Below are 142,017 nucleotides of genomic sequence, written 5' to 3'. Positions count from 1 at the left end.
TGAGATGCATATTGCCACAGTCTTGTAAAAGTCTTTAAACAAATGCATCCTGAGCCATGAAGGAAGGCCACCTACTCAACTGATGTCCTCTAAATGAATAGAAATATGACGTGCAGCCTCCAGTGCCGTGGTCCTGTGTTTGCATCTGACCCAGGTGCTTCCATGTGTTACTGTCACATTACAGCTTGTTTGTTAGTTCTACGTGGTCTTTTTTGACTCCACTTAAACAGTTGTTATGCCTGAAGATGTCTTTTATTTTTTGTTAGCAAAAGAAAAATCCTGCATTATTCTACCGAGCTCAGCTGAACAACACAGAAAGCGGGAGAAAGTTACTTGTAAAGTTGATTAAAAAACACACTGTGAGAAATGTTTTGTTTTGGCCAAAGCCTCCTCCTGCTGAAATTGTTTTTTATTTCCGTTGACCTCGCCTGTAATTTCGGACACACATCAGACCCACAGCTGTAGAAGAGTCCCGTCCTCATGCGCAGTTCATCTATCCGCCGCAGCACAGAGCCCAACCCTCTCAAACCTGCTGGAATAATTCAATGATCTGAACCAAATGAGCAAGAATATTTTAGTTATTCTATGTCTGTTGCTTTGACTCTCCTCCCCTGTGTTTCTGTACATTCACATGTTTATTGAAATATTTGTGTAACGTGCGTGTTTATTTACATATTCATATGGGAAAGTGAGATCCCGTCACAGGTGGCACATGATAATGTCAGGTGTGAAATGCCACACTCATACTAGTCCTCTTGGGCTTCGATCACCCAGGATGCACGTTAATGTCAAATGTTGTGTCTTGTTTGTTGTTGGATCCATAAGTTTGGAAAGTCTTTATTGGCCTGGCAAAATGACATAATGTAACTTTAGCCGCATTGTTGTGTTCTCAGTTGTCTCAATCTGCAAATGTCTTGAAGTAATTGCATTGAATGTCTTGTAGAGAATTGATGCTCTATGAAGGCATTAGTGTTGTTGGTAAAAATGAGGGTTTGCAAATTAAAAATCCTGCAAAGAATATTTTTGTATTAACAACAGATTAAATAATGACTCGTATGTGTATTTGAAAAGGGACAAGGCTGCAACAGCTTTTGAGCATGTTTGAGCTTATTGTTTTGGTTTGACACTTTGGGTTTTGTTTTACTCTCGTTGCATTAGACAGACGTAAGAATGCACAATAAATTGGCTGCACACCCCCTGCACAGCATCATACGGCAGACAAATAGAGGAGGCCATAAGATGATGAACATGGTGGACAAAAACACGGCTCCAATGAAATGATAATGTTGTTAGGTTTTGCCAGAAGTGTAAATAAGCAGCTGTTTGCTAACCGGCTAACAAGATGGGATAATGTGTCATTGCTGTGTTTGTGCTTTATTCTGCTGCTTGCCTTACACCATGATGAAAACGTACTGATTTCCGGTGTTCGGTAGTTTTCGCACCAAATATATATGTCACAAAACATACTTAACGATCATTCTAGATGATTAAAAAATTATTAAAAAAAAAGTAAACCCTGAATGAGTAAACACTCTTCTTGCTCGTACAATGTCTCCATGTAAAAATATCCCTCTCTTGGTTTTTCCCAGTTCCCAGCTTTTGTTGTCTAATACGTCTCTTTGGGAATTACAGAGCAAGTTTGGTTTACTCTTTTGTTCAAACTCATTTGACTTTGTGGAATTTTTGTTTAAGACAAAAGCCATTTGTTGTCGGTTGCAGCGTGACATTGTGGAGGGTTTTTGTATGAATATTTGGTTGCCCTTCCAAAATTTGAAATGGTGTGTTGCTCAGCCGCACCGAAAGTGTCATGCCTGCATGTTCTGGGCCATTTTCTTGATAGATTAACCTATCTCCATTTCACCTTCAGGCGAAAAACATATTGTTGAATGGATGAATAGACCTTCTATTTGTTCTGTCAGATATTACATGACATGACATCACATTTCATTTAGCTGACGCTTTGATCCAAAGTAACTTACAATAAGTGCATTTCAACCATGAGGGTACAAAACCCAGAAGAAGAAGAATCAAGAAAATACAATTTCTTCAAGAAAGCCAAACTACAAAGTGCTATCAGTAAGTGTCATTTTAAGCGCTACTAAAGTGCTACCTGTTCAAGGTAAAGTCGGAAGAGGTATGTTTTTAGTTTGCGGCGGAAGACGTACAGAGTTTCTGCTGTCCTGATGTCGTTGGGGAGCTCATTCCACCATTTAGGAGCCAGGACGGCAAACAGTGGTGATTTAGTAGTGTTTAGCTCGCAGTGAGGGAGCGACGCCTTCTGGATGAGCTGCAGAGGTCGGATGGCACCAACAGGTAGATCTGCCAGGAGGGAGTTACAATAGTCTAGATGTGAGATGACCGGAGCCTGGACTGGAGCCTGGACTGGAGCCTGGACTGGAGCCTGCGTGGCCTTCTGGGTGAGAAGGGGACATATTCTCCTGATGTTGTGCAGCATGTATCTACAGGAACATGTCACACCGAGGTTTCTAGCAGTCAGGGTCGGGGCTAATAATGATTTGTCCGAGGTAATAGTCAGATGGTGGGTGGGAGAGTCTTTCCCTGGAAGGAAGAGCAATTCAGTTTTGTCGTTGAGGTTGATGTTCAGGTGGTGTGAGGACATCCACTGAGAGATGTCAGTCAGACAGGCAGAGATTCGTGCGGCTACCTGTGTTTCGGATCGGGAAAAAGAGAGGATTAGTTGGGTGTCATCAGCATAGCTACGGTAGGAAAAGCCATGCGAGTGAACGACAGAGCCGAGGGAGTTGGTGTACAGAGAGAAGAGGAGGGGACCCAGGACGGAGCCTTGAGGGACACCAGTAGTGAGAAGACAAGGTTCAGACACAGATCCTCTCAAGTTACCCGGTAGGTGAGGTCGTTGAGGTAGGATGAGAACAGAGAGAGAGCAGAGCCTGAGACACCGAGGTCCTGAAGGGAGGACAGAAGGATCTGGTGGTTCACTGTGTCAAATGCAGCAGATAGGTCTTGTAGGATCAGGACAGAGAGAGACAGAGAGACACAGACAGAGAGACACAGGCAGAGAGAGAGACAGAGAGAGAGACACACAGAGAGAGAGACAGACACAGAGAGAGAGAGAGAGAGAGAGAGAGGCTGCTTTGGCAGTGTGAAGCTGCTCAGAGACAGCAAGGAGGGCCGTCTCTGTTGAGTGGCCTGCGTTGAAGCCAGACTAGTGAGGGTCGAGAAGGTTATTATGGTGGAGATGGGAGGAGAGTTGATTAAAGAAGAGAGACAGGTCTGTAGTTGTTTACTTCAGCCAGGTTGAGGGGGGGTTTCTTCAGAAGAGGGTTCACTCTCGCCTCTTTAAGAGAGTTGGGGAAACAGCCAGTTGACAGGGAAGTATTGATGAGATGGGTGAGAAAAGGAAGAAGGTCAGGAGCAATAGACTGGAGAATATATGAGATGGGATGGGGTCGAGGGGGCAGGTGGCTGGGCGGGCTGAGGTTACCAAGGGAAGAACTTAATTGGGAGACAGAGGGGGGCGCGAAGGGGATGGAAATGTAGTTACAGAAGCCAGGTTTGAAAATGAGGAGCGTATGTCATCTATCTTTTTAGTAAAGTAGTTGACAAAGTGCCTTGGTAGAAGGGTGGAGGGAGAGGGAGGGGGGTCAAGAAGGTTGGAAAAGATGGAGAAGAGTTTTTTGGGATTGGAAAATGAGGATTGAATTGTGGTTAGGTAGAAAGAGCTTTTGGCTGCAGAAATGGAGGCAGAGAAAGAGGAGAGGAGAGATTGATAAGTGAGCAGGTCGTCAGGGTGGTTAGATTTTCCCCATTTCCTTTCTCCTGCTCTCATAATAGCTCTCAGAGCACCGAGTCAGACAACCATGGAGCTGGGGAGGACTGGAGGACATGTGGTGATGTAAGAGGACAGAGAGAATCAAGAGAGGAAGACAGAGTAGAAAGCAGAGTGTCTGTGGCAGAGTTAGGATGCATGAGGGAGAAAGAGTCCGTTCAAGGGAGGGCAGATAAAGCAGAGGAGGCAGAGAGGAGGGAGAGAGGAGGGAGAGAGGAGGGAGAGAGTAAGAGATAAAGAAGTGGAGTTACAGTGAGTTTAAATGTGGAGCAGTTTCTGGGGAAAATATAGTCCAGGTGGTTACTGGCTTTGTGAGTAGGAGGGGAAGAACTGAGTGAGAGAGCAAAGGAGGACAGTAAAAGCAAAAAGATCAGATGACTTCTCTGTATGGATGTGAAAGTCACCCAGAAGGACAAGTTTGACAGGAGGACGTCTAACTCATCCAAGAAATCTCCCGAAGGACCTGGAGGACGGTAGAGAACAACAATGTTTAATTGTACCGGATGAGTAACTGTCACAGCATGAAATTCAAAAGACAGTGGGGTAGAAAGTGGAAGCGGGTAAAGAGAAAAACGCCATTTGGGGGAGATGAGTAGACCTGTACCACCACCACCACCTCCCCTTCCCCCTTTCCAGTGGGTCTGGGTGTATGGCTGAAGGAGAAGGCAGAGGAGAGAGAGCAGCAGGGGTGGAGGTGTTGTCCGGTGTGATCCAGGTGTCAGTGAGAGCAAGGAAGTCCAGTGATTGCTGGTTATGTGTGGAACGGGCGGGTTAGATAAGAGAGGAAAGCACGCACATATTGGGATAACGGTAGTTGTACTCGGCGTCCCCCGATGACTCCAACGAAAGACTCCTTTGTCTTTTATCCTCCGAGTCTTCCTACGACAGAAGCTGACGCTTCAAACATTTCCTGCTTTTACAACAGGGCTGGCTACAGCTGGTCCCACCACGCCCCCTGCTCGTTAGGCCTCCCGTCACCAGGTGTTACAAATGAGCAGCAATAGAAACCCACCACTGATTTCTAAACCAAGACAACTTTCGCACTGTCTCCAAATTTTGTCCCAAACTGGTCCCTGGAGAGCATCTTTTCACCTCAAAAGGTAGAAAGTCAAATACAATTTAGTCCTTACTAGAATTGGAATAAAAGACCAGTAGTTTACCTCTAAACTTGTTCTCTTTGACGCTCACGCAGTTACTTGAGTGAAAACACGAATCTAATCACATCCAATTCCAGCTACCAAAAACCATACAAGCTTTAGCAGTCTAGACAGCCTAAAACAGCAGATGCAATAATAAAGTTTAGCAGAGAAGGGTATTTAAACATTCTACTTTGCCTTAGTTCAAGTGATCCAGCTGTATGTAGTCGTATAAAAAAATTATCCAAAATACACACAGATACAAACACAATTGTTGCGTGTCTGATCGGGTGCATACGGACGGATCGAACCATGAAAACAAAATCCTCAGAGACACACTGGATATTTAGGGATGTCAGCCGACACATCAGCCAGAGTTATAGATTTCCATTTTGTTTTTGATGTTTTCTGAAGGGACATCTGGAATCTACTAACTGCAACTGAGGCACACAAGGCACCCCAGATAATTCCACACCTTGCTTTCTTTGACTGCCACTTTCAGAACTTTTAGAGGGCAAGTTTTTATTCTCATTTGAGCCGGTACTTTATGTGACTGTGATTTGGTAGATCCCCCTTAAACCTTCATAGCATAAACTCAGTGTTCTCCAGAGGCTTAATTGGTCATTACAACCTGTCTGCCATCTGTTTCTGAAAAAACAGGGAGAAAACATAGACACCAGTGACATTTCATTTGATATTAAATGCCATATTTCATGATATTTCACCAGTTTGCGCTCATTCACTGCAAGTATACTTTTAGCAAATAAATTCAATGTTTAACCTTTTTCTTCACAGCTGTTTAGAATAATTACTAGTAATGTGTTGTTCTGAAGGTTATGAAACAGCTAACTATAACTTTGTGTGCCAGAGTCTTAAGAAACTTCTTTTCCTATTGGCTTTAAAACATTTCTATAAGGCAGCACAAGAAATTAATTTTGAATTTATTTATTTATTTATTTTTTTTTAAACTGTAAATAACAATAACAAATCCCACCAAAGCCAAATCAGTCCCCTTTTCATGCTGCTAATACATAATTACTCTTTATGAATAGGCTGCAGATTACATCTGTTATCATCATCATCATAAATACCTCCTACTGTTGATATTAGTTCTGTTTCACGCTTTGTCATTAAAGCACCATAGTCTTCATAAAATAGGTTCCAGATGAGTCAATAAAGACAAATCTCAAAATATCTAGGATCGACTATATATTCTTTAACACACACCGCTTGGGGGATAAGATGATGTTCTTGGTGTGAGCGTCAGTGGTACACTTGGCTGCCAGCAGGCACTGGTGGGGGTGTGAGCATGCTAGTCAGGCAGTAATCCAGCCCCGAGCTAGTCATGTGCTGCAGTCATGGGTCTGGACTGAGAGAGGCAGAGGCCAGGCACATGACTCCAGTCACAGCTGGTATGTGAGGTTTCGGGAGGAAAGAGCAACAATTGGGTGTTTCTATGCGATCTGTGAATGAGGTTTTTTTTCCCCTCTTTTTTTTTTTTTTGGCCTTTCCAATCACACACTCAATTCTTATCTATTGTCAATATTTGGTCAGGTAGTGGCTAACCGTTTGGATTTTCATCTGCAGAAACCACACGTGTTAATTAGTTTCTCACAAAGAACACAAGTCATTACTGATAAGGGATTTTGCACAGCTGCAGGTGGAACCCACTGGACCCACACACACACACACACACACACACACACACACACACACACACACACACACACACACACACAGACTAACAACAATGTTTGGATGGATTGGCATAACATTTGGTCCACACACACACACACACACACACACACACACACACACACACGCTCCACTCAGGATGGATTACACTTACTCTGTTGATGCTTCACCTTTCCTTTCAGTGTCACTGTCAGGCCATCATTTTAATTCGTCCAATTATTTGGATTGTGACCAAATACCTGCAAAACTGCTGACATTCTCTTCATTTCCAGCTGTACTTTGTGTTTAGTGATAATTACTAAATGTTAACACACTAAAACACTCAAGTAAAGGTGGAAGTTACAGTGATAGCACTGTTCAAACGCATCTCCGTATGTAGGCCTGTCAATAATGGATTCAAACTGATTCCGTTTTCTATACAGCCAGCTTCCACAACCACTGCTCCTAATATTAATCACCCTCCTAATATTAATCACCCAGCGGCTTCTCTTACGTGGCGGTTATCACGCCTCGATTGTTTCTGTGGCTTTTGTTTTCTTTCTGTCACCATGTGTCACGACTTGGCCTCAGTCTCCTGTAATAGCAGCTCCTGATAACGGCTTCACGGATTCGTTTCGTAAACCTCAGCACAGACCTTTTTAACAGCAGACGTTTTGCCTTGTCATTTGTTCAAAAAGCACAAGTGTATGAATGATTGCTCGGTCCCAGTAAACCATGAGATTGAACAAACATGCACAAAAACAGGCCCACCGCTAAGTGGAGTGCAGCCATCATTATTATTACTACTTTGCTTTCCTTCTAATAAGTCCAAATGGCAGCAGTGACAAGGGACTCTTGTCAATGAGTACACGTTGGCTCATGTTCACATTCACCTCAAACCACAGCCCCAAAGAGCTGTTAGTGCTGCTTTTTGAAGGGTGTGCCATTTTAACCGCTTAGCCAGATCTCTCAAGTAATTAGCCCTTAATGAAAGATGTCATTACTGTGATGTGAATCAGTTTCAGTTTAACTTGCACTGTTTATCTATATAAAATTCCCCTTGCTTTCTTAAATCTCTTCCCTTTTTGTTTTCAATCTCTCTGATTTGTCCATATTTATGTGGGACTGCAGCTGCAGGAGTTAATACATCAATAAATCCATCCATCACTCAGTCTGTCCACCAACCAAGTACATTTTTTGTTATCTAGTTTTGACTGGAGTATTTTACTGGTCCGCTAACGCAAAGCTTGTGTGTGTATCCTAACGTAAGCATGTCCCGTTTTATAAACCAGAACAATAATGTCGCCTTTAAGATAGGTAGGTAGGTAGGTAGTTACTTTATTAATCCCCAAGGGGGAATTTTTTCGCTACAGCAGCATTTATAGATACAGGAAAGCAATAAAATAACAGCAAAAAATATTAAATATAAAAATGCACAGTATATACAGTATATACAGTACAGTATATATATATATTTTTTTATATTTAAACAAACAAGAAACACAGACAACAGCGTTGTTGTTGTGTGATGGATTTTGCCAGAGGTGAGTTATTGTACAGTCTTATTGCAGTGGGCAGGAATGATCTCCTGTATCTGTCCTTGTGACAGCGGAGCTGGAGGAGTCTATTGGAGAACGTGCTCCGCTGTCCCTGCAGCAGGTGGTGGAGAGGGTGGACAGGATTATCCAATATGGATAATAGTTTGTTCAGCGTCCTCCTCTCCACCACCTTTTCCAGGCTGTCCAGTTTGCAGCCAATGATGGAGCCGGCCTTTTTAACCAGTTTGTTAAGTCTGTTGGTGTCACCGCCTCCAATGCTGCTCCCCCAGCGGACCACAGCGAAGTACAATGCACTGGCCACAACAGATGGTAGAACATCTCCAACATCTCGCTGCACACATTGAAGGATCGAAGTTTCCTCAAGAAAAAGAGTCGACTCATCACCTTCTTGTAGACAGCGCTGATGTTGGTCTTCCAGTTCAGTATGTTGTCGATGGAGACACCCAGGTACTTTTAAGTTAAATTAAGAATAATAGCATCACATAAAAACAAAAACACAATTTCTGCCTTTAGGTATTCTGTGTTGCATAGTAACAGGCAACCGATTTCTAAAGAACTGGCGATTCACTGCGAGTTTGCTGCCAATTTGTCCATATCACAGTGCACATATGACACTTACATAAAAAGTCAGCTGTGTTGTTTTGTTCCCATCTTCAAATACTCAATAAAGGAGAAGTCTGTCTCTCAGGTATTTATACTCAATTTCCTTTAACAGTAAAGAGGCCAATAAAATCTATTATAGTGTCGAGACAGAGACATTTAACACACCACACCACACCAAAGCAGATGTTGCGTGCAGGTACAACTTCCCTGTGAGTGACAGTGAGCAGTAGTGTTGGTGACAAACGGGCCAAATCCCAAATCCCGATGAGTTATATCCACTGCCTGCATATTGCCTTATTATAAGTAATCTAATTGCAAATAATCTCTGAATCTTTTATGCTAATGTGTTCATTTATTGCTTTCTGCTCCACGTCAACCAAGATTATTTCCTAATTCAATTAACAGTACAGCAATATAATGACATACAATATGTTTACTTGCTCTTTTTTACACTACTTTTTCCACTGGTGTGTAGTAGTAGTAGGAGGAGGAGGAGGAGGAGGATTCTTTCCTTTGCAATACAGTATGTACAGTGGATGCAATTGTGACAAAAAATAAATGGAAACATGGACATTGTTGGCTGTTTTTGCCATTTCTGAACAAGGAAACATTGATCCCCCGCCTACAAATAAGTATGGTGTACTTGAACAACACCGCAAGGAAAATGAACTTTTCCAGTCATTTCTACAACAAAAATATGAATACATATTGTGGAATATCAAGTACCCCCCCCTGGCATCAGAAGGTAGGTTGCCTCCTCAACCAGAAATAACTTCTTGTAGGTGTTTTGCTGAATTATCCTCCACTCTCTGACTGTAGTTTAGTTTACTAAAGTTTTGGTCACTCTTCCATGCCAAATTTCTACAAGAAGCTTCAGGGTTTTCTTGCATGCTTTGCACCATTCACATTCAAAGCATAGTTTTGATGATCCCATAATGTAACCCTCCATTTCTTCTTTTAGAGCAGTTCCTCGGTGGATTTTCTCGTGTATTGAATATCCTATTTAGAGGTCCACTTACAGTTCATCTTCAACTATCAGACAGACCGCCTAATATCATCCTCAAGCACCTTTTACTATGATGCAGAATTCATTGTCCAATCAATTACTCAACCCAATCTTTGATTCATCCATCCAGAAAACATTATACTAAAAGGCTTGGTCTCTGATTGACTGTATGTTCATTTGCAAACTGTAGTTTTGCTTTTAATGTTCTTTTGGGACAGTAAAAAGCTTTTTCCTGGCACTCCTGCCCTTTAAATCACATTTGTGCAGTCTATTTCTGATCATAGACTCAAAGACTATGTTGCTACATGCTCAGCAGCAAACAGCAGGCAAACAAAGTGAGTGACAAGCTGCTAAGCATATGGAGCATTAAGCAGCTGAAGAGCCAGATAGAGACCAAAAACAGAGCTACAAGCACAGCTCATGTTGCACAACATTCATCAGGAGACCTTAAACACGACTCCAAATGAATGATCATGATTGTCTTTGTTTTTGCGGCTGCCATGTGGCTGAATAATCCATTATTGCATGTTTAAACCAAGCAGCAACCGCCGGAGTGCAACAAATTAAGTCAAGGTGAAAGTGCCAAAAGCTGCAGTTCCTGTAATGGCCACTTGAGTGCCGCGCCAAAAGCGGCTCAATTTCCCTCCCAACTCCCACATTAACTTTACAGCACAAGTAATAATGTTTACAGCCTGATTTTATTTTTTTTTAAGAAAAAAAACCCGGTTTTGGTCTCTGTAGCTTGTTTTCCCTCTTTATTTAAATCACTCGATCAAATTGTATTCAGGCTAACACTATAATTAAGGACGTGGCCGCTCTGAGTAATAGGTAGGTGCTGCAACAGTTGGGGAGTGGTCTACAGGTTTTAACAGGCTTCATTCGGTCCACCTTAGTTCCACACATGCACTACCACTTTGTCTATTTTTGGATTCGCCGTGTAAGGTTGAGTCAGGTGCTGCCAAGGTGGTGACGGACGGAGACGCCCAGAGCTGCCACTCAAAACCACTCTTTTTAGGTATTGAATAGGAAATTTTTTTCAAACAGATTTTCTTTGTTTTTATGTTTGCGGTCTAACTACATGTAGTAATACTTACCAAAGACACACACACACACACACACACACACACACACACACACAAAACCCTCCTCAACATTTCTAGCAAAATGCACGTGATCTACAGTTTTTCAATGTTTGCTTTTCTGTATTCCAGGGCTGGGTGGAGCGTGTGGTTACCTGGTGGGAGCTATGGACTGGGGTCATTCTGTGATGGGTCAGCTGCTGGGCTCTGAGTATCAAGTCATCTACTTCTTCTCAGCCCTGACCTGGAGCATTTTCCTCACCGTGCACCTCTTCAGTATTCCAGAGCAACCTTTGGGGAAGGACCCATCTACACCCGACTCCTCATCTGCCAGTGCCCTCCGCCTACTGGGGTCCAACAGCAATGGTTACGGAGCACTGGTTAGGGAGTCTGTCTCTTCTGTAGTCCCAGCGCCTGTTGCAGAGCGCCGGGCTCGGTCTTTCTCCGCTCTGAGTGAAGCCAACTCTGTGACCTCCAGCGCTAAGCAGCCAAACAAGGAGGTATTCTATATGTGATGTGGAGGATAAATTGTCCCTCAGGATGCAATTATCTTATCCTATGTGTGAAATACAGAATTTTAGTTATGATCTACCCATTTTCTCAAATACTCATTCTGCTGATGATCACGTACTGCGTTTATAATGTCAGGTCTGCACTACGTTTCCCAGAAACGATAAGTGGGGGTAAAGAAAGCCCAGTTTCCTTTATTGAAGAAACCTGAGCAGATGGACAACGTGGGAACTGTACATATAGAAAAATTTCACAGGAAAGTGTATTCAGGTTCAAATGGAAAAACTCGCCTCTGCTCTGCAGCAGAAACTTTGCCAATAACCACCTTAATTGAATATATAGCCAATGTGTGAATAGATCCTGTGCAACATCAATTTTCCAATATGAAACCGTTTTCTGCATCATTCATCACTGAGGTCGTCAGTTAGATTCACATAGATCATAGTAGCAAACCATACGAGCCGAGTTGAGTTTTGAATCTTTGAAAAATGTAGACGATTCTTGCCTTTACTTTCATGACAGCATTCTCTCAAGCTGGAAAGGGACTCTACACAAAACATGTGTGCAACAGATCAGATCATCCTGAGCTGGAGGGCTTCTTGACATGTATGGATTGTTCAGTTAGCCTGACATCATGCGACTGTAGAGGAATGTCGATGACACACTCGGCACTTTTGAGTCTTCTTTGATCTTCAAGCAAATCTTGCAAAGCTTTAAGGCTTTAAGGTGTGTTTGTTTTAGGCTCATTGTCTCACTGCATTATGAATCCTAAAATCTCTACAAAGATGCAAACCAGAAGGTGAATGTTTAACAAAAAAAAATAATGATTTTCATGGTGGAGTCAATTCGGTGTCGGTGTCCAACTCCAAAGTAGGCCCCACACACACACACACACACACACACACACACACACACACACACACACACATAGTGATCCAGTTTAGGCAAAGATTGTTTACAGCTCCGAGCACCGCCACCTTATACCTTCAGTCTAGCCATGATTTGTTGCTGAGAAATCCCCTCTTGGCATAGAATAACAATTTGACCTCTGCTTAGTTCTGATTCCATGTTTTCCACGCAGAGTTCATTTACTTGAACAAGCCTTCGATGAGTAGATGTCATCTGAAGGTGTGCTTCACTGGAAGAATACAACACTTTTGTATAAAGCCAAATGCGCCTAACTTTCTTCAGATCGACTGCTGACCTAGAAAAAGTTTTGAATCTCCAAATATTCCTCCTTTTTACATATCATAACTTCTTGTGTTTTGAAATGTTTCTAATTCCTGAAGCTTTCTAATTATTCCCAGGTTTGCATGAAAATATGAAAGATTTTTGATTTGGTCTTTTGAACCCAACAGTATATAATCAGAGTAGCTTGTGTCATCTGAAAACTCGCTTTGCGGTCTTGCTTGAAAGTCAAGAAATTCTCTATCTATCTCTAAATTATCTCGAACATTTGATGCTTTAGCTTTGATAGTTCTCGTCTCGCTTTCATTGGATTGGTTTGGTTTGGTTTTTTTGTTCTTTGTTTCTTAAAAATCATCAGTCAGAATATAAAGTTTGTTTCTGAGCTCTGAGCTCACTGAAGATATTGCCAAGGTTTATTGTTTCATTCATAAGGCATAAAGATTGATCGAAAATGTGCTCGTTACAGGCCTTTACATTAAAACTATTACAGGATGATATTACTGATTGTTTCAAAGAGCTTGATTTTTTTGTTCCTTCTCAAATCCCCCCCCCTTCTGTCTATTATCATCTTCTATCTATCTCTGATCCTTGAGCAGAGTCCTCAGTGCAGCTCAGATGTTCATGTTAAATCCCTTCATTCATTCTAATTAAGATCTTCATGGTGCACACGCATGGTTTTTATTTTTTTTAATTTTTTTTATTATTAAAGCACTGCTTGAAAAGAAATGCTGGGAGAGTAATAAGTAATAGGAGGCTCATTTTTTTTTTCCCCTTGTTGCTGTTGGCACCGACGTCTGTGATGTTTGTGTCTGCCCGCAGGGCCAGAAGAGGATGACATTCAGGTTGCTGACGAAGGCTATCGTCAACATGCCAGGCCACTACCGCTGCCTTTGTGTCAGTCACCTGTTGGGATGGACCGCTTTCCTCTGCAACATGCTCTTCTTTACAGATTTTATGGGACAGGTATTGATTTGTATGCGTCTCCATGTGGACTTACGACTCCACGTATTTCACAAAGTAACTGGTCAGTGTAACAACAACAGCATTAAAAACCTCCTAACCCCTTTGCGACAAACAGCATGTAAAGGTTTTAGGTTTTCATTGTAGTATTTTACAAAATATTTCAAGTTTACAATTAGAAAAATTTGGACATTTGGTATCTGTGTCAGGTGGTAAAGTAGAAAACATCTTCTGAATAACATTTTTATATTGCATGACGTCTGTATAGAGGGGGAAAAAGCACCCGTAGGAGAAAATGCTAGCCAGTTATCTTATTTTAGCCGAGCGAAAGAGACACTACTTGTTCACTTTTAGATGTGCTTTTATTTACCTTTTCGAAAACACCCAGGGAAAGGTTCATCCTGCGTCCATGGGCAAAGATAAGCTAACTCTCTGCAGGCTGCAGCTTCATATTTAGGCGATCATACAGATACAACTTTGACACCAACGGCAAGAAAAGGAAAATTTCACAAATGTCAAATTATCACTTGAACTATCGAAATTGTACATTTTACAATTTACATGTTTTTGTAGAAAATCAACACAGCAAGATAGCATTGTGGGATTTCTATTCATCAGTTAGTCAAGCAACAAAAACGTTTCATTGACTATTTTGACAATTAATTGTTTAAGCCATTTATTTAGGTAAAGTTTCCGAATATTCTCAAACGTGAGCATTTCCTTCATTTGTCTTTTGGATTTTTCATCGCAAGTTACAGTTTGATATTGTCACATTCAGTACAGGGAGATGGGCCTATTTTTGATTCATAATAATAATAACAACAATGAATAAAAAAGTGTAATCCCATGATTAAATGGTGATGAATTATATTATTACTTTCAGTAATCCCTGTTTGTGTGGGGGAACACAGAGATTGCCAGTGGTGGAGGAGGAGGAGAAGGAGGAGGTGGTTGTTGTGTGTAATCTCCTATTGACATGTGTATTAACGATGACTGCTTTATAGTGTCACCGTGAGCACGCCGATCAAAGGACCTATCTCAATCCATGACACGGGATTCACAGCCTCGGTTAATTAAACACAGAAGCACCAATGCGTTATCTGAAATTGCACACATTGTTATCACGGATAGGAAATGTATTGTCGGAGTCCCTGTTGAGTGAGTGAGTGAGAGGGAAATGAACACATTTCTACTGGAAAGATTTCTTTATCAAAGAAGGTAGCCAACGTGTTTACAGTGTTTACAATGTTTACAATGTTTACATTATTGATGCCGTGTGCTCTGATTTTAAGCTTTTATCATCCTTTTCCTTTACTTATAGTCTCCTTTTCAAATGACCTTCCTTCTCTTTGCAGATAGTTTACAAGGGAAATCCTTATGCCGAACACAATTCTACAGACTACGCCACATACGAGAGGGGAGTAGAAGTTGGCTGCTGGGGGTTGTGTATTAATGCGGTGTCCTCTGCTGTTTACTCATGTAAGTTACCGTGTGACTGACAAAGAATAAGTAACAGTGTGGTTTTTTTTTGTCTGCATTCATTCTCATGAACAGCATCCGCTAATATTACAATGCCCTGCACTGACATTATTAGACCCTCTGTGAATGACAGCCTGACAAGATTGTGCAGGGAAATGGCTAACAGCAGGCAATTAACACTCCCACGTGTTTTGCATTTGGATTGCAGGCTGCAGCCATTCATTAGTGAGCTCTGAGCGCCAATGAAATGTGTTTGCCATGTTATTATACACACACTTTTGTTCAAAGGTAGGGCTGCTATGGCATTATCCATATAGTATAAATAATGAATTTTTGCCATTTGCTCAATGTGAAATTGCCTATATTTATAGTCCCCTATGCTTTTCATTGCTCCTTGGAAATAAAAGTCATCCTGTTACATTAAACTCCTGTCAGCCGTAGCAAATCTAATACACAGTGGATCATAAACGACAAAGCAGGTATCACATAATCCACTCTATCTACCCTGAATCAACAGACCTGATGTGGGTTTGTTGGTTCTCAAGTAATTGGCACTCTCCATGACGTGTGTGTGTGTGTGTGTGTGTGTGTGTGTGTGTGTGTGTGTGTGTGTGTGTGTGTGTGTGTGTGCGTGTGTGTGTGTGTGTGTGTTTGTTTGCTTGCTTTCAGACATGCAGCGCTTCCTCCTCCCATACGTCGGTCTAAAGGGATTATACTTTATGGGCTACTTTGTGTTTGGCATGGGCACCAGCCTGATTGGCCTCTTCCCAAACGTCATCGCCACGCTCATCCTCTGCAGCATTTTCGGAGTCATGTCCAGCACACTCTACACCATCCCATTCAACCTGATAGCGGAGTATCAGCGTGACGAGGAGGTACCCAAATGGTGTTTTTCACCGTTAAGATGCTTTATTTTGGTATAAATGAAAGATTCATTCCAAAAAGGTGCACCACTCCAGATGTTTTACTTCCAAATGGGAAACCCAAGACAGAATTTTTTGTTTTGTTTTTTAATTTGTTTTTGATGCTGTCAAAATTAGGCATAAGAGACAAAGATAATGTTCAAATTAAGCCCAAAAATTGTGGGAAGCTCCCAGCAGACCCATAGAAGACATTCACCATTAACTGTCTTCACATGCTAAATAGTATTGAACTGACCTTCTCATTAGTTTAATTGCCTTCATTTAGTTGATTATGTTACACCAGGATAATCCTCTTTGCATCAACACTCTGCAGGGAGTCATGTGTACACATATATTAAACGTAAAGCATAAAGCAATTCAATTCATCAGTGCAAAGATGGTCTTTTCGTAAAACTTGAGCATTTTTGTCATCGTTCATATTTAAAACTCACCGCAAGCTCATATGTACAGATCTTGAAGACAGATAAGTTTCCAATCATGATCTCTGGCTAAAATGCAACAATTGATGTCAAAATGACCAATTAAGTTAACGCTGGTTGTAATATTGCTGCGACCTTCTCAAACAGGTTTGTACTCCTCAATAAATCATAAAGTGCAGTATTATCCATTTGGAGTAGGTTAACAAATGAATTATTGTTAGTAAGACACTAACAGGCTCAATCAATACCTCATTATGTTGAACTAGATAAGTCAGTGATGAAACTCAACATGAAATGGCTGAGGTGAAACCCATGTGAGGTGCTCTCATGATAGATGCTATTGATTGCCTTTTCTGATAATAGGCCTACAGAAAGTGAGGACATGAGCTCTTGCTCTCCTGTTTTCCCTCAATCTCCTTCTCTAATCGCCAACACAACTTCACCTTTGTGCTTCCAGGAACAACTGAAGCTGGTAGGAAGCCTTAAAACCCCCCGTGGCAGCGGGATAGACTGTGCGGCGCTCACCTGCATGGTCCAGCTGGCTCAGATCGTTGTTGGCGCGGGGCTCGGAGCTCTGGTCAACGCGGCAGGAAGTGTCATCGTGGTGGTCCTCTCAGCCTCGACCGTGTCCCTGTTCGGCTGCATCTTCATCGCCCTCTTTATCAGATATGTGGATTGATTCTGCTTATATCAAATTATTTTAATGCTATTGTTTTAATAAATAAATTCTTTATTATATAATTGATTCTTGTGAGGTCTTGTCATTTTACTTAAAATGATCGTTTTAGTGACATTCACGACATTTTATATGGTCTCTCACCAGTGGTCGAGCCCAAAAATGTTGACTCCTCAGATGGTTCAGATAGTAGGCCTGACACTAAATATTGTGTGTTGGATTTAGTGTCATCTAGTGAAGAGATTGCAAATTGCAACTGACTAAACACCCCTCGCATCACCCTCCTTTTCCAAACGTGAGAATGGCTGCGAAACCAGCCAAACACCCGAGACAGTGTTTGGCTCATCTCCTCTGGGCTACTGTAGAAACATGGTGGGCTCCGTGGAGGGCAACCCACTCACTCACTCACTCACTATGTGGACATGTAAGACATTCTCATTTCAATGGGGGTCAAAAAAAAAAATCCCTTTAAAAAAATAAAATAAAATAAAAAAGCCATTCAAATCTCACACAGTTGAGGTGCCGTGCGCCTGAGCGTCTTATAAGGAAACACAGGATGCCTTCGGTTTATCAACAAAAAAACACATAATTTATGGTTATTACTGGTGTACTTCAACCAAAAGTAGCAACATTCATTTCCATGGCCTCGTGTGGAGCAGATGTTCTGGTGTTTGTTTATGTGACACAGAGATAAGAATTGGCCTTTAAACTACACATTATTGCAGCAGAACATCAGAATAGTGTCAGAAATGTGTCAACAGCTGTCTGCCGTTTTCCACCAGTGAGTGTTAAAGGCAGCAAACAGCGCAGTGAGGAGTGAGTGGACACGTTTCCAATTCAAACGCAGCTGAGGAGAATGTCCACTGGAACGGTCTCCTGCCTAATGGCAGCATAGTTACTGACAGTACATGAAAAGTACACGAGGAAGAGAGCAAAAATGTGTGACCGGTGTTGGAAAAACTCAAGTTGTCCTTCCTTGACCCTGGTTACCCCACCGGGTCCGTCTCCACTCTTTGGAAGGAGACAGAATGGCTGCTTTCTCTCTTTCCAACGCTTCTTTTCACTCTTGACTGGTGTCAACTTTTAACACCACACAAGACATTTGCTGCATCTGAAACCACCAAAAATATGTCCACCGACATTTCACCGGTTTAAAGTGTTTATCGCCATTAAATAGGCCACTTCAAATACGTTTTGATAAACTGATTGAAAAAAAAAGTACTTGTGTTACATTAAAAAAAAAAAAAGCAGTCACAGTTTATGTAAATACCTTTAAAAATCAGTTAAACCGGATGACATGTTCTCAATGTGCGTGTGCACTGTTATGTGCGTGTGCACTGTTATGTGCGTGTGCGTGCACCGTGGCTGCCGGATTCAACACCCACATGAGAGATCGCTCTGGTGTACTAATTTAATACCAAGGTCCTGAGGCCATTAGCCATTTCTTTCTAATTAGATTTGCCTGTTGCCATGTGCAAAAAATAGTCATTTTGCTCCTAGCTGCTTAATTTAAAACAAAACAAAAATCCATACAGGTATTTATCTCCGGACGTTGATTGTTTCAGTGGCTTTTCCAGACTGCTGTTGATCTTATCTCTGTCAGATATGACTGTACGGTTTTCTCGAGGCTCTGTCACTGTTTTGTCTCACCAGGCGCTCACAGTTTAGAGGCAGACACAGAAAAGGGGATTGAATGAGCAAGTAACCAAATGAGTTTCGGTAGCTCCTTTGTTGGAACAAGACAATATCGAGTCCAGCTACGTAAACATCACATTTTTTTAAAGCTGAATTAAAAAAAAAAAAAAAAAAATTGTTCCTCAATTTAAACTGGTTTAAATGATAAATTATGGATGATTCAATAATATTGGAATATGTATCTTAAAAATGTATTTATAGACATGAAACTTTTATACAGTGCAATAAAAATCGAATGAGGTTAAGTATACTGTAGATACATTTGTAATCCCTGCTATAAGGCATTGTAAGAAAATGACTTGTTATATTTAATTATATCAATCCTCTACAATTTCTTCCTGTCTACATATTATATTATTTGCATATCCATCCTTACAGTGCCTGCAGCTGCCCCTCTTTTTTTTTTCAAACTTTCATTGGCGAGTGCTCCACGTTATCCCTACGAACATCAGGAGGGGGGAAAATGTCAGCCATCTTTTTTCACACCGGAGCTTTGTCCGCTCGCCTTATCTGTCGATGGCCTGCCTTGGATCGGGGCTTTGATTTTTGATGCCAAAAAGGTTGCCCGCTGTGCCTGCAGGTACCTTGTTCATGACTTTCCTTTCAGGGATCTGCTGTTTAGGTTAGGTTAGGATAGGTAGTTACTTTATTAATCCCCGAGGGGAAATTTTATAGTCACGCTTGAATTGTAGCTGGGTATTGACCACTCAAAGGATGCTATGGCACAAGAAAAAAAATGTGTGGACTTAATGTACAACCTGTACTCACTCGGCTGTAAAGGAATAAAGCAAATCGATCCCACCCATAAATCGGTTTGACGTCTTCACAGCAGATGGTCTGCTCACTTCAACAGGCCTTGGCACCTCGCAGCAGAGGTGTTGTGACTTTGCTCCACTCTGAAGTCAAAGCCTCCTCTGCTTTGTTTTTTCAGCCTCTACCCTTCTGATAACCCGACGTCCGGCTCATGAGGCACTGGACAGACTGTTCCAGAACTCAAGAAGTTTGACGAGCAAGAGGTAAAGAAATGAAAATGTGTTCTGCTGTGTTCCTCTGCAGGAAGTGTTGATTAAAACGTCTTCGCTATATATCTCTTAGAGCTCAGACTTGGCGTGTGTTCCCTGCACATAACAACACATCAGAGCGGCAGATGTTGTCTGATATTGCTTCGCTTGCCCAAACCTGGAAGCCCCAGGCATAGGGTTTCCCACGCATGTATAATCAGGCTCCATTGAACTTCCTCGCCCTCTTTAACTCCCTCTTTCACTACCAGGAGGCAGCGCTCTCTGAATGCATCCAACTGTGGCCCAGTCTTTCCGAGTTCGTCTTTCTTCTGCTCTTCTTAATTGGTGATGCTGTTGACAAAGTTAATGGACCAAAGGAAGTACTGGAAATGATCACATCAGCTGAAGGGCATTGCATGTGTCAGCTTCTCCGTAAACCTCGACTCCAGGCAATTGTACAATGCCAACGAATCAGATCGTTTCTTCTGTTTTAAAGTTTGTGAACTCTTTCTTTAAGCAGCAAAGCTCTCTCCGACCTAAATACAATCTTCCTCCCTTTGTCAGTGGCTTTCTGAAATATGAATAGTTTATGGAGGTCTTGCAATTGGTCCAAAAGGGGGATTTGATGGGTCTGTGGGAGAACATCATTTTCTTGACAGTTAAAAAGTGTTTACTGATGTAGGGTTTCACTTCAAAGACAAATGACTGTGGGGGGTGTGAACACCTCGTTTAACAGCATCTCTGTCATCTCTGACTCTTAACTGCTGTTCAGTTGGTTTCATATTTGGTGCTAAAGTTGCTCCTGTTCATCAAAAGTCACTGATGCCTTGAGTGGATGTGAATAAACGAGAATGAGTGAGAAATATGCCCCCCTAACCTCCTGAACATGACAGCATTCACTGTAGATTAAGCACTGCCATCTGTAGCAGTCCAAAAGATTCCATTTAAAATGCTGCTAATTTCTCTTGAATACTCTCAATTTTTCACATGGTTTTGATTTGAATACGAGATTGATTACCTCCTATCTTAGTATACAGAGGTATTTATTTACACGTGTTGTGTTTCAATGGTAAATAAAACATTTTGAAATTAAGGCAATCATAGAATGTTTTTCTGAAATCCTCAAACTCGTGCAAAACCCAGAACATTACAAATGAAAGGCTTGTTTGAATAGTTTTAATAATTGTTTCAAAATCCCACCAATTAGAAATAAAGAAAGTTCCGCAATTTTTAAAGATTTCATGTAACAGCAAGATTATTTCAAGACTGCAGTGTCTGATGTTCATCCTAAAATAATAACAATAACTCGGTTCGGGAAAACAGCAAATGCAGAGTACCATTTCTCCATTAAAGCTCTCTTTTCCACAAATTTGAAATAAGCATACTGACGTTATTTATTTTTTCTTTTCACTATAACATAACATAACATAACATGACCCCTGAGATTGCTGTAACTGGCATTTAAAACCGAATGTTATTTTGAGCTTTGAGAGAAGGATCAGCCAGTGTCTCACATGTAATCCATGCACTTTACCTGTACATTAAAACCTCTTTGGACAAACGTTGTACATTCAAAACATTTATTCTTCTGTCTTATACACAGGGAAAGAGCCCTCTTCTATTTCTCTGTAAGAGCAGTCAGTATAAAATCACAAACTTCATGATGATTCTGACTAGTATGAGTCATTGCTGGTCACTGACAGAAAAAGAGACCTTTGTAATAATGCAGATCCAACTTGTACTCCAACTTAAGCTTTCTGACAACTGAGGCAAAACAAATACTACAACAACAACAACAACAACAACAACAAAAACAAAAACAACAACAATAGATTATTCAAAACAATGTATCCAAGGCACTTTTGACTAAGTGCTGTTTTGCGGCAGATCTCGCCTGTCATTGTAAACAGCAGCCCCCGGAGGATAAAACACCACAGCGGGCTGCCCGGCCGCGCTGATGGGGACCAGGATTTGCCCTTGCTCGTCTGGCTTTGTGCTGGCTGTGATCGGCCGTATTGTGGTCAGGGTCGGCGAAGTCATCCGCCAGAAGAGTTTTTTCAGCGCTTTTCTGAACTCCCGCCTCATCAGGCAGTACAAGATGGGATTCAAGCAGCTGTTGGAGTGCGCCAGGCACACGGACACGGGGAACACATACTCTTGCATGGTGTAGTACTCGTAACTGAAGTGAACGACGTTGAGTTTGATGAGGATGCCCCACGCTGTCAGCGCCTGGTTGGGCAGCCAGCAGAGGAAAAAGGACAATACCACAATGGTTACAGACTTTGTGACCTTGGCGCGTCGTTTGGCGCTGGAGGTGTTGATATTTTTGGAGCTGATGAAGCGCAAAAGGAGCAGATAGCAGACGGAGATGATGACCAGAGGCACCACAAAACCAACAAGCACTTTCTGAGAGTGATAAAGTCCCAGCCAAAACTGCGCGCTTCCGTTGGTTTCCGGGAATTTGACGAGGCACAAGTCCTCATTGGTGACTGTCACCGTCGTGGAGAAAACTGCGTGTGGCAGAGCGGCTGAGACAGCGGCGAACCAGATGAAAACGGTGATGCACCGTGCGGAGCAGCAGCGCGTCCGCCGCCGCCGTCCTTTGAGCGCAGAGGCGAGGGAGCAGTACCTCGCCACGCTCATAGCCGTCAGGAAAAACACGCTGGCGTACATGTTCATAGCGGTCACATAGGAAACTATCTTGCACATAGCGTTGCCAAAAAGCCAAGTAAAGTCCAGCGCGTTTTCCACCGCCCAGAACGGCAGAGTCAGCACGAACTGGAAGTCAGTCACCGCCAAACTCGTTACGAAAAGGTTGATGGACGACTTTTTCCACATCTGTTTCGTTTTCATGAGGTACAAGACCAATAAGTTCCCAACCAGACCCAGTGCACAAACCAGAGAGTAAATTACAGAGATGATAATCCTCACAACAGCGGCGCCATCTCCCAAATCCGTTTTGCCCAAGTCTGACAAGTCGTAGGAGCGGTTGGTTGTGTTGAAAATACAACTGAAGTTGAAGGATCCAGCACAGACTCTCCCAGCGGAGCCTTCGTAGTTGGCGTCGATAAATTCTCCTGACATTTTAACTTGAATCCACGACGATGTTTACCGAAGTCATGCCCAGATCCAAAGATTTATGTCTTGGGAAAAATACTTGGATTTCGTTTCATGCGCCAGCCTCCATGTTAAATATAACTTCTAACCTTAAATAGGCCACCACATTGCACAATTTTTCCAAACAAAATTGTTTTAAAAAGTAGAAAAATCGCTGCTGTGTATGTGACGGAGCTCTACTTCAGGTTGTAGTGTTGCTCTGAGATTTTCTCAGTGCGTCTCAGCTCTCCAACCGTGAAAAAGCGTCTTGACGCAGCGATCAGGCGCAACCCGGCGCTGTCCTTGGTCCTGATTAGATGCCACGAGGAGGACAAATCTATCTTATAATGCTTCTAATGTTGAAAAAAAAAAACCAAAAAAACATAGGCTACTCTTTTGTCTTATAGGCTTACAATTTAAACTGTGGGAATTACATATAGTCTGATAGATTTAGGCTCCATTGTAAATAGATAGGTGGTACGCACCACACACACACACACACACACACACACACACACACACACACACACCCTATCCAAGTGAAGGGTGATTAAAGCTTTCGTGAGATGATTTATGGTCTCTCTATTGGAGATTCAGTGGTCCATTCGCCTACTTCTAATTTAGTATGCTTCCAATTGATTTGTAAACTCAAAACTGAACATTTGTTTTGTCTGAGAAACTGTCAAAAGCCCTAATCTTTGAGTACACTATTATCCAAACCTGGGGAAACTCAAACTACAGTTTGCATCTGAGAAACATTTAGCAGTTTTTGCTATTAAAAAAGACTTCAATAATTAATTACATTTTGGTTTATATGGTGCCATACCCCAACGTAGTCATCTCAGGGCATATAACAACAACAACAACAACAACAACAAAAAGTCCTTACAACAGACCTTCCATTAAAGAGAGGGATAAATGTCAAATTGTTCCAATTAATGAATCCATCAACTAATAATTTCCTCATTTGGACTTTGACCTGCTATTCCCCATTCAGCCCTAGAGGCTCCCGGAGTTTCCCTCTAATTGCAGTCACCTGACACACACCCCCCCCCCCCTCCCACTCGCACATCTGTTCTCAGTTTCTTCATCACTATCTCTGCCTCCCTCCTGCTTCTTTCAAACAAATAAACAAGGAAGCTGTTCTTGCTGTCATGAGGTTTCTATCGTGGTTTTTTTGTTTTTGTTTTTTTAAGCTGCGGTCAGTCAAAGTCAAGGAAACCATGACTTACCCTTAAGTCATGACACTTTATAGTTGTAAGGCTCCAAGGGTTACTCAGATTTGATTCGGAGTATACAAAAATCTGCAAATTCATGGATTAGAGCGTCAACATTCATTGTTAGAAATCCGAAAACCTTCATAGTGCAATTTTATTCATGTCCTTGAACCATAACTGTTGTTGTGTCTTTTCTTTCAGCAACGTGACGTCTGTTCGAGAAAAAAAAAGGTGTGAAAACGTTTGAACCCTAACTCTGAAATGTGTTAGCAAAATTCTACATGTGCCGAATTTGTTTGCAAACAGGATGAATCATTTCAAACCCGCTGATTAAATTGATTTGACCTCTGATATGCAGAGGATGAACTGTGCGGATTTGTGGCAAACTTTAAAAGCCCTCGTCATTTGAACACGGAATATGTGCTAAACGGTGTTGGGGAGTAACTTCACGTGTATATAAATGACGAAATACAAGTGATAGTAATTGTATGACATTTACTATTTAAAATATTGCTGATTACGTAGCAGTCACATCAGAATGCGTCTCTTTTGTTAAAACGGTTATGTGCCGACTATAAAACGTAACATGAATCCTGTTGCTCTGCTTCTTTTCGCCTGGATGCCGCCGAGTAGCTCCATTCATCCAGTTGTATGTGCTCAAATTTTAAGCGTCGTTTTTGAATTGTTCTTTTGTTTGAATTCACACTGTCTCTCGTCTGCCCTTTTTAAATTATCGCGCTTCGCTCAGAGCAACCGTGCCAAGGTGGTTGGACACGTTGTCAGATAAGATTAGGAGATACGTGACTAATATCAAACTCGTCATCTTACATTTCAAAAGTAACCTACACTGGTGAGAAATGATGGATTCTGACACGGCAGAGATGTTTCTATGTGGTTTGAAATGTTAATTCATTTGCCGCTGCTTATTTCTGCCTGACAAGCTGATGACGTGGCTCCTCAGTAGAGATGCTTGATTATGCTTCATGCTTTAGTGTCACTGCCACTGAGTAGCTCATCTGACTGTAAGACGACCGAGTCATCGCGTCTTATAGTTAAATGGCTCTGAGTTATTCCCTTGTTATTGCTGCTGTCGGATTTGGAAAATTCAACTTTTAAAGCTGCAACTGCTACGTGCACTGAGGTGTCAGCAACCCTTAATTTAAAATTTGACCAACTGGTTTCACATAGCTTATCATCGGTTTCAGAGACGTGGATGTCTGCAGCAAAGTTGAGTAAATGTCAACACGTGAGGTTAATTTCATAGATGCAGATTTCCGATATTCATCATGCTGTACAGTTTAATTTGATAAGAGGGGCAGGACCATGTGGGCGAAATGACGTATCATCATCATGATGATGATGATGATGAGTGAATGCAAAGGAAAACAAATCATTTTTCTTGTGCATAAAGTTAACATGGCAGGATCCATTTTCTTATTTGTTGGAACCAGAATGAAAGGAAAGACAATCAGAATCATCCGGGTATAGTGTTCCTTCACCAAACATTTCCTCTTGGTTTTGAGATTATGTACCAACAAAATCATCATATCAGATCCTTCATTGACAGAAAATACAAATAAAGCTCTGCGAGAGTGAAAATCTCTACTTTCACAAATATCTGTTCCAATCTCTGCAATTTTTCCACTCATGGTTTCTTGAGCCTCCAAGTTTAGGAAGATATCTTCAGATCGCTGGAGGAGTTTCATGAGGGACAGTGACAGCTGCTCCTTCCTCCTGTGAATTGTCCCTTTTTCAAAAAATGCATGTAGGTCACACGAAACTGATCATGCACTTTTCCCTTTGTTACATCTGGCAGAAATAGCATTAAAACTAATAGTAATACTGCCAATGATATTTTAATAGAAATCCATTGGAGGAGGAAATAATCAAATCCTGTACTTCAAAGCTTTCAAATAGCTCACTGGGATTTCAGCGTAAATACGTTTATATGTTGAGCTACAGACACACAGTGAAGACTCTTTAAACCACAGTTTTACAGGAACTGACTCTGGATCAGCTGATGGAGCAGGGAGCACCAGCTCTACAGCTTCACATCAGTTTTTTTTCCCGCTGAAAACAAACATTTATTGATTCAGATTTAAGGTCAGCACCATTATTTAGTTTCGAGTAAATTCTCGTCGGAACAAACCTCCTCCGTCTGCCTCCACCACCTCCTCCTCCTCTTCACGACTGCAGTGCTGGACTCTGTGTGCTTTAATACCTCTGCTGCTTTATATGGTTGCTTCGGTGCAATAAATGGCAGTGAATGCGAGTTTGAATCCCATCCCTCGCCCACATCCCAGGAGGTGCACAATCCAAAAGTTAAAATAATATCATAAACAACAAATGAAACCAGAAATTCTACAAATAATAATACAAAACAAAACAAAAACAAAAAAAATCCCAGACGTCTCAAACAAAAAACATAACGTGCAATATAAAAACATACAAATAAAAAAAAAGGGTAAAAACAATAAAATAACTTTTGCAGCTTTTACATTAAAACGACTCGAGAGATTTCTGTGAAATCTTCATCTTTATAGTAACTAAAGCATTTAAATAGATACAGTGGAGTAGAAAGTACAATACGTTCCCTTTAAATGTAGTGGAGTAAAAGGACCTCCAAATTATAATGAAATTGAGTAAATGTATTTAGTTACTTTCTACCGCTGGTGTCTGAAAAGGTTGTTGTGCTCTGCTGACCTCTAGTGGCCTTCATATAAACTACAAAACTGTAAACAAACGGCTTGAAAGAGGGCAAGGATACAAATCACAGCTCAGTCCTCCTGAACAAACCCCCCCATGTTCCTTTCCAGTGCTGATGTATGTGTCGCCCTGTGAGGTGAAGCATTCTCCAACTGTTTGGTAGTCACAGCACAGCTGTTGGAGCCACCGGCCTGCACCCATACCAGAGGAGAGCAGATGGAGCTGTTAGCTGTCAGTGTGAAAACTGTGTTGAGTTAGTCACATGTCATCCAAGGTCTAATGTCCACTCGAAGTAAACTGACGCTTACAACCGTTTAAGGTGTTTCACAATGACACCACCGGTTTATAAAAGAGACATTTTACTGCGTCTCCGCTCTAAATATATAGCTGGTATCTGTCTGTCTGTCTTATCAGCCTCATTTCCAAGTCTCACAGACACACCCCTCATATAGAAACTCCGGCATACCACAGCTGTCACTGTTTGAAGCCAGCCGGGCACACAGGCCACCTGAAATTAGGTCAAAGATCCTGACACTTTCATCGTAAACAGAGCAGAAGATGGATGTGTCTGAAAACAAAACTGAAGCTTGGTGCTTACAGCAGGCAAAACATGAAGCTAGTTTAATACAATTTAAAATCCTCAAATCTACCATTTTTTTATGTTTGAGAAAATGCTTTTTTCACTTATTGACACTGTTTTCAGAATACTGAAGTGGTTTTTAAAAGTATTTCAATCATAACTCCTCATGCTTGACTTCAACGTTGACCTGCTGCACACTTATAAATGAGTTCTTTTACAAGCATTTGCAGCAAAGTGATGAACTAAATGAATGAATTGGTTTATTGCGAAATGCATCCAGCCTGGTGTCTTTTTAATTCGATTCAATTTAAGCAGATTTGTCCTTGATGAGATTTTTTAAAGGCCTCCAAAACATTTAAGAAATACAGCAAACAACAGCTGTTGAGATGTTTGAAAATCAAAGCGGCTGCCAGCAGGTATACCAAGAGGAAGAACAGACAGACAGACAGCGAGGAGAAGGTGTCTTAAAGCAGACATTTTGCAAAATAGCCAACTGTTACCAGATGAGCAGATCAATACCACCTTCGTGTCTGTCGGTGAAGCCAGGAAACGGCCAACTGCATTTCTCTGTTTCCAGTGTGTGCGTGTGCTCAGCCAAGTAGAACAACTGCTAACTTCAGCTTCATATTAACCACAGACTATGAGTCACATCACTTGTTTTTTTTTTATATATCAAAATCTCAGCAAGAAAGGGCAAGTGTATTTCTCAAAATGTCAAACTGTTTGTGTTTGATTGATTGCTTCTTCCTCTTCTTCTTCCTGTGAGCCACATTGACATCTCTTAAGTCACCATTTTTGTAAACCAACCTACTACAAATACTCTGAACGAAGCTTTGCCACCTGTTCGTTCCACTGTGCTGCTGTTGATTTCATTCTTGTGAACCTTCGCTTACTACGGGTAACTTCGGCAGTGTTGGCATCAAGGACAAATTCAGATACAAGATAATTCCCCGTGCGGCAGCAGGATTAAGTCACATTGTGTCAGATGACAGCACTTTGTTATGTCTCACACTGGTATTTGTTGGCTCACACTGCTGACTGCAGCGGCATCAAGGAAACTCAACAACACAGTAAAACTGCAAAGTACAATCACTTGAAAGGAAGTCAAATCCTGCCTTAATATGAAGATGTCTGACGAGTTTGTTCACATAGGCCACACAGTCTGTGTTGTGGCTGTTGACATAATAGGACTGAAAAGATGTTATGAAAAGAGATTAGGACTGATCATCTGGATGAAAAGAACCTGTTGTCAACTCCTCAGTCCGTCTACAGACTGAGGGCATGTCGAGTAACATTTCTTAGAAACCACCGCGTAACATTGGGCTGTCATTGGGCTGAAATTCAGCCCAATGACAGCCCAATGTTACCCAATGACATTTTGAAAAACAATGAAATCATGTAAATGTACAGTACATATATACCAAAGGCATGTTTATTGATATGTGACACACATATATATATATATATATATATATATATAAACAGCAAGAGAAGACTTTGCTGACTTTGTCCTGACTCTCTCCTGACTACATTCAGGATTAATACTCGCACAGATACACGCTGAAATCTCAGCGAAAGGCTGGCAGTTTGGAAACTGTCTCATACAGTGGAGCACTTTCACCTCAGCCGAGCCGTGACACATACACAGGCTCAGCTGTTCTGGAGGCTGCTCGGCTCCAAATATACAGATCAAAAAAGCCTCCTGCACAAGTTCTCCTTGTCCTCCTCCGACTCGGGGCTCCAGAACCGCAACCTTTAGTAGCTATATAGTGCATGAGGCTCTTCTTGCACTGCTAATGTTGGCGGGGAACAATGATCTCTGTGAGTTTATATGGAGGCGTTGCTGTTGATTGGGGGGGTGAGTGATGATTTTGTGGTGCACATGTTCAAATACTGTGCATCTGTGAAATGACACTAAAGTAAAACCAGCGGTACCAGAATGATGCTGGTGGTATGTGTAAGATTTATATGCATTTATTAGTTTATTTACATGACTACAGTTCACTAAACTGAATGACAGTTTTGTCATACAGTCCCTGTCCTCTCATTTTGTGGCCAACTGAGACCACTAACAGCCTTATCACTGACTCCCAGCTGGTGTCGCAGCTTTTTCCAACATGGCAACAGTTAATTTAGCGCTGAGCAGGCAGCAGCACTCTGTGAAAGGCATGCTCTTGTTGCTCCACAGCATTGGAAAAAGAAAAGTGTCCTTGCCAGCTCACAAGTTGCCGAACACTTTCCTCCAACTTGTGTTTATCATAAATCCCAGAAGGCATCTTCTCTGTTCTGAAGCTTCACTGAACTTTCAAACACTTCTTTAAAAGGAACGGCACAAACTCCTGGGCTTCAAGCTCAGAAGGGGGGGGAGCACTTTTATCCTGAATCGTTCTTCCTTTTAGGCCTCAGCGGTGTCCTGAGACCTCCTGGAGCTCACTGCCGTCACTGTGAGACAAAAGGCAGCAGCTCTCCGTCGTCACTTGTGGATGAGCTCACACAAACTACTCATACAGAGTTAGTACATGACAGCTCTGTTGAGTCTGATGTTAAGACCGCGGGTGGTGCTCTGGTGTCCATCATACTGAGCTTCTCTGTACCATTCCTCGCTTCTTCCCTCCGTCTGCCCCTCCGCCGACACAATCTGCACCTACAACTGGGAGAGAAGCGGCCACACAGGAGCCGAGAGCATTTATATGCAGCAGTAAAAACAAAACCACAAGCATGCAGGTGTTATAGTTCAAAGGAACGGACTGGGGAAAGACACTGCTTGCCAAAAGTTATACAAGGTCATTTCTTGACACTAATGTTTATACGCTGAATTACAAACTACAGTCAGTCAGCTCAGCTCAGCTCAGCTCAGCTCAGCAAAAAGACTGGAGGTGTTGGGTTCATACCACACAGGAGAAAATGTCCTCAGCAGTAGAGTGCCCGGTTTGACCCCTGAGTAGCTGCAGGCTTTGCTGCATTTTGAAAATGCCAAACTGTTCCTCTTAGTACATTTTATTAAAAAAAACAACAACACATTTCGTCTGTCTCTTCACACACACACACACACACACACGCACACGCACACAAACAAAGGCTTACTGTGAACAGACGCAGATGAAAACAATGAGAAGAATTAAGAATACGAGCCCTGCAATGATGCAGGCAATAATGATTTGTCGTTTCTCTCCTATGCGCCAGTCCAAGTCCACATATTCACACCTGGTGCCGATGTAACCGCTCATACACCTGAGACAAAGGAAAGAAAATTACTTTTACAACTTTATATTTTTCTTGTGCTTTTCATTTTCCTTGCAGATGTCTGTTTGTCTGCTTCTCCAAATACATCAGGACTGAACATTGAAAATTCACTTTGGTGCAGAATTAGAACAGACTTCTCTTACTGCTCCTATATTTATTTGTGTTTGTTGCCAGGCTTCTAACTTATTTCCAGCTGTTGTGTCTCACCTGCAGGACGGCGTCTTCTGTTCCTTAATGTAACGACATTCCCCGTGGACGCAGTAGTGCCTCAGTTCCTCGGGACACTTTGAGAAGTGGCCATTCCACTGTCCTGTATCTATTGTGTCTGCAGTAGAAATTAAATCACAGCCTCTGTAATTAGTTTCAGGTAAGTGCAGCATTTGATCAACTCTTGCAATATAGAAAATGATGAACAGAGAAATTAAAAACATAAGAGCTTCTCATTTGGTATTTCTAGTCTTAAGGAATAGTTTGACATTTTGGCAAAAACACTTGCTCGAAGTTACAGGAGAAAATCGATACCCACCTGAAACAGTATTAATAAAAAAGCTACCGCTGGAAATAAGGGGAGGGGGAACAATTAGCATGGTTACCTATATGCCTCTCTGAGGCTCAACAATTAACACATTACCTCTACGGGCCAGCCAAGAAATAGTCCCCATTGTAATGCCAGGCAGATTCTGTTTGGACAAGCTGTTTCCCCTTATTTCCCATCTTTATGGTAAGTAAAGCTACTCCCCTGCTAGTATATAGGCATAAATGCTTTAAAATTAATTAATAGCAAAATATTGTTGGTCTTCCAGAATGGCACATCCAAACTGCTCGGCTTAAAGTTTGACTAAAAAAATCTGGGTTAAGGTTCAGAAAACAGCATGTTTTGTTAGTGAAATTACAGCTCAGCCTATTTAGACTCCCTCCTCTGTTTACTTCAGCCACACCAGGGACTTGTCATTTTGCCTTCGTTGCATACAAAGATGTTTGTCTTTCAAGGACAGCCACAGTTCAATGTACAAACATGAGATTCAAATCAATCTTCTAATCCGAAAGATGAAATCTCTAATCAGGAAAACAGACGAGATTATTTCACCAAATGTCTCTTTCTGTAACTGTGTCACGTTCCGTCAGCTTGCTTCACCTTTTGACTCGGCCTGATGTATAAATACACTGTTTGCAATACGATCCAGTGAGGAACGCTGATGATGATGATGAGTGCCAGGAGAGGCCTGGTGTCATTAAGGTCTCGTTAACCACGTGCTTCAATTAATACCAATCTTTACAAAGTGAAACGTGAAAAGTTGTAATTCCCTGTCTATCTCTTACTCACAAACACACAAACTAAAACACCCTACAGCTGCCAGTAGGTCGTAACGCTGAACCTCTGACCACCAGTTTCACACAGTGCTTCCAATAACACTGCCGCTATCTTTACAACCCATTCTCATGAGATAATCCTTGAAAATGAGCTACACTGCTGCTCAGGTAACATCAATGAGAGCGCTTCACTTGTTAGCTGAAACATGAGACCCGGCACGGAAAAATCTCCGGTTACAAAGTTTAAAGAGATAGTTTGGAAAGTATTTTTTATTTGCTTTGTTGTTAGCCGGTATGACCTCATTTTTGTCACCTATGATGCTAAAGATAGCAGCCACTTTAGCTGAGCCTTACATAAAGACTGCAAACAAAATAGCTGGCTTTGTTCTGTCCAAAGGGAAATGTCTTTAGCACCTGTGAACGCTCACTAATTTATATATATATATATATATATATATATATATATATATATATATATATATATATATATATATACACATATTTTAAAGCAGCAAACCTTTGACAGAGCCCACTTTGTTTCTTAAATCTTAAAATAATGACGTAACAAGCATGTTCCCCTCTAGAGAACAGAAAATAAACTATGTTGCTGTGTATTCTGCTGTGGTTTTAGCCTCTTAAAGTAGTTTATACTGAGGCTTAGTGCTTGCCAACAATGTACGACGTGAGCAGATGCCATTCAAAACTCAGCGGCTCCATTGGTAGTATTAAGTAGTTAAGGACTATTTGATTTGTATTTCCTTTGATGCCGTTAATCCATCAAACAAAGGCAAAATAGTTCAAAGCAAATGTTTTTACCACAATTTTATCACAATTTTCTGCAATTAGAACAACTAGTTCTTTCACCCTGCCTGCCAAGGGGTGTTATAGTTTTTATGATAATGAAATTCCTTATTATGTCATGTGTCCGTATTTTACCCCTTTCCTTTAAAAAAAAGTGCATCCAGATGTGTTTGTATTATTATTATTTTTTTTATATCCACATCTGGTGCTCTGTCCATTTATTCATGAAACCTTTCGAACATCATAAGCAGCACCACGTAAAGTAAAGGAGCGACTCTTCGCCTCGCTGTCCATATTTACCTGTGCAATTTTCTCTGTTGCCGTGGCGACGACAGTAGGGCACAGTTCGATTGGCAGACTCGTCGGTGGCATTCCACTCTGCCGGGCAACATTTGCATAAGGCCAGAGCTGCAGTCACAAACACAAACAAGAAGCCCATCACACACAGCTAAAATGTGCCCGTTCGTGTCCACGTTCCCCTCAAAGGATCCGAACAAGAGATGACATGACTTTTACCACTCTAAAGACATGTCATGATAATTTCCCAGCTCTGTCATATATAATCATTATACTGACTATGTGAACCTAGAGACAAAGATATCACAAAGAGTTCCCACATGCCATACTTGGGGAAGCCTGTATATATATATATATATATATATATATATAGGATGTATCAACACTGAGGTTTAATGCACAAATATTTCTTCGTAAGGAAGTGTCTCCGGACCTGATTTGGCTGCATTAGTTTGAAAGGATATAGATGGTAAAGCACCATCAGTAGAAACAAATACAGGATTAACTCATAAACTGGCCTCAGACACGCCTTTAAGAAGAAACTGTCACAAGAAACGTGTTCAAAACAAGAATTACACATAAATATCCCTTGAATGAGTCTGTTTCGAGGTTTCCAAACTCAATATTACAAATCCAGCCTTTTGTTTACGAGCAATGGGAGGGTAAGGTGAACGCAGATTCAAGAAAATGTATGAAACAACAGTAAATCTTACCCGTTACTATTCCTAAACAGAGTCTGTACACCGTGGCCATCTCCTTACTTCATAAAAGCGCTCATCCGATACATGAAAATTCAGTCTCATTGACAAATAGAAGTCAGACTGGATCAGTCCTTTCTCAGAGGTCAGTGACCTTTGAAAAAGGCGTGTACACGATGTGGAGCTTCGCCAGTTCTGTGTCGTGCTGCGGTTCTTCATTGATGTCGGTTAAGTTCATAATCAATCAGGAAACTTTGAAGCTATGACAAACGCACACACATGCAGCTCTAAGAGTCTCTCTGGACTGACTGGACCGAAGTGCAGGGTGTGAGAATAGAAAAGGGGGTGTGTCTGTAACCCAACTCTGCTCTCTGCACCCCACCCACACCTTTAAAGGGGAAGGATGACACAATTCAAGCTATTCAGGTTATTTCCTCTTCAAAGAAAAAGTGCTGCTTTAATCCTGACGCTCCTTTTCTGAAGAAAGGTTGACAGGTGGAGCCGTCACTGACAATAAACAACAACCTATTCACCAGCTAAGGACTTCCGGTTCTATTCGTGTTTTCTACTGCTTTGTCTTTTTGGAGTTTTGAGAAGTTTCCTGGACCAACAGAGAGCAGATAAATGTAGGGGGACGGACAAAATCAGATACTGAAATGGATTGTTGCCACATCTGGATTCTTGTGGGTCAGGACCGATTCCTGCAGAGTTAGACGAAAGCGGAAGAAAGTTATGCAACAGGCAACAACTATTGCATTGTTCTTTCTCGTGACACTTTATACTTCTACACTTGAATGCCAAATATTTTACTTTTACTGAAAACATATGATGCTTATACTAACACATTAATACCTACACACCTTAACAATAATAATTTAAAAAAAAATCCCAATGCAGGTGTTTGGTTTGTAATTGACTGTTTCTACATTTTGATAGGGCTACCTTTACTCAAGCAACCTATTATAGGAACTGTTAATACATCCATGATTTGTGTCCTAAACTCAGCCAGCAGATGGTGTAATTTGACACCTTCATAAAATAATTTTTGTACCTTTGGTTTGTATGGTAAGAAATTCTATATTAATACCCTTCACATATGAAGCATTTGTGTTTTTACAGTTTGGATTTGTCAGTTATCACATTTGCAACGACTATGTTTTGGGTCATTATTTCTATTGTAGCTTTTAGGATACTTCAGGCCGTTGTTTCATACGTTGTTGTACCTGTGCCATTGTATTCAATGAATAGTTTGATATTTTGGAAAATGTGCTTTCTTGCCCACAGTTAGATGACATATTTATTATTATCTATTAGCACTTTTATGCGTTGTTGACTAAGCTGCAAGCAGTAGCTGATAAGCCTGGCATAAAGACTGGAAACAGGGAAACATCTATCCTGGTTCTGTCCAGGTAGCAATAAACCAGCTCCCAGCACTTCTAAAGCTCGCCAGTTATAATGCTATGTTTCTGTAAGGGTTAATTGGTGTTTGTGTAAGTGTAAATACATGTTTATCTATCAGATTCCTTGACCGTTTCTGTGTTGGTTGCCTGGCAAATGCTCCTGCCAATAAGAAATATTCCAGTACAACCCCCACAAAAATCACATGTGGATAGTATTAATAAATCACCTTTCATTAAAGAGTAATACAACACCCTGACCCCCACACTTCAACCAGAATAAACAGTGAAACACTGCTTTACACCCTGGTGTTAAGTCTGTTTTGAATTCTACGTGAGCTCTTCAATCCATCGTGTATGAAGGGCTTACTGAATGAACACTAATTAAAATCACATACTTAATCCCCTTAAGCCCAAGGCTATTTTTTTTTACAATTTCCATCTGAAGCTAAAATTACCGTCTCACGCTCATTTGCCTCCGCTAACCGCTCAAGTTGTAGTTTACGTCCGTATCTCTCCAGACTCATTCATGTTGTGAAGACTTTGAAAGAATCCTCAATATGTTCACATGCTTTCGCGAATATAGCCGGGTGACAGTAGACAAATATGGATTCTGCTGCAAAAGAAGCTACAGATTTTGAAACGTGGATGCTTCAGAGACGTCTTCAATCCCATTCATTAATCTGCATAACAGCAATTTTATTATTTTCCAGAATTCTTTGTTAGAAACAATTGTCCTGCCAATATTTTTTTCTGTCCGTTCCCCACCAAAGGGTGCTAAACAAGAGGACTTCTCAGCGTTGCACAAAATTGAGCAAAAGCTTGTTCGTGAAGGAGGCATCAAAAAGGATTGAGACTCGCCCATGGAAAGTGCACAGAGAGGAAAAGGAAGTGATAAAGTAGAGAGTTGTCTCATGACTGGCTAGACCTCTTTTAGGCTGATCTCGACTGATTCTGGGACAATTACATCTTCACACATTTACAGTACTAGTTCAGTTTTACACAAAACATACAAATACATTCAATAAATAAACAGATCGATTTAAGTGAACAAGCGCTCAAATACAAGCATAAGTCATGTTCTGTGTGTTATCCACCTCCTACATCACAGTGATTCACAATGTATTTCTACCCTAAAAGAGCCTCGAGCTCGTAGATGAGTCCAAACAGTGTTAAAAAGCCCAAAAGGCCGAGTGAAATGTTGCACAGAGTCTGCAGTTTTAAACAGGAAGACTCAATTTCCTCTCGCTGCCTGTGCTCCTAACTTAGACTGAAGGTCAGGAAGCTCCGACGCCACCAGATTCCACGGAGTCATTTAGAGCTCGGCTGCAAACATCCGCTTTGTACAATCCACTGGAGGACCTGGCCCCCGTCTGCTGAGAGCACACGTACACAGAGTTAGCTTTCAAAATGCATTTCAATAAAGACTCAGATGAAACAGGTTTACATAATAACATTTAATGTGTTACCGAAAGAACATTTGTGTGATCATGTAGTACAACAACACAAAAGTCATTTTTTTAACACATTTCTCTTACAAAAACATGACATTAAAATCATATAAAAAAAATTCTCCTCTTCTGTGAGTGAGATCCTCCATTTCTTTTCCTCTTCCTCTGCAAAAGGTGCAAAATTTCATTTCACATTTGAAATTCAGCTGCAATAACAGGTGTGTTACTTACAAACAAGGCTGTATGCGAGGCTATATTCTCTTTGTGGAGTCTGACCTTCACACTACAGCGCAGGAGCGTGGTTCCCTGAAGGGGTTGCTGCCTGTCGGGACTCCGACCAGCAGGGCGTCTTTGCCTGCGTTCTGCAGACAATACTGCTGGAGCTCTGCAGCCGCCTGGGACACCTGGGAACACAAACACGCAAACATTTACCTGTACAAACCTTCTTTCATTTGCTAATGCTTTTGAGTTGCCAGGCTGTGAAGAAAAAAAAAAAAAAAACTCCTGCATGGTGCATTAAACTTGCACCATCTTTTTTCGTCTGTTGAACTCAGCAGGAAGATGGACTCAGACACTCTCCATTGACTGTTTGAGCTTTTACCTTCTAGAAAACATCTGTTTACAAACAGCTTGATAACATTTATATCGGCAGCCTTTCGCAACAGTAATGCGAAACACTCCATTCAAAATCAATTAAAAATGTTACTTAAGTGAAAGTATATATTCTATATATATAATACAATTTCCCAGAGCCCCAAAATAATTAAATAATTCACATTTTTTTGTAAGTCTACTAATTGATGTACATTCTGTTTGGTGTTTTGATTTAACAAAGCATGTATGACCATGCTATAGTGAAGCAAGTAGAATTTAAAAAAAACAAACAAAAACAAAACAATATACTGTAATATTGTACATTTTAATCTAATAATATGTTTTTTTCATTGTTTGTGGTTAAACAAGTAAAGAAAAGCAAGTTAGTAAACCCTAAACTCACGTTAGTTAAAGATGTCATATTTTAACCATCTTCTCTTTTACCTTGATTCTTTCCACGCTGGCCTCGAGCTTGAGTTGTTCTACCAGCCGTCGCATGTTGGATAAATTCGAATTAGAGGTCATGTTGGTAGAAATTGCTTTGTGAGAGAAAAATCCCTCGTGAAAAAGTATCTTCAGTCTTTGGACACAAGCAGTGGTCTGTGCTAATGGGCAGCAAATACTGGACAAGAAAACAATGGCCGAGTTTCTTTCCAAATGACCTCAGTTCACTTCGCTGAAGGAAGAAGGAGAGATGAAAGCGCACTGAGCTCCCCTTGGACTTCATATATCTGTATTCTGGATGTGAAATAAATATTAAGCTCTATTTACCCCTGACAGACCCCTAACGTGCTGAACGTTCAGCCATATTCTTAAACATATTCATTTTGTTTGCGTTTTATTGGTGCATCTTGCTTATTGAACGTCAAAAAATAAATCCACCAAAACAAAATTTGGCACCAAAATATATCTCCCATAAGTGTGCTGGTTTTCACATTTGATTGCATCCATAATTTTTTTATTTTTTTTTAATTCCCTGGAAGAAATCGTTTTTATTTCAAACATATTCAATAGGATCAAACTCAAAACAGAATTAAGATATCAAAATCAATGTCTGAAGTAATTTGTTTATTTATTTATTCATTTCATTTTTTTAATGTTGTTTTTATACATTGTTCTTCTAAGCGTGCTTTAAATTTTTTGTTATTTTTTTATTATGGATTATGCAGATTAATATGTTTGTATTGACTGATTCAATTACTGACTGTGGGATTAATAAAATCCAAATCTAAATTATTTGATCCTATAATGTATTGTTTAGATAGATAGATAGATAGATAGATAGATAGATAGATAGATATACTTTATTGATCCCGCAAGGGGAAATTCTTTCGTTACAGCAGCATGGAAGATACAGCAATGGATTTGGCCAGAGGTGAGTTATTATACAGTCAATTTTAAAACTTGACTTAAATTAGCAGGATACAAGAAACCTATTCTGCGCATGGGTTGATCTGGCTGCCGGAAAGTGCTGTGAAACGTCGTGCTGCAGAGGAAGTGGAGGAAGTTCGCCAGGAGCACAGGAGCAGCGTGAAGCTTCATCCTCCGCGTGAAACCCACGTGGCTCATGAATTACAACACTGTCTTCTCGCCTCCTCATTGGTTCCGCAGGCGATTACCGAGATTGGCTGTAAGTAGCTTTTGTCGAAAAGGTAAACACAAGCGAAATCTTCTCCGAAGAATCAACAACCTCAAAACCGGCGTCGAGGCGTTAAAACTGAGCAACAATCATGAGCTAAAATTATACTTTGTAAAAAAAACAAAAACAAACAACAACCTTGTTTTACTTTGAAAAAAAAAAGAAGAGTCCCGAGAGTCGTGCAGACATGGTGGAGGTATTTTCCGGGCGGACGCTCCTGAATAAAGACGGAGACTTCGTGGAGCCCGAGGAGGCGCTGAGGAACAAGGTGGTGGGGATCTACTTCTCCGCCGGCTGGTGTCCGCCGTGCCGCGACTTCACGCCCATCCTGTGCGACTTCTACACGGAGCTGGTGGAGGAGCGCGAACCTCCTGCTCAGTTTGAAATAGTTTTCGTCTCCTCCGACAAGTCGCCCGAGGACATGGTTGAGTATTATCACGACATGCACGGAGACTGGCTGGCGCTGCCCTGGACGGACGAGTACAAACAGTGAGTCAATTCTCAAGCGACATACGACAACACGTCGAAAACATTTATGTTACATGTTATTGGGGTCAAACACTGCGGTGGACACCGGTGATTATCTTATGTAAAGTGCTCAGGAGGGTGACCCTGTCGGGGATTAGGTTTAAGTGCAGAGACACACTTCCTCACCAGCTGACAGTGACAGCGTGGCTTCATATATGGGTTAAATCTTCTTGCTTCGGTTTTTTTGTGTGTGTGTGAGTTATGTGCATGCTGTTTATTTATTCAGATCACTCACTCTTTTACTTTTAGTACGCTTAAATATCTAAAAGTCCTTCATAAAGACTTTAGGTATTATTTAGGTATTATTTATGCAGCTGTACTCACCATGAAGGCAAGTGTTAATTTATTGAGTTCATGCTCTTGAACTGGAGTTAACTGTTACGTTCATCATAAATTATTCTGCTGATGGTTTTCTCAGGAAAATGTGTGTCAAACTTGAATCTTTAATGTATCACTCAGTCACATCTGTCAGATAAATCGAGTTGGCTGAACAGGGTTGATGTGATTTGGATTCCTGAAAATGGAAAATAAAGTCTACGCGTAATACGTCCAAAACCCAAAATGTTTTATTGCACTCATAATGACAGAAAGAAACAGTAAGTAGGAAAAAGTGTTTTGATTTCCTCTAAATCTGCGTCTCCGTCTCTCTTTTCTCCGGCAGCGAGTTGAAGCAGCGCTACAAGATCACGGCGGTGCCCAAACTGGTGATCGTGAAGGAGAGCGGCGACGTGATCACAGAAAAGGGCAGGAAACAGATCCGAGACCGAGGCCTGGCCTGCTTCAGGTCCTGGCTGGACGCCGCCGAGATCTTTCAGAACTTCAAGGGTTAGAAAGCAACGACGACGACGAGGAAAGTGTCACTGCGAACATCAGAGAGCTGAACAAAGCCCGTAACATCATTCTACATTCAGGAAAATGAACCAACAAATTATATTTCTGTTCCACAAATGACCTGTTATTTATTTATTCATTGTTTTTCTTCGTCTTTTGCTTTTCACTTTTTAAAAGTCGGATATGATTTGACCTTTTGCGCCGTCTAAAATCCTACAAATAAAACAACCTTAGAAAGAAAACTTTAACCTTGTTTCAGCTGCTCTCAAGTTGTGGTCTGGTATCAAAGACAAACAAGTTCTGAAGTCCTGCTTTAGTCACAGACTTTTACCAAACATCCTATGCATTTAAGATGAACCTCAGGCGTGTCCATTGTGCATTTAGTAGCTTATAACTAAGACAAGCCACCTGCTGTCCTCTTAAAGTACCCTGATGTATGTCCCTCATAAGCGCTAGCGCACTAGTTGACCATTGAGCTGACCCATGCCTATATTCAGTAGATCTTTCTTTCCAGAGAGCTTGCCTTTGTATACTCCAGAAAAGATTGACTTGTAGTTCTATTTTGAGCTGCCTGTATATTTTTATATTTTATTTTTTATGAGTGCGTAAGACTGGTTGTTCATAATAATAATAATAAAAAAAAAAATATATATATATATATATATATATATATATATATATATTCTGTGATTTTCGGATGGTTTTTAATTGGTGTTTAATTGTCAAGGAGCCCCTGTTGTATGAACAAACAAACAAATCGATTCCCTTTTGGCTCGTTAAACAGCAGAAAGCCCTCAGGATCTGTTTCCAGCATGCTGGCATATTCACATCCATAGCACTAATTGCAGGTTTCCTCTGTGTGTGCGCTGACACTGCTGTTATTACTAAAACATCCAACATGCGTGATGACATAATGATGAGTCGGCACCGGCCGCTCTCTCCAGGTCTGCCTGCTTAATGATAGTAAGTGCTGCAACCGACACCCCGGTGTTTCATTCAGGAGTAAATCTGGCCAGGTCTGGGGGGGATGGGGGGATAGAGGGGACGAGGGGGGACGGGACGGTGCAGAGAAAGAGCCTCCTCACATCTCAGTCTCAGAGAGAAGTGATGCAACTCCTCAAGGTAGAACAAAGCACGAGACTCTCGTTAGAAAGAGACACGACGAACCGGCTGACATCTACTGCACTTCAAAGTGAATTCATGTATTTTGACATCCAGTAGAAACTGAACTTTATTGACCTAGTTTGCATCATTATTCTTCTGGGGCAGTTTTTGAGGAAGTTGCAGTTCCACTTTCTGCCATGTGAGGGCACTGTAGTGTCATGAGAATATGGGGATGAATTAAGGGCAGTTAACTGTCAGTTCTGCCTGTCAATATCAGCAGCAGATGATCCGTTTTGAAGAATTTGAAGGAACAATTTCATCTTTAACTTTTAGATTATGTGGTTTCTAATCTAATTTATGCCTCCACTTGAACGTGTGTTTTTTGTTTAACAGTAATTTCCCTTCAAACTTCACTGTTTACAATCATCTTTTTAAGTGAGAAAAAAATTGTCCTGGTCCATGGACTTTTATTTGAGTGTCGATTGTGGATTTTTTTCAGGTATAGAAGAAGGGGAAGTTTTAACAGACTCATATCCGGCATAGGGAACTATTGACTGTGGTTGTAATGCGTTATTGATGTGTTCAAACCTCAGAGAGACAGGTCATGACATGGCACGGCACATAACGTTCATGTATTCACTAATTAAGGTCGCACAACGGCTTTATATAAATGTCACGTTATCAGGAGTGGGACTGAATGATGAAACTGCATATAGTGCAATAGTAGCACTCAAATACTGTGCATGTAAATCAAATTTTGATGTACTTGTACTTCAGTCATTTCATTTTAGGCTACTTTTACTCCAAGTTCAGAGGCTTGATATTGTGCTTCAGTCACTTCATCTCATTATCAATGGTGGAAGAAGTTTTTTTTTTTTTATTATCAACAAAATAGCCTGCTGAAAGTTATCAAAATATCTTTGTAGTGTTGATGTTCAATGGGAACCACATATTTCTAAAAAGTCTGCAAGCAAACAGATGCAAGTGTTGAGATCTGCATACGGACACAAACTTCTGAACAGACAGGCGATGCAGAAAAACGCTTGTTTGGCTGAAATCCGAACGTCTTTTGCAGCTTTCTGTAGAAAAACAGTCCTGTTTTCAGCCTTGAGATGTTTTGAAATGATCCAACAGGGTTTTGAATAGAATAAAAAAAAAAAAAAAAAAAAGTCAACCCTTAAAGGATCATTTAGTCCTTCAATTTATCATCAAAATCTATATCACCACATTTGGAGACACATGGTTTTCAATGGACTGCAAGGGTATCAAAAGTCATATTCTGAAAAGTAAGTACAGATGGCAGACAAATGTGGTGGAGAAAAAAAATATGATATTTGCCCTCGAGTAGAAGAATACAGCTGCTTTAAATGAAAATACTCAGGTGGCCTATACCATGAATACGAAATTAAGGAGTAAGTAAATGCACTTACAATCCATTAGTGCTTATTGTCATGATACAACATATAATACCCAAATTAATTCTAACAAGGGGTAATAAGATATAATGGGGAACAGTATTTTTAAATTTAAGTACTTTCCCAGTGTGTTGCTATTTTTATTTTTAAATACAAGGCTTTACTTCCAGAATATTTCTAACCTGTAGTTTGCAAATAAAAGATTTAAGTACTTCTCAACTACCATTGTGTAGGATTAATCAGGTGAGTGAAGTGTTTGAATTTGCCTCCTGCTGCCTGATTGCACAGAGACCCCCGGGTCACCTCAGATTAACATGTCGACTTCGCATTTGGACTTTTTGTTGCCTTTACTAATGAAAGGCAGTAGTGTTTCCTGCTGCTGTAACGGTGTCTTGAGTTAAGTAACAAGGCTGTCTTTATGCGAGCAGGGAGGGAGGGAGGCGGAGAGCTGGGCGGACTGGCGGACCCAACACAGAGGGAGCGCCGGTGTCAAGTTCGCAATTTTACCGAACGGAACTTCCGCTCAAGACCTTCAAAATAAGACTCCAATGCGTTGGTATTTTGATACGCTGATTCAAATAAATAGTTATTCTATTTCCTTGCGATACCTAAATGGTGAGTAAACGGCAACCAAAACTGATCTATATTTATTGATACATAGCTAAGACATACTATAAAACTACAATAGTTGGTATCTCAATGGTTATGGTCATTTCTGGCACTTTATTCAAAATATCCATGTTTATGACAATTCTTCACCAAATATTGGGGTTTTTGTTTTTGTCGATTACCACGTATTGTCTGGAATTTTAAAAAGCAAGGCTACATGAGTGCCATTAATGTCGGTAGCTTTTATCTACCAGTGAAGAAATAAATTGATCATTTGGGAAATATGCTTCATTGCTGAAAGTTAACACTAATACTGATTATATATAACAGCTTGAAGATGATTAGCTTAGCTTACTTTAGCATAAAGATTGGAAAAGTGGACATGTGCTTTTATTTCTAATTTCCAAACTGTTGTTTTATTTTGAAGACAGCAGCCCTCAAGTTCCGCTTTCGATCTGGCTTCACGCTGCTCCGCGGTACAAACGCTCACACCCGCTCCTGGGTTGTCCAGGAGTCGACTGTGGACCGGTGGAGGGCTGCGGCAGGACGGGTCTGCAGCACCGGCACCAAAAACAAAACCTCCACTCAGGCTGGAAGGAACTTACTACTGCGGGAACAAGAGGTAAGTTGTCCGGGTGAGAGGGCATGTTAACACCGCTGAAGTACAGATGCAGCCTGCCGACGACTGTCATGCAAAAATATTCTTTTATTAGTGTGCCTGTGGTGAGTTTAATCAGCATCCTCACGCTGATCAACGGGAAGTTAAAGTTTGCTGCACTTATTGGGCACCGTTTACTAATATGGAGGAATTATGCTAAATCAACAGTTATTGAAACAAGTCATATTTTTTCCATAATACCATTTATTAAAACACCACTACAATGAAAACTGGTACACAGTTGGTCTAAATGTCATTTTAATTAGCATTTGTATGTTTAAGTGCTCTGTTGTTTTCCTGAGATCTGTTCTGATGAGGTTTTATTCATCAATTGAGAGAATACAAACCCCTTCTCACCTATATTTAATACAATTGAAACCATCCTTGTTGGTGAATTATTAAACCCTGGCTAGGTTTTGAACCAGTGACTCATGTTTTAAGGTCACTTGAAACCAAAATCACATGGAGGAATTAAAACAAAAACGCCCACAATAATTTCTGGTGAGTAGACCCAGATAATAAAATTACATGCACTCAGTGGAAGTGCAGGCTTCTTTTCAACAGCGCTCCTCTGCATCTCACTTGTGTACACACACACACACACACACACACACACACACACACACACACACATACACATGCATTACACACAGCATACTGAGCGAGCTGGCGGTTTTATCAGGGAAATGGCTCTAATCCTACTTAGTGCTCCCACTAACAAGCACCTAGCACCCTCAAATATTTGGGTTTGCAAGCTGGCACAGTTGTTTTTCTCATATTGGAAGAATGAAACTGGAGATTATGTGGAATTTGGAGTTGTTTAGCAGGCAGGGAACAGATGGACTTTGGTGAGGGTGAACATACGGTATGCAGAGAGGAAATTACTCTATATGTCTTTACTTTCTGCTGGTGACTAACTGAGAGAAAAAAATGATGTGATACATGATGACATATATGTGCTTCCCGTGCCCGGAAGATAAACTTGCCCCATTTGAGATGCTCAGTGTGTGTGTGTGTGTGTGTGTGTGTGTGTGTGTGTGTGTGTGTGTGTGTGTGTCTGTCCTGAATGTGTGTTTATTGCATGTCTAGTCTGGGAGTGTGTGTGTGTGTGTGTGTGTGTGTGTGTGTGTGTGTGTGTGTGTGTGTGTGTGTGTGTGTATTCTCACTTTCTCTCTCTGTGCAGACTGTGTGTGTTCTCATGTTTCATAGATCAGATAACAGTATTGTCCAGGACATTTAAACGGTGACATTTTAATGGTGCCGCTGAAACCCTTCCCCTGCAAGCATACTGACAGATTACCTCTGATGATATGATGGCACTTTATAAAAAATAAAAAAAAATCGATTCAATTAAATGGAGATGTTATCAGCGGTGCTGCGGGGAGTGTTGCCGCTGGGGCTGACTGTCAGTTTCACTCACGTAAATCAGTACGAATTATCAACAGCAGAGAGTGGAGCTGGCCCAGTAACAGTTACCAAAACCCGTCGTAACGGCTAAAGGCAAAACCACAAGCCTTTACCTTTGCATCCAAACAGCCTCCAGTTGAGAAATGTCACCGCGCAGCTTGGTAATAATGACTGTGTGGCGGTTTATTGTCTGGGGAGAAGAAGGAAGTAATGAGCTCTGGCCCTGACTGAACGTGTCTCATATATTAGTTAACCTGTTTCACAACTTTTTTGCCAAACATAATCGTGGGATATTTCAATGCACCTCTGTTGCAAGTAGTAGCAGCAGCAGTTGCACAAGTGAAGATGCTCAGTAGTTGTGTTGTGTTTCAGGTTGTTACCTGACAAACAGGTGTGGTTTGTCAACCAAATGGATTTATTTATTTGGTTTCAACCTCAGTTGTTTGCTCTGTTCTGTTATCAGCTATTCATACTTTTTCCACTCGTAAAATCGCTGTCAACAACTGTGAAGCCCTTGACACAGGGAGTCTCTCTCGCTGTACAAACTAAGATTAATTATCTCACGTGATAATCACGCAGGGATGAGCCCTGATGTGCCCTCTCTGAATGCTTTTTTATTGTCTTTTCATGAGTGATTGAGTGCCCACTAATTCCCTTCTTTCTGTTTTATATTTATATATAGAACATTGTAGAGTTGGGTGTTGGCTGTTATGGAAAAGATCAATCTTTTGTGTGTATTACGAGTTGTTGTTGTTGTTCTTCATTCAGGCGCTGAAATCAATGTTTGTGTTCCCCGTTGTTCTTCGAGATCGCAGTAAATAATTCATATTGCTTGACAGATGCTGTTCATTTCCTTAAATCCTATCAACGTCTCCACATTCTTGACTGCTCTATTCTTAATTATTGGCCAATCTTAACCGTTATAAGCTTAAAAATCTCACATATTGAACGTAGAGCCCGACCAGCACTGGATTTTTTTTGGTGGCCAATATGATATTTGAGAGTTTTTAAAATCCTACGTGCAGATATATTGTAACATTAGCAGTTATTTGGAAGCGTGTTCACGGCCACGTCATCAATTCATGCTCAGTTCTCTCCCTCCTTTTATATCTGTTTTGGTCTCCACCGACTCCTGCAGGGTAATAACTCTTTTAGCTGCCAGCTTCTTCACTATGTCACCAGCTGGTTACCGTGTCAGTCTGAGGATTCAGCCAAACAAGCGATTCTCTGCTTCGCCTGTCTATTCAGAAGTATGCGTCTGCATGCAGATCTCAACATTTGCATCTGTTTGCTTGCATGACAGAGATTTTGAAGACAGGCCAGAGTGTGCCCAATCCTCCTCATCCTGTGCATCAAAAACAAAAGCAGCAGCAGCGTGAAGTGGTACTCCGTTGAAAAGGTTAGCTGGAGGAATTGGATTTGGCGCACATTTTTTACTTTGTATACAAGTGCCGTGTGGGTGATTGTGAAAGCGTACTCCAGTACAGTACAGGACATGATTATGGACGCTGGCTGGCCAGTGGGAGAGTTGAGAAGCGGAGCGATCGTTCTCGGGCACGGTACGGATCAGTCATACCTAATCTGGTAGTTTCCCTGAAATCAGCACTCTGAACATGAGCAGTAGAGCTGCTATCTTCTTTATTGAGAAGAAAAAAGTCAACTGTTACAGCAGTAAGAACTTTTCACTCAGCCTTCTCCGTTATCAGGATAGTTTACAAATCTACATTCTCTGCTGCAATGACCCATTTCTCCCACGAGGACCATTAAAGTTTCACCTGATACAATCAAACCCAAGTGTGAAGAAGTGGAACACAATGAGAGACTAGCGGAGAGAAAGGGAGAGGTGGAGGGGGCGGATGGCGTATGTTAACATGAGACGCTTGTCGTGGAGTGGAGGAGTGTTGTGTTTTTTTTTAGAGGCCTTCCAGATGGCACGTCGACAGGAAGGTTCCAGGGAAACCGGCCTCTAATGAATGGGAGGGAGAATCACCTGAGGGGATGGGAGACATCAAAGAAACCTTTCTCCTGCCTCCTTCTCCTCCTTACATGCTCATTGTAAACTCACTTCTTTCTGCTCTTCATTTTCTCCTAACACCATCTACCAGCATAATAGTTCCCCTCAAGAAATCAGCCTCCATTTTTACACTCATTTTTAAACATTTATCTTAATTAATCCTCTCATCTCCTCTCCTCTCCTCTCCTCTCCTCTCCTCTCCTCTCCTCCCCTCTCCTCCTCCTCCTCTCCTCCTCTTCCTCCCCCAGAGGACATTCCTCATTTTTACAGTGAGATAGCCGGAGGGCAGGTTCAGACAGAGCTGTCTGAGAAGAAGCTCTGACATCCACTGAGGTCCACATGCACATAAATGCATTAACATCGTTGACCTGTAACAAATCCGTCGCCCACTAGAGGCTGCAGGGAGACGAGACTCAGACATAGACAGACATTATGGAGCAGCGTGTAAACATTCAAGGTTCAGTGGTTTATCAGTTTGTTTGTAATGATCATAGAGGCCACTTACTTAGGACGGGTGGATGTATTGGGATGGGGAGGGGGAGGGGGGGCTGCTGTTTATAAGATTCATGCATCCATGCACTCTCATATAAACATGTGTTGAAGGAGCATCTGAAACTATGAGACTGAAGCATTTTATGGCCTTTGGACCATAACAGTTTTTTGTGTTTAGCCCATTTGCGAGCAAACATTGTAATTAAAGAGCTAATCTTGTCATAATCACACGGTTCTAATCGTCCATTAGTTTCCATTCATTTACTAACAATGAATAAAGCTGCTATTTTTATTATTATCAATGTGAAAATTTATCTTCAATTCTGCTTGTGACATGATCACATAATCGTTGAGCACTTAAAGGGGAACTCCCATCAGTGTGCAAGTCAACATAAATGTCAGTCATAATTGCGGCAGTCGTGAGTCTTCTGTGGCTCTTGAGGAGGTTTGTAAAGTCTGTGATGATGTCACCACACAGAAAGCCTGTGTCACAACATGTTGGGGAGCCGGAGTTTGAAATGGAATAACAAAGAGATGCCTATGCTTGCATAATGTAAAATTTAGGATTGAATGTTTTTAAAGGTTGACCAGACAAAAAGTAAGGATTTTGTCATCTGGATTTATATATGGGTTACGGTTATAGATTAGTTAGTAGTTAAAGATCCATACGGCAGAATCTGTAGCCGTACACCACAACTGAGATCATAAATCCAGCTGTAGTTTTCTACGCACAGACTTGAACCATTTTTTATTCAATCTGTCCCTCAGAAGTCCCACATTTTATATATTTATTTTATATAAATATGGTGTATAATGAAACACTTGCTGTTTTTGTGAATGTCGAAGGGTTGGCATGATTAGCTTTGGTTTAAGCCTAAACCTTTTTCACTCTTGTTTAAGAGGATTTGTGGGCTATTTTTTGTTTGTTTGTTTCATTTAATGCGCTTTTTGAAATGTAGTCTGGTTTAGTAAACATTTATATTTCTTTGATGTGCTGCAGAAAAAAAAAAGAATATAAAACAATGCCTGCTAAAAACAGAAGGGAAAATACTCTTAAAAATCAAAAGCACTTCAGTGAGATTATGAAAATGATCAGTCAAAACGCGATGTGGAGTTTACAGTTGAAGAGCTTAAACATGCACAAACACAGATAAGATCATTTAAAGTAGATATACAGTATCCTCTCTGTTTCCTCTTACATGCCCCTACATTTTGTATCACTCCCACGCTCTTTCATGCACGCACACCCTTTGAAAAGATCAGACTGTTCAGTGCATACATTAGTCTTTAAGCATGGTCTTGAATACCAGTTGAGAGCAAAGACAGTCTGCTCTTTAAGTCCGACAGCAGGACTGAGACGCTACATTTGTCACCACAAGAGGGTCACAAGGTCGCTTCTCAGACGCCTCAGACATTTAAAGGCCGGCCTGCGTTGGCTGCAGCACAGAGCGGAGCACACACGCAGCGATAAACTGTCACCTGCGTGTGATTTCTGCTGTACCCGTGTGACAGGCTACCAGACATGGTGTGACAGCCAAATCCCCGCAGCTCCAACTTCTCACTCAATACCTTACAAAACTGTGTGCTCACACCATTTTTTTCCCGTCTGACTCATCTGCACAAAGATAAGCACAACACTTTGAACAGGTGTTAAGAGGGTAGCATTCATATTTTTTTTGCTACAAATATAAAAGATACACAAATCCCCACATAGGTATATACACAAACTGAAGCGCGCGCACACACACACACACACACACACACACACACACACACACACACACACACACACACACAAACAAACATCCCCTATAGGCAGGAAGCTGCAGTGGGAGGTGCGGAAGTGATTTTGGAGGCTGAACCAGATGCTGCAGAGCATCGCTGCTGGGAACATCACTGGCCACCAAACACTAAATCATTCTTTCTCATCTATTATTTTTTTTTCTTCATGACAGTCTGATTATTTATTTCATCTGTCTCTCGCTCTCTCTCTGACCCTCTCCCGCTCCCGTCCCTGCATCTCTGTTTCTATTTCCAGCTGTGAGAATGAAATACGTGATAAAGGGGAAAACACATTTATCAGTCATGTCATCTTAGGAAGCGCAGGAAATGTATCCTCTGCCTTGTGTCTGTGTTGGTAAACAGACCTGTGTTTTATATCGCATGTGAATTTATTAGTTCTGTTATGCAAAAGACATTTTTTTCAAACGAGGTCTTTAATACGTGCCGAGCCGGAGCGGCATGAAAAGTGAAAGTTGAAACAAACATCAGGAAACTGTTATCAAATTAGAGAGGGAAGTCACAGCTCCTCGGAGACAGAAAACAGGAACTGTTGTGATCAATTTCACATCACGTTCGTTTTGCACTTTGTAGATGTTGGAATGGGCTGATCCTGCGAATATGTTGTAAAACAATTATAATATATAAACGTGCTTAGTGTTGGGTGAAATTTTAGCCTGGGTGTTTTCACACAGTTACCCAGTCGAGTGATGCCATTTCCATCCTGACAAACAGTGTCTTTTTGGATTTACTGGAAATCCTGACATCTTTAGTTATCGGGTCTTTGAAGTTAAAGTATCTCAACGACAAAGGCTTCTGACAACACAGAGATAAAACTGTAAATCAAGGAGGGCGTGTCTGTGGGAAAGCGCTGCATGGTGTTAACAAGGCCAACGAGTCCACAGATGCATTAGTAGTAGAAGAGGCCGAACTTAAACTGTATCATGTTAGCAGAGATATATCGGACACGATGTTCTTCCGAACAAAACCACCAGGATAAGCATGGGCACACGTTAGGTAACCACAGCAACAGGAAATTACAAACGCCTGTTCAGACATCCCATCAGCAATGAAATCAAACGTGAGCATTTAGCTGCCGGTGTTCCTGTGTTGCAGCGAAGTCTTTCCCCCGTGGGGAGTCAAATAACCGGGGCTGAATCAGCTCATTCATTCCTGGTGAGACTCAGTGGTTCGACTGTGAGTCTCTGCTCATAAATCTCAAACACAGCAGCCTCCTTTCCAGGGATGAATCTTTCTCCTATGACTTTACAACAAAGAGCGATCGCTGTGCCAAAGATGATTTGTACTTCTATTTGTGTTTGTGATGCTTTTGGCAAAGGTTTTGAGAAGAAAGATGTCTCAGCAATATCACCAGGGAAGACATATAACGCTGTCAGATACACATATACAGTACGTTATTATCCTATCAGCATGTCATATGAATTCAGTTTATGTTTTTATTAAGGCTGGAGAAAAGTCTTTATGCTAAGCTAAGCTAAGCTAATTACCCGCTGGCTGAAGCTTCATACTCAGTTATTAAGCGAAAGCAGTCACCAGTTGCAGCTTCATAAATGTAAGGCCTTTGATATTTTGTCTATTTATAACATTGTAAATGGAATATCTTTTGTTTGTTATTTAACTGTAATTTGAACTTTGAACTCTGGCAGCTTTTTCATTATTTTCTGACATGTTATCAGCTAAAAGATAAAAAAAAAAAAAAAAAAAAAAAAAAAAAAAAAAACCCCGGATAAATTCATTGTGACATTGTGACTATTTTATATTGTTTTACACTTTGTGGATTTTTAAGAGTTACGTTGGCCTGAGGTAGTTGATAAATTACTTCTGCATATCTTTAGCTGTTTGTTTGCAAAATATAACTAAAAATAACATTTGCTGTAAGCATGTTGCTCTGAATCCCTGCAGCTGAAAGCATCAGTGACTTGCTGTAGTTGGAAATGTAAAGCGGTACATTTGTTCCTCAATAAAAAGGCAAATTGCCCTTCACAATGTCAGAACTAAGAGCATGCTTTAATTTGTGAGAATGGCTTGTGATCACTTTCACTGGCATTAGTGCAAATGGAGCTGTGACAGGAAGTCATGGAATCAGGAAAGTCAAAGTCATCTGGGAGAAGTGATGTAATTACTTAAAGGAGGTTCCCAGCATGTGATCACATGGATTCAAAACTAATGAGAGCCGTTTGTGAACCAACCAAAGAAAGTAATTAAACCACTGTTAATGTCTTTCCAGATTTTTGTGAGGATTTATGGCTCCATGTAATGAATGACATCATGAGAGTTTTCCCGCAATTGAAAGGATGACACTTCATCTCAGCGGCCGCATTTGGCTCTCCGGCACCGACTTACCCATTTTTACCCGAACTCCTTCTCCTCAAACATTTTTGAAGTTGGCAGCGGAGGTCCTGCTGGAGAGACGCCCTGTCTCTCCTGATTCAGCCATCTGTTAGAGCACAGTCCAGTATTCACTTCTGCCATATACTAATCCTTTCATTAGCTTCGGCTTCAGGCAGTCCTGTCAAAGAGCTGACTGTGTGGGGAGTCGAGAGAGACCGAGACTGATACACAGAGATACATTTACAGATACGTACATTAACTCAAACCCTGAAATACCTTCCCATAAAAACATACGTATAAATATTCATACTCAAGACTCACATCACACTTTACTGTTTCTTTCTTTATCCATAAAGAAGACATAAAATCCATTCGCATCTTTTAGATTTTTGTTTAAATGCACTATGTTTAGGATGACAGCTTTAAACCATCCAGATATTTGGATGATGGATGATATTTCAATGGAAATGCTGCTGCCGTATCACCCATTCAAACATCACATTAAGTCCAAAGTTATGAGTGTTCACTTTAAGCTTTGTAAAGTTTCCTAGTGTGCACTACTTTCTACCAACAACCCTGCAATGTAGCATGTCATATTCGAGTTACAGTTGTGTGACGCTTTAGAGGCCATTGATGATCCAACTCTCCGACTGTCTGTTATACAGGGATTGATAGTAGCAGCACATATAATGCTTACCGTTGTAACTGTCCTAGCTCTGTGTTTTAGCATGCTGACATATGCTGATTAGCCCTTGAATCAAAATGCTTTTCAGACTGATGGAAATGTCATTAGTCTTGTTGTTATTTTGCCGTAAACAAAAGTAATTGAAATTTTGACTTCATAATGCAGCTTGATGAAAATACAGAGGATCATCAACATCATTACAATTAAATGTGAGGGAGTCATGAAAGTCTGCAAGAAGTTTTTGTGCCAATTCATTACAAAAGTTTCCCTGACATTTTAATTAAGCCCACCAAAGACGAAGGGATTAATCTTCTGGGGACCATGAATGTCTGTACAGAATTTAAATGTCAGTCCACTCGATAGTTTATGAAATACGAAGTGAAACTGAACCGACCAACCAACTGACATCGCTGTCCGTTAGGCCGTGCAGCTGGGGGAGCTGTAAATGCTACATGAAGGATGTAAGAGTTTTAAATAGGCATTATCTCTCATAAAAGATAAAGTACAGTATCTCAAGCAGTGTTGTGGATGAATAAATAAATGAATAGAGAGCAGTCTAGTAAAGCAGCACAACAGCCTACTTTTATACACACTTCAGGTATGAATAGATAAATGTACAGATGTGTCCCAGTTATTCTCCTCTGTATCCACCGAACACACACACACACACACACACACACACACACACACACACACACACACACATAATAACACACACACACACACACACACACACATAATAACACACACAATAACACACATTCACTATCATTTCTACACTTTTTAAGCACACACCCTGCCTCCTACACTCACACATCAGTGACAACATTGTTTTCCGGGAGCTATGGTCCTGAAGGAATGCTTTGTTTGGCCAAAGGCCGTTAAACTCTTTACCACCCTAAAACCAACATGTCAAAGCTGCCTGGTTTGTTTCTGATTTGTTACACTTTCAAATGACACAAATAAGAAAAAATGGATGTAAAGAACTATTTTATTTCTATTGACAAAATTCTCTTGTCTTTTTCCTCTGTCAGGAGAACAACATGAAAAACCCACCGCTGACCACCGAGGATTTGCTTTCTCATTAAATGTGAAATTTTCTCTCAATGCATCAGCCAGTTTTATCCGGGCTTGTGTGGCTGAAATATTCAATTATTCCAAGACAGGAAAAGGACAAAGTGGACTGACCGAGAGAGTCATAGCACATGCAAACAGATGAGTCACATATGAGTGACAGATGATGTAACGTCGTCTGGAACAGAGTCTTCCTGCTGACGATGGAGCTAATTGGACCAACAGAACCGGAGGAAATGCTGTTTTACAAGCTTTTGACTCTCATTCATTAATTTTGCCAATGACAAATCGTGTTAGAGTCTCAGGCAATTTGAGAGGCAATGACCTAATTCAGATTAAATGACCTCACACTGATAAGTAACCCGCCTCCTCCCCGGGTGATGGAACATAATCACAAATGGACTCTTATCATTGAGGCTGGAGTGTGTGAGGTTACATGACATTTCTGTGTGCGCGGCTGTTTAACTCGGACGACTGAGATTTGATGCTACATGCGGCCATGTTGCGGCGTGGACTCTTTGCCTGGGTGTCCCGTGTCGGGGGCCTGCTGGTGCTCCTCTGCTGCTCCCTGTCGCTCCTCTACGTGATGACGTGCAGCCCTCCACACTCTGACGACCCTCCGTTGAGTCATGTATTACCCCGAGCTGGACCCAACCACCCCAGCCTGGGAGGCACAGGGCCCGGTGTTGGAGCGGGGGCTGGTGGGCCTGGAGGAGCCGGAGCCGGGCCGCCCCAAAGCGGTGGTCCTCCAGGTGTCCACTCGTACCAGGTGCTCCTCCAAGAGCGCGAGGAGCAGCACCGCCTCCACATCTCCTCCTTGAAGAAGCAGATAGCTCAGCTGAAGGAGGCACTGCAGGAGAGGAGCCAGCAGCTGAAAGGAGTGCAGGAGAGCCTGAAAAGATCCGCCGGGGGCCCTTCAGATGGGCGGGAAGGAGGCGCTGGATCACAGGCAGGTGGTGGAGAAGCTCAGGGAGCCAAGAGCCAGCAGGCAGACCTCCAGGAGTTCCTGAGGGGCCAACTTTCAAAGGCTGAGGTGACCGCTGGCACCAGGTTACCCAGCGAGTACGCTGTGGTGCCATTCGAAAGCTTCACCCTGCAAAGGGTGTACCAGCTGGAGATGGGGTTGACGCGGCATCCTGAGGAGAAGCCTGTGAGGAAGGACAAAAGAGAGGAGCTGGGGGAAGTGCTGGAGACGGCTCTGCACAGCCTCAACACACCTTCGTCCCAGCAGGACAGCAGGGGTGCAGCGGAAAAGACTCAAACCAGCAAAGTCTACACACCGTCAGACTTCATAGAAGGTGAGAACACATCAAAAAACACACCACTTTACCACTATTGTACTTCACCACTTGACCTCAGCCACATGACCATGACCACCAACACGATGCTGCCTGTTGAGTTGTGTTTATGTCACACGACATGTTTATTAACAGAAGTAGACGTGTATATTACATGAATCCCTAGAAGGTCAGACATATGTGAGCGTGTTTGTGTACAACTACAGCTAGGATATCCTTCTAGTTTGTTGAGCTTGGCTCTGATCATAACCTCAGGAAATGAACACAGCTGCTCCTCATTCACAAAGGAGCATCTCTTCAAATGTAGTATTTGTGTGTGTGTGTGTGTGTATGTGTGTGTGTGTGCGTGCGTGGGCTCTTTGAAGGTCACCATCTTCAGCGTGTGAGTGGGTGGAGGTTTAAAAGTGAGTAATAGGGGCACCTGGCTCGGAGGAAATGAGCCATAGGTCTATGGTCTGTAGGTATGTGCAGCCTCTTGCATGTGTATGAGCTTGTGTGTGGTCTTGTGTAATCCAAAGTGTGTGTTTATGTGCCTGTGATTTTAATAGATGTGCATACATTTTTGTGTATTCACCTGAGTGGCCTCTGCATTTCCTCAGCGAGACAACGGGAGAGGGCAGTTGGCTTTTAATGAAACCGCAGCTCCCTCCTTTTCATATTTTGCGCTTAATTCTCCTTAATGGAGTTTAAAGCAAATCTTAAGTAAGCAGCGTTTTATCCAACCAGCCAGACAAGTGAAGTGCATTAGTCGCATTAGCGAGCTTATGAGCTGAAACTGCACACAAACACTTGGAGGTATACAAAATGAACCCGGACAGCCACCGAGTTGTGTCCTCAGGAAGAGACCGAGTGCAGCGCTGTTTGACCGAGACAGGAAGTGAAGGCATTTCGTCTAAATTGTTCAACATATTTACTAAATGAAAGCTTATCGTGTCCCTCTGGGAAATGAGGCCTCCCATCATAGGAAGCTGGCCAATTTAACAGGAAGGCCTTAATTCGAGCTGCTATCAGGCTGTAAATCTTTGCCCACAGACATCCCTCTGTTCTCCCTCTCTCTCTCTCTCTCTGTGCTTCTCCTTCTTTTTATCTGTCATCTTCTGACTCTCTTCCATCTGTCTGTCTGCTCGGCTGTGCCGAGCTCTCTTTGAAGACCATATGCCTCTTTCCAGTGATGTTTTTTCATCCTTTTGCTCTCTATCACTTTCTCTCTGGTCTTACTTCTCACTTTCTGCATCCCATTTTGTTTTTGTCCACTGACCTCACCGGGTCAGTTTACAAGTAATAGTCTTAGTACTGTCAAAGTAATTGGAAAACAACTTCTCTCTGGGGGAACAGAGATGACGTAAGTAAGGCCTGCAATAAGAAAATTGGTCTGGATGACCAGAAAAGCCTCTCTTCCCGTTCTCTCTCTCTGTGTGTGTGTGTGTGTGTGTGTGTGTGTGTGTGTGTGTGTGTGTGTGTGTGTGTGTGTGTGTGTGTGTGTGTGTGTGTGTGCGCGCGCGCAGCAGAGTGTCCTGACAATGTTTCATGTGGCCTCAAATGCCTTCTTTCATTTCCCACATCAAACGTATTTCACCATCCCGATAATGTCCAGGTTAATAGACACATGAAGACATAATGATTATACTTGGTGGAAAAATAAAAGTGCTCCTCTGAAACATTTTTATTTTTTGCCAAATTTTTAAAAGTTACATGTTGAAACCTAACCAGGAAAAACTGTGATCTTTGGCACACAGAAAACTGATGGGGTTTAAACAAGAGCCAACAAAAAAATGAAGTCTCTCTTTGACAAAGAAAAACAGAGTTTCAGGCACAGAAACTAAAATATGACTTCAGAAACTGAATATATGCAGCAAACTTTCAGTCTGATTTCTTTGCCCTGTGTTACAGTTTTAGTTGTTAATTTACAATATACCCTCTGTAATGTGTTAATAAAGTGAATATTTGCACATTACAGATGCAAGCTAAGCTAAACTAAAGGTCTTCTGGCTGTAAAATCCTATTTAATGGACAGACATGAAAGTGGTGGTTTCTTATTGAACTACTGGTGAGAAACAAAGCGAGTGCCAAGCCCAAACTGTTTCTTTAAGCAGGCTTATATGCTTTATATTATTGTTTTATAAGTAAATAAGCACGGTTACTGGATCTAAGTCTGTTTGGCGATGACATCATGTCTCTCTGCGTCTCACCCGTCAGGTATCACTCGCACAGAGAAGGACAAAGGGACGCTGTACGAGCTGACCTTCAGAGGGGAGTCGAGTGATGAGTTCAGACGCCTGGTCCTCTTCCGACCCTTCGGACCCCTGATGAAGGTGAGAAACGAGAGGGTGGACACGGCCAACGTCCCGATCAACATCATCGTCCCGCTGTCCCGCCGCACGGACAAGTTCAAACAGTTCATGCACAACTTCAGGTGAGAAGAGCTTCTCTTGAGTTCTTGACGTCTTTACAGTTTTCAATAACAAACAGAAGCAGCACAATAAATCATTCATGATGATTCCCCGTGTCGCACGTAACTAATTCAGGAAAATACGATACTCAGTGTTCCTCAAACCCAATTCCAGTGTCACATTGTAGTTGGGGATGAAGCCGACAGGTTGAAGGAGCGGAGGAGATTAGACGAAAGAAAATTATCATCAGAGAGGATGTTATTGTTGAGGGGAAACATGTAATTAAGCTTTTGAAACTGCATTTGTTATCAGTTCATTTATTTTGGTGCTGGTAGGCATAATCAGTACGTAAACACATCTGAGAGAGATTTAAATGCTTTGAACAAAAATATGAATAAAGATGACCTTACAGATCCCGGCTCCGTTTTTTATCAGTTACCTCATGACCACAGGGGAAGTAATTTAATATAGATTTTGATGCATGTAGCTAATATGCATCTTAAATACACCACATTTTATAGATTTAATCGCAAATAGATTCAAGCTCGTGTTTTAATGAGACAAGATAGTGACAGGTTTTTGATAAAGAAATGATTTAAAGGTCTGAATCTCAGTTAATGGAGCCCTGCTAGGTGATGGTAGAATGAATAACTTCTGTCACTTTTGCTAAAACTCACATTCATATTGTGACTGGCAGTCAAAACCAATCAACTAACAGCAGAATGTTCCAGCTCAGCAGTCCATCACCATCAGTTGAGGAAATGTCCTCCTTAATGTCTATGATTTATTGTGCCGCCGCTGCTGCTTATCACAGCTCTTTTTACATGGTAAATCCTGCTTAGTAGCAGTGTTGCAGCCCATTAAAATGCCCCCTGGGCGGACCAGCCGTAGTTGATATACAGCATGGCAAGAAGTGTACTTACTTGAAAGACTCGGCGAGTCGCTGAGCAAACACTTTACCCTCTCATCCATATTAAAGGTGCACGAGGAGAGACAGAGTGTGCGTGAATGTTTAGGGATGATAACATTGAGTTACTGTGTGTTTATTATAAGTTCTCTATTCACAGTCAGACTGCAAAATAGCAGCATTTTTCATGCTAAAGTGCAGAACATGGAAGTAAAATGTGAATTCACACAAAGAAACAGCACAAACCGGCCGAGTGGATTTAAAAAATGGAATCTTACTGCACAATGAACTAATTACACCAGATTTCTTTATTCGACTCTGTGGTCCCGGTGACAAATTGAAGAAAGCCCCCTCAGATCCCAGCAAAAATAAATTTACTCAAATTCACTCAAAATAATGCCAGCATTTAAAGAGAGCCCTTTATACAACAGAAATGGTAATGACAGGAAGAAATTGTATTATTCATGACTGCTCACTATCCCCAGCACATATTTTTATTTTTAAGCATCTTGCGCTCATCTAGTTGAGTTTTATGAGAATTTATTTCCCCCGTGTGCTTCTGAGTAAAATACTGGCGTGTGTGTCTTGTTTAGAGCGGTGAATTATCCGCAGCATGTGTGTGTGATGTATTTGACATATCTCCATCACCGCGCCTTCAGGCATCTCCACCTGGTCTTCCTTTTACTCTGCACCTGGTCTCTCTTTTATTCACATTCAGGCTGTATTAACATTGTGTCATAATGAGTAGGAGATAGGAATATAGCTGGAATTAAGATCATTATCAATTAATTTTTTTATGTATTATCAGGAAATAGTGAAAATAAAACACTATAATCTCCCAGACGAAGCCTTTTTATACATGTTTTGTCCAATTGTCAGTCCAATACCTGAAGAAATCAAGCTTATGATAGTATAAAACTGAAAAAAACAGACACTCTTACATTTTAGAAGCTGAAATTAGAAAATACCTGACCTTTTTTAGATGAAAGTCAAAAGCAGCCATTCAGTTCGACTAATCATTTCAGCACAATAGAGGATAAGCACAATAGAGGATAAAACCTCCAAGTTAATGCCTTCTTTTTTAAACTCCTCGTGTGATCCATGTGCTCTTCCTTCTTCCAATCACCCCCCTGCTCAGTTTAGAGAACCCTTTCATCCATAACGTCCCTTCCTTTGTGTGTTTGTGTGTATACAGGGAAGTCTGTGTGCGTCAGGACGGCCGGGTCCATCTGACAGTCGTGTATTTTGGGAAAGAGCAGATGAGCGAAGTCCGCAGCACTCTGGAGAACACGTCCAGGTGGGTTGGAGCCGCAGCCAACATCAGATCTTTGAATTAGAAGCCAAACGCGGAATATATATATATAAAAAAAAAGCAATTTATGTAATGAAATGAAAGCTGCCGCAGTCACGCGCCCTTTCAGAAGCAGACTGTGTTAAAAATATTTTTGCTATTTCCAAACATGCACTATAAAACCTCTCTCCTCTTCACATTTTATGATCTGTCTCTCTCTCTCTCTCTCTCTTTCTCTCTCACGCGACAAACACACAAAACAGACACACACACACACACACCTCCTGGCTTGGCGTCCTGCCACAGCCAGTCGTCTGTCAGATGAATAATTGAGCAGTGTGCCACCCATGCTGAGGAGCTGAGAGCCACCAGCCAACACAGATAAATTACAACAGGCCTGTGATCATCCCTGACTCACGCTGCCCTATCACACGGCCCTCGACACCCACACCTTGGGGGATGGTCGCCGTCGGCTGATCGGGAGTCAGATCCACCGGGGATTGAGACAGATTCCCTGAGAGGGTTGCCATGGTGACACTTGTCGATTTCCCAGCCTCGAAGGGTTTTTGTGTGGCCTTGAATCCGTCGGACTATCTCCAGTATCACACAGCGTCTCTTTGTGTCTCCGCGCTGAGCGGAAACTGTGGAGATAAAAACGCCAGCGTTGCATAGCCTTAAAGTAAAGCGCACAACGTGAAGTGTAACGAAGGCAAATTCACAACCTGTGAATGTGCAAAGAAGAAAAAGCAAAAAACACACAACAAAGCTGTAATTTTCTTGATTTTTAGTGTGGGAGCATTCATAAAGTAGTGAAAGAGAAGGTTCTCGTATATAAGAGAAACACAGAATGGAAAACAGTTGGAGCTGAAGTGAAGGTGCAATCAGTGAAAGCAGGGAGCTGAATAAAGTAGTGGCCTGTAATTTCTTTCACTGAGCACCACCTCTGCTTTGAACTCTTTCAGTCTTTTTGTATTCTTCTCACAGACTAACAATGCATTCATCAGTTATGTAGCAGCTTATCTGGGTGCGAATCTGCGCCTGTAATCAACTCTCTACTCCTCTTTTCTTTTATCTGGTTTTCAGACTGTGGTAGAAAATGAATGGGAATCAGCATTGGAAGATAACTACCTCTGGTTCCATTATCTGCGACCCAAAGCGGGCACATACAGTAAACCCACAGATGCAATCACAAACTACATTTTGGCTCACAGGGGACGGTGCAGCTGCAATTTAGGATTATTTGTTATATTTTATGAATGAATAGTCTATAATTGCCCAGAAAACAATAGTATCCCATCAAAAGTTAGCAGATACCAAAGCAAAATAATAAAATATAACACACACTACCGCTGTGCATTGAATACTAATGATTACGCTAATGATGCGAACATGCTGATATTACAGGTGCAATATTTTTCATGTTCACCATCTTACATTGACCTTTCAGCATGTTAACATGTAAAAATTAGCACTAACCGCAAAGAAAAAAAGGTTCCGGGTTCGATTCCGGGCCTGGACCTTTCTGTGTGGTGTTTCCTCCCACCATCCAAAAAAAAATTATGCATCTCAGGTTAATTGATGATTCTACAAAAAAAAAAAAAAAATCAAAAATAATTGCCCGTAGGTGTGAATGAGTGTGTAAATTGTCTTTGTGTTGGCCCTGTGACAGACTGGCGACCTGTCCAGGGTTAGCTGGGTTTAGGCTCCAGCCCGCCCCGTGACCCTGCTCAGGAAAAAGCGGGTATAGGTAATGGATGGATGGATGGATGGATGGATAAACGCAAAGTACAGATTTGTCTGATACGAATGTTGTTAGTTTTGAAATAATTAAATCCATGCTGATGATGCTGGATGAAAAGTAAGGGCCTCAAGTTGTATTGTATCAATTTGGGGTCATTTAATTTTAAGAGTAGCTTAAAGAATACATTTATTGTCAGAGTATTTCAAGCTAATGGACGTATCGGCCCACACATGCAATGCAAATGCAATCAAATGCTTATTTTATTTAGTTTTGTAATGAACTAATCCTGATTCCAATTTAACCCTAAAAACCAAGTCCAAACCCTCAAAGAAGAAAGAGCTGTTTCTTACGAGGAATAAAGCTAAATTGGTTCTCACAAAGACACGCTTCAAATGCAAGTACACACACACACACACACACACACACACACACACACACACACACACACACACACACACACATCTTAGTTCACAGACAAGTCAATATCACATCGCAGCACTGTTGGAATCATTAGTGGCTGATAAGATTCTGCGCTGCCCTTCCAACAAATTAAATTCACCTCCACAAACTGGTTTAGTTTTTGTCAGCTCACAAATAACCTCTAGCTGTTTGTGCTGTTTTTTTTTTTCTCAAGTCACATTGCAGTCCCACTCCATGTTTTTAAGTAGCTGTGTCCCTGCTCAAAATCATTCGAGAGGTATTTACATGACCATCAACCACCAATATAAACTATTCGAGGCAAATTTCCCATGAGCCGAACAAGATCTAAATTGTCCTGGATCTCCACCAGCTTTCTAACCCCTAAACAAACCCTTGGCAGATTTTGTTTTTTTACTGCATATGATAATTATTCTGCAGTACATATCAAAAGCAAAACCAGTTCTATTGTGTCAAAAGCTGAAGCAAACAGGATATTGGCAATAGAAAGCAATGCTCCAGAAAACCAGGGCCTCCGTCTTCAAGCTGTCTGCCAGACTCCAGGGATGTCGTTTAAAATAGAGAGAATGAGCCGCCGTACTTTCAAATATATCGCTTACACATCCACACTTCAAAGCGGTGAACTCAGACTCAAACCATCTGGGGGCATGTAAGTTTCTGAGCCGTACATGCTCAAGTATAACGATTCAAAACGAGTGGAGATAGAGAGGGGAGAAACAGATATGGAGGGAGGTTGTGTGCAGAGGAGGGAGAAGAATGAGTGATGTGTTCTAAGGAGATAGCAGTCAATACATATGAATAATTACAGTGTTTGAGACACAGAGGGGAGACAATGGCTGAGGGGGAAAACAGCAGGAGAGGAAGAGGTGTAAAGATAGGATGTGAGGCTGTTGAAGAAACACAGATTTTTCTGAGGATGGAAGAAGAGTGTCAGCGTAACAACCATATGGAGGAAATTGTACAGAGATAAAAGAGGCAAGAAATTTAGGGATACAAAGAAACGAAGGATGAGACCACTCTGTGCCTCCTTCAACGTTCACCTATCTTTTTCTCGTAGACACTCGCCTTTCATTCAGTTCAGAGACGGGTCAACTATTCTCTGAAGAGACTGACAGATCCAAGGAAGCGGGAGGATAACGTTGAGCAGAAGTTGATTGAGAGAAGATTATGAGCGGATGAAGTGATATCCAAATCATAGATGAGTTTTAAAGCTGTCCAGCATTAACAGACCCATTTTGCAAATTGCTCAGCATTATTAACTTGTGTAGCTGTCTTGCCTGAGGGCTCAGCCGGAGAATGATCACAACAACTCTGCATTTTTTATAGCCTACACTTACCTCTCCATTACACCCACAGACTGCCGATTCCCCAGCTCACTATGAAAGCACAAGGTTGTTTTGTGTTTTTCTTCTGCACAACTGTCCAAAGAGGATACACCGGCCCCCGTGTTCTGTAAACAGCACACAGGTGACAGCCAAACAGGAAATATGAGTCATTTAAAATTCATGGCAGGTAGAAGACAGCTGCTGGCTGGTGTTGCTGCAGCGGAAAATATTGAGATGATGAGTAAATGTAAGCCGTTTAACTTCTGGCGATGAAAGACGAAAAGACGAAGGCTTTGTACAGGATGTCGCTCAAAATATGATTTATGTGCACCTCTGATTGGATTTCCGATCGTATGTAGCAAGTTTGACAAAAATCACATGAAATTGGATTTTGACAAATCTGTTTTTAAACTACGTTGATATGAGGTTTGAAATACGTTTCAAATCGCATCCCATCTGTTTACATCCGGCTGCTCTGATTGGATTGAAGATGTTTTGTGTTTTTTATGTCTGTGACTTTTGCGCCACTTAAAGTTTACATGAACAGGAAACATGTGGATGGAGCCTCCTCCTTCTCACGTGGTGCCTCATTATTTTTTTTTTTTAAACTTGCACCATGGCTATATGTTGCTATTTGGTAAATAAGTAAACCGATTTCGTTGCCCTCCATTTTGGTTTGTTCACGTAAACTACTTCTACAGCAGGACACAATTTTATCAACAAAGCAACTAATGCGGAAACAATCGAAAACAAGGTTTGGCACTCGGGCACACGGATCTGATCACTTGTGATTTATAATGCAGACAGACAGTCTGCACAAAGCCTGAGAGTTCATACAATGACAAAGTGAACATGCTGATGCTAAGCAGGTGCAATGTTAATAATGTTCACTGTCTTTGTTTGGCTAGTTAGCGCGCTAATTAATTGTGAGGTCATAAACCAAGGTTTTTAACAACTTTCAGTTTTGACCAATAGAGGGCGCTTGATGGCGAGTCAGGAGCCCAAATTTATCTGGAGCAGAACCTGAATGTCTGCATCAAATTTGACAGATCCAACATGGTTGGCGGTCCTTGAGAGGAAGTCACCAAAAGTCAGCAGGGTTCATCCTCCGGCGACCATGAATTTCAGCACCAAGTTTGGCAACATATCCTATTAGATTTCGACATCTGAACCAAAGTGGTTGACCGACTGACGTTTCCACCCATAGATTCGTGCAGAAACAAACACGCTGCTCTCTGGTATCTAAGAAACGTGTTCGGAATGCAAAGAAGCCTGAATATGGCCGCATATTGGGAACCTACCGTCAAGACTGTATTCAGCGAGCACCAGATCTGCAGTCAGTCTTCCCCTCCCCGTCCTGACTGAGCAGAACTAACAGGATCAGAACTGCTGCTGAGACACAACAGGATCATTCTTAACAGGCTTCTCGGGCTCCTGACACAATTTCAACAATTCAGCTGCTAGGAGGTACCAGCCATCACGCCTACAGTAAACAAATTCACTATTTTAGGCCATAAAAAGGGGCAGTGATGCCTGTGGGTGAGAAGGAAGAAAAAGAGCAGATATAAAAAGTAATTTAGAAAACAGGGATTTCGTAGATTAAGTGGAGTTTTTCATTTCATTTGACATTCAACGGTGGCGACTGCGTTCATATTTTTGAGCTCGTAGTTAGAACACTCATAATACACAAATATCCGCCAGCATTATTTATGCAGCTAATGTGCTCAGGCCAACACACACCATGCACTCCTGAGGATGAGTAAAAGATCAATGAATAAGAAATGAAGAGGTCATAAAGACTGGAAAGAGGAAAACAGCTCGGCTCTCTCCAAAGGTAAAATCTACCTCTGAAGCTCACTAATTACTGTGTTATCTTTTATTCAGTTGAAAACCAAATTGTAAAAAACAAGTTAGCTGGAGGTCCGATTTTTTTTTTTTTTTAACTTTTGGCCGGAGCCAAGGCAGCTGTTTCCTTCACTTACTGTCTTTAGGCAGCAGCATATATTACCATATCTTATCGCCCATGTCCTCTCCTTCTGCATATCAGTTATAAATATTGGCTCTTCAGACAGATTTACATCAATTGAGTTTCCCTCCAAAGTGTGTTATTGTTTAGGGCCCCAAAACACACCACGAGTATGCAAATAACTGCTGTAAAACAGGACTCCCAACACGGCCAGGAATCTGTTTTACAGAAATAGTTTGACATTTTAGGTAAGGTACGCTTATTTACGTTCTCACTGAGAGTTACATGAGAAGACTGACACACTCACTCAGTTTAACTTAGCACAAAGACTGGAAACTGCTTGCAGGTATAAGAGTGGTAGAGCTTTCTAAAAAGTGAATATGAATATCCTCCAAAATGTGAAACTTTTCCCTTAAAACAGAAATAGTTCAAATGGAAAAAGGACATAACGTTTTCGTCTCAACAAAACCACATACAATCTGGAAATGAATTCATGAATCAGGATAAAAATGAATTTTGTTTTCAACCGCTGTAATAAAATAAAATCATATTAGTGTGGAAGTAGCCTCAAATGTTTATGGTTTTCTCTTCGTCGCTGACAAATGAACTTCCTGCCCCATTAAAGTTGAGCCTGAATCAACATGTGAGAGTAGCTGCTGTTGCATTAACATTGTTTGAGACAAACACAGCTATTGTTCTCCGTCTTTGCCATCTGTGGACGGTTCAGTGCCAGCGGGTGGGTCCACTTCTCCCGGGACTCTGTGCAGACACTGAAACAGATCGACTGTGTTTGCACTCATCAGCCGTTGACAGACGTCGAGGCCGTGCGATGATGCACCGACTGACTGACTGACAGACAGACAGACAGACAGCACATGAGCACAAATGGACAGGTACATGAGGACATCTTATAATTTTAAACATCTGAGAGTTTCACTTAGTTTTGAAGTCATATTTGGGACATGAAGACATTGTTTTTGTGGCCCAGTGGAGTTGTTGTTCAGGCAGACGAATATGAAGCTCGTAACTGGTGTCACATTTGTGTTTCTCTGGCATTTTAGGATCAAAAGGTTTCATCATGTCTTATTTATGGTGAGAGGCTGAAAGGACGGGAGCGAGACAAAGGCTTTTACTCAGTAACAAACGTGAACAAATATACTGATACACACTATTTAACGCCACAAACGCACACAGAGCAGACAGATGGAAATGTGGAGAGCATGATTCAAGCCGCCTCAGGCCAAATGTTTCGCCAGGTCATCCTGGTTTTCTCCAACAAAGCTGTGTGTGTCTGCCTCTGTCTACCTGCCCTCTGCCTACTGTTTTCCATGTGTTGTGTTGGCCAACATCACATAAATGGAGGATGTTCCATCCCGTTTGTTTGACTCCAGAATGACACATTCGAACCAGTTTTTTTCTCAGTATCCTCTGACTGAAATCGGTGGAAATGTGTGCGTAAGCTTGTGTTTGAGTCTGAGTCTCTGTATGCGCATGCATGAGAAAAGGATTAGTCACTAACAGTACGAATTGTTATGGGTGAGGAAAAACCCACAGCTGTGTACATCTGGATCCAGCTGTTTCTTTTTACTCACACAACAGTCTTGGAAAACGGCAGGCCACTGATGGAGAAGGCAATTTTTTTCGGTTCCAGTTAAAGCTTGACCAAAATCAGAGTGAGAAGAGCCTGAGTCTGGAAGATTATTTGTGAGGTCATTATATTTTAATTTTTGGGTTGAAAAAATTCTAAAAGCACAAAAGACAGAAACAGGATTATAAATAATAAAGGTATTTAAGATGGGTTTTGGCACAGGATTCCTTTTATAAGACACAGCTTCTGGATTTGGTGAAAATGCAGGAGTCACCTTCAGGGCCTCATTTTTTCATTTTACAATTATATTTCATTTAGAGTCTCAAACCAAGTAGTTGTTACAATAAATCACCACAAACTGATTTCTAGCAAGTGGAAATGTTTTGCAAAATGAGAGAAACATTAAAACTAAACAGAAATAATAGATCAGAAATACAGTTATAGTTCAGTGATAGGTCGCCCAAAGTATAATGAGGGAAATTAATGTGCAGTAGGGAAATTAATCAACCAATGACACAGAAGAACAGCAGTTCAGTTTTAATTTATATCTAATATATCAGCATAAACACAGTTGTTAATACAATATATACATACAGTAAAAGGGAGCTATGTAGAGGTCAAGTACTTGAATAACTAGTTTCTAATAATACTTATGTAAAGTGAGAAATATTCAGAATCAGCAAAAGAAATGAGAAAAATCTTTCATTGTATGTAAAAATGAAGATAAAATCTGTTTCCTTTCCACATCTGCTACAAGAACAGTTTCACCAAGAAGAGCTTGAATAAGATCTTTTGTTTCAAATTCATCCAAAATGTAATCTCCTTTTTTTTTTTTTTTTGTTCTTTGTCCGCTTTGTAAGATAATTGACTCCTTTTTCTCGGTCTGACCGCTCTTTTTGTCTCTGTGTATCTACAGGGAGGCAAATTTTAAGAACTACACACTGCTGCAGCTGGACGAGGAGTTTTCTCGGGGGCGGGGCCTCGACGTCGGGGCCCGAGCTTGGAAAGGAGGCAACGTGCTGCTTTTCTTCTGCGATGTGGACATCTACTTCACCGCCGACTTCCTCAACACCTGCCGACTCAACACACAGGCTGGTGAGACGCCGCACACACACAATACAACAAGCCTTTCAAGCCTCAGTGGTCGTATTCTTATTATGACCAGTCAAACTGTATTTGTAGACATCTAAAATCTAATGAGAGGTGATCAAGTAAAACCTTGTAAATGGTAAATGGAGTTGCAACACATTCCCATCAAATCATGGCTGAATTGTCTGTCTCTGTATCTCAGGTAAAAAGGTTTTCTACCCGGTGTTATTCAGCCAATACAACCCGTCTCTGATCTATGGAGGTCCTGAGCACATCCCACCTGTGGAGCAACAGCTGGTAACAAAGACCAATCATATCTGTCTTCTCCCTTTCCCTTTTACAAACTCTGCACAAGCCACTTGTGGAAAATTTCCCACTCAGTGTGGGGCTACTATTGCTGAGAGGTTTGGAAATATGTCCCCCTCTCCAGCTGCTCAGCGTGCAAATCCACCAGTGTGTGTTGAAATGATATATTTCTTTTCATGAGCTCTCTAAAACTCTGTTATTTTCCTCACAGGTGATTAAGAAAGACACAGGATTCTGGAGGGATTTCGGTTTCGGCATGACCTGCCAATACAGGTCCGACTTCATCAACATAGGTAAATCTGACAGAAGAGCAATATTCACATGCACTGCAGTCGTATCTATCACAGCATCTCAGCAAAGCAGGAATTCATAAAGAGTGGCTGTTGGGGGTTGATTATCAGTGTAGAGTTACATAACACGGGGAAAAAATGGGCTTCAGGAAAAGCTAAAAAAAAAATATACACACTGCGATGCTAATGTCGCCACAGCTTAATGGACATGAAAAACATCAGAGCACAAATGGCTCGGTATTACATTACCTTTCTTAACAGGGAAATTTCATTATATTACCCTCCATGAAACAGCTCTGAGCAGCAGCGGCGTATATTAGCATATCTCATCGCCCCATGTCCTCTCTGTCTGCGTACTGGGCGAGCAATATTGGCTCGCAAGACAGATTTACATCAATTTAGTTTCCCTCCGAAGTAAAATCAATTAGAGGCTACAGTGGAATTCAGAGTGTTTTTATGTTTAGGGCCCAAACACACACACACACACACACACACACACACACACACACACACACACACACACACACACACACACACACACACACACACACACACACACACACAAATATTCCCACTTAACTGTGCCAAACTGTGATGTTTGAAAGTCTGTTTTAAACTAATAGTTTGACATTCTTGGGAAATACCTTCGCTTACTCTCTTTCTTGCGGCGAGTTTTATACCAGTGAGTGTAGTTATTTATGTTTCCAAGTTGACCACAAGACTAGTGGCCGAAAGTTAACTGTTAAACTACAACCGTTGACTGTATATAAAAGTAAACTTGGCTTCTGAGTATAAAATAACCACTGAGTCCCACTAGAGGTGACCTCCAAACGGCCTCCGGCTCCATAGACTCCCATTCAACTTGTCTCATGAAATACAAAGCCATTGAATTTTTGCCACTTGTCATTTTGGTGTTGTTAGCTAAAGTCACTCCTTTTTGTTCGTTTTCTGTCGGTTCTTCTGAAAATAATCCGTCGTTAATTAGGACCATAGGCCTCAAAAAGATGTGTTGTTTTTTTTTTTTTCGGGGGGGGGGGGGGGGGGGGCGTGTCTGTTTGATTGACAGGCCTGTGGTGCAGTCAGGTTTCCACTATCGGTGGGCGGGACGTAGTGTCGTCAGGTTTCCAATCAGATCGGGTCAGACCCGCCGCTCGCGCCTCCCCCGGTTCCTCCAAATATGGTCACTTCCTGCTCCAAACGGTTCCGAACTAGCAAGACGGAGACGCCCAATATCCGAACCTGAGGTTTCATTACGACTGTTCACAAACCAACGGGTGACGTCACTGCTGGTTCTCGCTTGGTTACAACCAGCTGCATCTGATCTTGGCTTTACTTAGCTTAGCATAAAGACTGGAAACAAAGGGAAACAGCTAGCTTAGCTTTGTCGGGAAAAAAATTCACCTACCAGCACCTCTGAAAAGGCAATTCCAGCAAAAATGCCGAAATGACACGTTTACGATGAAGTGACAAAAGCCAAGGAGGTGAAACTTTACCAAGTCATTTCCTGACGTCGCGTTGAACTCTGCTTCCATTGAGGAAACGGTGTTTGTTGTTTACAGCTTGGCGCATTTTGGCACACATGATACGGTGGACAACGCCAGTTGGTTAAAAGCTGCTCCATTAGTTTCAAAATGAACCCGAGCTCTACGCTCATGAGGATGCATCGACTGGAAACAATCCTCAGTGGAGCCGTCTTTTCATGCAGTGAATTTAGGTCTGGTACCACCAGGCTCAGCTGTTTCCCCCGTTTCTACTCTTTCTACTTGTTACAAGATGAGTGTCTAATCTCTTCTCACCGAACTCTCGATGAGAAAGGGAATCACGCGTCCCAAAAATGCCAAACTATTCCTTTTAAAGCATAATTTAGTCGTGCAGGTTTGTGGTCTTCACTACACCTGAAGTATTTTCAGGCCATGAGTGCACATGCAAAAAAACAAACTAAACAATTCATCAGTTCTGCTCATATTTCTGTCTTATCTCTGTTTAGCCCTGCAGCTCGAGGTAAAAAAAGAAAAGAGACAGACGGCGTAATCAAAATAAAAACTGCGGGGGGAGACACAAAGTGCGAGCAAAAGCAGGCGCGAGTGGTTCAGACATCTGAAGATGCAGGTTTAAACACGTGTGGTCAAAAAAACTGCTTTCCATCAGTCCAAAATGTCTTCACCGCCCCCTCAAGAAACAACAAACCAGGCAACGATAACGATCACATTCTGCAAACACTAATCAGGAGTCATAATCGGCATCCTCTAAGAGGAAGTGAACACATCACTGAAAATATAAACTGCGCAGAAACTGTTTCTATATAAAGGAGACGATGATATCCTCTCATAAAAAGTCCACGTCACATGTCTGTTCTGTTCTCTCAGGAGGTTTTGACATCGACATCAAAGGGTGGGGCGGTGAAGACGTCCACCTCTACAGGAAGTACCTCCACAGCAATCTGCTGGTGGTTCGAGCGCCGTCCCGAGGTTTGTTCCACCTGTGGCACGAGAAGCACTGCGCCGATGAGCTCCCGCCCGACCAGTACCGCATGTGCATGCAGTCCAAGGCCATGAACGAGGCCTCGCACGGCCAGCTGGGGATGCTCTTCTTCAGGCACGAGATCGAAGTTCACCTCCGCAAGCAGAAACAACAGCCAAACCCGAACCCCAAGAAGACATGAAGGCTGGCAGCCGGTCGGGTCGTAACGACCGCAGTGACTGCACAGCAGGTGAAACAGAGCAGGCGAACCGCGCGAACTGTTGGGAAACACACTCATTCACTGTCTTACAGAGATTTAGATGCAAAGATGGAGACACTCTTGCAATCTGCACAGAAAATATGACGCTACAGACAGAATAATGTTTAGCTTAGCTTAGCACAAAGACTGGAAACAAGGGGAAACTGCTAGCCTGGGTCTTTTGGAAACTAGAGTCAGGCTAGTTGTTTCCCACCGCTTCCAGTCTTTATGCTAAGCTGACCACCTGCTGGTTCTAGTGATTTTATTTCATTTTTGGGGCTCGGAATAAGCAAAAAAGATAAAACATGTTGATCGGTAAGCTCTAGAAGTGCTACTAGGTGAATTTTATTTTTTCACCTTTGTAAAAAGCCAGCTGGCTGTTTCCAGGCTCTATGCTCAGCCAAGGTAACTGTCTCTGAACTGTAGCATTGTACGTAGCATGCAGATATAATAATGACAATAATAATAATAAACTTTATTTGTATAGCACCTTTCATACAAGAAATGCAGCTGAAAGTGTTTTACAGCAACAGAATTACATGGTGTTTCACATCAAAACAGATATAAAGGAACATTTTAAAATATAGAAAAGAAATGAGATTCATGAGAACAGATCAAATGCATAAAATTAAACACAAATAGAGTTCAAATATAAAATAAACAATATGCATTTTAAAGGCGCGGTAGGTAGTTCAAGTGCAGGCAAGATATGGGAGTTGTGTCAAAATTCTCATCTAACTCTCTGCTAGAAAGCAAATGGGGGATTTTTCTAAAATGTCCAACCGTTACTTTTAATGCAAAATGTGAAGACTTTTTACTTTTTAATGACAAAAGATGAATTAAGAATGACGAACTGCTCGAGGCGTGGATCTACACGACTGACGTGGAGTTTTGTTGGACAGTTTTAAGCAGATCTCCTGTTTCATGGACCTGTAATTTAAGGTCTTTTTAAGCCCTTTCAGAAGAAAACATGGAGCCTCACTTTGTGCCTTCTGTGAATAAAACCTGAACTCTTGTCTCCTCTGGATGGCCAGTAAAAACTGAACCTCCCTACAGGTTTTGTATGAAGGGAAACAGAGCCACCCAGTGGACTTGAAAATTAACAGCATGTTGGTGAACAATCAGTGAAGGACTCTTTTAAAGCCTGGGATGGCCTTGTAAGAGATGTTTTTTTGTTTTAATAAATTATTGATCAATAATCTTCATTTCTTTATTTATGTTTGTAACTTTTTGTAAAAGCTACAAGTTTCAAGATGTTTGCTTTACTTATTCCAGCCGCAGTGGACAGTATTATGTGTAAACTATTTACCTTTCTAATGAAGTGAGAGTTGTGTTGAGTGAAAGGAAAATATGGCATTAATGAAGTTATCTCGAGGTATTTTCCAGTGAAATGACTGTTTTTCTCAAAAGCCTGAGATGTTTATGGCCACAATGTTACGAAAGATAAATACATTTTTAAATGTTTAATTTAAGATAAAATATACATAAACATGTACTTTTGTTTTTTTGTTAATTTGCAAACACACAAAATAATGTATAGATAAAGTAAATTCAAATTATCGACATTGACGATGACTTGATGAAGTCGGAATGAGATTGTTGACTTTAATATAAAGATTTTTTTTTGTCAATCAAATGCGACTGTCAGAAATGTAAACACTTACAAAAAGATGGAGAAAAAAAATGTGACATTACATGTATTGCTGTAGGTTACCATCTTTATCAACGGCTCAGATGGCTATTGTTTTGTTTGATTATAGTCATCTATAAAGTGTTTCTTCTGTCTTGAAATTTTGTTCCAGCACTTCTTCAGTCTCAGAGGAAATCAAAATGAGATGTGTTTTTGGTGAATGACCAAAAGAGGCACTTCTTGACTCGTGTTTTTATTGTTTTCCATTGAAGCATTCCTTAAAATATCAGATGAATTTCTTGAATTTTCAAGTCACTTTTTTCACTTAATGTAATTTAGTTGAATAAACAATTGTTGTGCATTGTGTTTATTTTCTTGTAGTATCTTCTCTTTGAGTCGTCTACTGCAAGTATCAAGTCTTATCCAACAATAAGGTGAACTGGAAGAGAGAAAACTTGTTTTTGCTTCTTTATGAGCACATTATAATACAGAAATGTAATGTATATATCTATTTTCAGTTACTTAACATATGGATTATAATTATTAGAGGGTCATAAAATAATTACAAACGCATTAAAGAAGTTTTCAGTCATGCTTAATGTTTTTTTTCCCCCCAAAAAAGTTAAATTACTTACACAATGATTCTTAAAATTACATCATGAATCTATACATATGTAAATTATACAGTACGTGTAAATTGAAGCAAAAAGCCTAATTTCCCAGATTTTATAATTATCTACTGGTTAAATTTTGATTGTTTTTCTAGACAAATTAATGTGAAGCTGAATTAAATACGGTTTTCTGCCTGAAAAATTAATGTGTTACTTAATAGGTGATGGAAATGACTGAAGGCTTGAACCTATTATTTATTGATTTTCACTTTTTTATTACTGTAGCTTTATCTCCAAACCTCTAGATGGCGGCAGTGAGCTAACAACAATGTCAGGTGTGATTATTGCTGGTTAACTAATCTTTGTCACATGCAAATATATAACTGTTTTCTTATGTGTTTTAAACACTTACAAATACATTTTCTGAATTTCTATGGTACTTATGTATTCCTTTTTTTTTATTGCAGTATTTTTACATGGACATTGGAAAGCGGAACCAAGGGAAGTGGAGTTCCTCTATATTGATCTCAAAGAGGGATATTCTTAAGCAAAATATGGGTGAAAATCACACAATTACATTTTGGAAGAAAGTGTATATCTTAATTCTCCACAAACCAGTCAAGTTGCATCTTAAATCCATGTCTGTCCAGAAGACTGGAAACCTTGTTTAGAAGGAGGCTAACGAAATGACTGCTTAACAGAGTATCTTGTTTATATGACGCACAACCCAAATATGAATCCAATATTAATGCTAATACAGTCCTTCAGCCAAACATTTACTTGCTACGATGCGTAACACAACTAAATGAGTGAATTTAGGGTATGTATCTGGCGTGACTACAAAGGGCTAAAAAAAAAAAAAAAAAAAAACCTTGGAGGTATGTTTGAAGTTTTCCTTTGATAAAACGTGTATTTTTATGTGTTTTTTTTTTTTTTTTTTTTTTTTTTTTCCCAGCTCTGTTGACATCGTTTGAACGCACCACGCCCTATGTCGTATTCCCGACATTTACGGCGGTACTTGAAGGCACCGCCAGGCCTACGGCCACGGTGACACTCGGGACGGTTCGGCTCCGTGTTCGCCTCGTACATTTCAGCGGCTACAAACACTGACACCGGACAGGTGTCCGTCCGTTTACTGCTGCGATTGTTGGATCTCACTCAATCGGAAGCGGCGGCGGCGGCAGCAGCAGCAGCAGCGACAGCGACGTCCCGAGGAGGAGCATCCGTCCCCCTGCTGTGTTATTAAGGCGCAGGACGCACCAGCAGACAGGAGTCGACACGGACACCGACCAGAGGCAACATGTTTGAGACCAAAGGGATCCCCTTTGTCCTGCTCGACATAGCCTGTCTGATTCTGGGTATGTGTTTGACACACTTTGTTCTTGTTTGTTCCTGATATAAGCGGATTTATGAGCAGATCTAATCCTGCTGTCGGGGTATTGAGCGGCTTGGCATCACGTGAAGGGAGTGGTGACTGTACAGCGGAGAGATTCACTCAGATTTTATTTATTCTAAAGGTGCCTCTAATCAAATTGTGTTTATGTCATCTGTGATCTCATTGTTTCCTTTGTATGCAAATTGTTAACGACTTTTCAGCTGTTATATATGCTCTAATCAATAATAATGAGGCTTTTTTCTTTTTTTTTAGAGTGTGACAATATAAAATCAATAATGTGATGCAGTAAAACTAACATTTCCTGTATTTGTTATTAGGTTAATTACTCTGAAGTACTTTTTTTTTTTTTTTTTTTTTATATCGTGTTTCTACAGGTGATTTTATGGCCTGAATCATTCACTCTGTATAGGCATGCTTTGAGTCCGTATGCATGTTTATAATCAAAATTTAAGCCAAACACATTCATTTCTTGACATCAATTTAAATTCTTGTTCAGATACTTATAAATTACATCTATACTTTTGCTCACTGAGGTTTCCTGCTTCATGCAAACACACGTTTCTCAGCAGAATGACTAAAATCACCTCAGCTGGTCTGAAACTGTAAAGTCAATGTTCCTTCTGGAAACAGAATTTCAGATGTTTGTAGTTAACTTAAAGCTCGGTTTCACTTCAGGGTTGACTTTTATTCCCGTCTTTAAATGAAACCTTTGTATTTAGATACAACAGCTGGCAGGGCTGAACTGTTTCACATGCCTTTTCAATCTAATTATGGATAATTGATTTGTCATGACATCATTAAGTCATCATGGTTTACCTCACTGAGTCCTATGGTATCTGTCATGTCTTTGTTAGAATTAAATATTCTCTTCTGAGAGAAAACGTTTACAGATTCTCTTGTAGCTCTTCAGACATGGTTGAGACTCGCACAAATACTTTGTTTGGACTTAATAATTTGTGTCTGATTCTTAAAATGAACAACATCTCCTTCTACCTCATTGAAACAGATAAAAAATATATGAAAATGTAACTGAATTTGAAATATAAACTGGATACGTTATGTGTCATCCTCAGCTGAAAAGTTGGTGTTCATTCGTTCTGTGTTTGTGACCTTCATGTGTCCGCTGCATATTGATTGATTTGATCAGAACTCATAAATCAGATCAAAGGTGAACACAAAGGAGCCTTCAAACTGCACAGTGAAGCTCAAACATCCAAGTTTACTGACAATAACCTAAACAGTATTTTGAGGTTTTTTTTATATCCATTAAAAACACCACAAGATTAATTTTAAATTGCATAATTGAAATATTGTAAAAGCCTTGCAGCTCAACATGTGCACAGTGAGGAGCAGAATGAATGAGCAGCCGCAGTGCGCTGTTTGGATTTATTCTTTTAATTGAAACATGTTCAATTATAACCAGGAATGTGCGAGAGTCTGTAAAACATGCACATGCAGTTCAGAAGCATATCGTTTGATAAATGTCAGACTAAGATCTCTGTTATTATGTGAACGATGAGCAGAAAGTAGACAGAGTTTGTCCCACTTTGCCTGATTTTACGTGGTTAATAGAATAACTGCATGCTGCTGGTGAGACCAACAGGAAGACCACCACGGGGCATTTACGTGACAATATGCACATTTTTCTCTCTCTCTGTTTGAGTGTTGATGTTGTGAAGCCCCTCCGCTGCAGAGCTACTTTGATGAGAACTTGTTGAAGTGTAACTCAGCTGCTTACTACAGTTAGAAAGTGACCTGTGGGTCCTGCCGTCGGCCTGGCTGTGTTTCTGTTTCCGCCTTTCTGCCGTCTCCAGCTGTTGTGGTCCGTCAACTCAGGATGACACAGTTGACGGTGGCAACAGCTGCAGAGACGACACCCAGAAACTCCAGACAGAATTCAAAAGTAGTTTATCTGGGGATAAACAGAGGCGTGTCTTCATGCGTTCTTCAGTTGGTGGCTTATTAATGTGCATTACAGCTCAATAATAAACCTTCACTCTCTGCTCCAGCAGATGAACGGCTGTCTTTCCTGAACTGTACGATGGGCTAAACGGGCCAAACAGACAGAGAGATGACAGCGGCATTACATCCAGACTTTGGACAGTCACAATCAATTAGCGTAACCTGTTATCTTTATGGTATTTTATCTGTAGGGACTGCTCAGTAATGTCCACAGCTCGTTGGAGTTTATTCCACAGACCGTTGTTGTCTAAAGACTATTAAAGCACATGAAGGAGCCACACTGTCACACTGGGTTACAGCTTCCTTTGATTATGATGAGCATGGCCTCTGTAATTCAATCACACGAACACCAGCCTGCTGTTGTAAACGCTCACTAATGCACCAGATGTGAATTATTAGTGTCCAGCTGTTTATGGAAGTTATTTAGTCTTTTTTTTCTTTTTTTTTTTTAAACGAGGTAACCGTTTTTAAGAACCCTAATAACATTGTTGTTTTCAGGTAATTTAATGGCATTAGATAAAAACAGAAGTAATTTATTCAGTAGAACTAAGAGGAGGTTTGGTCTCAATTCTGTCAGTAGGATTTTAAACTTGATTCAGCCATTTGTTACTTTTTTTTTTTCCCTCATCTGTACAGTTTCCTATGATGCTAATGAGTAGAACCTGACCGATGATGGGGTTTAATAATAGCGCAGTTTACAGTTGAATGATTACCTCTATTGTTCACACTGACATCAGTCCACGGAAACTGAACTTCACAAACAATGTAATACTCATAAATTCATATAAATAAAACACGTAAATAAAACCATTTCTAAATTACCCTAAGCATATTTCTTTTGCATCATTTTCTGCGTAAATGTTTTCATATCAGACAACATATATGTAGATACTGATATACAGTATCTGTGATGGGCCAATATCGGATGATAAAAATGGCCGTCAGTTAAATCGGTTGGGCTCTATTAATAAACACCATCGTCCTCGGAGATTCTCTTCCACCTGGCTGATTTGAAGACTTTAACACTTGTTGTTTTGGCACCTTCAATCGGTCCGCTATGTTCCCCCCCCCCCTGACTTCTTTCTGTGGTAACTGCTCCTGATCTCTCCCTCTACAGGCGGTCTGCCTCTGGCAGCCTTTAACCTGGGTAAGATCCGCCCTTACCAAAGGGGCTTTTTCTGTAACGATGACAGCATCAAGTACCCTTTCCACCACAGCACAATCACCTCCACAGTGCTCTACACTGTGGGCTTCACGCTGCCCATTAGCTGCGTAAGTAGGAGTCACTCACGGCAGGTTGGATTCACTCACCACCTGTCTCATGGTAAATATGTTGACTCGTCAGCCACCGGTGATAATAATATTTTCCAAGGTGTGCCAGGGGCTCGGTCTCTGGTCTGCTGCCACACCGACGTGGAAGGAATGTTATCAGCTACACCTTGTTTTGCTGCGTACATCAAAATATTTACTGTGAGAAAGGTCTGTAGGTGCTGCTAGAGCAGCACATTAAAGAACAAATCCAGAGCCGGGTAGCTTCCCGTTCAATACTTTAGATAGCAACTATCACAACAGCACAGCAGCCTGTTATTGAAACCAAATCGTGTGTGTCGTGTTCAGTAGTGCTGCTACTGAGACGTTACTGAAGGTGTTCACCACCACCAACTCTTAAAAGTGCCGAACCACAAGCCGACGTTGAAGGAGGATGTCCACTTGAAAACTACTGATTGAAAATATAATCAGCCCTACAGCGAACTATGAATCCACCAAACACTCGCATACACACTTGTTCCACTATCGTCATGACGTAATGCTTTCCATAGCCCCTAACCTTAACCGTCACCCTAACCTCGACCTAAACCTCATCCTAACTCTAACCTCAAAACTAAGTCTTAACCCTGTTAAAAAGCAGAATCTAACCCTGGGTCGCTCACTTTTGTCCCCACAGTGACACATGTCCCCATAAGTCTGCTTTCAGGTTAAAGTCCCCATATGGATAGATAAACATGCCCTCCACAAACACACAGAAATAGTAGACAGAGTTTCTGCTCAGCAAAAAAGAGGAACATTTATGGTTATTTTAATCGTCCTGAAAGTCCGTGTTTAGTTTCCAGAAATTATTATTTTCAGTGAAGAGTTCTGAACATTCGGTCCAGAAAAACACACAAACTCAAAACATCCAAACTTCAAATGTGTCTATTCATCTAAATATGGATGATACAAAGTGAGCCAGGATTTTAATTATTTTTTTGGGCTTTTCATCTGATCATTTTGTTTTTAATGTTAACTGTTGTTAATCAGTGTCACAGATGTGCAGTCGTTTCTTAAAATAGCTGGAATGCACATCTGGAGCAGAGCGATAGTTTTTGGAGGAGGTTCTGCTGATGTGTGTGTGTGTGTGTGTGTGTGTGTGTGTGTGTGTGTGTGTGTGTGTGTGTGTGTGTGTGTGTGTGTGTGTGTCTCTTTGGTTATTTCTGTGGTGATTTATCTCTTCTGTAGCTGTAACACTTTTTATTTGTTTAACTCTATTGTAGTGCATTTTTTACAACTCGCTTCATCCTCCACTGTCTGTTAATGGAAGCTGGGGTAGAACGTGACATGTGGGGATTCGGAGAGTTGTCTTTAAGGAGGCGGAAAGGGTGTTTGGGAAAGATATAAAGAAGCAACAGTGAGAGTGACTTTGTTTTAGAGAAAGACAAAGTATAACGAGAGTGTGTCGGTCACAGAAGCCGGTCCAGAAACACAATCCTCTCAGACGTCGGCCTAAAGGAGACGGTAACGGAGACGCACTCGCCTGCCGTGCTGAATAACCTGCTCACAAATGTCATTTTTGTGCTCTTAGGTTTAACTTTTCTCCATTAACATCCAGTCCAGCTCGGTTTTTACCTGTCTGTTGCCATGCCAACACTTTAACCCTGCTTAACGATGCTCCTGAAAGGACGCCCGCCGCCTTCAGAGGATGCCGTGGTCTCCTGCTTTAGCACAAGCACACACTGTTGCATGATGGGTAGAGCTCGGAGTCCCAGTGACGTCCCTTTATAACCTGTATTTTTTTTCTCTCTCATTGCTTCTCTGCTAGCTGGACTCCCATTTGTAATACTCACTCTGAAACACAGTCCTTTCCGCCGAGGCTTTTTCTGTAATGATGATACGATCAAGTTCCCCCTTAAAGAGGACACCATTTCCTATCAATTGTTAGGAGGTGTTATGATTCCCATCACAGTACTCACTGTAAGTGCAAATGTTTTGTTTTCTGCTAACGGTTCACTCCTGTACTTCTTTCTCTTCCAACTCATCTTCCCTATTTATTTTTTTTATCTTCCTCATCTTTTCTTTTTTTGGATTCTCACCTTCATTCACTTGTAGGCTGCTTCTCTTTTAATCCATCATTCCTGCTAAAGCTAATATTGTATGCATGCGTTTTTTAATTGCTTTTAGCCGCAACTACCATAAACTAATATGCTCGCTGTAGATAATGTTTCTAACATTAGAGGATGAAACAAAAAGACGACCTGCAGCACACTTCAATTTTGAAACTGAGTACCCCTAAATAACTGCAGAGAATGTGGCGTTGCCGTGGTAACTTGTCAGTCATAAAAAAAGTGCAGTACTTTTATTTTTTTTAAAAAGGTCTCCAGGTTTTATCTTCATCAGTGAACGACACAAAGCTTTACAGGTAACTTTTATTTTATAAATATAAATATAACCTGCACATCATATTAAACTGAAGCAAGTGAAGATAAAGCAGATCTTTAAATCTTTAGTGGCCCACCGTAGTAGTTGCTGATTCTTCCATTGAAATCTTAAAAAAAAAAAATATATATATACCATTCAGCATCAATATGAGCCTTTCAGAGCAGTTTAAAACCTCTGCGCTTCTTACCTCTGAGCAGAGCGACAAAACCCTTTCACACGCACCAAAACCACAACATGTAAAACCAGAGGAAGTCCTGGGCCATTGTGTGAACTCGTCAGGACAAATACACAAACCTTAGAGATCAAACTAAATTATGTTGTATTAAGTGGACATCCTCCTGTGGCTGCTTGAGCAGCTTGGAAAAAAAATAAATAAAAAAATGGCAGTAACCCAAAAACAGAATTGTCAGATGAACGTTTCTCGAGTTAGAAAATAGTTCAACATTTTAGGAACTATGAGCTTTATTGCAGAGAATTACATGAGAAAACTTGAACTATGAAGCTACAGCCATGAGATTCTTAGCTTAGCTTATTTAGCTCAGCTTTGCTTAAAAAGTTGAAACCGGTAATGTTTAATTGGCTAAAACTTGTAACACCAAATACAGTTATTAATTTTTTTAAATTGACAATAGGAAATATTGCTGGCTCTGTTGTTGTTCTCTCGGCTGCATCTTTAATTTACATTTTATATCTTATATTTCTGTACAAACCTCTAACTCTGTGTCCTCTCCTCCCCCCTTGCAGATGATCTTTGGCGAGTGCCTTTTAGTTTATCTAAACCGCATCAAATCCAAGTCCTCTTTCGGCAGCTACACTGCCTGTGTTTACAAAGCCGTCGGTACCTTCCTCTTCGGTGCCGCGATGAGCCAGTCTCTGACCGACATCGGCAAGTATTCAATTGGCCGGCTCAGGCCGCACTTCCTGGACGTATGTAAACCCGACTGGAAACTCATCAACTGCTCATCCGGGGATTATATCGAGGACTTCACCTGCACCGGAGACACGAGGATGGTCAACGAGGGCAGGTGTGTACTGCTTCTTTCATGGTACTCGGAGTGGAGAGATGGAAGCAGAGCTAATGAAAATGAAGCTGCAGCTATTTTTCATAACCAACTGGAAGGGAACTTGGAGAGTGCAGACCTCCGTTTAGGCCACCAGTCCTCTCCTCTGTGATATGGAGCCGCTGTGGGGATGTTTCAGTTGTACTGGTTCTGCTTCTTCCCGATGAAACGATTGGGCCAGAGCGCTCCACATCGACTGGTATTTGTAGAACGGCCTATGTTTTCTCACTATTGGGGCTTTACTGCCGTCTACTGGATTTTAAGATCAATGGCATGCAGTTGACTAAATCTTGCAGCGTTAACAGAAGCGAAGAAATATTTCAATTATTTTTCAGACATGATTATATTCTGGATAAATCCATTGAGCAGAACAGTTAGCAGATGTTTTTTGGTCACTCCTTTCTTCTGGCGTAGGGTTTGGGATGACACAATCAGGGGTAAACTAGCTCGGCAATCACACGATTGGTTGGCAGTCATGTCGTGACTTGTCTCATTCCGGAGTACCACTGGAACTTTATAAGGACCATACTTTGGTAGTGTAATGAGACACCTGGCAATGATGAGCTAGTTGGTTGTTCCAGTAGCGCCCATTGCTCAAATTCTGCTTGGTTAGTGCGCACAAAACCCTCCGGCAGCACCTTTTGGTTAGCTGGAAGGACCTCCTGAGCTCAACCTTTGAGTTTCACTGAGCCACTCTTACCACTATCAGCTGGCTTTTTCCTTGATCTCATCTCAAATGTTTTTAAGACCTGGCGATAGCCATAGGGAAGGGACTTCCAATGAGGCAAGGGTTTTTCACACTGCCGGTCATATAAGAGGTCAAGAGTGTTTGTGCCAATTATCAGTGGGATGTCACCACATCTAAAACGATACCACGGCTTAGGTTTAGACAACTTGGCTGTGATTTGTTTGATTTCTTTCACTTCTGGTTCATCTTTTGCCTATTGTTGTTTTTTGTTGGTTTCTCTTGATCCTCTTTTTTCAGGTTTTGCAGCGCTGCAGGCTTTTAATTCTGCTATTTGACTCTGGAGATCTGCGATCTGCTTCTGGGGATTATTAGTGGCAGCAGAAAAAGCATCACCGTCAGAACATGTCCATGCTTGGAATGCATGTGGTCTGCAAATATGAAAGAGCTCTAGTTTTTGTGATCCCAAGATGTTGTTTCATTCTTGTTGCTTCAATTGCTTGCTTATCCTCTTCATTTGCATTTACAAGTTATCGTTGAGAAGAACATCAGATATAAGTCGTGCACCATATAGTTTCTCGATGTAAACAGATGATGCGTATTTATAAAGATGCAGCGCGGAACGGAGATGCCGAGGCTGAGTAATATGGCAGGAATGGAAAACTTGTTGAGATTAAGGTCTTTGTCCGTTATCGGCTCAGAGCAGGAGGAAGAGTGGAGGGAGGAGAGGATTTCCTCTTCTCCTTCTGATGTTGGCACAACCACAGAGGAGCAGTGAGTGTCAAAGGTCTGTTATGGGGTGTGAGGAGCTTTCTTCTCTTATTTTATTCTGCTTACTCCGACTCTCGGATATTTCCCTTTCCCTCTTAAACAGATATTTAGCCTGAGCTGCAGGCTCAGTGTCAGGGCTGAAAGCAGAGGCCACCCTCCCCTCTCTTATCTACTGTACGGGCTCCAGGGTGTGGTGCACCAGTGTTAACGTTTCCTGGAGCCCCATTACGACTCCGCAGTCTGCTTCTTTTTCTTTTTTTTTAATGCAGCAATCAGGCAGCAAACATTTATCAGCAGGCCAAGAGAAGGATCCGGTGATTAGAGGCAGATATGCAGGGCTTTTTAAGATTAATGTCAGGACGTATTATATTTCCATCTGCTTTGTTGTGTGTGTGTGTGTGTGTGTGTGTGTGCGTGTGTGCGTGCGTGTGTGCGTGTGCGTGTGTGTGTGTGTGGGATGGTCTGGTAGACGCTAATAGACATTAATGTGTGCAGCAGGAGAGGAGAGACCAGGTCGTGGTAGACTGACCAGGATTTTCTTACTGTAATATGACTCCTACTCAGCTCTGTTTAACTTCGAGGGCGACGGTCAGTGTTTATTTGCATGAGCGCATAATGAGAAATATTCATTTGTAAATTGGGAATCTATGTGACACACTTTTCATTGGATAAATGTTCACAGATCGCAGCCCTCACACGGTGCTGCAGTTTAAATCTGATGCCACGGGGGTGCATAGAGGTCACGTCATTATTATTGCATTTGCCTGCTGGGTTTTGTTACAGAGTGTCGACCAACAATTACTGTTGGTGCTGAAATTAGTTGATTAAGTGTTGACGATGGATTAAGTCATTTATCAGTCGCAACTTTAAACAGTCATACTATAGCATGTCGTCCAAAAAGTGATAAAAAAAAAAGTCATACTATAGCACGTCTGCCAAAATATGGAAAAAAAAGTCATACTATGGCATGCTTTCGCACCATTCGGTTCTCGGGCCCTAATTAATATTTCTGTGTGTGTGTGTGTGTGTGTGTGTGTGTGTGTGTGTGTGTGTGTGTGTGTGTGTGTGCGTTCACGGCTGTTTCTTTTGATGTGCTCTAAAACCACAGCAGTGTTACTATAAACAGGAAGTTACTAAGGCGGGGGCCCATGTGAAGGCCGGCTGCTGTCTTCACATCCATCAACATCCCTCTCAGGAGTCGCTTCTCCAAACACACAGCAACAAACACACTTACCGTAACAACACGTCTGTACCAGCACCGAATATAGATGCTGATGTTGATATAGATATTGATAATGACCCCTGTATTACTGCGACAAGATGTTTTCAGGTTTTTACTTTTTTTTTTTATTAAAGTTGATAAAAGTTGATTAAGCGCAGAGCACTGAGTCCTGCCTTTGTCTTTCTGTTGCAGGTTGTCCTTCTACTCCGGCCACTCCTCCTTCTCCATGTACTGCATGCTGTTCCTCGCTGTAAGTACCAATCAGCTGCATATTGATCTGCACTCATATTGCTCAGGATTTACTGGCAAACAGAACAGGATATTCTGGTCATCACAAGTCTGAGTTCAGCGAACTCCTCATAACGTCCAGTGAAGCCACAGCTGTTTGTTTTTAACGTGTCTTGTCAGTAAATATGTCGCTCCAGCTTCCTGTCAGTCAGCTAAGCTTTGCATAATGACAGGAAAGAGACACGCTGTCCTTGAGAGGGATTTTGTAAATACTGGGTAAAAACATCGTCCTCTTCCTTGTTTCTAGTGTTCGTGCTAAGCTAAGAGAAGCGACTGATTTAAATATGAAACTACAGGCAGTTGTATCTGAAGATAAATAAAACGCCACACACTGCAAGTCGAAGTTTAAAAATGACAATTTGTGAATTATTGCCAGTTGTTTTGCTAAAATAAGATCATTTACTTCTGACTGTAGCTTCATGCATTCAAACGTTCAATTTCAGTTTCATTCAGTTTCATTCATATGGTTCCAAAAGTTATTTCAGGGCACTTAACATGAAGTCCACACAATAGAAGTTTCCACTGTTATAGAGAGAAAGCCATCGATCCCCTCACGAGCAACAGCTGAGGAAAAAAAACCTCCACTTTAACAGGAAGAAAGGCGTTATTATTTCACAAAACATCAAACTATTTGGGTTTTGACTGGTTCAGGATTATTCTGTGCAGTTTTAATGACCTAAAGGGGATTATCACCAGCGCCATGTTGTGTTTGTTCAGAGCTGCTTTTACTGCCCTGATCAACTTTACAGGCTGCTGATTCATTCAGCACCAGCAGATATAAATAGACGCAGGGACAAAGTTCTGGCACGAGTTCAAAGCTCTTTCTCCCACAGTGGAAGTCCAAGTATGAGAAACCAGCATCCTTTAAACCAATGCATTTGCGTCAGAAATAAAGTCAAGACAGGAAGGGACCGAAGAAGAATCTGGACGCTTCTGCTCGCTTGTCCTTAATACAAAACCCCCCAAAAAAATCCGACACACCCTGTTTTTAACACAAACAAATGATGTTGTCGGGTTTATGGCACAATTAAAACACAATGTTCAGCTGACAGGAGATAACTCGCCCTGCTTCAGAGGCGGTGCGTTATTCATTTGATCACTTTGAGGTTAAGGGTTCTGTTTCAGATATAAAACAGCCTGATTACATGCATCTGCAAAATTTCATTCAAGGTCGGATTGACATTGAAACGTGGCCAGCACGAGGTCTTCGCACCTCCAGAACGTTTGGAAACGAGTCTCAGACATTTTCCCTCACGGTCGTCTCGTGTCCGTTGCAGTAATGGAGGTGGAAGTGGAAGCCGAGTCATCTGTTGCTCATTTTGCTGCCGCTCGCGCAGGAGTTCTTCCTCCTTCGTCCACTCCAGCTCGTCGTGACTCCGCTCTGTGTTTTCTAGCTCTACCTGCAGGCTCGACTGCAGGTCGACTGGGCGCGGCTGCTGAGGCCGACCGTCCAGTTTTTCCTGATCGCCGCCTCCGTGTTCACGGGGCTGTCGAGGGTGTCCGATTATAAACACCACTGGAGCGATGTGCTGACCGGACACCTGCAGGGGGCCCTCATGGCTCTGCTGGTTGTAAGTGATCCGCTAATCTGACTTCACATCTAAAGCAGTAATTTCATATTTTGGGATAATTACATTTCTTGTATAGAGTTAGATGAGAAGATTGACAGATTTATTTATTTTTTTACCTGCCAGGCTAACTGTTTCCCCGTTTCAAGTCTTAATGCTAAGCTAAAAGCCAATTATCTGTACAGATTCCATAAATACGAGAGGCGATCAATTCTTAAGACTGTTCCTGTTGAGCGTGAACAGACAGCAGCGCAGAAATGTACACAGACCAGAAAGAAGCGATGACCTTGGTGAGAAAGTATTCCAGTCCACGTTGCTTGATCACCACGAACACCCGAGTTACGTGGGTTTTTGTGACCACTGGCACATTTGCGATTTCAACCTGAAACTTGAGCAGAGAGCACAAATTGGCAACGGAGAGCCTTGAAATGCTTCAGGAAATCTCCGGGAACGGGGCAATGAGGCAGGTGAGGGGAAAAAGGCGCTTCAGGAGCCACCAGTTGGGTTTGCTGGCGACATTCGTAAGGTCGCGCACCGCGGATTTGTTCCTCGGGATCAGACTGTCAACAGGAAAAGTTCCGATGGAGTTTCACCCCTCCGACCCTCCTCACAGGATTTGGCTCATGTTTTTTAGGTTCATGGTAAAAATCGCAAATGCACACGAAGCAGTGATCACAGAAACGTGCAACTCCGATGACCGTGTTGATCAAGTGACGTAACGTGAACTACTTACTCACAAAGGTTATAGCGCCGCCCTGCTGGGTGCACTTCACTCTGCTGCACTGCGTTAGTAACAGGAGTTAGTTAGTTGGTCTCTGAGCTTTCTCATTGGGTCAAACTGACCCCGTGCGATGGGGTTTTAAGCAAAGCACGATTGCAAATACCGAAGCTCTGGTTGCGTTTACAGATTGTTAAATTCCGTGTCCCGCAGGTCTTCTTTGTGTCCGACTTTTTCAAGCCGCCTGTGGACAAAAAAGCAGACGTCCCCCACACCAGCCTGCAGGAGACGCCAACAAATGGAAACCACTTCGAGTCCCAACTAAGCTGAGCGAGTCGCGGGACACCTCTGCTCTGTCCAAACGCACAGCAAGGATCAAAGCTCTCTAGCCTTCCATCTCACGCAAATTCTCTTCTGATTCTCATCCTGCATGGATTTACTGTGCGAAGTACGTCTGTGGGTGACTTTAACACCCCAGAAGAAACTCATGGAACTTCACCGGGCCTGTTCACATTTTAAGACTGTACCATTTTATGCAATTTGCTGTCTCGTCCACCACTTCTCCGTCTCGGAGGGAGCGTGGTGAGACAACCTGTCCAACCCTTGTAGAAACGCTGGCGTGAGGGATGTCGGTTAGGAGCTAGAGATTCTGAAAGGACGGGAACCATTAAGTATGTATCGATCTACTGAGACGGTGGGAAGACTTACCTGCATGCACCCACTAAAGGATCTGACCACTGCTGGGAGAGAGGAGGGTTGGAAACCTGTGAATGTAACCCTGCTTTGTGCTTTTCCTCACCTGAAGTCAGCGAGCTGGAGGATCTGATTTAGGATCAGTTTTATGTGTCCAGCGCCCAGAGAGAAACGTCAGAGTCTCAGAACTCTGCTGCCTTCGGTTCAGCGTTAATTAAAGGGCTAATTAAAAGAGGAATATTTCTTCCTTTTTTTTTTTTAAAGGCCGGGACGTGCTGGGGGCTTAAAACTGATCCTAGACCAGAGTGCAGCAGCGCTGCACATCTGGAGCTGCTGACTCCAGGCCACTACTGCCTTCTCATTCTGCAGCCGTCTAACCGAATATCAAGAAGTTGAGTATCGTTCATTCATTTTCAAACCCAGAACTGGTACCAAACACTTTTTTTTTTTTTTTTTTTACGATACCAATTTTGTAAACTCTGTTTTAAGAAAAAGAAAACGACACTTGTCACCTAATGAGGAGGCATTTATCGATAGCAGAAGGTATTGAAGTTCGGTACTCAGCCCTCAGCTTGTGTAATGTTACGTTAGATTGTTGCAGACTAGACGGTTAGTTTAAGTCCCGTGTTGCCTTCGCTGGACTGCAGCTGCTGCTATTACAGCTTCCTGTGTATCTAATGTAAACATCAAGTAAACAGTCAACAATGTGCTTTTGTATAATCTGTATGTAAACAAATCACCATACAGACTTTTATTGAAAAACAATGTTACAAATATGTACAAATGTCTAAAATAAGGAAAAAATAAAGCCATTTTACTTATTAACAGCAACTCGAATGAAAGATGAGCGTTTGTATTGACGTCATGAGTCGTCACATTGAAATAAAGTTTGCCTGTTTTATCAGTTTGTTTTGTGATGCAACATTTTGTCCATGTAAGCAAAAAAAACCAAGTTGAAAGCATGAACGCTGAATGTTCTCTGCCTGCATTCACCCTAAAAGAAGTGACGGTGAATTCAGCTGTGGACTCAACGCGACATTAACGTTCAGGAAAGACGTGATGAGAAAATATGATCGGAAACGTTTTCCACCTCAAACTCAAATGAACATTTAAGAACTAAACGGCATAGTTTGATCCCCACGTGACATTACAAAAGAAAAAAAAATGACAACGGAGGGCTAAAAGATCGACATGAAGGGAGTTCATCATACCTAAAGGTCGCTATAAGTAGAGACTGGCAGCAAAGACGATGTCTCTCTTGATCTTTGTTATTCCTGCAGGAAGAGAAATTAAACAGAAAATGAGTCATTTAAATTCCTATAGAACCGTCACAGTAAGAAGTCTCTTTCCAAACAAGTATCGAAGCATTAACCAGCTGCTGCAGAAGAATTTGACAAATACATTTCACTGTTACTGATATAAACAGCTCTTTTTTTTTTTAATATATATATATATGTACAAGGTTGAATGATGACTCAAGCTTGCGGAGCAGAGATATATGCTTGTAAGATTGTAATCAGGAATGCAGCAATTCATCTGCCAATAAAAGCTCAGAAAACTGATTAATATCCGTCAAAACAGCTAAAGAGGTTGTTTTTGTCCAACAAAAATATTTCAGTAAATATCTAAATTCATTTGAGGGTGAATGCCGTGAATTTGATCTTAAATTCTTTTTTAAATCTTAACAACTAATAATTCGATAACACCACAATATGTTTCTCACCTTCAGCGAACTTGTTCTCCAGCTCAGTGTTGCCGATGGCTTTGGCTGCAGAACACATTTGTCGCAGCACCTCCTCCAGACGGCGCATGCAGCGGATGATGCTCCCTACACATGAATACACAGCGTGGGAAGTTATTTTCACATCAAATAGATCTAAAGAGATCAATTTACTGCCATAATCCACCATTAGTTAGTGGAAAAGCAAGTTTTCACAATAACCAGTGAATAAAATGTAACTCCAAAAAACTTCACAGAGATATGAGGACCTTGTGGACTGACCTTTTTTAGTTTTAAAGTATCAGAAAGAAATTTAATTCAACATGAAATAAAGATTTTCAAAGTCAAATTTGCACAGAATTATTTTGAAAATGTCTTAATTCTGTCGGTGACGCCAAAACACACAAGCACATCGAAACCACCCTCAAGTTTCTCAACCCAGAAAAACGTCCTTGTTACGATGAATATTTCACAACTGAGGTCACCGCTGGCGCTCAGAGACAAACTGGAGGGAGGATGATTTGACTGGGAATCAAACCACAGATAATAAATCTGTTGGTGAGCCGCTCACATTCTCCAAGTGGATGAATTATTTGAGGAAGTGAAGAAATCAAAAGGTGAAACCGACTCTGAAGGCCACGGTGGACCTCAGCAGCGCCAGACTGAGTATTCAGATCACCTACAAAAACTAAAGTAATGAGGTATTTGAAAAAAAAAAAAAAAAAAAAACTTTCTGACTGATATATGTGATACAAGATTGTTTGCTGATGTCATATAAATTGGAGCTGGTTTTAACTACTTTACACAGCTGTAGGTTTTCATCAAACGGTTCTCAATCTAGAGTTGGAGCCCCTCCAAAGGGTCACGAGATGAATCTGAGGGGTCGTGAGATGATTTCTGCTTCTGGAAGACATTTCTGCGCCACAGATTTTGTATCCAATAACTCATCTGACATGTGAACAAAGAGCCTGATTTCCTGAAACTGGTTTAATAGTTGAATATTTAAGTATGTGTTTTATTATCTTGTGATTATTTTTTTGTGTGTTAAATCTGAAAAGCAACTACAGCTGTCAAACTCATGCGAAAAATTCAAACATTTGTTTTGTATGAAGCAATTCCACCTGAAATGTAGTGCAGAAGTGTAAAACGGTATAAGGCTGAAATAATAGTAAGTACAGGTACGTCAATATTGTGCAATATTGAGTTACTTCAGTAAAATTCTTGGGGTTTCTTCTGTAAAGCTAAATGAATCCAGTGAAGGTGCTCAGGCTCATAATGAGAGTTTAACACCCGTGTTTCAGCTTCCTCTCGTGTGTGCTGGATGTAAACACGGATAACGAACCTTCAAAGACGTCGGTCATCTTGCAGATCTGAGCGAACGTGGCTCCGTTGGCCCAGGCGTACACCACGTCCATCAGGTGGGGTTTGAACTGGTTCAGATACGTCTCCTCGTCCACCTCCAGCTTGGCGTCTGCAGACACCTTGGCAATGCGCTTCGCACATTCCTGAACACACCGACAGCAGCAACGAACTTCACGTTTCCACTTCATTCAAATGTTGAACTGAGAGAGACAACTTCTGCTTCACAACGTCTCACCTGCATTTGTCTCAGCGGTGCAGCGAGCTGTTCGGTTAGTTTTGGCATCTCACTGGCCTGCAGGGTAAAATAACATCATTGATGGTCGGACAGAAAAATTCAAACATTTGTTTTGTGGGTTATATTTCAACCTCCAGGCAGAATATGGTGCTATTTAAGCCTGATATTTGCCTGACATTTTCAGTCTATTTTTGAAGAATGCAAAAATATTCTTCTACAAAAAACAGGTTTAACTGATACAAGAATTCAAAAATGATTAAATGCAAATTTATTTTTGATCAGGCATTCAGAACCATGTTCAACAACCGCTATTTTTTGAGAGCGCTTTCTGTCACACACCTGAAGAATCAGAGGTTAGACAACGACTCCTTCCTGCACTTATAGAAAAAAAAACCTGGGTTTCTTTAAAGTCCAACGGACATCACGTGTAGTTTTCTCTTTTAGCGCTTCAAAATAATGTGCTTTTACATATATTGTTTAAAGTTTTGTATAATTTTCAGATGGCTGGAGGGATGTGTCTGTGTTTGATCGACAGAGATATATTATGGTCAGACACCGTGTTGTTTGTAGTGAATTTGAAGAGTGTGAACCACAGTGACCACGGTGACGTTTGCAGGATTGTTTTTGCAGTTCGATGAAGCAGAGCAGCTAATTTGGTTTCTACCCTGCAGACTGAAGTTTCCTGTGCACGTTTGCTTCATGATTCATTCAGAAACTGGCGGTTGCATAAACACCAACGTTACCGCTTCATGCGAGATTCGATTGGCGAAACAAGATCTCTCTCTATGCAGACGACACCCAACAGTATTCTGTTGAATTGGTGGCAGTAGTAGGCGACATCCCCATAAAACTACTATGAAATATACATTTCTCCCTGATGGTTTCTGACTTGTTTCTTCAAGGAGACGACAGGAAAGTGATTCGAAAAAATACATTTCAACTTCAGCAGGACTTACTAAGAATATATCAGAACTTAAGAGACGCACACATCGGATGTGGTGCTCTGATCTCAAGAAAAACTAGCAGCAGGTGGTCTTCAATGACACACACACACACACACACACACACACACACACACACACACACACACAGGTTTTGTGCTGCTTGTCGTTAGCGTTAGAGGACGACAGTGGGGAAACAGGACGGCGTTGTTTCTGTTCAGAGGATCGAGCCGACGTGCAGCCAAAGAAAAGGTTTGTTAAAACATCTGATGCTGGATTACTTGATAGAACAGGCTTCATTAGTTAAGACAAACTCACATCATGCTAGAGTTTCTGTTTTGGTTGCAAAGCAGGGGAAGAGGACAAGAACGCGACCGGAGCTCGAATGTGTGGGAACGGGAATAAGTTGTTTATGTCCGTGTTTGAGTAAGGCTTCAAATCTGTTTGTACGGAGAATTAGAGGAGTTATATGTGTTTGTGTGTGTTCATACATTCTCCTGGAAGACAAAGCAGGACAGCAGGGCGGTGGCTTGTTCCACCGTCAGGTCGTTGAAGAGACCGTTGAACACCATCTCCGTCAGCAAGAGCTCGTCGGCACTGAGAAGATTTATAAAAGGAAGTATTATGATATATTTAATGACAAATACAACTACAAAACAAAACCTGGAGACGGAACAGACAGGCTGCCATAACTGCAGTGAAACTTCCCTTGTAAAACCTCCTATGAGACTGTAATAAAAAATACCACTTTTAAAGACTTTTACCATAAATAAACCAGTTTAACATGTTTATTTGGCTCTGTTGTAATAAATTGCAACAAACTGAGACTTCATAAAAAGACAAACTGAAAATAAAAATCACAAACCTCTGATTACATTTGTTCTTTCCTGAATCTTTAATCAAATCAATTTGCCATGTTTTGATCACACTCCGAGCAGCTTGCAGACAAAAGGACCAACCAGAGAGCGTTATGATTTAGAAACCTGGTAACACGAGACCAACGGTGAGTCGCCACGCTGCTTATCTCTGGCTAGTTTGGTCCTCAATGAAATCACGTGTTTACTTTTCCTCCTAGTGACTCCTGACTTTGATGCCATAACAAGCTAAATGCTGCTGATTTGAAGTAGCTGCTCCACACAGCAGTTTCACATCCACACTGTTAAAGTGGAACTGGTGTTACGTGTCAGTAAAACTTCCACATTCATGAAGACGACAGCTGGCCGCGATTAACCTGAACATCTCTCACTGTCAGTCCTGCCAGCAGTGACGGTGAACTCAAAACACAAACCTGTTTCAGGCCTACAGACACGGCTGAGATGACTTTCCCACTATTTCACCTACCTGCTAATTTCACAGGCAACCCGCCCTTTCACCTCGATAACATCAGAGGGACTGGCGAAGCCGAGTCTTCGTAGAACTCTCTTCCTGCACTTCAGCTTGTCCATCTGCAGGACGGTCCGAGCTTTCTTCAGCTCTCGTTTGGCTGTTCGAACGTCTGCTGCGATCTGAAACGACCAAAACACACACACACACACACACACACACACACACACACACGTATTGTCATACCTTCTTCATGTGTAACGTAGTAAAGCTCTTCCAGGGTTTCTAGAAAAAGACTTTCTAATCGATAAAAGCTGTGCGATAACTACCAGCTGCTTTGCGCATGAGATCATTTCAAACACTACATTCGCTGTCAAGAGTGATGAAGACAAATGTGGATGTAAATTGCAACAGATGTTCATCCGCCTGCTTATCTAGCATCAACATTGTGCATTATCTACTTCAACCTCATCATTACAGCACTCCTCCGAGCCAAAGAAGCAAACACGGGCACAAAGATCTGACCGGCACAGCTCAGTACTGAAGGCAGGACATTTATAAATTACAGTCTAATTCCTCTGAACTATTGGCTGCACGTGTGCTGGTAAAGAAAACAACCACGTAAACATACAAACAGGAAATCTCAGATTTATGATCTCATGAGCTGATGCTAAAAAAAAAAACTCAGTCAGCACAGAAACCAAGTTTCAAATGAATATGGTTTAACAGTTTTAGTCTTTGTGGTATTGAATAAAGGTCACCTTCACTTGACTGTAAGATGTGATGAGTTCATAAATTAGGTATCAATAATGTTATGTCTGCAGAGTCCAGACAGCCAGAGAGGTGAAACCGAGGCTGAACTGCAGGGACGCTGTCCAGGGATTAAAGAGCTGTTAATAACGGGGCAAATTAATCTCTTAGTCTATCAATCAAACATAAAGTAATCCAGCTGCACTGTTTACGCTTTGATTTCACAAAACACTCAAAGCAGAGATGTAAATATTTACACACATTAACAAAAAAAACAAAAAAAAAAACAGTTGTGTTTGGCAAAGTTAATCTGGGTGTTTCAGATCCATCACTGACCTTTTCAACTGCCACAGTATGAGCCAAGTTGTATTGACCTGAACTAAACAAGTTGACTGAGTGTTTCTTTCTGTGAAGTAGAGCATGTAGAGATGTACATGCTGAAATCCTCCACAGTGACTTTGACCTTTGCTCCCCAAAATGTAATCAGTTCATCCTTGGTATCAAGTCAATGTTTTTGCAGAGTTTGGCCAAATTCCCTCAAACTGTTCGGACGGACAACCTGTAAACATAATGCTTCTGGACGTCACCGGCATAACAAAAACCTTCCACATGTTTTCTGCTCTCTGACGGCGGGGGAGGCCCTGGAGGAATAATATTCTTGCCTTCTTCCTGTGTTTGTCTGAGTACAAATGACCACAACTAACAAGCAAGAAACAATTAAAGGTCATGGTTGTTATCTTACAAAACGTGGAGGTCGATAAATAGATTAAACTTTTCAATAGGACCAAAATTCAATTGTAGTTTTAATGGCTGATTTAATGATTGACATTTAAGCAGGGCTTCCCACGGATTGACATTTAACTCTCATCACGCACACAGAAGGTTTCTTACCTGAGCTTTCTTCTCACAGAGCGAGTAGACAGACTCCAAGTTGGGGTCACTGTGCAGCGGGTGGGAGTACATGCGGTGCTCGAAGGCCTCCACCTTCTGAATAACCTTCTTCAGTGCAGGGTCTTTGATGCCCATGTCATCTATGGGATCGAGCAGAGGAACCCCGTCCGGGAAGCGTTTCTGCACCTCCTTGGGACGAAACAATCGGAGGAAAAGAAAAACAGTTTTGATGATGATTCCTGTCAACAGTTTATATTATCTTTGTTTCTGCATGGCTGCACTTTGTACCTGTATGGACTTGAGCATGAGCTGCCTGTTGTCAAAGGACCTCAGGTCTTTGGGAATGTAGAGACGAACTGAGCTGATGGCGGTGAGGAGGTGGAGCATCACAGGAACCACCTGGACAGAAAACACTCTTGACATTCAAATCTCTTTATGTAAAATACAGTAACTTTGGTGCTTGATTCACCCACCTGCATCTCTCCAGTCTCTCCCGGAGCGGCAGGTTTAGCAGCCTCCGTCGCGGCGTCTTTCACGCTGTCCTTACTACAGTGGACCAAAACCTCCACCACATACAGTGGCTCCGAGTCTGTACTGGCCTGAACCAGGAAATGCACATAAGTCTCAGCCACATGCTTAACGGACTCATGCAAAGGCGACACGATGACAAAAACGTACCTTCACGTTTGATTTCTTGCAAAAGTTTACAACAACTCCCCAGCCGAAGTCAGCGTCTTCATTCTTCACCTGTGGCATCAAAACAAAGATTCGTTAAGTGACTTGAAAAATCGGTAACTACCGTCAGGCCATCTGTGTGTGGGAGCTGTACCTTGACCAGTCGTCCGGGCTGCAGGAAGGGCAAGCAGTATTTGGGTTTGTGGACGAACTCTTGTATCTCTTTCCCCAGTTTGGCCAGCTGCTGCCGGATTTTAAAGTAAGTGACCACGCCCTCTTCGTTGGGGATCTCGATGGTGTGGTACTGCTCCTCCAACTTCTTAATTTCTGCACAAAGAAATGAAGTGACGTGAATAAAGTTCAACCTGGAATGGAAATAAATTCATACCAGACACCTGATAATGATGTTTTTAACTTCAACAATATTTGTTTGCCATTGGTATATAACACAAAATACTTCCTCCAGATGTTTCTGTATGATGTTATTTTCTTTCAACAAATGCTTGTAAATTATTACTGTAGAGTTTATCTGCCAGTTAATCCAGCCTGGAGTGTGCAGAGGCACATATGGAAAATACTCACTCTCCACTACACCAGGTAAAGCCCTGTAGTGTTGGAACTGGTAGAAAGACTTCTCCAGCATGTATTCTGGGTTGATCTCCTCCACGCGCAGCAGGTTGAGCACCATGTTGTAGGTCAGGTGGAAGGCACTGTTCAACGGGTCGGCTGAGCCCTGCACAGCACGATGAAATCATAAAAATATAACTGTTACTGTAGTAAAACACAGCTGGAATTAATCATGTGTTTTGATATGAAAAAGAAATGTTAGTATTGTGCTGAAAGTGCCAAGAATGTATGAGGTCTAAATAAATGCAGACTGGAGCCATTTGCCCCACTTAAAGTAGTGAGGAGGATTTTGCAATCACAACCCCCCACCCCCCAACCACAAATTGGGTTTGATCAGCTTTCTCCGAGACTCCCTGGGATTCAAGTGCTGCACCAGCGCCAGCAAACAGTTTTACATTAACCCAACCTCTTTGAAAAGATATGCAGCTACATATTTATAGCAGCACAGCTATAAATGTGTCAAATCAAAGACAAAAGACAGAGACTCTCTGGCTTCTCTGCGAGTGTGAGTAGTCAAGTTTTGACAGAGCACCAAATGGCCTGATGATCCACAGAGAGAACAACTTGAGAGCCACTTCTGACGATTTCCTTTCAATTGTTCAAACAGATTGTTAGCGAGACCGCAGGGAAACGTGTTTAATTGATGGGACAGCGGGACGATTCCTGCAACAAAACAACTTGGAGACAGCACCGAAGAGGTTTGAAAAGATAGGATTGAACTTGCATGGTAAAAAAAAAACTTGTAGCATCTAGATCCACTGTACCTTGAGGAGCTGTTTGCCCACAGCTGGACTCATCTTCTCGTCCGCCATGAAAATAACGATTCCTCTGTCATCCATTCCTCTCCTCCCAGCACGCCCAGACATCTGGATGTACTCACCCGATGTAATCTAGCTCACATGAAAAAGACGCATGATATTTAGAAGAAAGGTATAAAAGAATAAGTTGTTATAACTGCAATATAAAGTGTATTTGTTGTTGTTGTTGTTGTTGTTATAGCTGAGAAAACAGTTTAAAACTGTCTAAAAGCAGGAAGAAAATCATGGTGCTAATGTGCATAATTCAACCATTAGCGGCATTAGTGCCAAATATCTGCGTTAATAATACAGAAATCCAGATGATGCAACTATCTTGTGCGAAAGAGGGTAAAGCAGTTGTCCACAAGCCTTTGAGGACTATTCTCCGCATCACACATGGCTCTGATTAAAGTCCACATAACTGCACACAAAAAAAGGCAGACTGGATTATTTTGTGTTGAAATGAGGTGATCTGATCTTCATTTCAAGCATGCCATAGGATCGGCTGTTGATTTGAAACACAGTGCGTTTCAGGAATGAGAGTGGTGTGTATTGAAGTGAGAGTGCCTGCGTGGAGCTTTGGCACCATCAGAGGCACCAGATGTTCCTGATGAACTTCTTGGAGGGCAGTTTCCTTCTTCCCCCTCATTCTCTTCAGGCCCTGGTGTGTCTGTGTGTGTTGGGAGCCCATGAAGTGACAGCAGCCTCACACACAGCCCCCAACTCTTATAAACAATACGTGGCTGTTTATGTGGCGATGCAGGCTGCAGAGCTTGAAGACCTTATAAAGGAACACGCTGTGTAACAACTACACACGGGACAGAGTGCTTTTAAAGAGACAGCGCAGTTGACGGGGAGCTCTGCTTTTTTTTATTGGCCTCTTAGTGCTACAGAGAGTTAGCTTTCTTTCTTCCTGGATTTTTAACTTTTCCACAAATGGATGACTAGTTTACATAAACTACAGTATTTAAGCTCATCTTCCTGCTTATGTATGGTCACAGCCACAGCTATGGAAACGGAGGTTCCACAAGATAATGTAGGGGACATAATTTTGTGTGTGTGTGTGTGTGTCCTCTTACAAAGCGGTGACTCTTGCCATCAAACTTGCGTGCACTGGTGAAGAGCACGGTCCGAGCCGGCATGTTGATGCCCATGGCGAATGTCTCTGTAGCAAACAGGGCCTGCAATAACAATAAAATATTCAGACAACGTCATTTTCAACTCAGCTTCCAAGGTGCTTGGTGGAGCTTTCTTCCAAACAAAGATGTACAGTGGGTACGGAAAGTATTCAGACCCCTTTAAATTTTTCACTCTTTGTTTCATTGCAGCCATTTGCTAAAATCAAAAAAGTTCATTTTATTTCTCATTAATGTACACTCAGCACCCCATCTTGACAGAAAAAAACAGAAATGTAGAAATTTGTGCAAATTTATTAAAAAAGAAAAACTGAAATATCACATGGTCATAAGTATTCAGACCCTTTGCTCAGTATTGAGTAGAAGCACCCTTTTGAGCTCGTACAGCCATGAATCTTCTTGGGAATGATGCAACAAGCTTTTCACACCTGGATTTGGGGATCCTCTCCAGTTCCGTCAGGTTGGATGGTGAACGTTGGTGGACGGCCATTTTCAAGTCTCTCCAGAGATGCTCAATTGGGTTTCGGTCAGGGCTCTGGCTGGGCCAGTCAAGAATGGTCACAGAGTTGTTCCGAAGCCACTCCTTTGTTATTTTAGCTGTGTGCTTAGGGTCGTTGTCTTGTTGGAAGGTGAACCTTCGGCCCAGTCTGAGGTCCAGAGCACTCTGGAAGAGGTTTTCTTCCAGGATATCTCTGTACTTGGCCGCATTCATCTTTCCTTCAATTGCAACCGGTCGTCCTGTCCCTGCAGCTGAAAAACACCCCCATAGCATGATGCTGCCACCACCATGTTTCACTGTTGGGATTGTATTGGGCAGGTGATGAGCAGTGCCTAGTTTTCTCCACACATACCGCTTAGAATTAACGCCAAAAAGTTCAATCTTGGTCTCATCAGACCAGAGAATCTTATTTCTCATAGTCTGGGAGTCCTTCATGTGTTTTTTGGCAAACTCTATGCGGGCTTTCATATGTCTTGCACTGAGGAGAGGCTTCCGTCGGGCCACTCTGCCATAAAGCCCCGACTGGTGGAGGGCTGCAGTGATAGTTGACTTTGTGGAACTTTCTCCCATCTCCCTACTGCATCTCTGGAGCTCAGCCACAGTGATCTTTGGGTTCTTCTTTACCTCTCTCACCAAGGCTCTTCTCCCACGATTGCTCAGTTTGGCTGGACGGCCAGGTCTAGGAAGAGTTCTGGTCGTCCCAAACTTCTTCCATTTAAGGATTATGGAGGCCACTGTGCTCTTAGGAACCTTGAGTGCTGCAGAAATTATGTTGTAACCTCGGCCAGATCTGTGCTTTGCCACAATTCTGTCTCTGAGCTCCTTGGACAGTTCCTTCGACCTCATGATTCTCATTTGCTCTGACATGCACTGTGAGCTGTAAGGTCTTATATAGACAGGTGTGTGCCTTTCCTAATCAAGTCCAATCAGTTTAATTAAACACAGCTGGACTCCAATGAAGGAGTAGAACCATCTCAAGGAGGATCAGAAGAAATGGACAGCATGTGAGTTAAATATGAGTGTCACAGCAAAGGGTCTGAATACTTCTGACCATGTGATATTTCAGTTTTTCTTTTTTAATAAATTTGCACAAATTTCTACATTTGTTTTTTTCTGTCAAGATGGGGTGCTGAGTGTACATTAATGAGAAATAAAATGAACTTTTTTGATTTTAGCAAATGGCTGCAATGAAACAAAGAGTGAAAAATTTAAAGGGGTCTGAATACTTTCCGTACCCACTGTATGTTGTAAGCCACTAAATGCACTGTGTACCGTCAAAGAACTATAAACATGTTCAATGTGTTTTGGTCCTTGTAAATCATTTGGAAATACATTTTGAAAAATCCCCCCAAAAAAGGATGTGTACTCAATGGGTTGAATCTGGGGTACATTTAACAAACAAATGCTGGTTCTCTTCAACAAAACTCCTCTTTATTAAAGTGTGTTTTGAGGAGCATCTTCACACGTAGTCATACCTTGAGCAGGCCTTCAGAGAAAAGGATCTCTATGGTCTCTTTCAGGATGGGCAGGAGGCCTCCGTGATGGATTCCTATCCCCCTCTTCAACAGCGGCAGCACATGTTCGACCTGAGGAACACCGAGAGGCCCATTATTGCTGAACTACTCAGCGATTCACCGGTTTGGTTCATGGATATCACGGACACTAAATCAAAGGAGCAGAAAATGGAAACCCTGACCCTCGTAGTGGAAAAGTGTGCCGTAGCGGTCTACCCACTAACAACCGCAACACGGCTGGTTTTCATAATGCGACTGAACCCAGCGGGGAAAAATAACAGGAGCTTTGTGTTTGAGCCCGTGTTGACATTATGTGTGTCGCTATTTACATTAAGGCTGGTTAACTGTCTTCTCTGAGCAGAAAACAACTGGAGGAAATGAAGAGGCTTTTATTTTCTGTGGTTTTACAAGGTGGCCACTTTGGGTTCAAAAACTGGAAGGTTATTAAAAAAAAAAAAAAAAAAAAAAAAAAACATCAGAGATTGTGAGGAAACAGCATGAGAAACACGAATCCTGCTTACTTGAGGCAGTTTCTTGTCTTCATCGGAGAGACAGTCCACTGCGTTGTTGAACACTTCCTCCACGAGACGTTTCTCTTCATCTGGAACACACAAATCATGCATTTCTCAGCATCCTCTTATCCTCATTCAAACTGTGATCTTATTATTAGCACAAAGTCATTTCTGGCATCCTTAACAGATCCTCATCATCCACAATTTGAAAATGTTATTTCAACATAATTTCTTTTGGCATGCGAGGTTAATGTGGGACAATGTGGAGAGGGGATTGTCTGCAGAGGCTGAGCGAGTCTGTTGACTATAGATTTTATCAGATTTTGCAGCCATATGTTTCAACAAAACTGTTTTTTTTTCCAATCTTATAGTGTGTATTTCTGTAGAAATAGTCATAAATATTCAGCTTTTTCAACTGATTACTGATTGGAGCTTCATTACAAAAACAAACATTGGAAAATTACTGGAAAACTTTAATATAATGAATGAACTGCCTGTGCCAAAGCCATCAGTATTTTATTACTGTGCTAATGACATTAAATTGTTTGCTGTGGCTGGTTGTTCATCCATGTGGAAACTTAGTCACAGGGTCTTTCTTTATTCATGAGACATTCTGGAAAAAGTTCCTTGTTGGAGTTCCACAAAGTCTGATGGCTCCATGTTTATTTTGAATGTCACATGACCTGAAGTCATGCCAATAATGAAACTTATGTCACTGGTATATTAATACAGCAACACCACAGACAAATACGCCGTGAGGCCAAAGTAATTCAAAAACAACAAGTTAAGCCTGAGGTAAGTCCACGGCTTCAGTACAATCCGAAAAAAAAACCCCTCTAACATCTAGTTTATATCACAGATCAAACAGAGGAGAGTCATATCGATTTTTGAGGATGCACTCGAAGAAAATAAGGTTTTTAAGCTCGTGACCATGTCCGTGATGTTTTATGGGCGAGTACGGGTTAAGACAGCCCGGGTTTCATACGTCACTAAAGAACTAATCGACATGCAGAATGGGGCTTTTCAAGATTCATTTACAGGCCCTTGAGGCTGCAAAGCTCATTACATCACAATGCATGAAAGCATTACAACATACACTTCTTAGAGCCTCACCAGTAGATGGGCAAAAATCTCAGTCATGAATAAAGTTAGAGAAAATGCCTCAAAACACAAGCCAATACAAATTACTGAGGAGCACTTAAGTGGCCTTCACTTTGTATTCTCATATTATCTTTGTGAAAGAGGAACATTTTTGGCAGTTAAAAAAAGGATCAGAAGGTCACCACATCATTATGATTCAGCCTCTGGTGACCATGAATCCCACAGCAAACTGCATGGAAGTCTGGGTATCCTGACTATGGCTATAAGGGGCACTCCAGCATTTCTTTTTTTTTTTTTTTTTTTTTTTAACACAAAGTTTCCTCTCCATGATGAGAACTACTCAGTCTGTGAAAACAGATAAATAACACTTGTAAGTTCCTTGGTTCTACATTTATTACAGAAGGATGTCCAGTTTAAAAGTTTTAATTATTCTCTTTAAACTTTATGGACGTGTAATACTACATTTCACCCCTATAAATTATGCAAATTCCTGATGATGAACAAAAGGTGACTGTGGTCAACAAAATCATCTTGTGTGTACAATGACTATCCAAACCAAATTCACTGCTATGTGACCAGTAACTGCTAAAATATTTGACCTTGGATTAAACTGCTGGACGTGCCGACATGATCAACTTCAGGCTCGGCCAATAGTAGCAAAAACATCTGTAATGCTGCTTTACAGCCAAAAAAAACAACTGCCTGAATGCTGCAGGTCAGAATCACAACATCTCCAGCTCGACCTACGTCCATCTGTCAGTCTTTGCATAAACCAACCAGAACTCATATAACCTGTCTGTTTGTTGCTGCAGTTCTGCATGCGGTCAGTTGGTTTGTAGTTTCGGCCCCAGCTGGTTCCCTGACTCCAACACAGCCCTGCCACTCCACAAACACTGCCCAGAAACTGTGTCACCTCATAGAGCAGGGGGAAAGGGGGGGGGGGGGGGGGGGGGTTGTCTTCAGTGTTCAAATAAAAGAAGAAAGCACAAAGTAAAAAAAAAAAAAAAAGGTAGAAGAGAAGGAAGGAGGGTAAAGAGAAGCTGGTAAGGAGAAACTAGAGGAGCCACATGGCTCCAGCTACTCATCACAACCCACCTACACACAAACAGAGGAACCCGTGTACATACACACTGGTTAAACAATGTGGCTTCTCAACTGTTTGCTGGACAGAATTGGTCCCTATGAGTGTTTATGACAGACAAAAAGAAAAACAACCTTCACGACCGATACATTGCAAACTGCAAATTTTGGTTTGTATTACAGGTAATTTCAAGTTCTACTTTTGGAAAAAATGTGTGTTGCAGTTTTTATAGCTCTTTAAAAAGTCTTTACATCTGACTGCTACTGCTGGATATTATCTGCACAATGTTCTGAGAAAATTGGCTTCAAGAAAATTCTCAAAACACATGAAACTCTTGGAAAAGAGAAATTATTTTTTGAGTTTTTCCATTTCTTTTTTTCCCCCAATACTGGCAAAAAATTTTGGCAGCTTCTATGAAATAATGACCGTCAGTGCTGGAAGAGCTCTTCATTAAAACAAACCTCCTCATTTATAATAATGTCACAATGCAGGAAAAACAAACCGAGATGAGGGAGGGAGAATGTTTCCCCATGTAGGACTTCATGACCATGTTTCACTTCACTGAAAGGAGCTTGGAGCAGGTGGATGTGAGCCAGGCTCAGTGTACTGCTGGATTATCCCCAAACATGCAGAGATTTGTTCTCATGAAGCAACTCTTCCACTTATCCACTGGACCAACTGTGCAGGCACAATAAGCCATATTCATGGCACTCCCTCAGTGGAAGGACTCATTCAGCTCGGCCGGCCAACAATTTAGCATTTTGGTGAGTGGTTTCGCTTCACTAATTTCTCTCCAACTCTCGGAGCAATTTGTCACAAAAATATATTTGTTATGACATTTCAGTGTGCAAAGACAATCTGCTCCCCAACTCCAGACCCAATCAATCAATGTGCTGAAAGTGTAACTTTTATACCCGATAAATGGAAAATGCAGTTAATGACAGTTGAAATAAAAGTAGTTTAATTTTAGCTGGTAAGATGTGCATTGGGCGAACCAGCTGCTGAGTGGCCACGTGGGCCAGAAATGCTCTGAGCAAAGGGTCTCTGGTTCAATTCCCGACAATCCAGACCTTTACTGCAAGTCATTCCCCTGCTCTCTTTACCAACAGTGTCTGTCTCAATTGTCTCTATCAAATAAAGGCAAAAATTGTTACAAAAGTATAAACAATACCCACAATGCTCCACTTGCTGAATCACCAGCCATGTTGTCAAGCACAAGTACAACACAGACACACACCCACAGGTTGTGATGAAAGCACCGCTGTAGCCACAATCACAACTGCACATACCCGTGTTAAAGTCCAGTTTGGCCACCTGCAGAGCGTAGGCCTCGCACTCCTTCTTGCTGAAGCTGAAAATGATGACAGGCTGGAAGTTCCTCTCCATGATCATCTTCACTATCTTGAACACACTGGATGGACCTAAAGAAAGTACACAGAAATGAATGCTGATGTTAATGACTCAATTGAACACGTTTACTAGTTTTTACTTTTGAAAATCTCTCTCTCTCACTCACACACACAAACACAAACACACACCTTTAGTCCCTTTCCGTCCTCTTGGGTCCCACTTGCCACCTCCACTGCCCCCAGTATCGCCAGCATCTCTCAGCACCTGCATGGCTGTGTTGAAATTGTCTTCTCTGAAATCTCCCTGAAGAAAAGCACAGACGCATAGAGATATTACGCATATCGTGTAATAACACTGATGCATCTTAAGACACATTTGGTCGTCATGGCCCAATTTGACACTGGAAAAATAAAGTCTGATTATTATCAACTAGGGAGTAGCGTTGGACTCCTCGTCATTGATCGATTAGTTCCAACAGGTCTTAATGAGTGTAGTTTGCAGGTGTCCTTACATTCTCATCAACCACCAGGTGGAGTCCATCACCCCCTGCTGGAAAGATGTAGTGTTGCAGCGGAGTGGGGCGGTAGTCTGTGTAGACCACATGGCATGGCTGCAGGGGACAGGAGATGAACATACATCATTAATTATGCAAAAAGGACAGACAAGCACAAAGAAACTTTAGACTGTTTCCTTAACAATGGGATATTTGTTGACAGACACAGTAATTTAATCCCTATAAATATAATATAAGTCAGTATAGTACTATCCCACCTGCTTATGTAAGTGGCAAATCCACTCTGCAAACTGTTTGGCATTGGGGATGGTGGCTGACAGGAAGACGTAATGCACATTGTCAGGAAGAAGAATGATGGTCTCCTCCCACACCACACCACGCTCTGAAATGCACAGAAAGCAGCATGACTTGTTATCTACAATGGACCTTATTCAAGAACATTTGCATAATGTTATCCCAAACCTCTGGTTGAGCTTTGTTTACATGAATGGGAAATATTCATTCACAAATATTTGACCACAGAGCAAAAAGACGTTCACACTGCTGATCTTTAAATGCTGAAAATATTAAATGTTAGGTGTGTGTAGTTGTACTAGAGGACCCAAAACAGTAGTAAAAATAGTAACATCAACATCAATTAATCAGCATGTTGATCGTGCAGTTTTGTTTTTGAACACTGTACACACCTGCGTCTCTCATGTAGTGGATCTCGTCAAAGACGACCCACGCTACTTCCCTCATGATCTCAGAGCCCCGGTACAGCATGCTCCTCAAGATCTGGAAGAAAATACATTTATCATGACAGACCAACCTCTCCGCTCCGTCTCTACATCCCACTGAGCCAGACCACCCTCCAATAATACTTCACGTGTCTAGTCACGGCTCCGTTCCACACAAAACTGTTTCCCACCTCTGTCGTCATGACGAGGCAGGAAGCGGTGGGGTTGATGGTGACATCACCGGTCATCAGTCCCACATCCTGGAACTCTTCGTACATCTCTCTGTACTTCTGGTTGGAGAGGGCCTTGATGGGGCTGGTGAAGATCACTCGCTGCTTCTCTCTGAGAGCCAGTGCAATGGCATACCTGCAAGAAGAGGACACGAGAGTGAAACAGGTTGAATTGGTAATCTGTCATTACCACAGTTAATGAGGTGAAAGGGAAATGAAATAATGTATTGCTTTGTCTAAATAACAATTATGACATCTGAAGTCTAGTTTGCTTGAAACAGAGTTTGGTGCTTAATTCAATACTTATTTTAAAATTCGACATGGAAAAATGTTCGCTTTAACCAACAAAACTAGAAATCAAAAGGCAGGATATTGTCACTTAAGAGAAAATGTACACAAAAATTTAGTTTTTCAATTTTAGTCTAGTTTTTTTTTTTTTTAAGAACTTGAAGGACAAGTGGAAACTCACAAGTGACAAATTCTCTTACTGTTACCTCAAATGTGTCACATGAAGAACACACCAAAGTACAGGTGGTAATAAGAGGATATTCAATATCTCACTTACATAGTCACTGTATGTATTTTATCAGCATATTTATATATAAAACTTTGAACACAGCCATGGTCACAATTGAAAAAACTGTGATTCCTTACGCAGCACTGTGTTTATAGATAGAGGATACTCACTCAGCACAAACAGTCTTGCCAGCAGAGGTGTGTGCAGACACAAGTACAGACTGATTGTTGTCAATACATAAGATGGCCTCACGCTGGAAGGGATCGAGAATAAAGGGGTACTCCTGCAAGACAAGCCAGACATATCAAAACAAAGGAAAAACAATCCGAGTGTAATGCCTCTTTTTTTTTTTTTTTTTTTTTTACAATTTAAACGATCTCCGCATAAAATCCAACAGCAATAACTGCGTTTACCTTGGCTGCTTTCCCCACTCGAGGTTTCAGTGGTTTATATTCATCATTTGCTTGCAGAGCGACCTATTAAGGGAAAAACCAAATTTTTTAACAATTAAAAGTTTTGACACATCAAGTCACATCAACCAGACAGGTGATAATATCGAGGGGGGGGGGGATAAAAAATTACACATCAAAAATATCAAAGTTGCTTTCTTTACCTCATGTGAGCATCCTTCCACAGTTTCGACTTGCTCCACCTTCACTTGAGGCATAAATTCTGCAAGGCTGCAATAAACAAAGGAAAATAACCCAATAGTCAACGACATTGACTGTTGCTGCTTTTACTATTTTTTTTAATAAATTATCTGAATATAATGACAAAGTTGGTAAAGACAGAACAGCACTGTAATGCAGCCTTAAAACAAGGAGGGAGGTGGGGGGGAAACAAAAACAATAACACCACATCACAATATACGACGTCCATAATCTAAGACGATATCTAGCATCATATTACGATGTGCACAATTATTGATATATTGCAATAATACACAGTTATACTCACTTTAGGTCGTTAGCTGAGACTGCCTCAAGTCGAGGTCTCTTCCCAAACACCACCTCCTCCCCTCCGTCACTGTCCGCCTCCCTCTTGGCCCGGGCACACAGGTCGGGCTCCTTGTCGGTGCCATTTTTACCCGCAGCTTTCCTGGAAGACAGAAAAATAAAATAAAATAAATAAATACACATTAAAACACAAAACACACGCGTACGTGTCGTTAACCGAGCCGGCTAAATTCACAAGCCCGCGTTCGCTCAGCACGTGGAATTAGAAACTCTTAATAGCGTCACAGAAACGCGGGGAAGTGACATTAAAGCGTAATAAAGCGGCAAGTTAACGTTTATCAGCACAACGAGTCGCGTTATTTAGTGTTTTTTTTTTAAAATTATTATTAACAAACCAACGAGCTAACTGTTTAGTCCGAGGAAGGGTTCACCGACTGGCACGAGCCCACATGACGCCGCGTTCAGGTTCCCCCGGAAAATAAAAACCGGCTAATTTCAAACACAAAACTAAACTGCGGGAACATAGCTTTTTACCCTGTGTCTGTAGGCGCACACGCGGGTATTTTTTTGCTCGTAGTAGTTTGCTGTTCATCGTCAAACACGCTGAACAACCCGTCTCCAAAGGCGTCCGCCATGTTTGTTAGGGGCACACTTCCCACAATACAACACGAGGCTATTTAGGTATTACTTCCGCTACGGCGGCCGTCGTGGTCCAAAAGAAGAAGCGAAACACCTCTCGGCGTCGTTTTTGTTTTTTTTGTTTTTTTTTAGCTTCTCGTGTCATCTTGCTCAGCGCCTCGCTGATGACTTGTCATCGTATAGCCACATAAAAGAAGCCACAACAAGCAGGCAGCGTTTTGGCGACCTGATGGGGGGGAAGAAGAAGAAATCGTCCGGGCACGCGGCGGCTCCGCTGGTCCCGGCGGCGACGGGCAGGAGCGGTGCCGCAGCGACGGGGACCGGCGTGGCGGAGGAACCGAAGAAACAGCCAGCCAAACCGGCCAAAGAGGGCAAGTCTAAAGGTGGTAATACCTGACAACCTAACAGATTCACTCCGTGCATTGTTTTGTTTTTTTTAATATTCATTACATCAGTCTGCAGTTGGTGGGTAGTATTATGCAGTAATGCAACAACGTAATCAAACCTACTGTATGTTTTTGTTGTGCTGTTAGTGAATTCACCCTGTTTGTACTTCAACATAGTTTCCTAACAGTGATTATTATTTTACTGTAGGGTTGGTTGCTTGCCAGATTTCTCAGCCAATTTCTTGTCGGATTTGTAAACAAGCATTGAGGTCTGGTAACTTATGGTGGACATCAACCTGTAAATTTTGACATTTTACAGACTTTAAAAGGGTCAATATATTAATCAATGATCAACAAATCTGCCATGTAATCTAAAAATATATATAACATTCTTGTAGCTAAATAAAAATCTGCCTCAGAAACATTTTTAAACAATGTTTATGTCAGAGAAGCTTGACGTCTGTGTTTTAACACCTCAGCGCCGAAGACCTACAGTCTCTCCAACACCGCCCAGGTGGAAACTGGTGGGGTTTCTGACAAGTCGATTCTGAAAGTAAGTCTATCAAGTGTCCGACATCTTTCGTGCTGAAAAATATTCACAGTGACAATGGATGTGATTTTGACTTGTTAACGCAGGTTGCTATCCAAGCTGACCTGGAGAAGAAGATCATTAAGCTGGTCAATGATTTCAGGCAGGAGAACGGGGACAAAGGGCCCATATCAGGCAGACTTACGAGCAAGAAATTGCTGGTAAAGACAAAACCATCCCTTTTGATACATAAGCGTTGGTGCTGATTTGGTGTTTTAACACATGTGGGTGGTGGGCTCGCTCCTCATGCGCTTGCAGGACCTGTACACAGCTCTGCAGAAGTTCAACTTTAATAGAGAACACATCGAAGAGGCGATGAAGAGCAGTGTCCTGTACGGAGGAGATCTCCACTCTGCTCTCGACTGGCTCTGCCTCAACCTTAAAGACGGTAACAGAAAATCCGCAGTCATTCAGACGCCATCATCGCAGCCGTTCTTGAAGGCAAAACTGTGACTTTCCGGATTTTGTTGTTCCACAGAGGAGCTGCCGGACGGTTTCACCCAACAGATGCAGGAGGAGAGTCAGAAGAGTCGTCCTCGATACCAGCCTCCCACCCAGCAGCAACCTGCAGCTCAGAGCCCCAAAGCACCCAACAACAACAACAACACCCGCCAGGAGACCACCAAGGTTTGTGTGTTTACTCATTTCAGTGTGGGTCTTCTGTCACACATACTGAAGAGGCTTATGAGTGTGTGTGTGTGTGTGTGTGTGTGTGGTGTTTGCCAGGCCACAGAGAAGGATGAAGCTGCGAGCATGAAGGATTGGATCTTAAGGTACGCAGAGCAGAGCAGTGACGAGGAAGAGGTGGAGGAAGAGGAAGTGGGGAAGAAGACGCGCAATCCTGAACTGGACGAAAAGTTTGATCCGGTAAGTAAAATTAAAACAAATTAACGATGAGACTGTTTTTGGGGGAATCTGCTTTGTTGTCAAAGAGTAAGATGACGGCTTTCCTTTGGGCTTTTGTGGGAATTAAATGAACAAGAAAAACATAAAATGTTAATTAGTGCGTTTTAGAGGTCGTGGTGGGCCGACAGAGTCTAGTTGTTTCCTTCAGTTTCCAGTCTTTATGCTAAGCTAGGCTAACAGGCTGCCGGTTTTAGCTTCTTATTAAATGGAGAGACATTAGAGTGGTTTTCATTTTCTCATTTATTTCTCAACAGGAAAGTGAATAAGCATTTATTCCAAACTGTCGGAATATTTCTTAAATTCAGTTGCCCTATAAAAGTGTGTATTGTGTCTCTCTGCGTAGAATGACAGGTATTTGATCCTCACTGCTCAACTGTATGACGCTAAAGAAATGGCAGCTACTGCCAAGTCCAAAGGAGACAAGGCGGGTCAGAGGACGGCACAGGACAGAATACGCGTCATACAGCAAGGTGTGTGTGTGTGTGTGTGTGTGTGTGTGTGTGTGTGTGAGTGTGAGAGAGAATAAACTATTACATTCAAGTCACATTCATCAAATGTATTTTTGTTCTTATTAATTTCAGAACCTGTTCTGGTATGTTGACGTTATTTGACCAACAGTTTCCCCCTAATGTAACAAAGTGTTTTATCTCTTTAAGAAATGAAGCAGATGGAGTCTCACCCCGTGTTCAATCCGGCCTTAAAAGTGGTGGACGTGCCTCAAATAGAAAAGAAAGTAGTTCCAGTCAGTGAAGACAAAGAGGTGCTCAGCTTCAGTTTATTTGAACAAACTGAAAAGAAACCACCTGCCGAGAAAGGTGAATCTACCAAACACACACCTTCAGCCATTCATGCAGTGATGAATAAAACAGGTTCAACGTGTTTTTTTCAACAGGATTTAGTAAATATCAACTCTTAAGAAACTGTAGCTGTATGTAATATTATGGTGGACTGTATAGTACCACTGTAATAGATGATCATTACTTTATCTCACTGGGAGATACAAATTCAGGACGTTTCCAGAGCCACTTTTTTGAAATGTTGCTTGAAACGGGCTCGGTGACCTTCGCTTACATGTTTTGGGTCGTTCATTAAAATGTCCAGTCAGAGTACAAAGATGATCCAAGACTGAGAGGGAAACAGTCATTTATCTGTGCAGGTAAAGAGACATTCAGAATGTTAATGAGGCGATTAGTCCGACACACAGCAGAAGAAACTACAACCACAAACCTGACAACCTTCTTGCATCATTGAGGCTGTAAGATTTTAAGATGTTGTACCTGAAAAACTTTGATTGGAGTGTAATTTAAGATTCCAGCTTTCAGAACCCTCTGAGGAGAACCTGCAGTTTTTTTTCTGTGTGAGACGCATTTTGTTTCTGATCTTTTTGCTCCGTGTTTCTTTGCAGTGGTGAGAAAGAACGAGCCGAAGGACATTCGCAACTTTGACTACACGGCTCGCAGCTGGACGGGAAAGTCTCCCAAACAGTTCCTCATCGACTGGGTCAGAAAGAACCTCCCTAAAAGTCCAGCGCCGACGTTTCACAAGGTTCCTGCTGGTAGATACTGGAGGAGCAAGTAAGTATGTGTGTGTGATTCTGTGTCCCAGCTCAAAAAAACAACCGTTTCTATTTACAAAGATATACGTTATATTGTATGAAGCTTTGAAGAGGAGCTTTAGTAAGTGGACAATGTTTAAGAACGTTTTTTGCGTTACTTAGACTGATGATTAAAACCATCAGAACATGCAGAACTAGAGGTAGATTGTAATGCTGTTTAAGATTTGTTAAAAAAGGCTTATGACTAAATTTAGAGCTGTTTTGTGTTCACATGATGTCTTTACGTGCATCAGGGTGCGTGTTCAAAGGGTCGATGACGTTCTGGAAGTTTGTCCCACCATCCTGACTGAAGACAACATGCAGGCTCAGCATCTGGCAGCCACGCTGGCGCTCTACAGCCTGGTGAAAGGACAGGTAACATGTCTTAACAGGTACAGGCTCTCTTTTAGATGAATCCATCTTCGTGCCTTTAGCCAACTCTTTCGTCTCCCCTCCCATTCTTTCATGCAGTCGGTGCACCAGCTCCTTCCTCCGACCTACAGAGACGTGTGGCTGGAGTGGAGAGACAGCGAGCAGCAGCAGCAGGAAGAGACCCGCACCGCTGCCAACAAACCTCGAGACCAGTTCATCTCCCGGCTCCTGACCAGACTCAAACAGCAGCAGAACCAGAGTGAGGGGGGGCAAGGGTCGGGATCCCAGGGACAGCTGGGGCTGAGCGGGGCTGACGACGAGGAGCCCGAAGAATCCTGGGAGAACCTGGCTGGTCTTGAAATCGGGGAGCGAGAAGAGGAGGAGGACAAGAGTGAGAAAAGAGGAGGGAGGAAGGAAGGGGCAGGAGCACTTGAGGCAGCTAGAGAGCTTTTGAAAAAACTGAAAACGTCACCACTCGCCCACAAACTGAAGGTAAATACACTTTAACTTCTCCACGTAGTGCCGTCTTCATTAAATAAAGCAACGTCATTAACCGAGTGTCCAACCTTGAAGGCAGAGCGAGAGCAGCTTCCTGTGTTTCAACATCGGCATCGTGTCCTGGAGGCTCTGCAGCGCCACCCTGTGGTGGTGGTGGCGGGTGAGACGGGCAGCGGGAAGAGCACTCAGATCCCCCAGTTCATCCTGGAGGAGCTGCTGACTGGAGGAAAAGCAGCACAGCCCTGCAACATCGCGGTGACTCAGCCCCGCCGGATATCTGCCATGAGCCTGGCCTGCAGAGTCAGCCAGGAGCTGGGCTGCGAGGACGGACCGGCGTCCAAGGTGAGAACACGGGGGTTTGTGGGCCCTTTGTGTAAAAACAGTGATTATCTCTTGTACGTGTGTCGGTGTCTCCTGTTTCAACGACCACTTTTCTTTGTTGAATTCAGTCGTCGCTTTGCGGATACCAGATCCGGATGGAGAACCAGTCCGGGGACTGGACCCGCCTGCTGTACTGTACGACCGGAGTCCTGCTCAGGAAACTCCAGCATGACAGACACCTCAGCTCCCTGACCCACATCATCGTAGACGAGGTACCAACAGCTCCTCATCAAACGCAGATTTAGCATCTTCTAGGTTACTTACGCAGTTCTGCACCACCTTTCAGGCTAATATACTCATCGTCATCCCTCCACCTCTTTACCTTCATCCTCGCAGGTCCATGAGCGCAGTGTGCAGTCGGACTTCCTGCTAACCATCCTGAAAGATGTCGTGATGAGGAGATCGGACCTGCAGCTGATCCTCATGAGCGCCACAGTGGACTGTCACAAGTTCTCCAACTACTTCAACCGCTGCCCAGTGATCACCATACCTGGCAGGACTTTCCCAGTGGAGGTAAGATGAGCTGTTGTAGTTTGTCTTTATTGGAAACAGAATCTAATTTAACTATTCCTTTTGTCTACTTTGAAAGTTTAGTGAATATCGGGGTTAAGCTGTATTTGTTTTTACCCATATCATGGTTACACCCGAGGATATGGCCGAGGTTTTGACTGCGTTTTTGTTTCCAGGTGTTTCATTTAGAAGACATAGTGGAGCAGACAGGATACGTCCTGGAGAAAGACTCGGAGTACTGCCAGAAAATTCTCGAAGAAGAAGAGGAAGTCAGCATCTCTATCACACAAAAAGGGGGCAAAACTTCGCAGCACCAGGTACTGCTGGCTTTCTTTTGCAGCATTATATCAGGTAGAAGAGTGTTATCTGTGTATGTGACCTGCTCACTGTCTTTTTGTCCATTATCACTATATAATTCTGGTATGATTTTATATCTTGTTTGTTGATCTAAGGTGTTGTTATCATCATCAAATGCTCACATCTCCAGAAACCTCAGATAAGTTAGCAGTCGAAGCACCTGAAAATACACAGTAGCAAGTTTTTTCGCACTTGCTGGTAGCGGAAACAAGTTGTGAACACAAAACTGACATTTTATCACCTTTTATATTTTTAAGCCCAATATTTCCTCTCTTTTAGCTCTGTTTTTGGTCTCTACCATCTCCTGAAGGAAATATCAGCACATAGTGTACAGTGGGCTTTGAGATTTCTGTTCAATTAGAAACTACAACTGAGAGTGAACCATTGTAACGGAGTTGCAGGTCAGACAGCGAAACAAAAAGATATAATTTGCTGTGAAGCTCCTTACAGTCAAGATGAGTTGCACATTCAGGTGATATTTGACTGACCTACCTGTCACATTATTTTCAAATTCAGACTTCACTTTAAATGACACGTTCGCATTGTTGTTGATAGACACAGTCGTGGTTGTTCGCTTGTTTTATCAGCTTAAACTGGAAGTTTGTGAATCCTGGATGTTATTTCAAACCGCCCCACTACCTCAAAACACAGAGTGGACTGTTAATTGTTGTAAATCTAAGTGAACGTGTGTGCTCCTCTTTGTTCCAGGAGGTGATCATGAGGGACTCCTCTTCCGGCTGGGACCTCGGCCCCGACCTCGACCACTTCAGCAGCAGGACTCGACTCGTGCTGCAGTATATGAACCCGAATAAGATCAACATGGACTTGCTCGTTGACCTCGTGTACTACTTAGGTAAAAACACATCTATGGCCCACTCAGGCAGCATTACGCGCATAATTACACATGTTTTGGTTTTGTTATTTTGTATTAATTGTCTGTGTTTTCTTGGTGTCCCTGCCAGACAAAGCCCCACAATTTGCAGACTTGGGTGGAGCCGTTCTGGTGTTCCTGCCCGGTCTGGCTCACATCCAGCAGCTGTACGACCTGCTCTCCTCAGACAAGAGGTTCCGGGACAAAAACAGGTGACGTACAGACGCCAATTTAATTTACTGTCATCCAATAAACTTTGAAAACAAAATAAATGGTGAAACATTTTTCCCTCCGTCTTACTGTAAATATTGTCTGCCTTTTTAGGTTTAGGATTGTTGCTCTCCACTCGACTCTGTCATCAAAGGATCAGGCTGCTGCCTTCACAGTGCCCCCTGCTGGAGTTAGAAAGGTACTTTTCAATGTGGTATAATACAAAAATGAGAAATAAGAAATTAGATTTAAGGAAAATGTGATGCAATTCAATGAGGGTTGTTTTGTAAAGTACTTTATATCTCACACTACAGCTAATTCTCTTGAGTGTTTTGACAACTTCTATTTTCTGCTTTGTGTCTCCTTCAGATCGTTTTGTCGACTAACATTGCAGAGACCGGTGTAACCATTCCCGACGTTGTATTTGTTATTGACACTGGGAAGACCAAAGAAAATAAGTGAGAGCTGATGAGCAGTACCAGAAAAGTCTTGCTTGTTATTCTATTTTCTATTACATTATCTGACATTAATTTAAACTAAATTCCTTTTTTTTAATTTATTTTTTAACTAAATTATTGGATTTTATCAGCTCTTCAGAATATGTTTTATTTGTTTGTTTGTGAATTGACGCTAGGAAGCGACAAAAAGAAAACAAAGAGCTTTGAACTAAACGCTAATAATAGCCAGTCTAATTTTTACCATGTTCAGTGTCTTAGTTTAGCATTGTAGCATGCTAACATTTACTAATTAGCACGAAACACAAAGTACAGCTGAGACTTGTAGGCGTTCAATCATTTAAAACAAAAAAAAGGTTGGACAAAACATAATTTTGAGCTGGTAATGATCCCTGATAACCATCAGAAATATCTGAACCAAATTTAATGACAATCCATCAGTTTCACACATTTCACTTAAAACCAGAAATATCAACATAATCTCAGTTATTGAGATTTATCATCAGGGAACAATCAATATCTGTCACAAGTTTGAAGGCCATGCATTCAGTAGCGGTTGAAAATAAGGAATCCCACTGGTGTGAATAATAATTACTCTAATTGCTGGTTATACATAGACTTGACTGCACTGTGCTGTGTCCTTCAGGTACCATGAGAGCAGCCAGATGAGTTCTCTGGTGGAGACGTTTGTTTCCAAAGCTAGCGCCCTCCAGAGGCAGGGCCGAGCAGGACGTGTCCAAAATGGCTTCTGCTTCAGACTCTACCCAAAATACAGGTACGGAGCTCATAGTTCAGTGTGCAGAGACGTGGATCCAATCGAGGCCACAAAGCAAATGGTTCCCCATCAGATATAAAGTATGTGTTCATCCAAAAAAATAAGAGAAAAAGCTAAACTTCACTCCTGTTTTAGGTCACGCGCTGATCTGTTCTGCTCTTGTTTGGCTTCAGGTTTGATGCCTTCATGGATTACTCCATTCCAGAGATTCTTCGGGTCCCACTGGAGGAGCTCTGTCTTCATATCATGGTAGATAAAAAAAATAAAAAAAACCACTTTCAGACACACAGAGATGAAAGTTCACTCGAAGTTAAACGGTGTATCTCCTCTCCGGTAGAAATGTCAGTACGGCTCCCCGGAGGACTTCCTGAGCCGGGCCCTGGACCCTCCTCAGCCCCAGTCAGTCAGTAACGCCGTCAACCTGCTGAGGAAGATCGGCGCGTGTCACCCCAGCGATCACGTCCTCACCCCGCTGGGACACCACCTGGCCAGTCTGCCGGTCAATGTCAAGATTGGCAAGATGCTCATCTACGGAGCCATCCTCGGCTGCCTGGAGCCCATAGTACGTCCCACTGTTTTATGATACAAAAAAATATATCGTTTTTTAATTATTATTTGTTTCATGTCTTCCAAAATATATTAATAAAAGTTTGTTTCAGGCGACCATCGCAGCAGCCATCACAGAGAAGTCTCCTTTCTCCACACCCATGAACAGGAAGGATGAAGCTAACTTGGCCAAAGCTGCGCTGGCATTAGCCAACTCCGATCACCTGACCATATACAACGCATACATGGGGTGCGGACAAGTCTCACTCTGAAAGGCTCCACTTTACACTTACACTGTTTATTAAGGGCGGTGTTGAGGATTTTTTTTTCGAAGCCTTTCCCGTTGATCACACAAATACTTATTTAATGTCACTGAGATGTTTTTATGGGAGTGACTGGAGAGAAGAAATGCGTTTAGTAGCCTGCAAACTGCGCTATGGCACCGCAGTAAGTAATAAAGGAGGAGAAAAGGTATCTATCTTCTGTATTTCCTTCAGAAATGGTCTTTGAAGGTATCAGAAAGTCTTGAATCCTCTTTCTTGCCATCCTTTCACAGTAACATTAGTTTTGCAGTTTTTGTTTTACATTTTTGTGAGCGTTTTTTGTCATCCATGAAAAAAGCGAGTGAGGGTGGTGCAACAGTGGACTGTATGTGTGGGACGCTGTTCAATGACATGTTCAGTCAGCGTCATCAAACATGCAACAGCTGCAGAAGCTGTCGGCATTAGCAAGGACAAAATCCTCGTATTTATTATTATTTATTTGGCTTCATTTAATAAATGTAGTGGAGATACTCAGAAAGAAAGGACCGAACATATATGGCCACCAAAACATTTGATTTGTTTTGTATTTATAGAGAAGATTAATCTGAGGTACCATCTCTCATGTACTATTTTCTTTGTATTGTGTTTAACTTCAGGTGGAAGAACTCTCAGTCTGAGGGACAGAGAACAGAAATGTCCTACTGTCACAAACACTTCCTCAATCGAACAGCTCTCATCACCATAGAGGTAACGGGTCACATCCATTTGCATGCACCTATTTTAACCCACACTGTTTTCTCTTCCTCCTCCCGTCTAATCCCGTGTGCTCCACTCCATCTTCCTTGCAGGATGTGAAGCATGAGCTGATGAGGATGATGGAGCAGGCGGGTTTCTGGTCCTCCCGCTCCTCCTCTCGCTCCAAGCAGCCTGGTGCACCGCTGTCCAAGCAGCAGATGTCCGTCCTGAACGCGGTGCTGACAGCGGGGCTCTACGACAGCGTGGCCCGCGTCCTGTGCACCCCGTCTGTGGACGTGCTGGAGCGGGTGGCCTGCACGGTGGAGACGCCTCAAGGCCGAGCTCAGGTCCACCCGTCATCTGTCAACCGCAACCTGCAGACACACGGCTGGCTGCTGTACCAGGAGAAGGTACGGATGAAGTGTGTGTGTGTGTGTGTGTGTGTGTGTGTGTGTGTGTGTGTGTGTGTGTGTGTGTGAGAGAGTGAGAGAGAGAGAGAGAGAGAGAGAGAGATATCTCTTTTTATCAGTAATGCACACTTGTGTTAATAAATGTTCTTCACAGGTGAAGTACACGAAGATCTACCTGCGAGACACCACTCTGATATCTCCGTTCCCCATGCTGCTGTTTGGAGGCGACATCGATATTCAACACAGAGAGAGGCTCATCAGTCTGGACGGATGGATCCACTTCCAGGTCAGAGGTCACCGGGGTTGCTCTTTGATTGGCTCAGCATGGATTTGAAGTTGAACCTTTTTACTTTTCTACATCTTCCTGCAGCAGCAGCGGTTGTGTCCTTGGATCTTTTTTTCATGTCTGTTTAATTTGTTTCAAGTTATTTATAACAATGAATAAGGGAGTTAAAGGACTTAAATTTCAGCAGGACTTAGTAAAGTCCGGGAAGGACCACATCAGCGTGTGCGTCATGTGTGTTTATATCTGCAGGCTCCCGTGCGGATTGGTGTGATCTTCAAACACCTGAGGAAACTGATGGACTCTTTGCTTGAAAAGAAGCTGGAGAACCCGAGGATGAGTCTAGAAGGTAATCCAGGCAGTTTTCCCTTTACATTAGCAGCTGAACACTAAAATAAACGTTTACGTACACTATCTGTACTAGTCACACTAAAATAATGGTGTTACATTGTTGTCCCTTCTGGGACCAAAAGTTGTTCTCTAGGTACTCTTGAATGACAAATGTCTGCTGAAAACTACATCGCCCAGCTGTGATAGAAAAATACTTAACCTTTTTAAAATATGAAACTATCAACCTTTTATTTAAAAAAAACCAACAAGATTTATGTTTTGGCTCGGAGCCACAGACAAGCTGTGAGAGAGTATTGAGACACGGACCAATCTGCTTATGCTTTATTCTGTTTATGCGATTCGTGGAATAATGCCAGCCTTTCCCTTTCACCATACAGTCTGCTGTCATGTCATCGTTTTTAATGTTTTGCTAGCTCTGATTAGTTCCTGTCTCTCTGATGTAGGTGAGACGACCATTCAGCTGATTCTGGATCTGATCAAATCAGAGCATGCTGCGTAACATCGCACCACCGCGGGATCTGAATGCCACCGGAGAACCAGCTCACCTGCGGACACACACAGCACCCACTGGACAGATGTGGCCGTCCTAAAGGTGAACTGATGGTCACCAAGAACTCTTAACTCACATTGAGGTGAACTGTATAATATGACATGCATAAAGACATGCTGACATTTGAGAGGAGAAACAAAACAAGATATTATTGCCAAATGTGGCGGAAATAAATCTGTATTTGTTTTTATCTGAAAGGTTCGATGTGTCATGGTGGACAGTCAAAATAACTAATTTGAATAATAACCAAAACTACAAGTCAAATGAAAAAAGTATGTGCATCTCTCCATTTATTACAGCTTCAAATCCATCAAATTAGAATTAGAGGTTCCAGATTATGTGTCAATAACCAGATTTTCTCACGTCAATGGTCTGAAGGCTGTTTCACAAAAGTAGGATTAAGAAATCTAGGATGAAAGAGTAAAACGAGGCTTGATCTAGTCTAGGCAGTTCACCCTGGCTTATTCGTAATTTTAAACATGTCACATGCTCACATGTAAATGCGTCACTTGCACACACACACGTAAACACGCTACTGCTTCCCTGAAACTGAACAAAGTCTTAATTCAGCCAGGATACCTGGAAAATCCCGGTTTAACCCCTTATCCAGGTTTGGCCTCTTGTGTCCTCTTTGCTTCTGAAATGTGTGTTGTCATAATGCCAAGTTTTAAAGAGCTCTCTGATGCCTATGTGTCTGGCATGACACAGTGCAAAACCTCCAAAAATCTTCCTCCAGTATCCAAAAAATATTGTACGACATCATCACACACACGTTTACATCAATGAAACATTGACTGTATATAGAGTATAGAACTTCATCTAACTTTCTTAAAGTGGATGTTACCACATTGTTCATACCACTGACTTCACACGATTGTCGAAATATTAGGCTCCAACTTAAGTAATAACAAAACAAAAACAAAAATCCAGAAAATGGAAATGTGTACTGTGTGTGTGCGTGAGAACCTTTTCTACCACAAGATAGCGGTCAGTAGATTTTCTGCTTTCACATCGAGGAGGAAATGAAAACGAGTAAATAAATGATACTTTATTTCACGTTTCAAATTTAAAAAGAGTACAAATAAATACAAAGATGAAGATAAACTACGATGCAGTTGTTTAGAAGAAAGAGCCTCGCATGACGTAGACAACACATAAGCAATTAAAAGACTGTGTGGACACAGTGTACAGTAATCAGGCAGACATCACTGTTTTATGTGTTTATCTAATCACCTTCTGTATTATTTCATCAAAATGTTGTGCAAAAATCTATTTCAGCCTGGACTGATACTATCTTTAAAATGATGATGTTTACGACAGTGACAAGTTTCATAAAAAAACACAAAACCTCACTTCAGAATTTGTATGTACAAAGTTATGACACTTTTTTTTTCCCCTTCTGGTGTAACCTAATATTTACAGGAAACTACAAAAAAGGAAGTTCTGAGTTATTGCAAGTCAATTTGATGTCCATCATAAAGCCACAGAGCTGCACAGGACGAACAACAGTTAGTACTGGATAACGCTGTAGCCTCCGTCCTGCATCATTGAGTTGTCTGTGTCAACTGAAATCAAAGCAAACATCCAAACAGTGTGGTTGTTATCCATGCAAACAAGCATCAAGTTCATAATAAAGGCACATGCTCCAATCCCACCCCTAAAAAGACTTTTGTTTCACAAACACTGCCACAAGCCTCACGTAAGAATAGGAGTTTTCACTACTATCACGATTTCCCGTGGAACGCCAGTATTCATGTAAATAATTGGTTTGAAGTGTCGTTGTGTCGGCCCTGTAGTGGTGAAAACTGACCCAACCTGACTTTAAATTCAACTCTTATTCAGAAACAAAGTAGTGGACTATGAAGTGGGCAAGGTCCTTTTGTACTGTCCGAGCTCTGTGCTGGTCTCATTACATTTCAGGATTAAGTACCTGCCGACCTAACGAGTCCACTTGTTCAACCCAAACAGAGACCCAACTGGAACAAGTTTGGTAATTGATTAATTGTTTACGTAATTGCCCAAATTTCTGAATATTTGCTCACCAAGTTTCCTCAGATTGTAAACTCAAAATTTTAAAAACAAAACCAAAAAAAACAACTGAATCTGTCTCATCTCTACAGTGAAACCATTATTTTTTTTAAATAGGTTGCAACTTGCAGCACTACTTGATGATGGATTAATACTGACCTGACAGTTTTTTTTACGAATACTTAAACACAGAAAAATAATTCATCAATTTGATCAAACTTGAGGATGGCACATACTGACAGAGTTGATATTCTGCTTGAGTGGTGCAAATTTCCTAAAATCGTTTTAATTAATCTAATTCTGTCGACCCAATTGATGAGGTGGGGTAAACATGGGACTCTTGGGGCCCCCGGTGCTCTTAGGCCTTTTGGCAGCCTACTTTGACCAGTTGAAGGCCCCGCCTTGACTGTACACTTAATTTAAATAGAAAACAAAACATACTCACTGTTGTGAGTTGGCTCGGGTAACAGACCCCTCCTGCAAATTTACAAAACAAGATAAACATTAAAGACTGTGCCGTGAATGTTCTGCAGATGCAGCAGAAAATCGAGAGACAAATGGACAGACAGACTTGTTTACCTGATGATTGGTGGAGGCAGTCGAGAGGGTGGAGCTCCAGTTGGAAAACTCTGACCACTGTAGAAGTTCTCGTACAAAACTGGAGCTGTTAGAGGTGAAGACAGACACAGTTCACCTTCTGGCAACAGATGAAACAGTGTGTGCTTGTGTGTTGGCTGAGAACTTCGTCCTTCTGTTTGCATTGCAGAGCTGGTTAATTGTTAATGACACAGTTTTATAAATGATATTATAAATATATTTTCTGCATGCATACCTGCTGGTTTATCACCTGTCCGTCTGAGGTTTACAAAGTGTTCAATGTCTTTCTGGATGTCACACTGTTCCAATGATTTCCTCACTTCCTCATACAGCTATGAACGCACACAAACACGCACACAAACGCACATGCACAGGGAGATAATGAAAGTTAGGTTAGAGTCCAGTGAATCAACACTCTGTGTAATAGTTTGCCTAAAAAGGTTAGAAAATTGAGACAATTATGTGTCTGTCTGCTGTTCGGTGCTGGGCAGCTAGAGTACAAAGGGTTTCTCAACCCATAACAGCTGCCTGGTGCTTGGTTAGTAAGACCAGTGAGAAATACTCCAAAAAGTAAAGTTACAACCTGTAAAACCAAAACAATGAGCTAAAAAACACTAACATGGTGTTATGAGTGACCCCTTTCATATTTTTGCATGCTCATTTGATCCATTATTAAAAAGCCGCTGGGGGTCTTCACCTCATCACTAGTCACACACTGCTGGGAAAGCTGGTTGAGGTGAGTCCAGACTGTGTTTCTCAGGAAGTTGATGCGGTCCATCGACTGTTTTTCAAACATCTGTTGGGAAAACATGGCAGAGACATTCAGCTCAGTTACATGATGTGCGTTATGTTCAAACTCATGGAATTGTTTTTTTTTTACAGTTTTACCTCACAGGCCTTGACGTGTTCGTTCAGCCAATCGTCTCTAACCTTCCCCAGTGTGGTCACATTCTGGTGGTATAACCTGTCTGCCAATGGAACGCAGTATAAACAACAATATATCATGTGCTGTGTCATATTATTTACATTTTATCCATATCCAGCAATTGGATAGGAATAAACCAAAGTACTGAACAAATTCCCGATCGTGGCTCTAGAGGAAAAGTTAAAGGCTGTGAAGTGATTATAATTCATCCTCTAAGGGACATCAATGTGTGCACCAAATTTAGAGATAATCTGTCCAATGGTTGTGGAGATATTTCATTCTGAAGCAAAGTATACGTACCTGCTTCTTCTGCATTTTGTTTTGCCTGCTGAGCTTTTGAGTAGAGCTGAAAGATGACAGCAAAGGTCAGATGAGAAAAGGCTTCAACTGTGTGTGGCCTGGCTAACACACCAAGTAAAACATAAATCACATGAGGTTATCTTAAAGCAATAACCTCTGATTAGTCACTACCTTAGTGACAATGGATTGAGTGGCCTGCTGATGAAAGCACTTGCATTTGCAGAATTATGACGTGAATGAGCTGAGTGTCTGGGCGACATTCCCGGGAAAAATCACAAATGACTGTCTTTGGATCTCTGGGAATGTAAATCCAAAAATGCAGCTGCAGTTACAACTCCTCGCCACAGGTGGCACCAGAGAATAAAATGGAGATCGAAGAGATTGTATTGAGTCTGGTGTTTTTCTGAAATAAATGAGCGGGTTCACATTGTAAATGGAGAAAGTCTGAGGTATAGAGAAAAATAAGGAATATTTATTGTGAAACTCCTATGTTTTTCTAGCAGTTGTGACTGCATCAAGTCAAATCAGTCAGACAGGATTCACAAAAAAAGCAAACCTCTGTCACTAAAAACCTTCAAGTCTGCTTTATTTTTCACTTTTTTGTTTTTTGTATTTGCTGATTGACGTACATTACATTTACATGAAAGACAGCTCAAAGTTCAAAGTCCAAATGTAGAGAAAATAACTATAATGATAAATGTATATTTCATCCTTTTTCATACCACGTGATGAGGCTGTCACTGTACCTTCTCCATTTGTTTGGGGTTGTTGGTGTTTCGGTTCACGTTCTGATCGGCTTCCTCCTTGTCTCGACACTTCTGGTCGTACGTCTTCTTAGACTGGGGACAGCAGGAAAGTTAACTTTGGAGGATTTCAATTTCATTATAGACATAAAGTTCATCTTCACAAAAGTTGTAAGATAAAACTCTACAAAAACAGGTAGACAAAGGCCAACAGAGCTGGACAGAAGGTATCAGTTCTAATTCTTATTCTCATTTGAACCAGACATGACAAGCACTTCTTCTTTTGGCAAGGATTTTCATGTTGTCAGCAGTTTACTTCCTAGACTGGTCAAACCCACTTCCTCCACTGAAGAGGAAGAACAGAGAAGGGTTTGACTGTCTTCTTCACAACACAATTGAAAGGCCTCTGACATGATTCATGAATGGGTAATCCACTTGTGTGGCTTTGTGCAAAGACTTTTGGTTTTCACTTTTCTTCAGAGGCTAGAAAACAAGATGTGAACTGGAACTGTTACACCTTTAAATGTGGATAACGGAGTGTTACGGCAGCTGTAATATCGACTGACTCCGCATGCTAATCAGGTCAAATTATCAATAACACATTACAAGGATAAGAAAAATAATCCTTCTTGCGTAAAGGTAATTTAAGTAATTCATTTAATCTTGAATTAATAACTAAGTAACACTTTACTTACATCCATCGTCTTCTTGAACTGTGACGACTTCTGTTTGTGGAGACCATCCATCTGTTGTTCTGTCTAAAACAACAAAGTCACATCTCGTCAACAACTTCGTATGTGACCTCAGTGTCATTACCTCAGTGCAGCAGTTCTGATAAAACCTCCAACCTTTTTCCGAACTTCTTTTTGCTTTTCTCTGAATTCCTCCACTTTCCTGGCCTCCTCCCTCATGCTCTGCGCCAGTTGTAAGTGGGATAGACTCACATGTTCAGTCTCTGCAGGGTAAAAGTGTGGTTGAAATAGCAATCACCACAGAAATTATGATCTGAAACATACAAGTAAATAAGGACTAGATTGTTAAAGGCTGAAAATAATGCACTTACGTAATTTGAACATGTCCAGCGATCTTTTCAATGTGCTTAAAAAAGTAAGAGAAAAGGTTACAGACTGATTTCACACGTAAGAACCAGCAGCTTTAAATATCTACTCTACAGCAATCACAAGGCTGAATTACGGTTAAAGTTCCCCTTGAGATATTCAACCACCAGAGTAATGCCACAGAAAAAGGTGACCATTTTGTTTGTGTCTAGCACAATAACCCAAGATGCCTGTTTTATGATCTGTGGCGGCAATAACATGCGAACAAAAGCAGAGAATAAACCAGCAAGCAAATATGGATGTAAAAAAAATAAATGAACTAAAATATTGCAAGAATTGGCCTTTCAAATGTTTTATGAGGTCAAAAAGGCCTGACATGTTTGTTGTAGCTAAAGCAGGGTTTCTGAGGGAAATTTAAAAGTTTTTATTTCTTATAAAATACCATAAAGAATGTTATATAATACCTGCCATACTCATCATAATAGGGGCAAAAGTGCCAAAGATCAGGACTATTGTTATTCATTATTATCAAATGTTTTCAGAACTTTCCTTAAGTTTAGATTTATTTAATTGATGTGACCTAGACAAGTGTCAGAAAATGGATTGATCAACCTTTAACTGCTGTCGGTAGCACAGAGATGGTGTTTGCTGCAGGTCTGATGGTGCTCACTCAAAGTCCCCCACAAAGGATTCAACAGCACAATCTCACTTCTACTTTATCCAATGTCTCCCAACAATTCACAATCTGATAAACCATTTTTCAAGTGCCAACGCTGCCTCAAGCAAGCATAAAAAATATTTAATAACAGTGAAATTAAAGACTTCTTTAAGGCAATTGGATGACACATGCACGTGTCAGGGAATCCCACAATGCAATCTGACATTGCGTTAATTTATTGTAAATGTAACTCTTGATCGTTTATGAGAAAATCCCACGGGGCTTCTTTAAAAGAAATAATTATTAATAAACCACTATGAATTTATAAAACAGATCATGTTCACTGTCTTACCATCCGCCAATAATCTTCCTTTTTAACACCTCTAAACCGAAACAAAGCCAGTGATCATGTGACCACCAACTTAAACAGGAACTAGGCTTGCTCAAAAATAAACATGCCAGCTCCAGCACTTCAAATCAGACCGACTAACATTATTAACCCTCGTGTTGTCCTTGGGTCAAAATGACCCGCAGCTGTGTTCAACCAATTTCTATTTTATTTTCATATTTTTTGGGATCATTGGTGACAAGAAGGCTGTGAGGGTTTCTTTAAAGAATGATCACCAATGATCCCAAAAAATATAGAAATAAAATAGAACTTGGTTGAACACAGCTGCGGATCATTTTGACCCGAGGACAACACGAGGGTTAAGAAACTCAGAAAAATCCTGGGTTTGGTAACCAGACTCAAACTTCTCTCTGACCCCTGTGTCTGCATCACACTTCAATCCAGACTAATAATTACCCTGCCAGCTCTGCAGAGACACTCAAGCATTAAACTAGCTGCAGCTAAAACATATAATAACAGCGTCTCAGCGCAGAGGTTGCTTACTTCATCTCATTGTGTCCACACACCTTCTTGGACAAACTGAGGAGATCTTTGGCGTACTTCTCTTCAATCGATGCCCTAAAAGAAACAACCAAAAACAGAATCTTGCATTCAAGCATATACATAAAAAGAACAAACCAACAAGCAGGGCAACCTGTCAGCCAAAGAACTGCAGATTAACAAAGCAAACACACTGACATCAGTGATAGGTGATGCTTTATCAATTATTTACATATACACACAATTTGGTGTTCATCCAGTGGAAATTTGTAGATATGGATCTGATAAATTGAACTGTATGACTGTTGACATAAGGAAACATTTCCATTGACATGGTGCTATAAATGGAGTTTGTCTGGCTCCCTCAAAAGCGCTCCTATACTAGAGAGTCATGACTGTCATTCCTGTAACATCAAGTTGTTGGACCAAAAGTGGAATAAATATGAAAATGCTTATTTGCAATCTGTCTCCTATGAGTGCAGTTTGGTGTATGAACAGATAATAAATTATAATATAGTAAAACCCATTTGTAAAAATATATATCTTCAAATTGTAAATAGTATATTAATTAACAGATAAAATATGTTACAAAGTTTTTAAGAAATGTTTTCAGGCTTCTTACAAATACTAAATAGGGACTTAAAAGTGAAATTTTACCCAAACAGACCACACAGTGTGTAGATCGACTGACCTCGGCTGTTTATCATTTCCCAGTGAACTTGATAGAATTACACAATAACTAATGGAGCGAATGTGAAACACAAGAATGCCGAACCAGGAAGTAACTGCTCCGACTATTTTTAGTCCTACTGACCTGAAATCACCTTATCATTTTATTGATCTGAATAAATAAATAACTCCACAGGGCAATTAGATATAAGTATAATTCAAAGAATACATAACACAGGTTTTCTGTGCTGCTAATCTTTGATGCAAATGATTGCGTGTATTTCTCCACAAATAGATTGACGACTACTGAGTCAAAGGTCTGTGTTCTGTAAATGTATTCATGTTTGCAAACCAAAACAAATTCTGTTTGATTTAAAGTTTTAATCCTATTTTGATTTCCATTTTCACACAGCTAACTTCCCTTCTGGCGTGTTATCTTACTGAACTTTTATTCAGTCTTACTGCTGCTACTTACGGTTTGATTACGGAACTTTCTGTGATGTTAATGGGTAACATCCTCCTTTGTGTGTGCATGTGTGAGGTCAGGTAGATAATTACAAGAGGAAGGACGAATTAAAAAATACAATGTGACTCGTCAGATGATGCTTCATAATTAACCGTCTGTGCCTGATAGCTGCAATGCTGTATGTCAAAAACCTTTTCTGTTCCTGCCCATGCTGGTCGGTAATGCAGTCGTGCAGATTGACGGAAAAAAAAGTAGGGGACATCATCCAGATTAGTACATTCAATTACCTTCATTTGTATCCAGTTCAACAAATCAGCAATTACTTTTTAGGTTTGTGTCAAAATGCGTGTATTTATTGCCTTTCTGGCCATTAATAGTCTCATGGTGACAACTTTTTCTACCACAATTATAGATTGTTGGCTTTTGCTATGAAACAATTTCTAATTAATGTGTTTTTGTTGGAGGTTGCAAACTTATGACACAATAATTCTGAAGAATCGAATGCAACATGCTGTAACATTGATCTAAAATCTGTACTGTCATTGAAAGACATCTTCTCACATTTGACCTGAATGCCCCTAAAGTCTTCTTGTGAAAGCATTGTCAACCTTGCAAAGTCTTTCATCTAATTCAATTGCTGTCTTTGATCTCTCAGTGTCCACACTTTCTTATGTCTTAAGATAACGTAACATCCTCCACTGATGTCAATAACAAACTTTGCAACTTTCCACGACTTTGTTCCTCCACTTTCACCTCTTTTGTCTCTTCTCGACATCTCTATGTTACACATGAAAAAAATTTCAAAACATGAAACCTAATAGTTTGATTGTCACACAAATAAAATTGATTGCAACTCGAACTATTATAAAGCCACAAGTACCAATGAATTTGATACACTGGATTGTTTTCTGTAGCCTTAACTTAAAAAGTGCCCGTCCATTTTGCTGCCTACCTTTTGCATGACAACAACATCATTACCTACAGTTTATGGATCATGGAATTACCGAGCTTTCATGAAGTCCTCCACCTCCTTGCATGTCCTTTTGCCCTCATTCAGATACTGAATAATGATGTCGTAGCCACCGGTGCAGGTCAGGTCCGAGTTCTGTCAGCATGAGGAAAAATATTTAATTCTGTTTATCCTCTGCAGTTTTCCTCTTTATATATTATCACTTTATGAAATACTGTGGGATTTATCTGCTATACCAAACAACTCTACGCCCAGTTCTATGACAGGCACACTCTGTCTAAACATGTTTAAACAGCGCTACACAGACCTAAATCTACAGCTGAACATCATGATCTTTCACAGGGAGTCCAAATTGATGTTTTGAGCTGTACATCTCCACAATTTAGATAAGGTGAGGGTAACAGCCTGTAATCATCCTCTTAACCGTTCAGACCTTCTATCTCTTTAAAAGATATGAGGCCATGTCATTTGTAAATTCACCTTTTCGTGAAATTTAACATTACTCAGTAGATGTACTTAAGTAATGTACAAAGTTTTGTGATACTTTATTTGAGTATTTCCATTTTAGTTGAATCTACTGCGGAGGAAAATATTCTACTTTTACTCCAATTATCTTGTTTTGATACTTTGAATTGCATGCTCTTGTTATTTCTGTAATTTTGTCTCAGTAAAATTTCCAAATAGGTAAAAAAAGGATGTGAATATTTTTTTCAGTGCTATATGAGGACAAAAATAGTACAGCTAATTCCTGTCATGACAAAATAGAAATAGAAATGATGTTGAAACAGTCAAATTTCTTCACTAAACACATCCTCTTATTGCCTGTGTTGGATACGCCCCACCTTTTTAGACACCAAAAGTTAGTTTAAAAATAAAAAAAGGTGAATAAATACTTTTTTTTTTTTTTTTTTTTTTTTTTTAAACAACCAACAAAACCAAGTAACTCACCCAGAAGAAATCCTTGAAATGAAGGTTTTTCATAACTGAAACGGAGCAGGCAGCAGATATTTTATCACTTTACCACTGTGTAACTGTGTGTCTTCCTCTCTTACAGCCACAGTAGATGTGGACTGTGCATGCAAAAGCTGCACAAAACCGGTCAAACTGACGCATGCGCAGTATGGATGACAAGCGGCGCCCCAGAAAAATAGATTATAGATTCATTATCATGACCTCGCGTTGGCTTTGAGTGTGCTGCCCTCTGGTGAATGATTGAAGTACTTACAGAGTTTACAGGTTGCCAGTAAAATATTAGTGAGGCTGAAATAGTTTACAAAAGCATAAAATATGAAATGAAGCATTGAAATTATTTAATACAATAACATGAGTGCACTATACAAATAATTTTAAAATTTGTAAAATACAAATATTTTACAAGCAGTAAATTGACTGGGATGGTGCTCACCGGGTACGGACTACCGGCAGTTTTCTGCCCTCTTCAAATCACATTATCCAGGTGGGTTGTAATGGCCCGTAATAAACTACATTACCCAGAAGGCACTGCGTAACGCTTACCCCCAAACATCTCTCATGCTTGTTGAATTTAAGCCACAATCAAATATTCCAACAACCTCTGGTCACTTTCATATAATTGAAATGGTGGTCCGCTTGATTTGAACAAATTTACGTTGTGAACAGTAATATTTCAGCATGTAATACAAAAAGATGATTGACAGAATTTTAATTGTATTTTTCCGTACAAAATGCTGGAAAAGGTTTTGTGTTTCTAGTTTATAACATGCAACGATTATATGCCTTTCCTTTTAATTGCTTTTATAATTTTTTGAGGTTTGGGTTGTCGGGTCGATAAAACAAGCCGTTTCACTTTGGTCTCTGCAAAACCAGACAGCTTATTGATAAAACAAGAAAATACCCAGCAAATGAATCCAAAATGAAAAGAGTCATAAGTCGGTTTAAAAATTAACAAGCTTCACCTCAACCAGCACCACATGAATGCGTCAGTAATAATAGTTTTGTATAGTAAATATTAGGCAGCAAGATGGATTAATATTTGCCTATTACAGTACATAATTAAATTTAAGTAACAATTTGAAGGCAGGATGTGTAGTTGTAATGAAGTATTCTTACTGTTATTACTTTTACATAAGGAAAGGGCCTGAATACTTCTTGCGAAATAGGTGACATTTTATGATTTTCAGGCCCAGCCCAACACTGTATGTGTGAGCGTATTTCCTGTTTTAACATGTGTTGTAACAGATCATGTGAGGTTTCAGTTCACATTTGCAACAGATGTGCTTTTTTACTCTTTATTTTACTGTCCTTTACAATCCTGGTCCATTCAATATTTATACAATTAACGCTCAAAGCCTGTCAAGTTTTATATACACGATCTGCCCACTCCAATCACCAGTATGCAAGTAATGTTCAAACTGACCTGTCAAACCCAGCTGTGTGGCTGATGTTTTACATTTTATTCATTATGTGTGCCATAGGCGCGCGCACACACACACACACACACACACACACACCTTTGTGTATCTCCTCCCACGTCCAGGGAGTGAGAGAGAAATTAGGTAATTTATTTTCAGAGACATCGAACACAATAACAAAAACAAAATGTCACATGACTAAATAAGCGCGTCGTCCATAGTACATTTACACTGAAAACAAAATCTTTCATGGTACTACCGCCAAGAACGTGGCAATAAAGGGATAACCTGGTCAAAACATTTTTACAAAGCTGTTATCAGCAGCGACGCACCACAACCTCTGCAACCGCGTGACCAGTCGGCACTGTGGATCATCTGCAGTGTGCAGCGACTTAGTGCAAACTTGGCAGTGCAAAGTACATTTACTCTGTTTTACTGAGAAGTACATTCGTCATACAGCTTAGTTACTTTCCAGATTAGGATTCCACATATGAACTTGATGTGACATTATAAAATGCATGACATTGTTAAAGATTAAAACAAGTGGTTAACATTGTAGTCTCAAAGCAAAAAGGTTCTGGGTTCAAATCCGGGCCTTTCTGTGTGTATTGTACATGTTCTCCCTGAGCCTGCCCCCCCTCCCCATGACCCCCGTGACCCTGTTCAGGATAAAGCGGGTATAGATAATGGATGGATGGACAGTTGTATTTAAGGCAGATTTCTACATAAAGTTAGATGTTGTTGGCAGCTTAAATTAAAAGACATTTCCACTTTCTCAATTTCTTTTATTTAGATAATTGTACACAACCTAAAGCGGTAAACTTGATTTTTGTTTTTAAGTTTTAAAGAAAAATTTATCGTGTGACCCTTTGAAGGAGTTTGACCCTGAGATTGGGAACCACTGGACTAAATTACAGAGCTGTGTATTAAAACTAGGTCAACTTCACAGGCTACAACACTTAAATGCTCCACATTGTGTTATGAGTATCAACAAACCAATGATGGATTTTTTTAAACGATCTGAATGTCACTGTATTTTCTTCAGGTTTTAATGTTTATGTTATAGTTAAAAATCATTTCTTCTTACCTTTACATGAAAAAGAACTTCAACTTCAGTGCTTTCCTTTTTTCTGATTCATGACGACGTATTCTATTGAATCTGACTGAAGTAATGTTACTGAAAGTGAGCCGTCAGTGCTCAGATCACCTGACTGCTGATGACTATTTTCCACGGTTCTTCCCTGCTTCGACAAAGCAGAAGAAATAGCTTGAGGGCAAGTTTTAACAAGGCTCCGTGACGCCTGTACTGAGCAGAGCAGAGACACTTCATGCATGTTTATGTAAGAAGTGTAGGGAATCTGGTTGAAATGGGGCACAGATAGATATATTTGACTTCCACTGTGGCGTAATTTAATTAGAAGTTGTGTTGGTTAAATGAAATGCCTCTTTTTTTGAATTAAGGCAGTAATCGGAAGTCGGAGGTCAGTTTATAAAATGTTTTAATGTAAACGAGGCATTTATTTTTAATATTCTGTGTTTCTGTTTTATGTAATGCACAAAATGACAGTAGTGTTCTGTACATTGTGAAAAACAACCACCGGTCTACATATCTTATCGTCACTTTTAGGTCATTAGGACATAAAATCATCCACTGGCGCTGCTGTAACCTGTTGTTGTGCATTCAAACTGTACATTAAGAAGGAAAAAAGAAACAATAAATCTTTATGGTGGGATTATATAAGTGTGATAAGTGTTGTTTTTCTGATGAAATCCTGCTTCATGTGACGCACTGAGCTGGTTTGGCTGTTGTTTTGTTTTCTCTACAAAACTGCTTGTGATATCATTTCGTACCTCGTGAGTTTATTTTTTTTTTTTTTTTAGTCTTCTAACATTGTCAGATCACTTCCTCATAACTTCTTATTACAAGAATCTAATTCTATATTTTTATGTGAATGAATGTGACTAAAATGTTGATTAAGTCCAAAACACTTGTTGAGTAAACGGTGCAGGCTTGTGTTGTGTTCACTAAAGGCTATAAAAGTTCATGTTTTGTAACACTACTGATTACAAGAAGACACAATAACATTGTGAACAACGTAGTCAAAAGTGGGAGGAACTTGGATGGGGATTTCTCTGCAGTGCAGTTACGTCATGTGCAGTATTTAAGTTCCCCTCGCTATCATTAGTTCAAACCTGTTCCTTCTTGTCAAGCCTCAACTACACAGTTTTAGAAGCACTGACGGCAAAGAGGAAAAAACTCAACCTGTGAAGCTGTTTCGTCTGGGGACCATTATCGCTGTGAAAATGACCGGCCACGGTGAGTAGCTGAGCAGATTTGATTGAACTACTTTAAATTAAGATTAATCTATGAATCATTTTATTAGTTTCAACCTATCTAATCTAAACCGTGTCTTTCCCCTCAGATCTCGCTGCCACTGTTCATCTCTGTGCTCATGAGCTGCGACAAGCCGGAGATAAACTTTACTGGAGGTACAAACTGTTGGAAATACTGATCAAGAACTACAACACTGTCACTAAAATCAGATGACATGTCACATCAGAGCGCATCGAGAGAATGTGGATGTTGTGAAAGTGGAAGGTGGTGAGCCAAAGCAGAAGAGTCTCAGATACAGACTCACCACTGGCGGCGAAATGACGATTCCCAAGTGGGATGTACATAAGCTTGTGGAAACACCTTGCCAGAGTCGCTGGATGTGAACTTGTCAGCGGACTCCATTTAAGACGGGAGCTCTACAGAGAAACGAATGTACAAGATGCTGTTGATCCACCGATTCAGAACTGGCTGACAGCCAAAGAGGAACATCTGAATGGAAGTTATCTGCTGAAGAGGATGATATAGTCTCATGTGAATGTGGATATTCACACATGTACTTTATAATAAGGCTGTAACATTTATGTTGACTGGAAACTTGGAGAAATTGTGACTCACTAATGAATCTGGTCATAACTCTTCACAAATGTTTGTTTAATGGGAAGGGTTTCAAGGATTGCTAATAAAAACATGTATATTCAGTCGATCTAATATGTAATTGTGTACTTTCTACTGTATTTATTAGAGAAAAGAGCCGGGGGAAAGTAGGACTGTAACTAACAGTCAGTTTAAAGAGGATTATAGAAGTCACAACTTGTGTTTTTTAAGAAATGCAATGCACAAAAACAATACAAATAATATTTTTTTTTAGATTAAAAACGCATTCTTCATTGTCAAATGCAACTGGATCACTGAGTTTCAGGCGGTTTATGCCAGAAGCACCTGATACAGCTTTAAACAGCTAGTTTCAAGCATGGATGGACCCCTGAACAGGCCTACAGGCTTCGAGCCAAGGGACCCACGGTGTCAGAGGGCCCCAGCCTCAAAACTTCTGTTTAAAAGGACTGTGAGAAGTCTGTAGGGGAGGAGTTAGCTTAGCATAAAGACTGGAAATACATAGAAAGAGCTAGCACGGTTAACACCTCTAAAGCTCAAGAACCTGTTGTATCTGTATGTGCTTAATCAGTACAGTAATCACAAGTTTTAGCAGCATTTAACTGTATTAAGGTAAATTATGTGCGAGATTATTTCTTGGTTAGAAGTATTTCTTGCCGTCTCCACTAATAGTAGCTGCTAATGGCCCAAAAAAAAAAAATCCAGCCCCATAAACTACATATTAGCATTTGAAAACTTTCCTGGAGGTTAATAAAATTTTATTTCTGAAGTTTAAGAGACAGATGCGCAATTCTTTAACATTTGGACAGATTCAGGCTACAAGTTTCCTCCTGCTTCTAGTTGTTATGCTAAGCTGCTGGTAGTTTATAGTAAGCATACAGACACGGAAGAGATATTGAAATTGTCATGTACCTCAGCAAGAAAGCAAATAAGCTTATTTCCCAAAATGCTGAAACATTTTTTTTTTGTAAATCCTTTCTCCAACTATTTATTTACTGTATCGGCTAATATATCAGAAATATAGCCATTAGAATTTCTCAGAACCAAAGGTGAATCCCAAAATAGCCTCTTTTTGTCTCACAGTAAAAACAAAATCCAAAACATATTCATTTTAGAGTAACAAAAAAAAGCACTGGTCTCATACTTCAGACAAAACCACCATATTTGATTGATAAATTACTGACACGATTAATAAATCATCAAAAATGTTGTTAATTTACTGTGAACGACCTGAAGTATCACATCAACGAAGCAGAGCAGATTTGAAGTCATACACTGATAAAAAAAAAAAAAAAGGTATCCGTATATATACACAAGAAATATGAAATAAAAACAGAAGCAAAACAGTGTAAATTCAGGCACTTAAAGGATCCTTACTTTATTTTGTGTGGTAATACAAAAAGCATACAGAATTATAGAGGATAGGAGAGAAGATCCCTTTCATTGAATTCCATTAGATCGTACACATAAAATGACTAATAATTACATACAAGCCTTTTTCTCTGTAGCTACACAAGTACCCCAGCCCTCCACCAATAGCATGCATGGTCTCTTTGCTGTAAACAGATTTCAACATTTCTTCACACCCATTGGTTTCTCGCAGGTAGAAAAAAAAAAACGAAAAAAAAAAAAAAAAAAGACACAACAATTAAGTTTGCCATCAAACAATAGGTGGTGTAACTTCATCCACAGATCACACTGATCGGACCAGAAGGATGTTCATATTCATGAGTTTTTTTTTCAGACCAGCACTGAAGCAGATTCGGAGGTTGTTTTTGTTTCGATGAACTGCACGTTGTTTACAAGTTAACAAGGATTCATCTGGGCCCAAGTAACCCTCCCACCATCTGCATGTATAAAACAGTACAACACGCCCGCACAGGCCTATTAGACAGAAATAACATCTAATTATGACATGACATACAAACCGAGAGATACATCATATTGCGAGGGGGGAAACGTAAAGGGTCAGCTCACTCAAATTCTGCAATAAATTCCCTCACTTCCCTGGAGCGGTAAGTCGTGGTTTAATCCACAGGACATGCAGGTTTTATAGGGATGACTTCTTGAGGGGAAAGAACTCGGGTACGAGATGTAGCCTCTTGACTTTTGTAAAGCTGATGAGGATGTTGAAAGGAAATTCCATTTTGTTCTCTTTGAAGAGGCAATTTTAAAACCCCCCAAAAATTACCTGAAGACTATTTGCGTGGCTGGAAAACACAAGCGTGAAGTGAGAAAATATCTGTTCATATATATATGTATAGAAAATTTGGATGAATTGACCCTTGAACATTTAATAAATTGAAGCTAGCGCATTCGGCTAACGATTCCCAGCCTATAAGAGTAAGCAACCACTAATGATCATTGTTAATCTTGTGTCGGGTGTTCAGAGATCCACATCAGTACAGATTAGATCACAACCGTTTTTTCTTAATTCACACTTAAACGTTGTTTTTTTCTCCAGAGGAATGATTTTAAAGTATTCATAGAGCTCAATAGCTGTAGACAAAAAAATAGATCTTTTTTTTCTTTCTTTCTTTTGCCCTAGTTGCCAAGGTTCATAATTTTCTAGCTAATTTTTACAAGTGGGTTACTCAACCCCCCCCAAAAAAAACAAAAAAAAAAACAACCTATAAATACTATCTTAACTACAGGGCTATTGGCTGTGCAAAATAGTTGATAAATGGCAGGCTACTCCAAGCATCGATTAGCAACATAAATAGGAAAGGAAGACTAGCCATGTTCTATAAACGCAGAATGGACCCTCGCAAGAACAGCAAAGGAATAAAAGGGTTTTGTTGGACTTGAGGTTTAGTTCTTCATTTAGGTCAGAAGGGCCAAATTACCCAGCGCACTCTTTACCGATGCAGGAACCGAACTCCACTGTGTATCCTCTCTTTCCGCCTCCAAATGCAAAGAGGAAGAAAGGAGGAAAGAAAATTTAACGAGAAGACGGTGAATGTGTGAAACATTCAGGTAGTCTCTTCTGACAGTAACCCTAAAGCATGTACTCCCAACACGGCAGGAATGAACGGGTGATAGCCGGAGTCCTGCGCGAGTGCAAAGAGCATCGGTCGCCGAGTGACTTGCTTGCATAAGCATGGGGGAGCGTATGGAGACCATTTTTCAGATTTGGACCAGATCTTGACGTAATGGAGAGATGATGTTTCCTCGGCGTAGAAGGGAAACTTGGCCCCAGTCAATATCTTCATATTCACCATGACTACTGTTGCCACCTGCTTTGTTCTCTGATGTCATCTAACTTTAACAGAAGCCCATCTGTTGGTAGTGTCGATGTTTTGAAGTATATCCAGCTTTGCAGTGGCAGATCGTTTCCCCTCACTTGTGTGAAAGCAGCCAGTTGTTTTTCATTTAGAGACCGTTCCATCCAACCAGATGTTACTCGGTGAAGCCCACCACCAATCAGATTGCATTGTGTTAATATGGACGACCACCAAAAATGTCATCCGGAATAGATGGATCAACAGGCTCCCCAACCAAAATAGATTGTCTCATTAAAGTGAAGTCTGTCTCATTAAGTGAAGTCCTTCAACCAATTAAATAACACAGACCATAGCCAGATCTTTCAGTCCAACCAATCAGGTGTTTTCATTTAGTGAATGCAGCCACCACGGCCCACATGAGTTCATTGGCGTTGGGCTTTGTGCTCTCTTTCTCGGGCTCCAGCTCGAGCAGAGTGTGGACTCTCTTCATGCCCAGGTCGTACTGGTCGTCCTGGAGCGGGGCGAAGGCATTCTCAAGAACGTCGGATGAATGAGCCAGAAGAATCAGGGCCAGAACCCGCTTGTCCATGCGATGGGGATCATTTACCCACTTCTCCAAAACAGAGTCCTGGACCTTCTTCACGAGGCGCTGTAGGGAAAAATAAGAACAATAACAATTCTATTTATTGAGGTTGCCTTTTTCTAAGCTTAACGATCCAAAGTGCTTCACACAAGCTAGAAAATCCAGTAACACAATGATCCTGTAAAGTATAGAAATGACTGCGTAAAATAATGATAAAACAAATTACAACAATACGAGTATAAAATAAGATAAAATGCTACAATTATTCCTGCATCGAGAAATAAAAGTGGATCATTAAAATCAACTAAAACCAGGAGAGGCTCTCGGATAGAAGTATGTTTTAAGAAGAGATTCAAAAGATGTCACATTTTGCTGACCTCACTTCCTCAGGCAGCTTCGCTGCATAACTTAGGGGCTCTGACTGCAAATGCTCTGTCACCTTTAGTTTTCAGATGCGCCTCGATAAAGTCTTTTGTCTGAGGATCTCAGGCTACGTTACGGGCTTGTATGTAACAATGAGGTCAGAATAGGAAAGAGAGAGGCCATGAAGAGTCTTAAAATCTTACAATCAATTCTAAAACATACTGGGAGCAAGTGCAAGGAGGCAATAACAGGTGGGATGAGGTCTATACGTGTTTTATGGTTAGTTTTTATAGGCATCAAATTTAACTATCATGCTATATCTCGCTTGTCCTTTTTATATACTCATTAGTTATCACTACTTTAAAACATTGTGTTGTTATAATAGTAGCTCAAAAGCAGGGTTAGGTTCAAGCTACGAGACTAGAAAAAAGGAAATAATTTCCTTCCCTCCGTGAAGCTTTTATACTGTCATACAACAGACTGCCTCTTCATATCCAACAACAGAAATTGCTCTATTTTTATCCGCCGAGCACTGATGGCTGAGCAGTACAGAGCAGTACCTCTTTGAAGTCCAACTCAAATCACTTTTGCCTCCAGAAATAAATGTCAAAGTAATTGTTTAATTTATTGTTTAGAGCATACATCATTAAAAATGGATACTTTGGGAAATATATAAAATATTTATTTGCTGGCAGGCTAAACCCCCGCGGGGAACCAGAAACAAAATAAACACACTCGCTCTGTAGCTCATGACAGTGGTTTGTTAGCAGGAGTACTGAAGAGTGAGAACCACACCAGCATTTAAACAGCCCAATGTGGTATTTGAGGGGATCTGTTTAGCTCTCCGCCTCAGATAATGACATGAAATGCTATTATTGCAAAAAAACCAATTATAAAACAAAATATATAAATGTAAATATTTTCCTTTTTGGGTTGTGATTTTTCTCCAGAGAGCACAGGACATGTGATTTGCACAGCTGGAATGTTTACTGTGTTTCAGGATCCAATGGAGCTGAACTTGTGCAAGAGGAGATCAAACCTGTAGAACATCAAGCTGAGGGAGTGACTGTTCCCGTGTGTGCTGACTCGACATACAAATTATTGTTTGGCCATAAAAATTAAATTTGGAACATTTTCCCATCGTACCTGTTTAATGGTACTGTTGGTGAGTGGATGTGTGGTCATGTCAAAAAGCAAGAAGTTCTGTTTCTCGGTGGTCAGGACACCTTTCTCCACCAGGTTTTTGGCCAGACGCTCTCTGACATTTCTCAGCTGGTAGTGCAGCTTCAGGGGATTCCACGTCTCTCCTGCAAGACAACACGACATCCACGGTCACACAAAATGCTTCCTGTGTACTCTTGAGCTGAGAAAAGAATTACTTATGCTGCTGCTGCTATTGTTCTTGATACGTTTTAAAATCAAAGACAATCAATTAATCAAGGTACTGAGAATCAGGCAATGTGACACCTTCACGCAGGGTTGTGTGTGTGTTTCTCACTGCAGAGCCATATTCACTACATCCAGAGGGGACCTTTAGTCCCTATTGATGGCCCACTTTGAATTTGAACCCCCACAATTCAGAAGGTGGCAGTAATGCACCTAAATTGCACCATTGTTTAGGTGTATATATTTGTTTCTTAGCTATATATATATATATGTATGTCTATTTATATGTCTTTTTATGTCTGTCTGCTGTTGTTGTTGCTGTTTTTTTGCACGCTGCTGAAGTGAAGCTACAACTGAAGCCAAATTCCTTGTATGCGTAAACATACCTGGCCAATAAAGCTGGTTCTGATTCTGAAAGGCTATGTGGCATATCCTTTTGGAGGAGTTTAAACTGGTGCGTTAGGCCAAATAAGTACACGTGAAAGAAGAATACACTCCACAGTGTTTTGGTTACATGTGCTGCTACCGTTTGCCGCACGGCAAACAAGATTCTTCTTTTTACGGGCGTCTTCCGGGATGGCGGGCTTTGACGGGCCACCGTAGCGGGATGCCGGGTTGCCACCTGCTCTTGCTGCACAGCACACGCGGCCTATATGCACTATTCCCATTCAAACGCATGGGAGAGGATTGACGAATTGCCCACATTTCCTGACGGTGTGAATGCACCCTTATGCAAGATTAAAAGAAACAAACAGCACAAGCTACAAAAACACATCATCCACATGCCTGACTGGTGAAACAATGAGTCGATTATGTCAAGGTTTGGTTAGTTTATCTCACCACTCAGGAGCTCTATCCAGCTCTGGACCGTCTCTGGAGGCTGGGTTTCTTTAATGTGCTTCAAGGCCTCATCCAGGAGCACGTCTCCAGTGGGCGCATCAGACTTGTAGATCACCTTGCCAAACAAAAGCAAACGTTGTAACCGTGACTGTCGTCAGCCTAACTTTGACCAGGACACACATCCTGTGTGAACAGGAGTCACCCTGAAAGGAGGGAAGGGAAGAAGAAAAAAAAAAAAAAAAAAAAAAAAACAACCACCTCCAACCCCTGGAGAAATAAATAAATAGTTTCGCCACACACAAACAAAACCACGGAGGTGTCAAGTGTCTGAACACGAGAACCTGAGCACTTTTTATTTATTTATTTTTTTAAATCCTGGTTCTCACCTTCCTCGCGAGGAGGCTTTTCCTCCTCACCCCGCAGGCCTCCAGCTGTAGCCTCCCCCTGAGGGCCAGCTCCACCAGCATACACCCGCGGAGACCGGAAGAAATACAGTCGTTCCAGAAGGACGTGTAGCCCTGGGGAGGAGAAAAGGCTGCTCGCTTAGCTGACGTGTTGGTAGCAACGCATGCGGAGCGGACACACACACACATAAAAAATAATAATAATAATAATAAAAAAAACACCTGGAAATAATAAGACTACAAGAATAAACCAGCTTTGTTGACGTTTGGTTGGTGACGCAACGTAAACAGCTCATGTTCGCTTTAACTAGCAGAGTTTAAGCAGCTGCTGGCCCGGTGGACGGATAACAAAACAAGCCCACACCTCTCGATCCTTGAGGCCCAGGAGCAACACTTCCTCCATGAGCGTGAGCCGGGTTTCCTTCGAGTCCGCCTTGTCCTCGTCCTCCTCCTCCCCGCGGCGCGCCTCGTCCTCCTCCCCGCCGGACTCCCGCTCCTTGTCGACGGCGGCGCTGCGGATGGCCTCGGTCCTCCGCTGGACGAGGCCCGAGGTCCTCTGCGTGAGAGAAGTCATAGCTGCGGCGGCTGCGAAACGATCCGATCCGGTGAAAAGCGCCTACCTCGACCAGAGGGCAAGCCGCGCAGCATGTAACCTGGATGTTACGAGGTAAGAGGGGAAAGAGGGGGGGGGGGGGACACAAAAATATATATATATATATATGGGGGGGGGGGGGGAAACGGCCGCACGATCGAATAAAGACGGCCGTTAACGCTAAGCTCGGCTCGGGATTCCTGCACAGACTCTGCCCACTTCCTGATCCAACATGGTGGCGGTGGCAGTGACGTAGAATCTCTCAACTGAACGCGTCTTCGCCTGATGCCTTCACGGCCGTCGGACAATACCGTGAAGTTAAAAGGTGAACACGCACACACACACACACAGTGCAACATATGGAACAACAACATCCTCCAGCCTGCGTAACACAACGAGGAAACGACATTTAACGCTTACTGGTATAACATATTGTTATATTAGGCAATATTTCTGGATATGTATACCGCCTGTAGCTATTTAGATATTTTACATAAAATGATATATGCTTTTAACTTGGAAATGTTACATGTAGTCGCTTTTACTATATCTTGTATTTGTTTTGTTTTTTGCTCTGGACACTTTTGCGCTTTCCACTTGTTGCTCATTTTGTAGAGCCGATGTTAAACCAAAACATATTTACCAAAGTGATTTACAAATGATGAATTTAGAATAGTATAAATAAAAACATTAAACATAGATAAATAACTGTAACAGACAACATTTGAACTATTTTAACATTATATTTATAATCAAGGGGAATCAAAAACACATTTAAGCAGCAATGTTGAAAACCCTTTGGATTTTGCCTATAATATATAATATAGTAGTAACTAACAACTCCTGCATTAGAGGCTCAAAGAGGTCTGGATGTAGAATATGGATGCAGATTTAGAAATCCATTTCCAGATTAACATAATTAAGGTCTGAGTGTTCGACTTTTAATGGTTTTACAAGCTTACGGACAAGTGACTACAACTTGTTAACTGACCTTTTCAAATTACTCAATGTCACTCATTGCCACAGCTCAAGTTCCCTGGGGCGAGACTGTTTCTGTAGATTAGACTCAGTTGGGCATCTTCTTAGTGTAAAAGTGTGAGTGGATTTGAAATAGTCTTAAAGTGGGATGATTGCTCCCACCCAAAATACAAAACCATTTTTAAAAAAAAAAATGCCCTACGTCCAGTTTATTTAGTTTTACAAATTTTATAAACCATATTTACACTGACTTAATATAGATGATTTAGCCAAATAATGTTAGGCTAAATAAGAACCGTTTTATTGCAAGACTACAGACATTTAAAAAATGTAAAATATTTTGCCATGTACAGTAAATATCAGCGTTGTATTCAGAAAAACACTGAAGATAAATACAGTACTTTCATTGTTCAAACGAAAAGGCCAAGGCATGATGTAATATAGATTACCAACGCAAGGTGGCAGGCTGCACGTGGGAGATAAGACCAGTCTACTTGTGTTCTTCTGCTTTCTTAGCTTGTGTGCACCAGCTGCTG

At 41.3% G+C, this 142,017-nt stretch overlaps 11 protein-coding genes across 13 annotated transcripts in view; 5 read left to right on the top strand and 6 right to left on the bottom strand.

Moving 5' to 3' along the window:
- The window catches only part of slc45a2 (solute carrier family 45 member 2), a 20,256-nt gene extending 3,233 nt beyond the window's left edge, over nt 1–17,023 (top strand). Inside the window, exons 3-7 of the mRNA XM_069159994.1 lie at nt 10,998–11,365; nt 13,383–13,526; nt 14,879–15,002; nt 15,672–15,877; nt 16,802–17,023. Of these exons, the coding sequence (XP_069016095.1) occupies nt 10,998–11,365; nt 13,383–13,526; nt 14,879–15,002; nt 15,672–15,877; nt 16,802–17,023 (1,064 nt within the window). The remainder of the gene's footprint in view (nt 1–10,997; nt 11,366–13,382; nt 13,527–14,878; nt 15,003–15,671; nt 15,878–16,801) is intronic.
- A 4,256-nt stretch (nt 17,024–21,279) lies between these two features.
- On the bottom strand, nt 21,280–23,081 carry rxfp3 (relaxin family peptide receptor 3). The gene has a single exon (XM_069159983.1). It carries the CDS (start codon nt 22,798–22,800, stop codon nt 21,583–21,585), a length of 1,218 nt encoding a protein of 405 aa, XP_069016084.1. The 5' UTR covers nt 22,801–23,081; the 3' UTR covers nt 21,280–21,582.
- Nucleotides 23,082–28,726: 5,645 nt separating this feature from the next.
- On the bottom strand, nt 28,727–33,964 carry btc (betacellulin, epidermal growth factor family member). Of its 2 annotated transcripts, none has more exons than XM_069169986.1 (5): nt 33,681–33,964; nt 32,971–33,078; nt 30,766–30,883; nt 30,400–30,546; nt 28,727–29,965 (listed from the first exon to the last, which is right to left on the bottom strand). In XM_069169986.1, exons 1-5 carry the CDS (start codon nt 33,718–33,720, stop codon nt 29,818–29,820), a joined length of 561 nt encoding a protein of 186 aa, XP_069026087.1. In that variant the 5' UTR covers nt 33,721–33,964; the 3' UTR covers nt 28,727–29,817. The 2 variants fall into 2 exon arrangements, with proteins under 2 accessions (XP_069026087.1, XP_069026092.1); XM_069169991.1 differs by having other exon boundaries at nt 30,520–30,546.
- A 2,540-nt stretch (nt 33,965–36,504) lies between these two features.
- On the bottom strand, nt 36,505–37,712 carry gng10 (guanine nucleotide binding protein (G protein), gamma 10). The gene is made up of 3 exons (XM_069159969.1): nt 37,552–37,712; nt 36,790–36,917; nt 36,505–36,678 (listed from the first exon to the last, which is right to left on the bottom strand). Exons 1-2 carry the CDS (start codon nt 37,630–37,632, stop codon nt 36,792–36,794), a joined length of 207 nt encoding a protein of 68 aa, XP_069016070.1. The 5' UTR covers nt 37,633–37,712; the 3' UTR covers nt 36,505–36,678; nt 36,790–36,791.
- Nucleotides 37,713–38,598: 886 nt separating this feature from the next.
- nxnl2 (nucleoredoxin like 2) lies at nt 38,599–40,800 on the top strand. The gene is made up of 2 exons (XM_069159957.1): nt 38,599–39,235; nt 39,936–40,800. The coding sequence occupies exons 1-2, from the start codon at nt 38,934–38,936 to the stop codon at nt 40,102–40,104; spliced, it is 471 nt and encodes a 156-aa protein (XP_069016058.1). The 5' UTR covers nt 38,599–38,933; the 3' UTR covers nt 40,105–40,800.
- A 2,939-nt stretch (nt 40,801–43,739) lies between these two features.
- Nucleotides 43,740–73,042, top strand: csgalnact1a (chondroitin sulfate N-acetylgalactosaminyltransferase 1a). Its single transcript, XM_069169974.1, has 8 exons — nt 43,740–43,855; nt 53,655–54,992; nt 57,189–57,405; nt 59,485–59,586; nt 67,555–67,733; nt 67,930–68,024; nt 68,245–68,326; nt 70,690–73,042. Exons 2-8 carry the CDS (start codon nt 54,179–54,181, stop codon nt 70,983–70,985), a joined length of 1,785 nt encoding a protein of 594 aa, XP_069026075.1. The 5' UTR covers nt 43,740–43,855; nt 53,655–54,178; the 3' UTR covers nt 70,986–73,042.
- A 1,262-nt stretch (nt 73,043–74,304) lies between these two features.
- Nucleotides 74,305–88,247, top strand: plpp1a (phospholipid phosphatase 1a). Of its 2 annotated transcripts, none has more exons than XM_069169964.1 (6): nt 74,305–74,641; nt 79,718–79,869; nt 81,079–81,359; nt 84,266–84,323; nt 85,756–85,932; nt 86,861–88,247. In XM_069169964.1, exons 1-6 carry the CDS (start codon nt 74,584–74,586, stop codon nt 86,975–86,977), a joined length of 843 nt encoding a protein of 280 aa, XP_069026065.1. In that variant the 5' UTR covers nt 74,305–74,583; the 3' UTR covers nt 86,978–88,247. The 2 variants fall into 2 exon arrangements, with proteins under 2 accessions (XP_069026065.1, XP_069026055.1); XM_069169954.1 differs by lacking the exon at nt 79,718–79,869 and adding an exon at nt 77,759–77,913.
- On the bottom strand, nt 88,048–107,427 carry mtrex (Mtr4 exosome RNA helicase). The gene is made up of 27 exons (XM_069169942.1): nt 107,325–107,427; nt 106,792–106,932; nt 106,448–106,514; nt 106,248–106,310; nt 106,005–106,117; nt 105,279–105,453; nt 105,055–105,145; nt 104,626–104,750; nt 104,366–104,464; nt 104,043–104,157; nt 103,794–103,925; nt 100,332–100,411; nt 99,772–99,882; nt 97,741–97,842; nt 96,629–96,754; nt 95,820–95,970; nt 95,392–95,564; nt 95,241–95,309; nt 95,036–95,161; nt 94,851–94,961; nt 94,563–94,751; nt 92,940–93,103; nt 92,090–92,195; nt 90,658–90,714; nt 90,403–90,565; nt 89,064–89,168; nt 88,048–88,614 (listed from the first exon to the last, which is right to left on the bottom strand). Exons 1-27 carry the CDS (start codon nt 107,423–107,425, stop codon nt 88,562–88,564), a joined length of 3,108 nt encoding a protein of 1,035 aa, XP_069026043.1. The 5' UTR covers nt 107,426–107,427; the 3' UTR covers nt 88,048–88,561.
- Nucleotides 107,428–107,513: 86 nt separating this feature from the next.
- On the top strand, nt 107,514–120,135 carry dhx29 (DEAH (Asp-Glu-Ala-His) box polypeptide 29). The gene is made up of 28 exons (XM_069169918.1): nt 107,514–107,812; nt 108,295–108,368; nt 108,452–108,565; nt 108,663–108,792; nt 108,883–109,031; nt 109,131–109,271; nt 109,654–109,780; nt 109,967–110,125; nt 110,716–110,884; nt 111,159–111,279; nt 111,376–111,768; nt 111,850–112,116; nt 112,224–112,367; nt 112,492–112,668; nt 112,842–112,982; nt 113,731–113,875; nt 113,985–114,105; nt 114,218–114,302; nt 114,473–114,561; nt 115,205–115,333; nt 115,507–115,582; nt 115,671–115,895; nt 115,993–116,129; nt 116,799–116,889; nt 116,991–117,287; nt 117,442–117,573; nt 117,823–117,919; nt 118,365–120,135. Exons 1-28 carry the CDS (start codon nt 107,659–107,661, stop codon nt 118,418–118,420), a joined length of 4,140 nt encoding a protein of 1,379 aa, XP_069026019.1. The 5' UTR covers nt 107,514–107,658; the 3' UTR covers nt 118,421–120,135.
- pstpip2 (proline-serine-threonine phosphatase interacting protein 2) lies at nt 119,505–129,658 on the bottom strand. The gene is made up of 14 exons (XM_069169930.1): nt 128,723–129,658; nt 127,809–127,909; nt 125,673–125,747; nt 124,128–124,162; nt 123,913–124,019; nt 123,760–123,822; nt 123,068–123,160; nt 122,322–122,367; nt 121,985–122,064; nt 121,794–121,892; nt 121,332–121,428; nt 121,079–121,163; nt 120,945–120,976; nt 119,505–120,036 (listed from the first exon to the last, which is right to left on the bottom strand). The coding sequence occupies exons 1-14, from the start codon at nt 128,753–128,755 to the stop codon at nt 119,981–119,983; spliced, it is 1,002 nt and encodes a 333-aa protein (XP_069026031.1). The 5' UTR covers nt 128,756–129,658; the 3' UTR covers nt 119,505–119,980.
- Nucleotides 129,659–134,458: 4,800 nt separating this feature from the next.
- Nucleotides 134,459–140,737, bottom strand: LOC138210636 (Golgi phosphoprotein 3-like). Its single transcript, XM_069169905.1, has 5 exons — nt 140,276–140,737; nt 139,894–140,025; nt 139,508–139,622; nt 138,428–138,588; nt 134,459–136,984 (listed from the first exon to the last, which is right to left on the bottom strand). Exons 1-5 carry the CDS (start codon nt 140,483–140,485, stop codon nt 136,721–136,723), a joined length of 882 nt encoding a protein of 293 aa, XP_069026006.1. The 5' UTR covers nt 140,486–140,737; the 3' UTR covers nt 134,459–136,720.
- Nucleotides 140,738–142,017: the final 1,280 nt, after the last annotated feature.

The sequence above is a fragment of the Embiotoca jacksoni genome, unplaced genomic scaffold, assembly GCF_022577435.1.
Source record: "Embiotoca jacksoni isolate LCO1_2020_lvr unplaced genomic scaffold, fEmbJac1.0.p SCAF_10, whole genome shotgun sequence".
NCBI classification, from domain to species: domain Eukaryota; kingdom Metazoa; phylum Chordata; class Actinopteri; family Embiotocidae; genus Embiotoca; species Embiotoca jacksoni.
Note: the sequence above shows the minus strand (reverse complement) of the source record. Positions and strands in the feature narration are given on the sequence as shown.

Coding starts and splice junctions, on each gene's coding strand:
- rxfp3 (XM_069159983.1), bottom strand. CDS start 22,800: ATGTCAGGAGAATTTATCGACGCCAACTACGAAGGCTCCGCTGGGAGA.
- pstpip2 (XM_069169930.1), bottom strand. CDS start 128,755: ATGAAAAACCTTCATTTCAAGGATTTCTTCTGG. Junction 124,020..124,127: donor GCTGGACATGTTCAAATTAC/GTAAGTGCATTA, acceptor TTTACCCTGCAG/AGACTGAACATGTGAGTCTA. Junction 121,429..121,793: donor AGTGTGTGACTAGTGATGAG/GTGAAGACCCCC, acceptor GTGCGTTCATAG/CTGTATGAGGAAGTGAGGAA.
- mtrex (XM_069169942.1), bottom strand. CDS start 107,425: ATGGCGGACGCCTTTGGAGACGGGTTGTTCAGCGTGTTTGACGATGAA. Junction 100,412..103,793: donor CAAACTGGACTTTAACACGG/GTATGTGCAGTT, acceptor TGTGTGTTCCAG/ATGAAGAGAAACGTCTCGTG. Junction 93,104..94,562: donor TCTGTGAGAAGAAAGCTCAG/GTAAGAAACCTT, acceptor TGGTCGTTTCAG/ATCGCAGCAGACGTTCGAAC.
- dhx29 (XM_069169918.1), top strand. CDS start 107,659: ATGGGGGGGAAGAAGAAGAAATCGTCCGGGCACGCGGCGGCTCCGCTG. Junction 108,793..108,882: donor CTGCCTCAACCTTAAAGACG/GTAACAGAAAAT, acceptor GTTGTTCCACAG/AGGAGCTGCCGGACGGTTTC. Junction 112,983..113,730: donor GCAAAACTTCGCAGCACCAG/GTACTGCTGGCT, acceptor TCTTTGTTCCAG/GAGGTGATCATGAGGGACTC.
- btc (XM_069169986.1), bottom strand. CDS start 33,720: ATGGCCACGGTGTACAGACTCTGTTTAGGAATAGTAACGG. Junction 30,547..30,765: donor CAGAAGACGCCGTCCTGCAG/GTGAGACACAAC, acceptor CCTTTGTCTCAG/GTGTATGAGCGGTTACATCG. Junction 29,966..30,399: donor TTCATCTGCGTCTGTTCACA/GTAAGCCTTTGT, acceptor CTTCTCTCCCAG/TTGTAGGTGCAGATTGTGTC.
- LOC138210636 (XM_069169905.1), bottom strand. CDS start 140,485: ATGACTTCTCTCACGCAGAGGACCTCGGGCCTCGTCCAGCGGAGGACC. Junction 140,026..140,275: donor TGGGCCTCAAGGATCGAGAG/GTGTGGGCTTGT, acceptor TCTCCTCCCCAG/GGCTACACGTCCTTCTGGAA. Junction 138,589..139,507: donor CTGGATAGAGCTCCTGAGTG/GTGAGATAAACT, acceptor GTTGTCTTGCAG/GAGAGACGTGGAATCCCCTG.
- nxnl2 (XM_069159957.1), top strand. CDS start 38,934: ATGGTGGAGGTATTTTCCGGGCGGACGCTCCTGAATAAAGACGGAGAC. Junction 39,236..39,935: donor TGGACGGACGAGTACAAACA/GTGAGTCAATTC, acceptor TTTCTCCGGCAG/CGAGTTGAAGCAGCGCTACA.
- csgalnact1a (XM_069169974.1), top strand. CDS start 54,179: ATGCTACATGCGGCCATGTTGCGGCGTGGACTCTTTGCCTGGGTGTCC. Junction 67,734..67,929: donor CCGACTCAACACACAGGCTG/GTGAGACGCCGC, acceptor TCTGTATCTCAG/GTAAAAAGGTTTTCTACCCG. Junction 68,025..68,244: donor CACCTGTGGAGCAACAGCTG/GTAACAAAGACC, acceptor TTTTCCTCACAG/GTGATTAAGAAAGACACAGG.
- gng10 (XM_069159969.1), bottom strand. CDS start 37,632: ATGACCTCTAATTCGAATTTATCCAACATGCGACGGCTGGTAGAACAA. Junction 36,918..37,551: donor CCAGCGTGGAAAGAATCAAG/GTAAAAGAGAAG, acceptor TTGTGTTCCCAG/GTGTCCCAGGCGGCTGCAGA.
- plpp1a (XM_069169954.1), top strand. CDS start 74,584: ATGTTTGAGACCAAAGGGATCCCCTTTGTCCTGCTCGACATAGCCTGT. Junction 84,324..85,755: donor ACTGCATGCTGTTCCTCGCT/GTAAGTACCAAT, acceptor TGTGTTTTCTAG/CTCTACCTGCAGGCTCGACT. Junction 85,933..86,860: donor CCCTCATGGCTCTGCTGGTT/GTAAGTGATCCG, acceptor CGTGTCCCGCAG/GTCTTCTTTGTGTCCGACTT.